The sequence below is a fragment of the Malus sylvestris genome, chromosome 2 (assembly GCF_916048215.2).
Source record: "Malus sylvestris chromosome 2, drMalSylv7.2, whole genome shotgun sequence".
NCBI lineage: Eukaryota > Viridiplantae > Streptophyta > Magnoliopsida > Rosales > Rosaceae > Malus > Malus sylvestris.
In genome coordinates this window covers 28,522,808-28,665,259 of record NC_062261.1, presented here as the reverse complement: position 1 = coordinate 28,665,259, position 142,452 = coordinate 28,522,808, and the positions used below count along the sequence as shown (strand labels likewise).

The window sequence follows — 142,452 nt, the reverse complement described above, 5'->3', positions numbered from 1 at the left end:
ACTGCGGTTGTCCATGGCGGCACATCGATAAGCACCACTGACCCCGCCCCAATCTTTGCACCCTCACCGATCTTCACGTTTCCCAGAATTGTTGCACCTGCACCAATCAGTACACCATCACCAATCTTTGGGTGCCTGTCTCCACCCACCTTTCCCGTCCCACCTAGTGTCACGTGGTGCAATATTGACACATTGTTTCCTATAACTGCTGTCTCCCCAACCACAACGCCCGTCGCGTGGTCGAACAGAACACCTTTACCGATCCTTGCAGCTGGGTGAATGTCCACGGAAAACACATCCGCGATTCGTGACTGGAGTGCCAGTGCTAGTGGTTTACGTGACTGACTCCACAACTTATGCGCCACTCGCTGAGCCTAACAAATGAACACAAACTATTATCTTTTATTAAAATATCCGAAAAACGAGCACAACCATAGCAATTTTCATGATTATTATATAAAATTAATCCAAAAGGCAATTATAAAATTAAACTAATTCATAATTTGAAAACTAGTAGTAGCTATGAATTCAACATTTGAATTTGACTATTTACCTGACAGGCCAGGAAGCCCTTGTAATTGAGTAAACAGTGAGAGAACGAGACGCAAGCAGGATCACGTTCACGTGCAGCGAATAGATCAGCGACCGTGGCAGCGCGTAGAGAGGAATCAGAGGAAAAGGCATCGAGGAATAGATCATAGAGGAGCGTCGAGAGGAGAGTGGACGAGCACAGCTTATTCCCCAAGTGAAACGACAGTGAGCGCTCCAATGATGAATGCGAGAGTATTGTCGAGTACAAATAGCTTGCGAGTGCTGGCTCAGACTCAGCGTCACGTTTTACCTCAGTTTTTATCTGGGCCCACACCTGCACCTCGCCCTCGGCTTCTGATGACTCGTGCAAAGGCTCGCCTGCTGGCATCTTGACCACAGATGGTGGGGTGGAACTGCGTAAAACTTATGCTAGAATATGACACCACTTCTGTCATTAAATGACCACACAAAATTAAGTTAGCTCACTTTACCATCATAAATAAAACACAGATCACTACATTGTTAATTTTCCTATGATCACGACATTAAACAAAAAACTTAACTTAATGAAGTTAATCTTGTCATTCGAAACATATACAGACTACTATCATGACCGAAAACTGCAACCGGAATATTATTTGTAGAATTATAACTAGTCCATTTTTAGAGTTCAAAGACTTTTAAGAATCACATTCTGCAGACAAATTAAACAAGTTACTTGATTAGAATTGTTTTTTATCAACTTAGTTTGAGAATTTCTGTTTCCTTGACAGAAGTTTGTTTAGGCAGGATTACGCATTTGAACAACATAGACATCCTCTGCCCGAAAGTTACTGTTGAAACACTCTCTATTTCTGTCCATCCCAATCCCGAATTCCTCCTTAGTTTGGCCTATATACAGGCACACATCCCGATAATACAGTCAAAACTTAAATCCATCTAACCATCTAACAACAACGAAAGAAGTCAGGCAACTGGGAAGATTATTAATGCCTTCCTAAATCACTATTTGCTTGAAAACTTAGTAATTAAGGTAAAAGTCAGGCTAGCAGAAAACACCTAAAACAATTGCAAAGCTTCCCTCCACTTATTCTGGTTAAAGAATTGATTTCCCATTTCAAGATGAATGAAGAATATGGCGGACTATGATATTCTTTTTGTTGATCACATGCAATCTGTGGAATCCGCAAGGAATTAGATAATAGAAAAAAAAACAAAAATCCAAAACAGAGATCCCCTGGTCCTAAACAAGATCAAACGAAAAGACATAATAGATAATGAGGAGGATCAATTCTAGCCCACACCCAGTCGTCCAAATTGGCTATGTCAGAAATTTCCTATTAGAGCATGGAAATAAACCCACTTCATCCACAAGAAATGACAAGATGTGAAGGTGAGATGGAAAACCCTTAAAGGGACAGAAACAAAGACCTGTCAAGACTGAGAATGCAGACAAATAGCAAGAAAAAATGCAGAGGATTTACAATGAGGTTCCCTGCTCCAACTAGGACAGCTTGTTTGACGATGTCTAAATAGGGAAACTCTAAAAGCAAAAATGGAAGTAGAATGATAGCATAATTGGGTCATTACGTGACTTAGGGCACTCAAAGTCTGCTAAGACAGAAAAAAGATTCATATGAAATGATGCCAAAAGATTTCATTGTTAACTGAATTTTATGATCCGAGGCAGCAATATACGTATGTGGAACAAGAAGACATTCCTTGTTTAAAGTATTCAAACGGAACTTCAAACTAAAGTTGGCCAGCTTCAGAATGTTATCTTTATGTTGCAATTGCAGTAGCAGGATATGTTAGAGCAGAGAAAAACTTATGCTATCATAATCTCTCCGTCTCTCTCAGCTTCTCGAAATGTCAATTAAACAGACAAATTGGGTACCTCATAACTAACATTCCTTGTTTAAAGTATTCAAATGGAACTTCAAACTAAAGTTGGCCAGCTTCAGAATGTTATCTTTACGTCGCAACTGCAGCAGCAGGATATGTTATAGAGCAGAGAAAAACTTATGCTATTGTAATCTCTCTGTCTCTCTCAGCTTCTCGAAATGTCAGTTAAACAGACAACTAGGGTATCTCATTACTAAGAGCACCTAAAGTTTCCAATTTAACAGCGCCAGATATAACAGAAAGTTAGAGAAAATCAATTTTTTTATCTTCAACCAGATTCTTTAATACCCTTGTAATCTCTTGAGTCAGTAGAATATGATCGAGAAACCAATTTGCTAAACAGAACTTGTAATACAAAATCGGCCTTTAAATCATCGTTAACCCCTATAAACACCAGCCAACAAAACATCTCTTTCAAAAACTACATAAAATTTACAAATAAATAAAACCCAGTTCTCAAAATTCAAAAGCTTTATGCAAGCTAGAAAAATCAAATTCGGGTTGTAGTTGGTCCAAAAGGAAAAACAAGTAGAAATAAAAGCTCAAAGAATGTCGAAAAAAAGTAAAGATAAATCAGCTAACTCAATTACAATTGAAAATCAAACTGAATTCTGTGTTCACCGTGTTCGTGAATTGAGATTACCTCACTGCCGCCGATAATCAGATTGCCGGGGACGACCGCCGGTTGCCAGTGGAGGTTGGAGGCTGATGGGATTGACGATTGATAAAATGTAATCACCGCATGTAAGGGCCGAAGTTTCTTCTTATTTTTAATTTTTATCTGACTGAGTTGACGGCAAACTAACGTTACCGACTATTTTGATAAACAAAGAGAAGCAAAATATTAATTTTATAACCCTAAAAAAAAAATATATATATATATATATATATATATATATTAATTTAACAATTTTATACCTCTAAAAACTATAATTATATATATATATATATATTAAATTAAATATTAAAATTTGATGACCATTGGTTCAGCTTAAATATACATACCATTCAATTTCTTAAGTGTTATACATACAAAATAAATAAATTTAAATCTACTTAATATATATATATATAACATTGAACTTGATGGATACGAATTTTACGAAACTAATTTCAACGATCCAACTATCAAAATTGTTTGTATATGCTTCGAGATCACATCAGCAAAAAATCGCAAAAAAAAAAAACATTCAAAGATCAAGTAACGGGACAAAACTTTTCGACGGTTCTAAACTAAAAATCACGATTTAACGGTTATTTTAACTCCGATTTTGATGATTTTTTACAGCTACATTCCTTGATCCTATATGAATACAATGAATGAATTCGATCTTCAATTTAAAATAGTTACGCTAGTGGATACTACAAAATCTTATGTTATATTTAATGAAAGTATAAATAAACTCTAAGTGTTAGTGAATCTATCGTTTTGATGGGATACGCATTCTACGAAACTAATTTCAACAATCCAACTGTTAAACTTGTTTGTATATGCTTCAAGATCGCATACGCCAACAATCGCAAAAAACAAACATTCAGAGATCAAGTAACGGGACGAAACTTTTCGATATCAACGAAAAATCACGATTTAACGGTTCTTTTAACTCTGATTTTGATGATTTTTTACAGCTACTGACACACCCCAATCCTGAAATCAGGGCGTCCTGGCCGCCACGTGAGCGTGACGTAACCATAAGTGCGATACGGAAGCAAAGGAAATAAGTAATACGAAGGAATAAAAACCAACTACTAGCAGTATTAGAGTGAAGTTAAAATGTGCAGTACACGATTTCAGAGCATAAAAAAAAAACTAGGTGCAGTCAAGTAGGACTATAATTAAATTACAACACCCGCAAGTGAGTCCTACATGCAGTGTGTCTATCAGAATGCCGAGGAGAACCTCGTGAGTCGCCAACTGCTAGCTAGAACCTGGAGGGGCGCAAAAACAAAATTGAGCGGGTCAGTAAAACCAAAATTTTCAAAAACATTTCATTTAAAACGTTTTTAACCCCTCACTGTAAAACCTGTATACTTCACCAGAAAAATAGTATATAAACATATATATATATATCATCAAAAGCTCAACTCACAATCCTTCATCGCTTTTAAGAAAGAATATGCCATGCCATGCCAAAATATAATATGAATGTATCAATATAAATCAGGTGGAATAATAAATCAACCGGAGACCCTACAATGGTCCTGTACGGCTGATTCTATAGCTCAATATCCCATCCAGCCGGAGTCACCAACTGTGACCTGTACGGCCTATGCCGGAGTCACCAACCGTGACCTGTACGGCACTACACTGCACATAAGTCGGAACTACCTATAGTAGTATGTACGACTATGATAGTGAATTAATACGCTCTAGTTCTTCTCTCATCAATGATCTGTGCATATAATCGAAAGTCACCTACTAGTCGAAACCACCTCTAGTGGTCTGTACGACTAGCATGTCGGAACCCTCACATGGTCTGTACGACATGCACCTACTTGGATCCAAGGTGAGCGTGCGGTGCGGTGAATAATATGAGCACTAACATTAGGGGTGCAGATTAAGAGTTCTCAATACAATTCACATTATAATAAATCGTATAATTAACGTAAAACTCACCTGATACCCACCTATGCGTCCACAGCACCAATTCACATATATATGCATCAATTATCAATTCATATACTTTATAATATGCATGCATGGCAATTGAAAACATACTTTCATATAAATTAAATTTCTGGGAGAATTAATAGTATATAGGTAATACGAAAAACAAAACTGCCCACTCACTGGTAAGTCGATGGGTCGTAACCCCCGTGACGTCCCTGGATGCGCTCGTCCTCGGGATTGGTGTCACCTATATGCGAAACAACTATAAAAACGTTAATTAATGCACATAACCGATAATTCGAAATAACTTCTCATACGGTGCTCAATTTGGGTATATGAATATAGCAAATCGACCTACTTGACGTCACGGACGTCAAGAAATTTTTAGAAAAATTTTTGGAAGTGGCACGCACCCCCACGAGCCAGGGTAGGCACGGGTACACGCGCCCCCACGCACGTCTTCTTCCTTGGTTCGCCGGACTGTGTTTTCCGGTGGCCGGAAAACTGGGGATTTTTCAATCCCCTTGTTCTCCCTCATTTCTCAACTATTTTCTTCGCATTTTATATCAATTTGAAGCCCTCAACAGGTAGAATCACATTGGACTAATTTAAGGCTCTAAAAACAACTAAATCTCACCGGAAAATTTTAAGAAAAACCTGCCAACTTTCGAACCCAGTGATCCCGACGTCCAAAACCTTTAAACGAAGCACTCCGAGCTTCCTTGGGACCTAACTAAGCTCACTATAAGCTTGGATTGTCCTAAAAATCAACCAATACGAAGTTCATGAATAGTGCCAAACTCGGACCTCGAGTTTTCAACGTGAAAACGAAGGATTTCTTACCTGAAAATGGTATCTTTGAGTTTGTAAAGTCCTCACAAGCACGATGGTGCCTTCAAAATCCTCGATCCACGAAGTTTCAGGGTTTTATGGTGTTGGTCCGTACGTTCGAGAAGGAGAGAGAGATAGAGACTGAACGAAGAGGAGAGAGAGAGAAGGCACGGGAAGGAAATGGGAGTGTCCCGTGGGTGTGTGTGGTCCATCCAAACAAAACCAAATTCAATCCCTAACCACACAAATTTACAAACCAATTTTTATCAAACCTTAAATATATTTCCAATATTTTAGGAGGGTATATGTTTAAACCAATTATATGTCCCATACACATACCTTAGTACCCTAGTACCTGCTAAGGGTAATCCTGTCATTTCACGTCCTCGATAAATAAAATCCCGAGACGGGCTGTGACAATCTTCCTTCCTTATAGAATTTCGTCCCCGAAATTCATACAACCAATCATACCACTTAATACTCATAAAACAACCTTGGATACATCTCTCTCATTCGATCATCTGTCTCCCAAGTAGCTTCTTCTACTGAATGGTTCCTCCACAATACCTTCACCAAGCTCACTGTCTTATTCCTTAGAACCTTATCCTTCCAATCCAGTATAGTCACTGGTTCCTCATCATACGTCAAATCCGGATTAATCTCCAAAGGTTGAGGAGGAATCACATGTGAAGGATCAGAAACATAATGTCGAAGCATCAAGACATGAAACACATTATGTACCTTAGATAACTCTGGAGGCAACTTCAACCTGTAGGCAACTTCACCAATCCTTTCAGTGATCTCATAAGGTCCTATGTACCTGGGACTTAACTTTCCTCTCTTTCCAATCGTACCACACCTCTCCAAGGTGATAATTTCAAAAATACAAAATCACCCACATTATACATTCTATCAGTGACATGTCTATCCGCTAAGCTCTTCTGTCGATCCTGGGCCGCTTTCAGGTTAGACTTAATCACCTGAATATTCTGAGTAGTCTCATCCACAATCTCTGGGCCCTCTAACACTCTTTCACCAACCTCTGACCAACACAATGGTGTACAACAAGCTCTACCATATAGTGCCTCAAATGGTGACATACCCATGCTCGAATGAAAACTATTATTGCAGGCAAATTCCATCAAGTCTAGGCGGTCATGCCAAGAATCACCAAACTGTAACACAAAAGATCTCAACATATCCTCCAACGTCTGAATAGTCCTCTCTGAATGACCATCGGTTTGAGGATGATAAGCAGTGCTGTAAAGCAATTTTGTACCAAGAGCTTCCTGAAAAGCTACCCAAAACTTAGAAGTAAATCTTGGATCTCGATCAGAAATAATATTCACTGGAACTCCATGATACTTCACAATCTTCGTGATGAACAACTTAGCCAATTTATTCAGGGGATACTTTTCCCTCACTGGAATGAAGTGCGCTGACTTGGTAAGGCGATCCACAATCACCCAAACACCATCAAATCCATTTCGTGTACGAGGGAGCTTATACACGAAATCCATAGTTATATTTTCCCATTTCCACTGAGGAACAGGAAGTGGTTGCATTCGCCCAAAAGGCTTCTTTCTTTCAGCTTTAACTTGCTGACAAACAATACACCTACTTACGTATTCAGCAATTTCTCTCTTCATACCCGGCCAATAATAAAATGGTCGAATGGTATGGTACATCTTAGTTCCTCCTAGGTGCATCGCATAAGCTGAACAATGTGCTTCGTCCAAAATTTCTTTCTTTAACGCTTCATTATTCGGCACATACATTCTGTTTTCCTGCATAAGCATGCCATCTGATTCTCGAATCCTGAGGTCTTTCTTTTTCCCTTCGTTCCTCAATTGAATCATTTCTTGAATTTCTTCATCAACCATTTGAGCTTCAAGAACACGATCAACCAAAACTGGCCTAACTTGGAAACTAGCAAGAAAAGCTTCTTGTCGATCTTCTAACTCCAACTTTACTCCAGTAGCTCTCAATTCTGCAAGAAGAGGAACACGGCAAGCATACAAAGTATTGAGGCGACCTTGAGGTTTCCTACTCAGTGCATCAGCTACCACATTAGCATGACCCGGATGATACTTAATAGTGCAGTCATAATCACTTAGCAATTCCATCCACCTTCGTTGACGAAGATTAAGATCATGCTGAGTAAATAAAAACTGAAGACTCTTATGATCTGTGAAGATCTTACACTTCTCACCATAGAGATAATGCCTCCAAATCTTCAAAGCAAAAACAATGGCTGCCAATTCAAGATCGTGAGTAGGATAATTCCTTTCATGAATCTTCAACTGTCGAGAAGCATAGGCGATCACTCTATTATGCTGCATCAAGACACATCCCAAACCATTCAAGGAAGCATCACTGTAAATCTCAAAGTTACTGCTATCATCAGGAAGTACCAATATTAGAGCATGAGTGAGACAATATTTCAATTGTTGGAAACTTTGCTCACAATTCTCATCCCACTCGAACTTAACATCCTTCCTGGTTAACTTCGTTAATGGCAAAGCAATCATAGAAAAATCTTGAACAAATCGTCGATAATAACCTGCTAGGCCAAGAAAACTTCGAACCTCAGTGATGGTTTGTGGTTGTTCCCAATTCTCCACTGCCGCTATCTTTTGAGGGTCCACTTGAATTCCTTGTGCCGATACTACATGCCCCAAAAATGCCACTTGATTCAACCAAAACTGACATTTACTGAACTTGGCATACAACTGATGTTCCCTCAATTTCTTTAATACCAAGTTAAGATGTCGAATGTGATCTACTTTAGGCTTAGAGTACACTAGAATATCATCGATAAAAACAATAACAAATCTATCAAGATATTGCTGGAATACCTCATTCATCAACCTCATGAAAGCTGCAGGTGCATTAGTCAATCCAAATGGCATCACCAGAAATTCATAATGTCCATAATGGGTCTTGAAAGCCGTCTTAGGTACATCTTCATCTCTAATCTTTAACTGATAATAACCAGACCTCAGATCAATCTTAGAGAACACACACGCACCTTTCAGCTGATCGAACAAATCATCGATGCGAGGCAATGGATAACGGTTTTTAATCGTTACCCGATTCAATTGCCTATAATCAATACATAATCTCAGAGTTCCATCATTCTTTCTCACAAATAATACCGGAGCTCCCTAAGATGACGTACTAGGTTGAATGAAACCTTTATCAAGTAATTCTTGTGACTGAATTTTTAACTCTCTCAGTTCAACTGGAGCCATTCTGTACGGAGTTAAAGATATAGGATCTGTACCTGGAAGCAAATCAATAGAGAATTCTACATCTCTGTCTGGCGGCAAGCCCGGCAAATCATTGGGAAATACATCAGGATAGTGCCTGACCACTCCAACTTCCTTTACACTGCTAGGGACAACATCATTTAATACCACATGGGCTAAGTATCCTTGACAACCCTTCGATAATAACTTCTTTGCTCTCATGGCAAAAATAACTCCATGTCTCACCCCACTTCTTTCACCCACAAAAGTAACCTCTGGTAATCCAGGACGATAAAAGGTAACAAATTTCCCGTAACAATCAATATGGGCACGATTATAATGCAACCAATCTGCCCCTAGAATCACATCAAAATCCACAATATCTAACGGGATGAGATTAGCTGGCATAACTACACCTTCTACCATCACTGGACACCCAGGATAAACACTATCAACATAACATTTGTCCCCTCTAGGCATGGTAAACTCTAAATCAAATCCTAGAGGCGAAGGGTGAGGTTGAGTCATTTGAGCAAACGTATGAGAAATCACAGAATGTGTAGCACCACAATCAATCAAAACTCTAGCAAAATGACCAAGAACATTTAACGTACCCATGATCAAATCTGGATGGTTTTGAGCATCATGCAGTGATATGTGATTAACACATCCCTGAGCCTGCTGTCGTCCACCACGACCTCTGTTGCCTTGGTTACCTCATCCCTGTGAAGTATGTCCCTGCCCTGATTGATTAGACTGCCTCGATGATCCTGCACCACTAGCAGCAACCTCTCCCTGTCGGGGCTGACCTCCCTGGTGCCACTGAGATCCACTAGCTGGCATGGAAGAATAAGAAAGATAACCCCCAGGGTCTTGAGAATACCCACTCTGAGAATAAGGATCCATGAAATACTGATACTGCCCTGGAGCATAAGGAGCAGCATCACCTTGGTAGTGGTAAGCACCACTACGACCCGTCTGGCCATAACTGCCTGAACCAAAGCTCTGTTGAGTCGGTGCTGGAGGTGGCATAACAGGCTGCTGAGGCCTCTGCTGACTCTGGGGACACTGTGCCGCTCGATGTCCCGTTTGTCCACAAGTGTAGCACGCCCCACTATTTCTCCTACACTCTCTATGATGTTTGAAGTTACAACGACGGCACAACGGAGCACCAGAACCATCAGCACCACTAAAATCTCTCTATTTCTGAAATCTAGGCTCACCAACAAATCTTCCACCTCTCCTCGGGCCTGTGACACTAAATCTTCCACTGGAAGAACTCGAACTCGCTCCACTTTTCTTAAAATTTTGTGTCTTACGTGGTCCCTGAGTGGAGATACCTTTGCCCTTATCATCTTTCTTCTGACCATTATTCTTGTCCTCATCATCCTCACTGTCACTAGGAAGGTTGTCGGAATCCTCCATCTGAACCAAGATCTCGAAAAATTCATATAATCATTGCAAGGAAGTGCACTAGAAAAAGTCCGCTATTTCCTCTTAGTTCCCAGCTTAAAACGACGAAGCATCTCTACCTGATTACCAGCTGTATCAGGATCATAACGAGACAAGTATGTAAACTTCCTGTAATACTCATGTGCCGACATATTCTTTTGTTTCAATCGAGTGAACTCCTGCTTCTTGCGATCAATGTACTCCGGAGGGACAAATTTTTTCTTAAAATGTTCCTTAAATACTTCCCAATCAGCTGTCATCTCAGGGGACATAAACTGAGTTTGATTTTTCCACCAACCTGCCGGCTCACGTCCCAAAAACCAAGTAGTGGTCTCAACCCATCTATTAGCAGGAAAATTTCCTTGACTCTGCATCACCTGAAAAGTCATCTCAATATGGTCTAGCCATTTTTCTGCCCCTTCATGACCTTCATTACCCATGAAACGATCCAATTTCAGATTATACATAGTCTCCAAGGGTGTCCTCCTCTGAGGAGGAGGAGGGCGGATTGCATTCTGAAAGGCCTGGGCCATCGCTTCCCCTAATTGAGTTATATCAGGGAAATTAGGCTCGGAAGCACGGCGTGACTCCCTACGAGGCGGCATAATTCTGACATAAAACATCAAAAGATCATTAGAGCATTAACAATTATACAGGACTACAACCTAGGCTTTGATACCAAGCTGACACATCCCAATCCTGAAATCAAGGCGTGCTGGCCGCCACGTGAGCGTGACGTAACCATAAGTGCGATACGGAAGCAAAGGAAATAAGAAATACAAAGGAATAAAAACCAACTACTAGCATTATTAGAGTGAGTTAAAGTGTGCAGTACACGATTTCTGAGCATAAAAAAAACTAGGTGCAGTCAAGTAGGACTATAATTAAATTACAACACCCGCAGGTGAGTCCTACATGCAGGGTGCCTGTCAGAATGCCGAAGAGAACCTCGTGAGCCGCCAACCGCTAGCTAGAACCTGGAGGGGTGCAAAAACAAAATTGAGCGGGTCAGTAAAACCAAAATTTTCAAAAACATTTCATTTAAAACGTTTCTAACCCTTCACTGTAAAACCTATATACTTCACCAGAAAAATAGTATATAAACATATATATATCATCAAAAGCTCAACTCACAATCCTTCATCGCTTTTAAGAAAGAATATGCCATGCCATGCCAAAATATAATATGAATGTATCAATATAAATTAGGTGGAATAATAAATCAACCGGAGACCCTACAATGGTCCTGTACGGCTGATTCTATAGCTCAATATCCCATCCAGCCGGAGTCACCAACTGTGACCTGTACGGCCCATGCTGGAGTCACCAACCGTGACTTGTACGGCACTACACTGCACATAAGTCGGAACTACCTATAGTAGTCTGTACGACTATGATAGTGAATTAATACGCTCTAGTGCTTCTCTCATCAATGATTTGTGCATATAATCGAAAGTCACCTACTAGTCGGAACCACCTCTAGTGGTCTGTACGACTAGCATGTCGGAACCCTCACATGGTCTGTACGACATGCACCTACTTGGATCCAAGGTGAGCGTGCGGTGCGGTGAATAATATGAGCACTAACATTAGGGGCGCAGATTAAGAGTTCTCAATACAATTCACATTATAATAAATCGTATAATTAACGTAAAACTTAACTGATACCCACCTATGCGTCCACAGCACCAATTCACATATATATGCATCAATTATCAATTCATATACTTTATAATATGCATGCATGGCAATTGAAAACATACTTTCATATAAATTAAATTTCTGGGAGAATTAATAGTATATAGGTAATACGAAAAACAAAACTGCCCACACACTGGTAAGTCGATGGGTCGTAACCCCCGTGACGTCCCTGGATGCACGCGTCCCCGGGATAGGTGTCACCTATATGCGAAACAACTATAAAAACGTTAATTAATGCACATAACCGATAATTCGAAATATCTTCTCATACGGTGCTCAATTTGGGTATATGAATATACCACATCGATCTACTCGACGTCAGGGACGTCGAGAAATTTTTGGAAGTGGCACGGTCCCCCACGTGCCAGGGCAGGCACGGGTACACGCGCCCCCACGCGCGTCTTCTTCCTTGGTTCGCCGGACTGTGTTTTCCGGTGGCTGGAAAACTGGGGATTTTTCAATCCCCTTGTTCTCCCTCATTTCTTAACCGTTTTCTTCGCATTTTATATCAATTTGAAGCCCTCAACAGGTAGAATCACATTGGACTAATTTAAGGCTCTAAAAACAACTAAATCTCACCGGCAAATTTTAAGAAAAACCTGCCAACTTTCGAACCCAGTGATCCCGACGTCCAAAACCTTCAAACGAAGCATTCCGAGCTTCCTTAGGACCTCACTAAGCTCACTATAAGCTTGGATTGTCCTAAAAATCAACCAATACGAAGTTCATGAATAGTGCCAAACTTGGACCACGAGTTTTCAACATGAAAACGAAGGATTTCTTACCTGAAAATGGTATCTTTGAGTTCATAGAGTCCTCACGAGCACGATGGTGCCTTCAAAATCCTCGATCCACGAAGTTTCAGGGTTTTATGGTGTTGGTCCGTATGTTCGAGAGGGAGAGAGAGAGACTAAACGGAGAGGAGAGAGAGAGAAGGCACGGGAAGGAAAGGGGAGTGTCCCGTGGGTGTGTGTGGTCCATCCAAACAAAACCAACTTCAATCCCTAAGCACACAAATTTACAAACCAATTTTTATCAAACCTTAAATATATTTCCAAGATTTTAGGAGGGTATATGTTTAAACCAATTATATGTCCCATACGCATACCTTAGTACCCGCTAAGGGTAATCCTGTCATTTCACATCCTCGATAAATAAAATCCCGGGACGGGCTGTGATAGCTACACTCCTTGACCTTATATGAATAAATTGAATGAATTCAATCTTCAATTTAAAATATTTACACTAGTGGATGCCACAAAATCTTATGTTATACTTAATAAAAGTATGAATAAACTCTTAAATGTTAGTGAATCTATTGTTTTGATGGGATACGCAAACTAATTTCAACGATCCAATCGTCAAACTTGTTTGTATATGCTTCAAGATCGCATACGCCAAAAATCGCAAAAAACAAACATTCAGATATCAAGTAACGGGACAAAATTTTTCGATATCAACGAAAAATTACGATTTAACAGTTATTTTAACTCCGATTTTGATGATTTTTTACAGCTACATTCCTTGATCTTATACGAATACAATGAAAGAACTCGATCTTTAATTTAAAATATTTACACTAGTGGATACCACAAAATCTTATGTTATACTTAATGAAAGTATGAATAAACTCTTAAGTGTGAGTGAATCTATTGTTTTGATGAGATACGCATTATACGAAACTAGTTTCAATGGTCCAACCGTCAAACATGTTTGTATATACTTCGAGATCACATATGCCAAAAATTGTGAAAAACAAACATTCAGAGATCAAGTAACGGGACAAAACTTTTCAACTATTATCAACAAAAAATCATGATTTAACGGTTATTTTAACTCTGATTTTGATGATTTTTTTACAGCTACACTCCTTGACCCTATATGAATACAATGAATGAATTCGATATTCAATTTAAAATATTTACACTAGTGGATACCACAAAATCTTATGTTATACTTGATGAAAGTACAAATAAACTCTAAGTGTTAGTGAATCTATCATTTTGATGGGATACGCATTTTATGAAACTAATTTCAACGATCCAACCGTCAAACTTGTTTGTATATGCTTCAAGATCGCATACTCCAAAAATTGCAAAAAACGAACATTCAGAGATCAAGTAACGGGACATAACTTTTTGACGGTTATCAACGAAAAATCACGATTTAACGGTTATTTTAACTTTGATTTTGATGAGTTTTTACAGCTACACTCCTTGACCCTATATGAATACAATGAATGAATTTGATCTTCAATTTAAAATATTTACACTAGTGGATACCACAAAATCTTATGTCATGATGATCAATGAAAATTGAGGATTTTGTAAAAGGAATAACATACAAGCTTTGAGTTCCATTGGCAAGGTTTAAACTTTTGAGAAAGGCTTCACAACCTTGAAAACAAAAACTCTTTCATTTTGCATATCCTTGCACATTTAATATTTTGTAATAGGTTAGTAGTGTATGGATGTTTGCTTATTAGGCTCTTATTTTCGAGTGTAGATGTAGTACTTAAACGACAAATGTGTTTTAATGTTTTGAAGTAATATTTACGTGGCAATGTGTGGTATGTGGAAATTTAAGAAAAAAGATATATTTTTCTTAACGGGTCGGGTAGTGACCCTACTTGTTAAGGACCTGTTAAGATAATGAATGTGACACGACATGACCCGTTAAGATAAAAGGTGTTACACAAAAATGACACGGCTACCTAGAAAGACTACAGCAACTTGGACATCCCATGACTACTCGGTCACCACACCTTCAGCAGCCGCGACGCTCTGAGCAATAGCATCATTGGGTGTTTCTCCCCCGGCTGCCCCAGCCTGGGCACTAACTTCTCTAACAACTTCACCAATGGAAGCCTTAAAAGCAAAAACAAGCAAGTCTTCCAGAGAAATAGAGAAGGTCTCAAAACTTCAACCCATCATTCTCACCCTTCATCTGCTCATTCTTCTCAAGCAGACCAACATGGACGCGTTGCAGCTCATCCACTTCTTTCTTCAAACTCTCGTTGATCTTTAGTACACCTTGAAATTCCAACACTAGGGTACCGTTTGGTACGTGGGATGGGACGGGACGGAACGGACAAGCCGTTCCGTCCCACATTTGGTGCGCCTAAAAACTGTGGAACGGGTTGTCCCATGGGACGAAATTTGGCTGATTTTTTGTTCCACCTCTTCCCCTTGGAACGACCCGTTCCACATCCGTGGAACACAAATTTATAACATTTTATGACAAAATTTCTCCTTATCTTTTTCAATATTTACATCATCTGTTCCGTCCCGTCCCATCCCGTCCTGTTCCATCCCGTCCCGTCCCTTCCCGTTCCGTCCCGTCCCATCCCGTTCTGTCCCGTCTGCGTACCAAACGGTAAGCCTATCGACGATTCTCTTGAAGTGGATCACTTGATTATAAGTATCAATCAACTCTTCATCCTTTGCATAAACAACGAAACGAAGCTTAGAAACTACAAACTCAAGATCTTGAATCTGAGGTATGTAACATCCAATCTCCTTCTCTGCACTTTCATACTTAACTTGGATCACGTCAAGCCTAGTCTTCAAGTCAATGATCTCGTGGCGAGTGGTCTCAAGTTGTAGAGAAATGGGGGCAGAGATATTAGACCCCTTTAAAGCAACGAGCTCAAAATCCAACCTCTTGATCTCATTAGCCGAGGAATAAGTTTCAGCTGCCATAGTCTTCGCCACCTCCTTGGCAGCCTTGCTACATCTGCATCATAGCAAGCAAAGCAGTCATTTTGTATTGGGTCGTATGATTCGCAAAGGAACTTGGGCAAATAACCTTTCTAACACCATCAACAAACTTGGCACAAGCGTCCATATCTTCAAGAATATATGGTTTCAAGAGCATACAGATCTCAGCAGCCTCCCCAAAAGCAGGCTTAGTGGATTTCTCACAGTTGCCCACGTGAGCAGTCTCATTTTTCCCAACAGGAGAATCAGTCTCAGCAGCAGAGGGAGTAGGCCTTTGCGCTACTTTAGCAGCAGAGTCCACCTTATCGTTCTTCATAATAGTAAGCCTTTATGAAAGAGAACCAGACTTAGCTCCCAATGGACATCTTAGCACAGACTTCGGCACTGGGGGCATGACAAAACCTTTACACCAAGCAATACTATCAGCAATAGTACAAGTCATTCTCGACATGGTGGACCCTCACAAGCAGCGGAGGAAGTCTTCAGTTGTTCCCAACTGGCATCTCTTGAGCAGGCGGGAAAATCTTTTCTTTCCACATTCATTCATAATAGGTTACACAACAACGTTCAGACAAGCCAATGCATCCGCCTTGATCCTCTTTACATTTTCTCTCGGGAGCAGCCTACTTTTCTCTAGACAAAGAGGACTAAGCAGCTAACGCCATTTGCGGTACTCAGTAGAGGAGCTCAACCCAGCATTCTAGCAGGCAGAAGGTCTGCATGCCCATCATTCCAGCAGCCCATGAAGCCCACGACCTTCTCATTTCTCTTAATCGCCAGCTTGGTCCGTGTCAGGTCCAAGGGCCTAAAGGATATGAGCCATGCGATTACCCTAGCACTGCGCCCCAGCGCCTCAGTCCGCAGCCCCAACCGCTCAAACTGCCCTTGGCTCTAGCCAAGCCAAGCAACCCAAGTAGTGGCCCTTGCCACAACACCTCATCGGCCTATGCCGAACTGACTTCTAGCCCCTGTCAGCCGACGTGTTGCATCACCCCGACGGCTGCCCCGCGACAGCACTATCCAAAAAGAAGACAAGAAAAATTAAAATTTTCTTACATCGGTGCGGCACGGAAAAGACGAAGAAATCAATGAAAGACGGACCTTTGCATGGGTAAGATGTAGAAGATTGCTAGAGGATGGGGAACAAATATCCTCTAAGCTCTCTCTCTCTCTCTCTTGTAGGGTAGAATAAGTCACTCTCCAAAGTTGATTTAATAACCCACTTAAGGTGGACTTAAATAGGATTTGAGAGAAATTTATTTCCCTTTCCTAGAAGGATCTAATTTCCTATTAAAAGAGAATCAACAACAAAATAGGAAGCAATTCAGAGTTTCCTAAAGTGAGAAAATCTCTACACCTGTTGCCCTTTCCTGCGAGCAGCCCAACAGGTGTGGGGGCATTTGTGGAGCCAAAAATAATCACAAGGCGACACGTTGATTCTTGGGTAAAAGAGGACAAAAATACCCTTGAGGCATACTGGGATTCCTACACGCGAGCAGCGGGCAATCATCCCTAAACCAAGTCAAAAGTGCCCCAAAAAGGTAACAAATTCAAAGTTATCTCATCCATCCTCATCTTAGGTAATTACTTCATAACCTATAAATTATTTCATATAAATAGAGATTAATTGGCTAATTAATGGATTAATTCCTAATTAATCCATTAATCACCAATTTAATCACCCATTATATCAAATAAGTCACCCAAATTAATCCCAAAAGCTAGTCAAAATAGGCCACCTCCCTTTGCTCCTTACCTTTCTTATTTTCTCCACTTTATTACCCAAATAAAGTTAGTCATTCAATTTGATAACCCCTCATTTATTTCTTTCATATTTAATTAGCCAATAAATTGGCTAATTAAACCACAAATTCAACAAAAAATCCACAAGTTGGCCGGCCACTTTCTCTCCTAAGTGGACCGGCCTAGCCCTATAAATAGGCTCCAATTTTCACCAAACACTCATTCCAACACTCTTGCAAAATTCCACAAACTCTCTAAACACTTTTTCTCTCTAAATTCTAATTTTGGCATCAGAGTTTCTTCGGCCAAAGCCCCCCCCATTCATCATGGGCGCGCGAGGCTCTTGGCCTTAACTCTAAGGTGTTAATTGTTTTGTAGGTGCAATTTTGTCCAAGAAGAAGGAGGAAGAAATTTGCATCCACAACCCGTTTGCCAGACCTAAGTGTAAGGTAATAAGCTTAACAATAGATTTCTCATGCCTATTGATTTACCATAAATTTGAACCGATCGACCGCTAGCTAAAATAAGATAAGTAGTTGTTCTATCGAGAAAAAGGGCCAGGGGAGAACATGTAGCGGCTTGCTTAAATTTAAAGGAAAACTAATAAAAATGGCTTGAAAACTTTGAATTTTAATCAAAAGGACAAAAAGGTGTTGTAAGTGAATAGTACCAGGAGTGACTTTTTAGAGAAAATGTCGTTAACGTTAGTGAATAGTACCAGGAGTGTTTCGTTAAGACTCCTTAAATTTAAAGACTACAACAACTTAAATATTAAGTACTAAAACAACTAATTATAATAATGATCTTTATCTGTCATTGTAGGAGTATAGCTGGATATTGTAAACAACTTCTGTTGGGCCATAATTTCCCTGTTTTTCCTATCAAAATATGCCTTACTTATTAGATTATAATTCATAGTGCCCCTTTCCAATGTTCATACACGCATCTCTTCTTGTATTTGTTTTGCCCATTCTTCGTGTCTATGCTTCCTTTCTTCCACATCAATGACATTTTGCTTCGCCATTAAGCGCAATGAGGATGCCATTTCCTCTCGAAAGGCTAACTCCTCATTTTCCTTGCCCTTTTCCTTCAATTTTCTAGCCTTGTTTCTTCAATGATAGGAGATACTTCTTCATCCCCAACGGTATTTGAGGAAACATTTCCAAACATCGGCGTATGACCAAATCTTTCTTAAGGTGGATCTTGAATTAACACCCACCTTTTACAAATTTCCCAACAACCTTTGATGAGTAAAGGGTTTTTTCATGTCATCCATATACAATTGCTCCGCTTGGCGTTCCTAGAAAATATAATTACAAAAATTAAAGGAAATTAATTTATGAAATTAAATTTAATATAATTAAATATTTAAAAGAACTTGTGAAAACACTTACTTCGTTGTAGAGATTGGCTCCTCTTTCATATCTCATTTTGGCTCTTATCACGGCTTGATGCCATTTATTCAAACTTGGATGAAGATGTTTTTTTTTATTTTTTTATTTTTTTTCCATTGTGAAGAACAACTCTCATGGTTTCTGGGGCTCAGTAGAGTGGTGTCTTTGTAGAACTCATAGTACTTTTTGGATGTATGAGTCCAAATGCCTTCACTTGTTTGAGAAACACCCTTGACACTATCTTCCGAGACCCATCTATAAGCCTGCAAATAACTTCATTTTCTCCAAGACTTTCCTTTGGTTGAAGATGTGGCCATTGAAAAAATTAAAGGAAAGATTATTGGAAGAGGTAAGAGAATAGAATGTGAAGAATTGAAAAAACAATGAGGTAAGATAGTATGGAATTGTGAGAAATGATGTAGAAATGGCTTAGGTATTTATAGGAAAAAAAATTAGAAGTTTTTATTTTTTTTAAAAAATTTCGTCTGAAAAAAAATAAATAAATTTCAACGACTACGTATATGACATCAGCTAACGTTAGCTAGTCATTGCTAGTTGGGATCAAGATGACGTTATGTTACCGTTTTATTGGATTGGGCCTTCAAAAATGGGCTAGCTGGCTTTCTTTGGCCATCCCGCAAGCCTCATGGCTGATTTATGGCCTAGTGGATCCTAAATTTTTTTGGCCTAGCCCTCTATTGGAAATGGATTTGTGTCAAAACGGGCTATATTTTGGTTTATGACACTTTAGCCGGCTCGGTTGGAGATGACCTTAGATCTCACATTTCCTGCGTAGTCTGTCAATCAAATCTTCTCAAAGTAATAGAATTTTTTTTTTTAATCTTTTACCATGAGTTTTGAGATTTGTAGAACATCTAGTTGATTTTTTGTACGTTTTTCCCAGAAAAAATTTCAAAACTAGAAGATATGTTTCGGTCAATAGTTAAGTGGGGTTTGGAGGGGAGGGGAAAAAGGAGTGGGGAGTCTCAAATCAGAATGAAGAACGTCAGAAAAGTGCTTGACTTGCACTATATAACAATAGTCCTCCTTATTTCGAAACAAAAGAAATTTTATTTATTAATTAGAAAAACCAAGTGTAGACAATGTTTTAAATTTGTTCGAAACTGTCAATATTTTTATAGAAATGTCCAAAAAATCAAACAAAGATATGAAAGAAAGTAAAAGATATACAAATAGTCATTTCTTAAATTTACCTAAATGCGATGGATTTCGCTGACATTTCTGACATATCGTTTAAATAATTTTATATTTCGTCTAAACCAATATTTGATATTCCCAAAATTTTATTTTAAATTTCATCATCTATATCGAAAACAACTGATATCAAAATCGATATCGATATCCACAAATTTGTATATTGATATTTTTATCGATGCTGATATTGTAGTGTTTACATTATATACCAAATGTGTTTTTATTCCTTTTTCATTATTTGATTCTCCCAATCTTTCGCGGTCCATTCCCTAATTCTTATCATCTCTTGTCAACGAGTGAATTTCAATTATCTATATATCTTGCGTTGGTTTGAGTTTTAAAATTCCCCTAACTTTTCTTACTACTTACTAGAAAACTTTTTGGTCTCATTTAATGCTTCGGTTTGCTTGGCTAGACAACTCACTAATTTCAATGAACATTGAATGAAAATATGGACACTAACTTGTATATTTTGTCCAATTGAAGATAGAAGCTGGAGAAGTCATGAAGAAAACTTATCAACCTTAATTCTAACAAAAATAATAAGATTAAAACGGACAAATTTTCTTCATGACTTCTACATCTTCTATTTTCATTTGGACAAAATAAGCAAGCTAGATAGAATCATGCATCACAACCATTGCACTCGTAAGGCCATATATGTACTATGAGTTGCGCTTAGTGACTTTAGTCTTTCACAAAGGAGCACCATTTTATTTAGGGGTTCAGGGGAAAGGAAGAGATCACCAATTGCCCATTTAGTATCTAATAAAATTGTTTCAAGTTCTTCCAAAACAATTTTGATTAGTGCATACATGTATGTTCAATATTCAGTTCCTTAATTAAGGTTAAAGAATTATCATTTATAAAGGGATCATTAAAACTATTTTAATTAGTCCAAAAGATTTCAACCAAAATCAATAAATGAAAATATATATATTAGAGTGGACTTGAAACAAAACATTGAAGATGATAAAGCACTTACATATCTTAAAGGAAAATGTCTCCCACCAAATACTTATATAAGGAACTTAACATCCTCAAAATATTATAATATATATATATATATATATATATATATGAAACTTTATGTGTGTGATAGTAGGACAACATTATAATATTAGATGTATAAGATTCTTAAAGTATATTATATGTATGAACTCTGTGAGAATCCTTGGGGTTGACACTAGTGGTGAGCGGTAGTGGAATATGAGATTAGAATTATGGTAAAATTAGATTTTGAACCCTCTAATTCGCAACAAGAGTTGGCAGCCCTCTAATATAACAAAAACCTCAAAAATACAAGGTTGTTGATCCCAAATGCTTGTGCTATTTTGTGCAGGGCCAGTTTTGACTTTTTTTAGAACGCGAGGCGAGCTATTAGAATGAGGTCTTTAATTCTTAACTTCTTAGACCCATAAATCAAGCATGTCATGCTCGTATAATCTATTATTAAAGGGTGTATTTTGCACACCACTTTCAAGTGATGGTAATGCTTGTCACCTTACTTATTATCATTAGATGAGTTCAAATTTTGAGATTTGTGTCTATCCATTATACAAATCTCGAAATTTAAACTTTTCCATTGATAATAAATAGGGTGGTGACAGTGCTAATAAAAAAAAAAGTTATTTTATTAGTAACTCGACATATTGTTGAATTCACCCCCACACACTTTTTAATAGCACTCTCACACCCCACAATCTCCATTTAAACTCCACATCAAACTCTTATTTTGTTTCAAACAATGTTTCAAACAAAAATAAAAAGAACTCGTGTGCGTGTCCTACTTTCAACTTTCAATTCAAACACCAAGTATTTCTGCCGCATGACAGATGGGTTCTTCTCCTCATTTTTAGACACCATGGGTAGTGTTGCAAAATCTCTAACTAGTTTAAATTTGGAGTACGAAGTTTGGAATAGTTTTGGGTTTTTATATTCAAATTACAAAATTGGAGAGTCGTTATGTTCAGAATTGAACAATTTGTAGCCTAGCCTCTTCTACTACTGAAGAGGCTATGGTTATTGGATGTTAAGGATCATCAGTTATCAAGTAAGAACAAATGTGGAAATAAATAGGCCATGGAAATTTTTATTTGATGTAACCTTTCCATGATGCTAAGGTATATGAATACAATATGTGTTGGAACCAAATTGACGCACCATTGTCTAGGGAAGAGTGCTTGAAAGGCAACTTGCAAGAAGAGAACAAATGAACCATGAAATCCCTAAGGTACCAGTGTGGTACTGGCCAAAGGTTCTCCAATGGTCTAGTTAGTAAAGGTTTATGGAATTCAAGCAGTGGGCAAAGAGAGCGAAATCAATATGCATGATATTTGAATACCGTTGATGAACCCTAGACCGAGTGTATTTATAGTGATCGTGAATGAATCATTTTAGGATAATGAATCCTCATAAACCTAGGAGAATCATAAAGGATATCTAGTAATAGATATTCCTTCCTTGTAGGATTTTGATTGCTTAAGGCTTAAGCCAATCCCTAAATTGTAGGAATCTCCAAGATAATAGGAAATTAGGTCGTCGAACCATATCCAGTGTCTTGCGGAGCAAGCATGGTCATTCTTGACAAGATGTGTGAGCCTTGCCTACCATTATGGGATCCAAACGGTGTGGTAGCACTACTAGTCCATTTGTACGACTTAGCCCAGCTAGAGTCGGTTAGTCCATGACCGGATACACAGGCGATAGTATTTCAATTCACCTTACTCTAACCCTGAAAAATTCATGGTCCCATAAATGCCTATGTTTGTACCATATTTAAGGCCTCTGTATTTAGACCTCGTATAAATACTCGGGGAACTCAAATGTAATTATGTAATAAATGGATGGGCAAATATGTAATAAGTGAGGAGCCCTTATTCTATAAAAGGGCCTCCTCACCCTCACAAACCTTAAGCCCCCTCACCCTCTCAAAGCCCCACTCTCACATTACAGAGGCTCTCTCCCTCACAATCCTCTCAGAGAAATACAATATTAGTGTGGACGTAGCCCAAACATTGGGGTGAACCACGATACATCTTGTGTTATTTACTTTCTTGCAGATTAATGGTCGGATCTACGTTGTTCTAAGACCCCTTTGGTTTTGTGCATCAACATTTGGCGCCGTCTGTGGGAATCGACAAGAAAAACTATGTCGGTTCTCTTTCATTTTTTCACCTCCACCGTGAATCTACAAAATCACAAAAACCCAGAAACAGAGAAGATCCAAATCTCAAACATTCCTCATCTCTCTTTCTCTCTCTCTCTCTCTCCTGCTTTCCCTGTCTGTATTTTGCTCATTTTTCATCAACCCAGTCCTCCATCATCTTCTTCTTCCTCGTCAAATCGATGAGCTCCCATTTCACTTAATTCTCTGAATCTCCGACTGATCAGGTGAAACTCTAAAGATGGAGTGAACGACAGTGCAACATCTAGATCTTCGACATGTCGTACGCAGCTCAAAATCGTTGCAGCCTCATGCTGCTACTTTTCATCCCCATCAGGCCCTCACCGCCGCCGCCATATTTAGAAGAAATCTCGACGACCCCAGTTCGTCAAACCCTGAAGCGGACCCAAATCCACCGTCTTCCCCGACCTGCTCTCCGCCCTCGCCAGTTTTGTGCATTATCGTCATTCCACCTCGCAAAGTGGTGAGTGGAGAGTCGAGAGAGAAAGGTTTTGGAGTTTTAGAGAGAGAAAGGCTTTGGAGTTTTTTAAAGAGAGAAAGTGTGCGTCCTTGAGAGACACAGTAAAACGCCGAGATCGGGCTCTTGAAAATGGCGGATCATGATCCCAAACCCTCATCACACTGGTAACACAGCTCTCGTCGTCTTTCTCCTCTTTCTTCCAAATCACTGGCTTTCAGAGATGGCTGAAACGGCGAAGGTTCTGTACATAGTGGTGGTGGACGATGGGGACAAGACAAAGAAAGGGAATAAGTCATTTCGGTATACTCGTCCTGTTTTGCAAAGCTGTCTGTAACTCATGGGCTGCAAGCCGCCACGCCTTCAAGCCACCTACCTCCGTCAGACTGAAAACAACAAGAAAATTGTCGTTTCCGTCTCCGGTTACCCGTCTGAATCGCTCAAGAAGCTCGAGAAGCTCAAAGGGTGGTAGGTCTTGACGATCGGGGAACTCCAAAACACCGTCGGATTGGAGCCTCAGAGTGTGGGTTACTTGTTTGCGAACCATTTCATACGGTTAGTCTTGAAGAATGCAAAACACCAAAACACCAAGACCTGGCGATCCTCGGGAGTGAGAACTTGCCACTGCACAATCATTTCATACGGTCAGTCTTGAAGAATGCATGCTAAGCCGAGACCCCACCATCAGTCCATTCATGTCCCCATCCAACCAGGTGTCTCGATACCTCTCGAGTACTACCTCGAAGCTTGGCGCTGCAAGTGTGGCAACCACCTCTTCATGCCCTACCTTATGCCATGAATCTGCATGGAACATTTGGGGTCTCTTAATGATAACACTGTCAACTACTTGAAGCTACTTTTTTCTTTTGTCGACCACATGGAAAAAGTCATACTTATGCTGCCAAGGTGCAGGTTTGTGGTGCTGCAATCAGGATGGGTTATCTTCAACAACCCACTTGGACAAAGGGAATAACTTTTCCCAACAAAGGACTTCGTTTTACCAAATATTCACATGTGCTAACATGCTTTGTCGCACTTATCCAACAAAAGAAAAAGAAAGGCCCTCAGACAGCTCAACCACTCCCACAAAAGTGAAAAGAAAAAGCAAAAGCAGAAAACAAAAGAAGATAAAAAGAAGCAGACATAATTGCGGTGGTGATGGCATGCAGAAAAGGGAATTATGGGCGTGAACCATTGAGCAGAGGGTCGGATTTATTTTTTGAATAATGTGATTTATTTTTCTTATCTTTCGGAGACATCTGTATAACCCCATCAGAGGGTAATCATAAAATAAAAAAAATAAAAAAAGGGCAAGCCCAAAATAATGGGCTAGAATGTTATGTGGAGGGCCAAGGCCCATATGCCCAAAAGAGCCAGGCCCTATGGCTCTAAATTTATTCGGCACCCTGCCGTTATTATCATCAACCAGGTGATCAAAAGTACGCCCAGTACTCCTAATTATTCGGTTGCCTGCCGCTATTATCACCAACCAGGTGATCAAAAGTACGTCCAGTACTCCAAAATTATACATGAGCATCACTTATGTCAATCATACATAAACATTCATGAGCATCACTCATGTCAATCATACATAAACATTCATGACCATCATTCATGTCAACATTCATGAGCATCACTTATGTTAACATTCATGAGCATCACTCATGTCAACATCCATGAGCATCACTCATGTCAATCAACATAAACATTCATGAGCATCACTCATGTCAATCTAGCTTCAAAAGCTTCATTTACAGAGCTCTAGCTTCAAAAGCTTCATTTACAGAGTTCTAGCTTTGAAAGCTTCATTTATAGAGCTCCAGCTTCGAAAGCTTCATTTACAGAGCTCTAGCTTCAAAAGCTTCATTTACAAAAACTCCAACTTCGAAAGCTTCATTTACAGAGCTCCAGCTTCAAAGCTTCACTTGCAAGGCTTCACATACAAAGCTTCAGTGCAGGGTATACAAATACCGCCTCCGAACAACCGCCACTTCGGCCCATACATGGATTCAATTTAAAGTCTCCAGCCAACAGACCCTATTGACTGAAGACTTGGGGGACTACATTATGTACCATATATTGGGCCTCAACTAGGCTTCATGAAAAATACTTGGGGGACTTAGCCCATTGTTCATGTATTGAAGAGCGAACCCTTATTCTATAAAAGGGACTCATTCACCATCATTAGAGAGCATCAACTCTAGCCCATTATTCATGTATTGAGGAGCGAACCTTTATTGTATAAAAGGGACCCCCTCACCATCATTAGAGAGCATCGCCGCCAGCTGAGCAACCACCTCACCGCGAGTATCACTTATAACTCTTCACTTATGTATTGAGGAGCGAACCCTTATTCTATAAAAGGGACTCCCTCACCATCATTAGAGAGCATCGCCGCCAGCTAAACAATCGCCTCACCACGAACATCACTCCTAACCCATCACTTATGTATTGAGGAGTGAGCCCTTATTCTATAAAAATGACTCCCTCACCATCATGAGAAAGCATTATCGTCTGCTGAGCAACCGCCTCGCCGCGAGCCTCAACTCTAGCCCATCACTTATGTATTGAGGAATGAGCCCTTATTCTATAAAAGGGACTCCTTCACCTTCAACGCCATAAGCAGAGCCGCCTCGCAACATATGCTACTTCGAGTCAAGCATCATTTTAGATTGGGCACCGCCTCATATTGAGTATTAGTTCTAGATGACATCTAGTTACTTCGGCCCACACATGGACTGAATTTCAAGTCTCCAGCCAAAAGACTGTCTTGACTGAAGACTTGGGGGACTAATGTTTATACCATACTTAGGGCCTCCGTATTTGGACCTCGTATAAATACTCGGGGGACTCAAATGTAATTATATAATAAACGGAGAGGCAAATATTTAATAAGTGAGGAGCCCTTATTCTATAAAAGGGCCTCCTCACCCTCACAAACTTCAAGCCCCCTCACCCTTTCAAAGCCTCACTCTCACATTACAGAGGTTCTCTCCCTCACAATCCTCTCAGAGAAATACAATATCAGTGTGGATGTAGCCCAAACATTGGGGTGAACCACGATACATCTTGTGTTATTTACTTTCTTGTAGATTCACGGTCGGATCTACGGTGTTCTAAGACCCCTCCGGTTTTGTGCATCAACAGCCTCTAACTATGCTTTTGAAAGGGCGTTTTCCTTGATGATGGATAGTTATCCAAGAACCATACCTTTCAGAATAGATTAGAATAATGAGCCATCCAAAATGTGTGAACATATGTAAATCCAGCTCTATAACCTAGACTTGGTACTTGAAAGTTTCATGTTTACTCAGTGACTTGAGTTTTACAAGTCCCCAACAGAGAAGTTTTCCTCACTTGGGAACTTAGGAGAGTACTGTTTGTACCATACTTCACCAGTTCTGAAACTACCAAGCATTGATCAAGTTCATACCTTCATGGACCATTGAAGGATTCGTGTTGAGGCACACATGCCGAAGTACAAGGTTTCTCTCAATCGGGATGTCAATCACAACATGACACGTGTCAACATCAAAATAAAACTCCTAGAGTCCCATATCGACCTCGAACGAAAGCCGGAGACTCTCCTCAACTACAAAAGGAGATCATTCTCCTACAATTAATCGCTAATGTCATTATTGTACTTTAATTCATCATTAGAACTCACTCATGGTGATTATGCTTGAACCTATGTATTGTGTAAATTCTTCACTATTAATGAGAACTCTTCTACTCTTGTGGAACATAGCCCAACTTAGGGTGCACCACGCACATGTTGCTTTTGCTTCCCTATCTTTATCTCTCTACATACTCACCTACACTTAGTGATCAGAGGAACATTGAGAAGGTCACAAACTTGGCACTTTACGTTGTTCCAAAGTCTCATTAATTTTGTGCATCAATATGTGACACATAATTTAGTTTGCAAATTTGGTTTAAAAAATTGGTCAACCTTGCATTACTCTAATCTTAATGTATATCATCAATTATCACAATGAGACACTCAACAACAAGACATGTAGTTGGTAAATTTAAATTCATTTATTTATTGGGTAAATTACATTTTACGCCTTCATATTTGGGATCAATTTCAATTCCTTACAACATCTTTAAAACATTTCAATTTCATACATTTACTTATCATTTTATTTCAATTTCATACATCCATTAGAAAATCTGTTAAGTTAACCGTTAAGTGATGACGTGGCAAATATGGAGTCTCAATTTGTGCTGACGTGGCTACCACATTTGTGCCACGTGGCTAAACACTTAATAACAAATTTAAAAATTACAAAAAATAATTAATAAATTAAATTTAAAAAGAGGGAAACCCATAAATCCCCTTCCCCATTCGCATTCCCCACCCCACAGATCCTCTCTCTAATTACCCTCTTCCTCCTCTCTCTCTATCTCACCTCACGTTTTGATGAGTTGCGAGACCAATGGTAATGGATTTTTAGTTGAGAGACCATTACTCTAATTAGGTTAAAGTTAAGGGATCATTGCTACAATTTACTCTAGTGAGTTGGAAAGTTAGTTGTGGAACATTGATGAGGATTAAACTCACACCAAGGTGTGTAGGAATGATAGGTTTCTGTAACTACGATAAAGCGCTATCTACAATAATCAATAAATTTGGTACATCACAACCAAGCACATCTTATTTCAATCACACTTTAAGAAATTAGGCCTAATCGGATAATCGGAAGATAGCCCTCATGGTAAAATAATTAAGATTTAAACCCTCGTGGTTTAGTCCATTAGTAAATTTAGTCCAAAAGTTAGATTTCAATTAAATGCAGGATAAAAATGTATTTTAACACATTCTTTCTTTCTATTCACATTCTCTCTTCAAGTGTAGCGAGTCTGGACACATGGCGAGGGACTGCTCTCAGGAGGTGGAGGCTATGGCGGCGGAGGCGGCTATGGAGGTGGTGGTCGTAACGGTGGTGGAGGCGGAGGTGCTTCAGGAAGCTTCTAGGAGTGCGCTGAGTCCAACCATTTCGCGAGGGAGTGCACGAACAGGGGTTGAACCAATCATTTCCACTTCACCGTCTCTCTGCATGTGCTGCTGGTCTGTTTGGTTTTTGCTTAAATAAGTCTTGGCTTCTATGAATGAAAAACTCGTTTCGAGTGTTTCAAGTAGTCATGGTTGTCAATTTTATGGTCACCTCTCTTGATTTCAATCTATGGAAATCATAAAGTAAATGATTCATTTTGGTATAGTAATTTTTCTTTTTTTAAGTGAGGATTTAGTGTTATTCTGGTAGAAAATGTGGATGTGTGGTTAGTGGTTGGATTTTGATTCATACACATTAATATTAACGAAAAAAAGAAAAAGAATTTATTTCTGCGGGTTCGATTTCAATTTCGAACTTTGTCATTCCAGAGCAACCTTTGAGTTCTTTGTGCACAGCAGAGTAATTGGAAAGCAAGTAATCAAGAACATCAGGGCCATTAAAGAAAGTAAGCAAGTAAGCAAGTAATCAAGAACATCATAGGTCCCTACAAAAACCCAGTCATGTTCCTCCGAAACAACCATATGAACTCAATCCTTGCAGGCTTTTCCTTGAGCCGATTCAAGATTTTGGCTTCCCATCGAGTAATGTCCCTCCCACCATTCTCATTCTCATTCTCATTCTCATTACTCAAACTCAAATGGCTGCTCAAATACAAATCACAGACAGAGCAGAGAGGTGAGGAAGAAGAAGATGCATATCAAAGTACATTTTTACCCCTGCATTTAACGGGAAAAATCACATTTGGATTCAATTTGCTAACGGACTACACTATGAGGGTTTAAATCCTTATTTTTTTACCATGAGGGCTAACTTACGATTACCTTACCACCACGAGGACCGTTTATCTGATTAGGTCAAGAAATTAACACCATACTCTGACACTTGGCCGAATAATAAAGGAGTTGGATTCTCTCCCCTGCTATTCAAATCCCTTTCCCTCCCCTCCTCTCACACATTGCTTTTTATCTTATTATTTCTAAAAAAAAAAATCAATAAAAGATGTTGACGTGACTTAACCTTGACCATTCAAATAGGAGAGAAGGGAAGATGAGAGAAATTAAGAGGGGAGAGAATCCTCCTCCAATAATAAATGATCGATGACACATTAAAGACTTTTTCATGGAGGAAGTATAACCAAGGAAGAAAATATCGGTGATATCGGAAATATCGGTAGTCCGAAAACACGGAAATATCGATGGAAATATCGGTAAAATATCGATATCGATAAAAATTACAGGGAAACCACGGAAATTGTAAGAAAAACTTGGAAATTTGTATTGAAACTTTGTAGGATGTTTATTTAGTCAATTATCTATTAGTTTATCACAAAAAATTGGAAGGAAATGCATTGCATGATGGATTTAACATTATCAAGTTGATTATATAGCGATCTGACAAACATTATGAGTGTAGAAAATATGTAGTAATTAATGAAAGAAGTCTAAACACACCATAATCATTTATATATAATGAATTAGTACAATATTTTACACTTTAGTACCACATAGAGTTCCTATGAGGTTCAAATTTGTCACTATCTTCATCATCTCTATGTGTAGAATGAATGTATTGTGAAGAGTAGTTATCAAATGATAAATCCCCAAAATAGTTTTGCATGTAATTGTTAATATGCCACCCATATGGATCCGAGATTGGTTGAGGTTGTCCATAAGAAAAATCATTTGAAGATTGAGGCTGGGATTGATTCCATGAGTCGCTCGATTCCATCCCAACAGGAATGGGATATGAAGGGTAGGGAAATGGTTGGTTATGAGTATAACCATAGTTACTACTTCCCAATCCAAAAGAGTCTGAAGTTCTAGATAACGAGTCATCTTCTTGACTTGACAAAATCCCTTTGCCTCTTTCTCTGCAAGTATAGTCCTTCCCTATGGCACCAATTCCTGGTCCTGCCCGCCTACTGCCATGGTCATCATCTTGTGTTGCATGCGTGAAGTTTGCCTCACCAGTGAAGGGGCTCATATATCCGGGAGGTGGTGGTCCATAATAGTTTCCATATCCACCACCACTACCTCCAGCTCCACTACCTCCAGCTCCACTATTTCCTTCATCATTCCCACCTCCGGTGGTAGGTGAGTCTCCTGATCTTGTACTAGAGCTATCATTAGTATCAGCACGATGTTGTGGTTGTGTAGGATTGGAAAAAGGTGGAATTCCAGTGTTGCTTGGCATTGGGTGCAAAAGTTCTTCGAAAGAGTCAGCGCTGCTAGATCCCACCTCCTCCTCTAATACTCTTTCTACATTTATCCCTTCATTACGTGCTTCTTCAGCAACTCTGGGAGCTGGGTTGCCTTCATCATCATCTAAATGAAGAGGTCTAATCCATTGAAAAAGTTGGTTACCCTCCGTATCATCATCTTCACCAACAATATCAAACACATCTAGTGGGTCACCACGGTCGACATGATCGATTTCTGCTTCCTTATCTCGAATTTGAAGCTTCATGTTGTAGTAGCAATAAACTAATTTTCCAAGCTACTATGAGCCAACTTATTTCTTTGCTTTGTATGGATGAGTGCAAATGTGCTCCAATTTCTTTCACAAGCTGATGAGGAAGCTGTTTGTGATAATACTTTTATTGCTAACTTTCTCACAGTTGGTGCATCGGTCCCATACATGATCCACCATTCAGCTACAATGAAAAATAATGTTGATAAGCCTAATAACTCCAACAAATTCTATTATAAACTTATAGTGAAATATGTTTATACTCACTAGGAGACATATTTGTTCGAGCAGCAACTGATGTTGGTTCTCCAAATGTTCTTCTTGCATCTTTAAACCATGTTAGCTGAATACAATAAATTGTGTTAGTTTAATCCAACAAAGTAATTATTATAATTTAAGTAATTGTGTACCTCATTTCCAAATTGGCCAACTGCTGATGATGCAGGGTCTAATATAGAGTATACATTATGTACAGCACGTATAAGGGTACCATCATCTCCAACACCGGGTCTGTATTGGTATCGGGGATTCAAATAATATGATGTTCAAAGAAACACATACTCTAATAAGATAAATAATACTTATGCAACTAAAGAAATGAATTGCAAATTATGACATAATTTATACCTGCTGCATGCAAATCGTGGTATAATGTTTTATACCATCGGTCTTCAATTATTTTTACGACCCACCTTGCACCATGTTTTCTTTCCAATTCATCCTTCACTACACGCATCAACTCATATACAGCCCCCATAGTAGGATACACTTCTGTGTCAACGATCCGTAAAACTTTGTAAAGAGGTTCAAACACTTGACACACATGTTCTGTTTGACTCCAAAAAGCATGATCAAGCACTATACTTTCCACCAAACGACCTGTATTTGAGCGGCTAAAATTGTGGTTGGCCCAATCATCACTGGTGAATAGTTGCTTCAACCCTGCTTTCTTCTTGAGTAGGCTGTTTAATGCAATATAGTTGGTGGCGAATCGAGTGGTAGCTGGACGAATAATTTCTCCTCTGCAAAATTCACGCATCTTTGCCAACAACCAACCGTGATTGTAAATATAATTAGTGATCGTTCTAGCTCTTTTGACCACAGTAGCAACATTCTCTCTCTTCCCCATTGCCTCAAACATAAGATCAATACAATGTGCTGCACATGATGTCCAAAACACATTATGATGCTTCATTAACTTTTTTCCAGCTTTGACAAATGCAGAACCGTTGTCGGTCACGACTTGGACAACATTATGCTCTCCCACCTCCATGATTACATCCCTCAATAATTTGTAAATATATTTGTAATTCTTTATATGGTCTGAAGCATCAACAGACTTCAAAAAAATTGTCTTGCCATTGGAATATACCATGAAGTTGATGATAGATAATCTGGTCGGGCCGGTCCATCCGTCACACATGATTGTGCAACCATTAGTTTCCCACTTTGACCTCAACTTGTTAACATACTCGCCAATGTCTTTATACTCCATATCCAAATATTTGTTTCTTATCTCATAGGGAGTGGGAGGTTGTACTCCAACACCGGCCTGTTGACATCCCACTACCATATTTTTGAAATGATGTGATGAAGCCTTCGCAGCAGGGACATTTTCATAGATAAAGAACTTGCTAATTAGACGCCCCATTCCCTCCTTCACATTACCTCCCTTGAAATAACTCCAAACACTCTTTTGACGTGCGTTGGATGACTTATATAAACTTGGGGCTATTGGTGGTGTTGGTTGTGATTCTCTAAGACTGCCTTCCCGTCTCATTTGTGCACCACCACTTGTCCCGGAACCTTGTCCCCTATTAGGAATTTTATGAAGGTGTTCTCTTTCCCATGCTGACTGTTTGGAGGCACGTAATGCTTGTTTCAAACTGCGTCGTTCTTCAGGTCCCATGTCATCATCACATTCGTCCTCATCGTCATCATCATCACTGTCAACCGCTTGGCCATAGACTTCTCCCCGTAGCTCAGCTCGAATATTTTCCATTCCTTGTGTCATCTTTTCCTTCTGCTGTTTTTTATTTTTTAATAATGTGCTGATGAATGCCTTCACTTCTGGGGGGACATTATCGCATCGTTGGACATTTTTTGATGGATCTAATCCACTAAGATGATACTTCAGTCGTGTCACTCCGCCACTCTTCATTACCCGACCACAATATTTGCAAATTGTGCCATGTTTGTTTCCGTCTATTGGGTCTCCATGTTCCCAAGCTGGATCACGTTTACTTGACATCTTAAATGTACCTATATTTATTTTTCATTAAAATTAGACAATTATTTTTTGATAAAAATAAGAGAACCTAAATAATAAAGTTATTCTACAGAAGAATTAAATACAAAGTAAAGAAAATGATTGTAAAAAGTTAAGTAATTATACAAATAATATGGAATAATAAAACCTAATATTAATGAATAATAATCCAATTTGATAATAATTCAATTTAATGAATAATAATCCAATTTGATAAAAAAAAAATCCTAATATAAAACATGGTGATGAATAATAATCCAATTTGATAATAATAATCCAATTTGATAATAATCCAATTTAATGAATAATCCACCAATTTGATAAAAAAAATTTCCTAAATTACAAAAAATTTCCTAAATTAAAACATGGTGATGAATAATAATCCAATTTGATAATAATAATCCAATTTGATAGTAATCCAATTTAATGAATAATCCACCAATTTGATAAAAAAATTATCCTAATATAAAACATGGTGATGAATAATAATCCAATTTGATAATAATCCAATTTAATGAATAATCCACCAATTTGATAAAAAAATTATCCTAATATAAAACATGGTGATGAATAATAATCCAATTTGATAATAATCAAATTTAATGAATAATCCACCAATTTGATAAAAAAAATTCCTAATAGAAAAGAATAATAATCCAATTTGATAATAAAAAAACCTAATATAAAAGAATAATAATCCAATTTGATAATAAAAAAATCTAATATTAAAGAATAATAATCCAATTTGATAATAAAAAAACCTAATATTAATGAATAATAATCCAATTTGATAATGAAGATGGTAAGAGAAATAAAATAATAAATAATATTAAACATATTAAAATTATCCTATGGAATAATTATACAACATTACTTAATTACTTAAAACAATTAATATTAACATTACTTAATTGCTTACAAAAATTAACATGCAAGTATTAATTACTTAAAAAGATTCACATACGAGTCCACACAAATTTATTTGTTGTTGTATAAATTACAATAATATAAATTTAAGTTTGTAAACTTACCTTAAATATTGAAGCCTTTGTGTTCAAGCTTTGGAATGGATCTGGAATGACTTTGAAAATGGTAAGGAAAATAAAATAATAAATAACATTAAACATATTAAAATTATCCTAGGGAATAATTATACAACATTACTTAATTACTTAAAACAATTAATATTAACATTACTTAATTACTTACAAAAATTAACATAATTAACATGCAAGTAATTACTTAAAAAAATTAACATACGAGTGCACACAAATTTATTTGTTTTTGTATAAATTACAATAATATAAATTTAAGTTTGTAAACTTACCTTAAATATGGAAGCCTTTGTGTTGCTTGGCTTTGGAAAGGATCTGGAATGGTTTTGAAAATGGTATGGGAAGAAGAATGTAAGTTAAAATTCGGTGAATGCCTCTGATGATGAAAGAATGTAAGTATATAACAGACATTGACACTGTTTTGCATGTGAAAGACTGTCACACGCTTTCATTATTAAAGCAGTAGTATTTGTTGTGCATGTTCTGAAATTGCAAAAAGTTCTTTGGATCATTGGATCAGAGAGGTAGACATAGGTTTGGAATGATTTGGTTTTGAATAATTTGGAGCATTGGATGCTTTTTTTTCTTAGACACCATCACTCAGACAGTCAAAAAGACTGAAGAACTCACACTCCACCACACACACACTTCGAGACCCCCCCCACCACACCACACACGCACACCACACACGTACACCACACACGGAGGTCTCTCTCTCGATCTTTCATTTCCCACTCCACTACCATATTCTCGAATCCTCTCAGTCTCTCTCTTCTCTCTTCTCTCTCTGAGGTCGGTCTAAGCCTTCGTTCTCACCGAGAAGTTCTCAGTCTTCTCCCTCCCTTCCCCTTCTCCAGTTCTTCCACACACACACAGAGACTTCATCTCTCGAATCTCGATCCTCCTCGTCCGTGTCTCCCTGTCTCCCTCTGCTCCTCCCATCTCACCCGCCCTAAACCCAGCCGTCGACACCACTCCATAACCGTCTGTGTCTCCGTGTCTCCCTGTCTCCCTCTGTCTCCGTAGTCCAAGCCGTTGACACCACTGAGGAGCACGAACTTGTCCCAGCCGTCTTGGATTCGTGAGGAAGACGATGTTCCAGGCTCCAACTTCTCTTCTTCCCCTCTATTACTTTAAATTTTTGTACAGATTTCAATTTTTCTGCATGTTGCACCTTTGTTGTACTGAAATTGATTTTAGGGATTTAGGAATTAGGGTTTCTATTTTTGTACAGATTGCGATTTATCTGCATGTTGCTTGATTTTTGTACTGAAATAGATTTTAGGGATTTAGGAATTAGGGATTCAGTTCAGTTGCTTTGAATCCAAATTTGGGGATTTAGGGAATCGGTTCATTTGCTTTGAATTTTGTACTGAAATCGTTCTTCTCGGCTTGTAAACATGTTGATTTTTGTACTGAAATCGTTCTTCTCGGAATCCTGTATTGTAGATTCAGTTCATTTGCTTTGATTTAGCATTTGGGGATTTAGGGTTTCGGATTATTTGCTCCGGCCGTGTTCTCCGATGAGTCCATACCAAATATCGCGATAGTTTCGAAAATATCGCGATATTATCGATATTATCGATAATATCGCGATATTCTGCCGAAAACAAGTTGGATAGTTACTAAAATATCGGGGTCCCAAAAAAAAGATAATATCGGCGATATTTCGCCGATATTATCGATATTTTCTACTGTGGTTATATAACTTATAGTTCATTAATGCAGTGACCATGACATGTCATTACATGTAGTGGAACTAATTTTTTGCTAACCATTAACGCTAATGAGTTTAAATCTCAAGGCATTACTGTTAACGTCAAGTCGTTGTTGGAGATAATCACGCCACATAATGCAATAATATATAGATTTACTTTAAAGAAAGTATTTGAAGTGTTTGTTTTTCGTTCGATTTTCAAAAAGTTGGTGTGGACACTGGACATAAATGCTCATCTTTCTTTACCATCTAGGACATAATGGAGAGGTTCTAAAGCGTCAAAAAGCATAACCAATTCGACAGGACGACATAGATGTTCCTTTCCTTAATTTTGCGGTGACAACAATTATTTAGTTGACTAAAATAGTTGACTGCGACATCTATAAGAACATATACACACTACTGACGTATATATGATCCAAGACCTTTTCCTTTATATATCAAAATTTGTTGACTGATTAATGTTGGTTTTAGACTGCGACATCCAATTTATAGAAGCAGTCCCTAATTTGTATTACCGGAAATGTTCACCAAAAATGTTAAAAGTAATGTTCCATAACTAAAACGTGAGAATTGCAATCTTCATCTACAATCTAGAATGAATATATATATATATATATATAGAGAGAGAGAGAGAGAGAGAGAGAGAGAGAGAGAGAGAGAGAGAGAGAACGACAGCTAGCTCCATTGATCAATGATGAGAGAACGACAGCTATCTCCATTGATCAATGATGTTTTCTTCTGAACTCTTTTATCATAGAGGAAACCCAACACATTTCCACAGCCTTCCATCCAATAATATACTTTTGGGGGTTTTTTTTGTGAGTTGAATGCAAGCCATGGAGGTCCAGAAGAGCAACACAGACCATGTAGTAGTCACCATAGACCAACCAAACCCTAAACTCAAACAGTCACCCCAGGCAGACCCTAATATTTCAATCCCACAACCCTTATCAAGTGCAAAAACCCTTAGACGCCTAAACTTTTCGAAGCCCCGGTCACGGTTTGAGGAGATTAAGTACCCTTTGCCACCAAAAACAATTCATGAATCTGAACAACTCCAGCCCTTAAACCCCTATCAGGACAACAACTCGTCCACAGATGAAGATGACGATGAAGACTGGTACGAAAATGAAGAAGACGAAGAAGAAAATAACGATGGCAAGCAAGGAAAGCACCTAAAGAGAAGGAAGAGAAAGATAAACAAGCGAGCTGTAATTGAGTGGACTTTGTTTCTCATAATAATGACTTGCTTGGTATGCTCTCTACGCCTAGATTCTCTTAAAAACAACGTGAAATGGGGTTTGGAGATATGGAAATGGTGTGTAATGGTCATGGTTATGTTTTGTGGGCGTTTAGTTTCTGGTTGGGTTGTGGGGTTTCTTGTCTTTATCATAGAGCGAAACTTCATGCTTAGAGAAAAGGTACTTTACTTTGTGTTTGGTTTGAGAAAGAGTTTCCAAAATTGTGCTTGGTTAGGCCTAGTTTTAGGTGCTTGGATGATCATGTTCCCTGACAAGCACAACAAGGTCCTCAAGAAAATCTTTTGTGCTCTTATCGCGGTGTTGATCGGAGCCACGATATGGCTGCTTAAGATCTTGTTTGTTAAAGTCTTGGCATCCTCATTTCATGTAGCCACATTCTTTGATCGCATGAAAGAGAGTGTTTTCCACCACTACATTTTGGAAGCCCTATCTGGGCCTCCACTAGACGAGGACGAAAGGGAGCTTCCACAGCGTCGTTTTCAGGCGTCGAAGTCGTTGCCTGCAAGGCTGCGAGACAAGTCTCATGCGGTTTCAAGGTCCTATAGGCGAGAAGGGTCGAGGAGGATTGACATGGAGAAACTTAGAAGGTTGAGCATGGCGAGTAGAGCAACGGCGTGGAGCGTGAAGAGGCTTGTAAACTACGTTAGGTCTTCGGGATTGTCGACGATTTCGAGAACTATAGATGATTTTGGAAATGCAGAGTCGGAGATTACAAGTGAATGGGAGGCCAGAAATAGTGCTCAAAGGATTTTCAAGAATGTTGCTAAGCCTGGTGCTAAGTAAGTTTTTCACTTTTCACTTTCCCTACCTACTATACTCTTACTTTCACTACATAATTTGCATATATAAAATAACAAATGGTGCATCCTAAGTGATTATTAGGTGAAGATAATATGATGCATGCCAACCCTCTTTATTATTTTGCTTAATCACTTCTTGTGACAATGATGGGTCATCATATATTTGAAGTGTAATTATAAATGGTCCTTTTTTTTTTAAAAAAAAAAGGTAGATAAATGGTCACTTTCTTACTTTTGCTTTTCTTCTTCTTCTTTTATTTCTATTATTTTTTTTTTATCTCCAGCAGTTATCTCCTTGATGGTCGACAGGTCGACAGGTCGACAGGTAGTTGGGTAGGTGCACTATAGAGTCACTTAACACACCTATTCATAATGTTATGATGCTTTGCCATTAGGGCACACTAAAAAAAAACTCATTTCCAGATGAAATAACTTCGTCGGATTAAATACGTGACTGTCGCCTCTTATTTTTCCGACAACGTTCTGTCAGACAAAAGTTATCGTCCAAAACTCGTCGCTCAATTATAGACCTAACATTCATGTTGTGTTTATCTTGTTTGTGTCGTTTTCGTGTCATACCCAATAATTTAACGAATCGTGTCGCGTAATACCCGTTAAAGTAAACGAGTAATATAACCCGACCTGTTACCCGTTAAGAAAAATATATTGTAAATCAATAAAAAATTTGACCCAAAAAAATGTAAAACATAATACTAAATTAGTATATACATACTAAATTTCGGAGTTGATCCTTTCATGAAAGTTGTAAAACTTTTCATTACGAGTGATTACATTTTTCACACTTCTGCAATAATTATTATTAATTTTGCACTCAAATAAAAAACATTGTTCATGAGATTTGGATGGTTTTAAAAATCTAAACGACTATGTAACCATCGTCTAAGCATTGAGGATACAATTATGAACGTTTATTATGCTTTCACATCTTTCAGACTTATACATTAATGATTATGAATTTTGTTTATTTTGAACTCCCTTAAAAATACTATTCATGAGAGTTTGTATGGTTTTAAAAATTCAAACGATCATATACCCACCCTCAAAGCATAGAGGATGCAACTACGAGCGTTTGCATATTTTTTCATATTTTTCGCACATGTAAATTAATTATTATAATTTTTTTAATGTGTTTGGTATTTTTAAATTACTTGATATTTTTATTTTTAATGTGTTTTATGATTTTTAATCTCAATCTTTACCTATAATATACTATAAAAATAAATAAATAAATAAAACTTAAATTTTAAAATTTATATGGAATAATAATTAATAAACATACATATTCATTATATCTATTGTATTTTATAGTAAGTTTTTTTTAGTTTAAAAAATTAAAATCATCAAAATAACTTTTTTCTTATCGTGTCGAAACAGGTTACCCACGTGTCACTCTCGTGTAAACCTGTTAAGGACCCGTTATTAACGGGTTATTATCATGTGACTCGATAATGACCCGATTAGTTATCGTGTTGACCCGAAAGCTGTTATTTTGGTGTCGTTTACGTGTCGTGTAAAAAATTGTCAGGTCTACTCAATTATTTACCTAACGAATAATAAACATTCATTAGACAAGTAGAGTTGGCCCGACGAAATAAAGTCTTCTGGTAAAAGTGCATTGACAGACCTGACCTAACGAAAGAAACGTGCCCGATGACATTATTTCGTCGAGTTTTCTAAAAATATAATAATTCAAAAACCATTTTACCCGACGAAATATTCATCGGGCAATTATTTGAAAAAAAAATACAAGAAATACCCGTTCAACGAAATTGTTTGTCGGGCAAAGTATTTAAACATTTTTCCAAAAAATCGAAATTTAAAAATTTAAATTAGAATTAATTAATTAATTAATTCTAATTATATTAATCTAAAAAGCTAAAATAAATCACAATATTAAAGAATTTTATTTAATTATATTAAAATAAAATATTTATAACAATTGTATCTAAAAAATACTAAACTTAGTACAACTACTAGGTGACTGCTGAGGTGGCTGGTTGGATGCCAGCTAAAGGTTCAGAAGATCAGGCTAACATTGATTGGGTTATCCCAACAATGTACAGCAGAATGCCCTCCTCTCGCTGGTGCGCATCTTCTTTAACTTCTTCGTCTTGCTGGCGCATGATCGCTAGCTCCATCTCCAACTGCTATAGTCTGGAAGACGTCCCGCTTGTAGTCTAACAGCTAGATGAAGAAGATCACCGAGGTCTCGAATTCGACGCACTCCTAGGCTAGGAAGTTCTTTGCTTTCAGTCGGCCAACCCCGTCCATCCACAACTGTAGAGATACCTCTGGATCAGATGTCAAATCCTCCGTTGACGTGTCCGATTATTGTTGGGCGATATACTCGTCCTTCTTCTGCAACATAGAAGTCTACAAAAAATAGAGTAACCAATTAAGATTATCAATCATAATTTTAAAAATTTTAAGTTAATGAAGTTTGAAATTAAAATTTGAATGGAATACTTACATGAATGTTGTTTCCATAATTAGCATGCGTATCTCCCAAGCCTCGACTTCCGAGAAAAGCAAACTCTTATAACGATGTTCCTCAACCCAAAAAATGAAGGGCCGAGAACCAGATTGATGAAGGTGCAGCTTTGCTTCTCAATTAGCCTTATTTGCTGCCAATTTTTTATGTGAATTAAAAAAAATTTAATTAAACTTAAAAAAATAAACATAAATATAAAAAACAGAAATTGAAAATTAAAATTAAAAAAAAAAAACTTACCAGAAATGCCGGGCTCTAAAAATGATTGCACAACCACTCATACTGGCCAGTCCTTTCCTTAGATTCTGGAGGTCGATTTGTAAGAGCCCATCTGGAGATGCACAAGTCCTGTAGTACATGTGCAGCTCATACTTCCACTACTTACACCACTCAACCCACACCTAGTGTATGTACTCATTCATATCCAGGTGCTCCATGTTGATGGAGAAGTTGGTTCGAAATAGACAAAAGAAACAAGTATATTAGATTAATAAGTACATTAGATAAGTAAAAGTAAAAGAACTAATTAATTAACGAAACTCCACACACTGAAATCTGTCTCATCATCTTGCCATGCATCTAAGGAAAGGTAAGCATCTTCCTTGAAGGGCAACCATGGGGCATTTCGTATAGATGATGGCACCCATATCGTAAGTCAACAAACTGTTGACTTTTGTGCTCACTTGCTAATGGTGTGAGCTATAATTGACCACGATCCTATTTTGCAAAAAGCGAGTGATTTGGTTGGAGGCCAAGCTTCTATAGATTCCCCGCACTTTGATCTTCCTTCGGGGTTAGGAGTTCTCCATCTCCCTTCGGATCCACGACTGCTTAATCGAGCTCCGCAACGTCAATAGGGTGAACTAGGGTTGGCACATGATCATGTCATCTCTAACTGTGAACATGTTTGATAGATTGTGGCACCCGCCTTGATGCATCAGAAGTACTGAGGCCGGGTGCTGACTCGACAGTGGCCGACTGGATGTCGTTGGGTATCTCTACCACTAGGTCATTCTGACCCGAAGCAAAGGCAAAGCAGTGGCCACTAGTGATCAATCGCGATGACATCTATATAAAAAAAAAAATATTGTACAATTTTCAAAAATTTCCTATAAATTTAATTTCGTTCCTACAAATTTAATTTTGTTCCTATAAATTTAATTTTCTTCCGACAAGTTTAATTATATTTATACAAATTTTACACAACCTACCCACCATCCTCTAAACCACCCCACCCCGCACCACCCTCGTCCACCACCCCGTTGCCCTCACCGTCCCCACACCCCAACCCGCACCCACCTAAACCCACCACCCACTAAATCACCCTACACCACCCCACACCCACCCACCCACGCTCGCACCACCCCCATCCACCCCAGACCCCAACCCCAGTGGCGGAGCCACTAAAGGACAAGGGTAGTCATGGGCCTATCCTGCAATGTTTTTTTCCCTTTTCTATGTATAAGATATAGCATAACCTCCTTTTATTTCTGATAAGTTTAGTTGCAATCTTGAAATTCATGAATTTGGGATTCTCTTATTCTAGTTATAATGATGTAGCTTCTTCAACGTGTTAATTACTTCACATTCATCTTTGGGTGGAGGAGATTAATTTAGGTCGAAGTTTTTGACCGTGGTAATTGAATCTAATTGTCAGGATTTATCACTTACTCTAAGAATGTTGGCTGATATTTTTCTTTGTTGGCTTGAACTTCTAGTCCATCTGCTCTTAAATATTAGTTGGATTATGTGACTATATGGTTGATGCGGTATGAGTATAATCTACCTCTATCTTGCATATTAACCTAATGGTTGATGCGGTATGATATTTTTCTGAGTTGAGATAAATAAATCGAAATACAACCAATCTATCTTGTATTTTAGGCATTAAAAAATAAAATTTCATATTTGTGAAATGCCCCCCGTGATGTAAGATCTTGGCTCCGCCACTGCCCAACCCACACCCATCTAAATCCACCAGCCCCTAAACTACCCACCTCGTCCACCCCCGCTCCCCACCCTCCCCACACCCTAACCCTCACCCAACCAAACCCACACCCACAAATCCTACAATTTCACAATCATAAATGTCACAATCATGTAACCTTACAAAAAAATTTCGAAAAAAGAGTTAGAGAAACCTTTGTAAGAGATGAGAGAGTAGAGAGAGACATTAGAGAGAGGGAGCGAGAGAGATAAAGTTCAGGATGTGCCACAAGGAGGAAGAAGATGAAGCTTCTCGGTGTTGTAACATATCAAATATTTTCTCGATAGAAGGGTCTATCGGGCAAAGGTTTAAAAGTATGACACGTGTTCCTAAACCCTAAAACATAAAATATACATTCGCACGACGAATTTTTCACTTGGCACGAAACCTTAACCTGACAAATGACACTTTGCCTATTGAACTTATTTTGCCAGGCAAAAGCCTCTGAAGAGACCAAAACATTGATTGTATTTGCCCGACAACAATTTGTATTCCTTCAAGTAAAGACTATTTGCCCGACGAATTACCTTTCGTTGGGCAAATGGTAATTTTTGGTAGTGTTGTGTTTACTTACGTTTTTTTGTGTAAAATGAAATTAGTATGAGAAGGAATGAGATATAAGATAAACAATTCCCTATATTAATGGGATACCTTCATTTTTAATATCTATCACACCCAAAACTTATGGGGCCACCTATTTCTTCATTCATCTGGTTGTTAACTAATGAATACATGACTAAGAATGATACTCATTCTTTCATTTCATTTCTTGTTAGTAAATATGCCATTAAGTTACATGGTTTAGTATTCTTGGCCAAGAGTAACAATAATTTTTTTTTATAGAAACAGTGCTCTTATTAGACGGTTTAATATAGGATAGTGCTATTCGCACACCTATTTTTATCTCCCAAACACCCTTGTTAATTTTGTCATTGATCTTTTTCAATTTATTTGATTCGATACCGAAAATTGAGAGGGTGTGTGAGGAGTAAAAATAGGTGTGTGGATAACATTACCCTTAATATATTGTTTGTCATCTAAGTTGATCTCAAATTCTTTTTAATTTTGGATGTTTATTAGACATAATATGTTTTATTGTGTGATAATCCTGGAACATAGCATGTACAAAATATATAGCAAGACAGTATTATTGGAATTACAAAATTAAATTGTTAATGATACTCAAAAAGTGTCTCGTCTTTTAAATTTTTTAAGCCTACAAAAGTATGCATTCACTAGACTTGGTTTATGATTACACTTGTTTTATATATAATAACGATTCAAATGATTATACTTGTTTTATATATAATAACGATTCAAAGGAAACTTAATGCCTCCTAATTGAGAGCTTCTTACTTATTCAATCATTCAGTCATTTTATGCTAGGTTTTTTGTTCATGAACCGTAGCCTAGATAATTGAGACCGACCAGGCTTCGATGATACAATTCTCAAAGGCTCAAAGTTCTTTTTTTTTTCCTTCGTCTGGCCGTCCTTATACAGATACATAGAAGAGGATGATTTACTACGGTTCTTGAAGAGTGATGAAATTCACACCATATTTCCTCTCTTTGAAGGAGCGATTGAAACGGGAAAAGTTACAAAGTCGTCCTTTAGAAATTGGGTGGTGAGTTTCAACATAATTCACATTTAGCAATTTCCTCACTCAATATAGCTGTTGTTGCCAAAACTTAAAGAAAGAGACATGAAACTGAATCGAATCAAAACGGCACACATTGACCTATTTAGATATACAAAGCTAATTTTATATATAGCACTACTCGTTTCCTAATAATTTTATAAAATTGGTTGACGGGTTTTATAGGTGCATGCCTATATTGAGCGTAAAGCATTGGCTCACTCCTTGAATGATACCAAGACTGCTGTCCATCAACTTCACAAGTTGGCGAGTGCAATCGTAATTGTGATCATAACTGTGGTGACTCTTTTGGTGATGGGTCTGGCCACAACTAAGGTGATCTTTGTTGTTACTTCTCAACTGCTGCTTGTGGGATTCATGTTCCAGAACATGTGCAAAACTGTGTTCGAGTCTATCATCTTCGTTTTTGTGATGCATCCATTTGATGTTGGTGATCGTTGTGTGGTGGATGGAGTTCAGGTCAGAGATATTATATACTCTACTTTTCAGATTATCTCCTGCAGGAAATTATACTAATAACCCAAACCTTTTTTCTTCAGTCATCTCCTAAGAAATTTTCTTTTATCATGCATTCCCTAATTTGGAATTTAAGGGCTCATTTGTTGACGAATAGCCCAATTGAATACATATATAGGTACGTAAAGAAGATTTTGGGGGAGTAATTTGTAATTGGACCGACTGAAAATTTGGCCAAAAAAGCTAGAAAACTTGTGGCGATCGAGAACTTTATAGGGTGTAAATACAATTTACTATGTATGATAATGACCTAAAAAAAAGGTTTTATGAGTAGGGGATGGAAAAGAAGTTAATATGAGTATTTCAAAGTTGTAAGATTTTTAAATGACATATTTCAAGTAATTATTTGAAAATTCTTCGCATATGCCTATTGATTAGTTCATGTAGTGTATTCCTAATTCCTCATATCTAACTTTTTATTATCTATTTGTTCATTGCTATGCCAAATCCGTTGGAATTTACCCCTTAGTGAACAAATTAAGTAGCCCTAGCAATACTAACATTGCATAAGGAGTATTGCTATTGGTCTTGTTATTTATTCCTCTTGGATGAAATAATAACGTTCAATGCTTATTTTTATGCAGATGGTTGTAGAAGAGATGAACATTTTGTCAACCGTTTTCTTAAGATACGACAATGAAAAAATATTTTACCCCAATTCTGTGCTTCTTACAAAGCCTATTAGCAATTTCAGAAGGAGTCCAGATATGGCTGACAGTATTGATTTCACAATTGATGTCTCTACTCCAGTTGATGATGTTTCTGCACTCAAGAAGGCCATACAATTGTAAGCAACCCACGTCATCCACCTTTCATATTTCCATTTTTGACTTGTTAAATTGCTTGCATAACCATGAAATGATCAAGCTAATAAAATACACACTGATTATAAAAGCTATTCTAGTGATACCATTTTTTTTTTTTTTTTGAAAAGAAGTTAGTGTTTCATTACTAAGAACATCTAATTCAAACACAATAAGTGCCATATGGGATCATTTTTATAATAAGTGCCTATGTAATGTGTAAACCCTTCACTATTAATGAGAACTCCTCTACCCCATGGACTTAGCCAAACTTAGGGTGAACTACGTACATCTTGTGTTTGCTTTCCTGTCTCTATCTCTTTACGTATTATCCTCAATGGGTGACCGGAGCAACCAAACTTGACACTTTACGTTATTCTAAAGTTTCATTGATTTTGTGCACCAACAATGATAGATTAGTAATTTTCTCTATATAAAAATATTAAAAAAAAAATTAAGAAAAGTGTTATTGACACTTCAAAAATCGCATTCTACACTCCTCACAAGTGTATTTTTCTTTCTAAATATAGAAAGTTTTGGAGTGTAGAATGAGAACTTTGGAGTGCCAATAACAATTCCCAAAATTAAACTCTTTCACATTTCTTGCTAAATTCTCTCTTCCATATTTTTTTTTCACGTGTGGAATTGCTACTATTTACTGCGAAAAGTTACAGTAGAACACTTGGCACACACTGATAGGTGGCAATAATACTACAATGTCACTACATTTTATATATATGTTGAGGAATTATTTTTTGGTTAAAAATGCTCATGGAATTTGTGCAGATATATTGACAGCAAGCCAAAGTATTGGTCCTCAAAACACTCAGTCATAGTGAAGGAGATTGAGAATGTGGACAAGATGAAAATGATGCTGTGTGTTCAACACACCATGAACCATCAAAATTATGGGGAAAAGAGTGCTCGAAGATCAGAGCTAGTGTTTGAACTGAAGAAGATTTTCCAAAATCTTGGCATAAAGTACCATCTTCTTCCTCAAGAAGTAAACCTCCCGCAATTCAACGCAAGCAATGAGAGGTTAACCATACCTTCTTAATCACTACCATTTTCCATGGGGAGCCTGCAAATTTACCCGCACTTCACTATGTTAGACTTGCATGTCGTTTGTATGCCAAACTTAATCAAGCAAACATGAGAGATACAACTAATGGGGTTTTCAAGCAGTTGAAGTTTTAGTTTAAAAATTATTTGAATGTGTTTACTGTAAAAGGAAGTTGTTGTGTTTTCATTGCACTACAGTAATGCTTATTAATACCATCATGAGGTTGGGAGTTCAGTTTCTTGTGAAGCACACTATGAAGTTGCTGGTGGAAATTTATGGTAGTAGGAGATGGTAATTTAGCTACCACGAGGAGGGATTGGGCTTGATGAAGTTGGCAAATTGGCAGACAAGAATTGGTAATCAAGTATCAACATAGTAGCAAATGAAAGACAAAAAGCAATCCTGTCACCGCAGTCTTGGAGTCAAGAAGAAGAGAAATTGCTTACTACGAAGATGGATACTGCCGGTATTGGAAACGAAGGCTAATGCGCATAGTGCACCAAATGGTGTGCTGTTGCCCTAGATGCCGACGAAGAAGAAGACCGCTGTACAAAGCCTACATGTTGGATAAGAAGGCTGCACTAACGTGCACACTGCACAAAAAACGGTGCAAGTGCTGTTCGAGTCGTTAACAAGACGTCAAAAGACCCCTCTCGTATGCAACTCCATGGACACTCGCTGGGTCTTCATGTCGTTGAACTCACTTAATAAAATGACTACAAAATTAGTTCAAGTCCCGTACACGGGTCACGCTAGGGGCCAAAGAAATTGCGTACAAGAAACTAGGAGAGCAACAGCAGAAGATGTAAAACAACAGAGAATGTTGTAGAGTATAGATCGTAAGATTAAGAGATTCGGAGAGAGAAAGAGAGCCTGAGGAAGAAGAAAGAAGTTTCTATTTCTGTAATGATTTCTTACATATACAATTGATTTATATATCTTTAGACTTGCTTAATGACTAAGCAAACACCCAACAACCTTATCTACAACTTAACAACCTTATCATTACAAACTCCCTAATCTATTGCCACATGACACTTAATAAAACCATTGATTCCATATTGTTATCATCCCCTCTCAAGCTTAGGAGAGGAAGGTCCAAGCTTGAGATCGCAACAGTGAGTATGAAACAATGGGGATGAAAAACTTTTAGTCAGTATATCAGCAAACTATTGATTAGGTGAAACAAACTACATACGCAGAAGTTGTTTAGCCACCATTTCTCTAACAAAGTGCACATCAATCTCAATGTGTTTGGTCCTTTGATGCATGACTAGATAACAAGTAAGAGTAATAGCAGATAAATTATCACAAAACAATGTAGAGGGAGTAGGTACAAAGATATGCAGAAAGGCAAAGCAATTGCCTAATCCAATCAATTTCAGCAACAGTAGAAGTGATGACTCTATATTTTGCTTTAGTAGAAGACCTAGAGACTGTGTTCTGTTCCTTGGAGGACTATGAAGTAGGATTAGACCCCAAAAAAACTACCAATTCAGTTGTTGACCTTCTGTCATTAGGGTCCCAAGGACTCTAGCCTAGCCAACATCACTAAATGCATGTCCATCGAAAGCACCTTTAACAAATTGAATACCATAAGTCTGTGTACCTTTCAAATGCATAAGGATTCTTTTGATAGCAAGAAAATAAGATTCCATAGGACAATGCATAAACTAACAGACTTGGTGAACTGAGAATGCAATACATGGCCTGGTGAAGATAAGATATTGAAGAACCCCTACAATACTTGTGTACAACTCTTAATTGTTAAAAGGTTTCCCATCATCATTTAACAACCTATTGTATGGCAAACAAGGAGTAGCACATGGATTTGCAGTTCCATTCAATCTTTACAAGCAAATTAGAAACATATTTGGCTTGAGAAAGAAACAAATCATCAGAATTCTAAGTAATTTGAATCCCAAGAAAGTAATACAATGGTTCCAAGTCTTTAATATCAGCTTCCTTGGTTAGAGCACTAATAACCTCAGTGACTGCAACAATGGCACTACCTATGATGATAATACCATCTACATAGAGAAGAATGATCACAACAAACTGTCAAACACATTTCTCAAATAAGGAAAGAAAGCCCAGAAAAGAAAGAAAACTAGTAAACCTTTCATTCCAAGCCCTTGAGGCTTGTTTTAAACCATAAAAAGACTTATGTAACTTGCAAACATAAGTAGACTTCTGAGAATCCACAAAGCCTAGCGGTTGTCCTATATAGACCTCTTCTTGTAATATTCCATTAAGGAATGCATTTTGGTGATAGTGACTGGCTGAATTTGTACTCTTGAAATTGTGCCAAGGATGCTCGTCGGAGTGTGTGCCCAACAGTGAATGCACACTTGCCAGTGGACCTAGGTGCGAGTGAAAGTTTCTCTGCACACTGAAATGAGAGAAAACATTATCTCAGGGCCTAGGCGGGAGTGAACACTACCATAACGCTCAGTTTGTGGCTAGTTGAGTGGTCGTTTATTGGCAAGCTGCTAGAAAGAAACGTAGTCGCCTACCCTCATCCTACTTTGGGATACCTCTTCAAAGTGCACTGAGTCTTGATGTGCTACAGGAGCTGATTCACCAAAGTTATTTGTTGTGCGAGGGCGCTTGTCAAATCTGGACATGTCGAGACAGGTTTTGTTCACCATTCAGGTGGAAGAGCTTGGATGGCAAGCGTCTCCATGAGTAATGGAAGTGTAATGGACTATAGGTGCAAAATTCTAGCCGGGACGGGTCAAATATGTGAAAAAATAGGTGGGGTCTATCCAACCTTAGCCAGTCTGGGAACGTGAAATCGGGTCGATTGAACCGATCTGGGAAGGTGGAACCAGGTCATTGAACCATTCTGGGAACGGTCTGGAGTGACAACTGGGCTACTAAAGCGGGTCAAGGTGAAGGTACGGGTCAACCCACCTGGTTGACTATTAGGGTGGGTGCCATAAGCTGGGCTGTGTATCAATTGGGCCTGTCTGGCCTGTGGGATAGTCCACCCCTTTCCTGGGCTTGCGTTGTCTACGGTGTATTATAGGCCTTGCATAAAGCTCCAGTTTGGGCTGCCTCTCGCGCCTGGGCATGCAGCTCATGGGCTGCAACTATTATTGTTTCTCCATTGTGGCCTTCTGGCCCTGGTTTACTACTTGGGCAGTCCTTGTGGCCACTGGATCCGCACCCTGAGCCACTGCAGTGGAGGTGTTCCGTGGTGGTAAGGTTGTTGTGTTGAGCCTCAAGGAAGGACAACGTGGGGCCACATTGTGATCTCCATTGTCTAGTCTATATCCTTGAACGTAGGATGTTCCGTTCGTCGTGGTCTTAAAATTCCCGCCATCATATTACTTTCCCATGGCTATTCAAAGAACTTATAAAAATTTCTAGGAATAGGAACATAAGATGTTCCATTTGACGTGGTCTTAATCCTATCTTTGATGACTCACGAGCAAGGAGTTTTGACCAGTCGTAATCTGCTGCTTGAACTTCCAGGGATGCTGAGCTGTGCATGGGAATATTTGTGTGCCCTGCCCATTTAATGAAGGCAATCTTGTCTTCTTCAGGGTAAAGTCCATGTGTCATCTCTAGGATTTTTGAGATTATTTTTGGCTCCACATCAATGAATACTTGACAAGTTATCCATTTTTATTTGTTATATTTATCTTTTATTATTTTTATATATCTTTATAAGACGATTGTACTAGGATTGATGGTCTAAATTGGAAGGAGAGAACGTATGTTTTGAGTTTGATTTTTTATTTTTTAAATAGATGTAAAGATAAATTTACATGGTGAATTTGGTATATGAATGTAGTTTAGATAGTAAATTTAAGTGTAAAGAAATGTAGATTTTAATTAAAAATAGTACGAGTGAAATGGATAAACTAGATATAAAGCGATGCTACATGGATTCAAATAAAAAAATTTCTTTTCAAAACGTAAAAAAAAAAAAAAAAAAAAATAATTGTACATAAAATCACTCTCCTAGTAGAAAATTAAATAAATGAACAAATGAATCTTGAGATTTTGTTTAAATATAATTAGTGAAGAAAACATACAACAATTCTTCTGTAGCAATAGTAAACTTGGATTATTGATATACCGGCTTCGACTCAAGGAAGCGAAAAATCTTCTTTTTTATTTTTTTTTATTTTTGAATTTATTGTTTGAAATATCTCAACAAAACTCCAACCAGCTCATTTCTGGAAAATCCAAAACCATCCTGACTTAAATTCTCTTTTTTTTTTTGGCAACTTGGTCCTCTCACTCTGTGGCGGCGTGGCCATGGCCGCGCTTTCTCACCGTAACCCGTACTATACTCACCACAACTGCAACAAACCACTCCAAACAGTCCAAGCAAACTGAACAGTTGCAAAAGGAAGCCTACCGACAATGACGAAGCTTACGCCGCAGTTCCTCCCCAGGTTCAAAATCTCCTAAAGCGCTAAGCAAGCCCTACTGCATCCCAATCTTTGGCTCCATAAGACCTCAAGCCGAGAACAACCCCTGGCTTACCAAACGTGCATAAGCTCGTCAAGCAACGCAACTGGGTTGAAGCCAACGAAGTCCTGAGCGTGTGCTGGACGACAGCCGGAAAGGCAGGTTGATGGTGAACAACTGATGTAGCAAACCAAGACTTGGAATTAGATTATCGTTTAAATATTATTTTGGATTAAGTACCTAAAACTCCCCAACTTTTTAGTGTCATTCCAAATTGGTCTCAACAGTTTTAAATATTTCAAACTAGTACCCAACCTATTAAAAATGCCACAGCCATTAAGCCCCAGTTAATTTTTCAAACATAGTTTATATTCAAAACTCACCAACAAGGTATATCATGGTCAACATTAATATTAGTTGACTCAAAATCTAAATTTCAAACATAGATTATATAATAAGGAACCCAATGATCAAACTGTATTGAATATGGTGCTGACCGCGACATGGCAATCTATACCATTTCCACAACATTCATGACATTCTTCTTAATGTTGGCGGCTTGAGTTGTAGGGTGGAGTTGGTGGTCTTGCATTGGGTTTGGAGGTGATGGCCTGATGGTGGTGGTGGTGACATTAATTGGTGAAGGCTATGCTTCCTTGACCTTCTATTGTTTTTGGAGACATAGTAATCTTTAGTTAATTTAACAAAGTTTTAACTGGGACTTAACAAATGTGACATTTTCAATAGGTTGGGTACTTGTTTGAAATGTTTAAAAAAATTGAGATTAATTTGAAATGACACTAAAAAGTTGGGAAGTTTTAGGTACTCAATCCTATAATTCTTAGGGTGAAGTGCCGATTTAGTCCTTGAACTATCATCTCAGTGAAAATTAGTCCCTGAATTATTTTGTGGTAAACTAAGTACCTAAATTCATTAAAATTGCTAATTTCATCCCTACTATTATATTCAAAGCTATTTTATCCAATTTTTCGTCAACTTAAGTCACACTTTAGAGTGTAATAACATTATTTTCCGCCTATAAGCCTTAACATTTCATATAGGTTGTGAATCTAACGTATAATTTACCCTCTAAATTGACTCCATACACTATTTCTGTATGGAAAATTACCAATTTACCCTCCAATGTGTATCACATGCAAGTAACGTGACTTAAATTGACAGAAAATTGAATATAGTAGCTACAAATATAATATTAGGGACTTAATTGATAGATTTTTATAATTCAAGAATTGATTTTTCTAAAAAAAAGTAATTTAATGACCTAATTTTTACTCAGATTATAATTCAAGAATTAATTTAGCAATTCATTCTAATTTTTTATTACAATCAACATCGCTCCTCCTCAGTGTAGCAAACCAAAACTTGGAATTAAGGTATGCTTTGACTGGGTTCAAGATAAATAAAATTGAAATCACAATCACAATACAACATATAAAATTTAAACTGCACTACTCTTTTGGCATGCTTGCGTCGAATTGACTTTTTTTTTGTTGGTGTTTGGGCCCAAAATACTGGTTTGGGCCGAGTTTAGAATTATCCTCGGCCCAGAGGCCGTGCTTAGGAGTCGCTGGGGGTCATCCGGCTCATGGGCCGCATAGCCACGGTTGGCCGTGTCCCATTGGGAATCCATAGGATGTGGGTGAGTCCTATTACGAGAAAGAGTTTCGACAGGATAAGGATGTTGAAGTTTGGGATTGAATACGGCTTGATAACAGGTTGAGTTCAAAGTCCTAGTAGGAGTAGGGCTGGTCGAGATAAGGGTGGATCGGGGAAAGGAGTCCTAATTCGAGAATGGTTGTGATACGATCGGAATCAGGTTGACTACTATACATAGGGGGAGGAGGACATCATTCAAAGCCCCTCCAATTCAACACACAAACTGCCCTGCGCAAACTCTCGCTCTACGCAAAACCTCTCAACAACCTTGAGATTTTTATTTTCTTTTCGCCGACACATCTTCAGTTTGGATAAATAGCACTGTGAAGACAACCAGCGACATCTTCAGTTTGGATAAACAACACTAGAGTCGTAGAATCAGTCAATCGTGGAGCACCTTCAGTTTGGATAAACAGCACTGCATCGAGGCCGAATGGTTATCTATCCAAGTCTTGGTCGAGAAGGATTTTCGAATCCTTATTGGCAGAGGTCATCTTATTAGCCTTATCAGCGAAGTAAGGTTTTACGAATTACTGGGCTCGGTATATTGAACACCGAGTTGTTTATGATTGGTTATTCACAAGTAGGTTTTAAAGTTCGGCATTCTGACGGTCGAACCACTTTCACAATCAAGACGTACATTTGTTTTGAGTATATGTGTCCCTATACTCTGGTGTTGATTCGGCGTGCTTATACTCTTACGAATATAATCACTGTGACCGAATCTGGCACCGACGATTTGTGAACTTTGCAGAACTAGTAGCCTTGTCTTCAAGCTTTAAAACCCGAAGGCCGAGACGTGTTCCTTCCTCGGCCGCAGTCGTAGGATTCAGAAGTCAGCAGCGCACCCAACGCAACATCAACAAGTTTTACTCACCAGCCGAGCTCGGTCAACGAGTTGGCACGCCTCGTATACAACCGAATGACATAGTTAGCTCATTAGTTACTTGGCCTGCGCGCCACGTAGGCTTGGTAGTTTTTAGGGTCAACATTTTGGCACGCCCGGTGGGACCCAGTGCTAAAACTATGAAGTTCATGACCATCGAGACACGATCAGTAAAAAAGAAAACAACCATGGGAAAATCAACGACCGATCTGCCAATTCAAAGTCTTGGACAAGAAGTGTCACATGCGCGGAATCTTCTTGTTGCTATGACCCTAAGGCTGCAAGTGTGACACACCGAGTAAAGGAAGTTTGCCTCGGTACCCAGCCTCGAAACATAAAAGTACCCAACCGAACCGCAGGCGTTTTCATTAAAGGAATAATGGAAGACTGGGATGAAGACGGTGGTAAAGGCTCTGACCCTTCAATTAGGTCGTTTCTTCGAATGTGACTTGATGAGCAATCTCGACAAGTTGAACAAATAGTTGTTCAAAAAATGAACAATTTGCTTGAAGTAATACGAAGTAATGGTAAGACCCACACCAAATTGCTCGAATTATTAGTTAGCAAAGTCTTCAAATGAGGACCTACTGATCAGGCTCGGCAGCTTCCACTAAAAAGGAATCCGTTACAGGCCGAAGTAATGTCTACTTGGCCCAAAATGATTGACTTAGAAAAAAAAAGGAAGGATCAAGTAGTCGGACAGATGGATCCGACCAGAGAATGGAAGCAACATCCGTCAATATGACCGAGGTCCAATGGATGATCGATTCGACCATGAAAAAGTTCGAATATCCTAAAGGTTTCAAGATTCCAGATTTCAGCCTTTTTGCTGGAGAATCGTCCTTATCCTCGTTAGAACATGTTGCCCATTTCACTGCGCAATGCAGAAATGTCAATAGTGATTTCCATAAACTACGGTTGTTCAACTTTTCGTCTCGCATGGTATATCAACCTCCTACCTAATTCTATCCAAAGTTGGGATGAGTTAGTCGAGAAGCTTCACGAACAGTTCTATCAACTGGGGATGGAAATGTCATTTTCTTCATTGGCTAAGATGGCTCAAGCATCTGATTAGTCACCAATGGACTATCTTACAAGGTTTAAATCGGCCAAGAATTGGTGCTGAGTACCTCTTCCCTAAGTCGAATTTGTTAGGCTTGCTCTGAATGGGCTCGACGTAGAGTACAAAAAGAAATTCCTGAAGGCAAACTTCTGGGATATGTATGAATTAGCCCAACATGTCGAGCAATATGATTCTTTGCTCTAAGAAGAAAAAGATCTCGAAATCCCCATCCCAATGAACGATTTACAAAAATCCCACGATCAGCTACGCATTGGCCGAAGGCGAAGATTCCCAATACGTCAGTGTGGACGTGGCCGAGATAGTAATAGATAAACCATATGTTTACAAGTCATTGACTCAAATTAATTCCAAGGATGCCAAAACCCGCTCGACCACTAAAGAGACGGCGAAAACATCGAAAGTTTACACTTTTGATATCACAAAGGCCGAGGCAATTTTCAACCAATTATTGTTGGTAAAAATTATCAAACTTCGGCCAGGACATAACATTCCTAAGGCTGAAGAGCTTAAAGGGAAGACATATTGCAAGTACCATAACTCGACTAAGCATACCACGAACAACTGTGTCGTATTCTGTGATGATATTCAAAGCTAGATTGACAAGGGCAATCTAAAGTTTCCTGAAAAACGAATGACGGTTGATGCTGATCCATTCCCTTCGGCAACAGTTGGCATGGTAGACGCCCGTTTGCCCAAGAGCAAGGGGAAATGGAAGGCCGAGTTTGTCCCAGTACAACACGTCCCAAAGAAAAAATCTCAGCCATGACTCAAGATTGACCTATTTTCCAATGAACCACCCACCGAGTTTTCGAGACCGGCTGTAATCGAATCCATGTCAGATTCTAGTGCAGAAGAGATTGACGAGCCGATGGTTTTGTGTAGCAATTATAAGGCACGCGTCGTGTTAACCGAACCCAATGAGAGATCAACACTACGACAACCATCCAAGTCTGCGACGACACCCCCGAAGGAACTTGGCGGAGGCCAACGCAAGAAAGTGTTCAATAGGCTCGGCCCTCAGGAACAGACAAATGGTCTACCTCGGCCAGACGGCGCCTGACTTCGACGGTCCGTTTTATAACGAGCATTATTACTCGCGTAATTTCAGCAGCTCAAGTTCGTCGACGAATTAAAAAACCTTCAAAACGCCTGAGCCACACGACCAACATTGGTACAGTTACAATTGGCCCACTGGTATGTATACTGCACTATCCAAATCTCAAAAACATCGACGTCAGCGGATAGATTGCATGGCTCGACGACAGGCAGTACAGGCTATTCCGACTACTAAATGGCAACCAAAAAAGGCAACAGGAAGCGATGATGATGCCCGACGTACGCCGACCATCATGGCCGAATTACTTCAAGCAAAAAAGGCAGTTGATCATGACTTTGAAACCACCATTGAAGAGTCCGAGAAATGCATCAAACTTCTTCTTCGGCCTGGAGATATGAACAATCAGGCCGAATACGAAGCCTTTATTATCGGCCTCGGTGTAATACATGATTTACGAGCAACTCGTGTCCTTGTTCTGGGTGACTCCGAACTTGTCATTAATCAACTCAACGGGACTTTTCGTTGCATAAGTTGTACTCTGGCACCCTACCACATGGTTGCCAGCTATTTGGCCGAATCTTTTGACGACTTTACTTTCAAACACATTTCAAAAGTTCATATCACTGACGCCGACGAATTAGCTCAAATAGCCTCCGAAACACAACTCCTAGGGCGTAAATTAGGCCGAGAAATACCTGTGTCACGACAAGTACATTCGGCATTGATTAATTAGCAAGTTCTCCAACGTTATGGTGTGATATGTACACAGGTCATATCCTTGCCTTCGTTGTTAGAACAAAAGGACACTATTAAGGTTTGTGATGTCGAGGCATTACCAGACGATTGGAGAAGGATGATTATGCGATATATTGATAACGCCAACGAAAAACATGACCGACGGACAAGGGTTCATGCCACAAACTACGTATTATACCAGAATGAGTTGTATCGAAAATGTGAGGATGGGCTACTGTTGCTGTGCCTCGGCCCGCAGGAAGCTGTTCAAGCAATGGCGGAAGTACACGAAGGAATTTACGGAGCTCACCAATCTGGAAGAAAAATACGTTGGCTGCTTCGGCGGCACGGCTATTTCTGGCCGAGTATCTTGAAGGATTGTATTAAGTATGCAAAGGCATGTGTATAGTGTCAAATCCATGGGCCTATATAGAGAGTTTCGGCCGAATCACTACATTCGGTCACCAAACCATAGCTGTTCCGAGGATGGGCCATGGATGTAATTGGTAAAATCACACCATTTTCTGGTGTAGTCAAACATGCGTGGATACTCGTTGCAACGGACTACTTCACCAAATGGGTCGAAGCCAAGTCATATGTCGAGTTAACGTCTAAACAAGTTTGTAATTTCGTAGAAGAAAACATTGTGACAAGATTCGGTGTGCCACAAACAATCATAACAGATAACGGTAGGATCTTTACATCCAACAGATTTAAGGAATATACGACAAATCTAAAGATTCGACTCGAGCAATCTACGCCATATTATCTGCAGGTGAATGGAAAGGCCAAAGTGAGTAATAAGGTTCTAATCGGTATTCTTGAAAAGATGATAAAAGAAAGGCTGGGTATGTGGCATTTAAAGATAAACGAAGCGTTATGGGCTTATTAAACTTCTCTACGAACAGCCACTGGAATGACTCCTTACGCTTTGACTTATGGACACGACGTAATGTTGCCAGTCGAGCTAAGTATAAACTCTTTGCGATTAATTGAACAAAGTAGTTTGTTCAACGCCGAGTACGATTGGGCCATGAGACAAGAGTTAGAAGATTTAGAAGAAGCTCGGCTTGATGCTTATAACTTATTAGTGGCAGAAAAGAAGATCGTCGAACGAGCTTATAATCAGCGAGTCAGACAAAAAACGTTCAGCGAAGGAGAGTTGGTTTGGCAAACCATACTACCCGTCGGAATTAAAGACCCCAGGTTCGACAAAGGGTCGCCGAATTGGGAAGGGCTATTCGTTTTTCATAAAGTTCTCACCAAAGGAGCATACCGTCTTAGGGATCGAACTGGTGTAGTTCACAAATTACCAATCAACGGGAGGTTTTTAAAGAAATATTATCCAGTCACATGGGAAATACAGGAATAAAAGTTCATTTCATTAAATTCGCAAAAAGGTGTACAAATGGAATGGGTCGATCAGTTACAATAAAAAAATTCTAGGGTTATGAGGGTATGAGAGATTCAAGAACGGCCTTCAATTCCAACCACCGTACCTCGCCCATCGTGACCTCAGCTTGCCGATTCCTCTTGTCCATCTTCAGCTGCTCGACCCGCCTCACGTTAGCCGAGTATTCGGTTAAGCAAGATTTACCGCTCGACTCAAAATCCTTTGCAAGGTCGAAAGCAATTGCCGACCTTTGATTTTGGAGTTCGGCAAATTGATAGTCAAGGTCGGCCAGGGTCTCTTTTTTTCCTTTAAAACTTCGACCTTTGGATGAAGAGCGTCTCGAACGACTGTTGCAGCTTTCAATTCGTCTTCAGCCCAAAAAGCTTTCTCAAAAATACTGAAATATTCTTGGGTCTGTTCCAAGGTAAAAGACACTTGAGTTATGGCCTCGGTGCTCAATTGACCATCAGCTGCGAGATCATTCAGACATGCACCCACCGAATCAAAGCCCTAGCATTCGAGAACTTGTGAAGCTGAGAGAGACAAGAGCTCTTGCAACCTAACAAGATCAGTCGATTCGGCCAGCTCGGTTGTAGCTGCCGAAGGGCCAGCCATTCCCGAAGTACTCGATATGAGAGCATCGAACTTGACTTCCCATGAAGACTGCACACGAAAAGAATTTAGGCAAAAGGAAAATCATAATAGAATATAGCAAAGAGAATTTATTTTAGACCTGCTGAGAGGAGACTTCGGCCATATCCCATGGTTCATTGTTCAAACCAAGAGAGCTTAATGGCCAAGCCTAGTGTTTTAGACTGCTTCTTAATTCACACGGCCAATGAAGGCTATCTATGTTCGACGGCCACTAGGGTAGCCAGGAAATATAGATAACACCCTTTAGCGCATAGAATTTTTGGTGAAATGAGTGACTGGGCACCTGACATTTAATATTTTTCTCGGTTCAGACTCGTTATAGAAAATTTAATAAGAAAAAATAGTCGAGCCTTACAAAAGCTGAAGTCGCTTCAGGCTCGACGATAGGTTTTTTTCCACGATCGACTGCTAGAGAATTGACCTGATCAATCACCTCAACCACAGGGGGAATGTCGATGGAATGAGGTTCAATTGGTCGAAGGTGAGTCGATGGCGGAATCTTGTCACCCTCGTCATCCTAGAACAAAAGAGCTATTAATACTTTTGAATTTAATAAGAAAAGGAAGTTACCAACAGCATAATCATACCTCTTCTAAGATGATCGCTGATTGTTTTGGATTCTTGGGGAGATTTTTCCCGACTGAAGAGGTTACCTCCCCTAGGACGGGTGTTACGGTCGGCTCCGAAGCTGCAGGCATCTTGACCAACGGTACAACAACTGGTTCGACCATGATCTCGGGGACCTCAGGGGTCGGGTGAACTTAGGGCGTCGGGCTAGTTGGAATTGGCAATTTCTCCATTGAGGCCTGAACAACAGAAGCAGGAGGAGAGGCACTAGGAACGGTCGTTCCGGTGATGTGGCTGGAGATAACGTGAATCTCCCGTGCTTCTTTCTTCGCCAATTTCTTAACATATTTTATGGGACGAGGGGCTTCACCTGCCATCTTGATGTCCGGGCAAGGCTGTTTGCTCGGTACGTTTTGCGTGCCAGTTATATATTTCTTGGAAGAAGGGGCTAATTTTTTCCTGGTCGCAGCCGAAGCAATCACATTTGCCTGTTTCAATTCTCAACCGCCTAAGAAAGCGAAATCTAATTAGTTAAATCAATTAAGTGTTTGAAGAATAAAGGTATAGATAGTTGTATACCCTAGGGCGTCTCTTTGGATTGAGGGGCAGAAGTTTTGTTGGGTCAGTCGCCAAAAAAATTTGTTGACCACGTTGTCGTCCGGGGCGCCAAAAAAGTCGTGGGTATATTCTTCCTACCAGTCACCGAAGGTGTCGATGCCAAGAGATTCAGGAACAGTTGGTCGAAGGCAGAATTTTTTGCACCGTTCTTGAAACTCTTTCTCGGTGTCCTTGCACTCTCTTTCTGAGGAACCATAGAGGCGTCATCGACTTAGAAGGGAGCGGGAAGTAAGTAGAGGCACCGGGGTAACCTTGGAGGTAGCCAAGCTGTCGGGCAGCAAAGTGGGGGTGGTAGACTTCCCAACTTGCTCGGCAAGCATCGCAACCGAGGGGAAGGTCGCGAATCAACCCGAACAACCCCCAGTTTTGACGAAAACCAGCATTTTCACCATCACTCAAGGTTGATGTGGGAAGCCTGATGGAGTAGGGGTATTCCTGACGACGACATATTAAAAATTTATCGTCAGAAAGGATGTCTAAGCTGAAGAAGTGTTTGAAGACTTCTTCAGCTCGGTGGAGGTGCTGGTCGAGAAGCCAACTGAAGGCCGAGTGCTGCAGTAGATTGGAGGTTGAGGATTTCTGGCCGAAGTATGGAGAAATAAACCTACAGCCAGAGTTGGAATACCCAGAGAGGTCCATTCTGGTGCTGGTCGATCTTGTTGATGGTCGTTTCCGCCAGGCAACGCAGAAGGTTGGCAAGGATAGCTGGACTGAGCGCCAGAGAGTGACCACTAGCGAGGGCTTCCGCCACCGATATATTTTTGACCAAGCATTTATTCAACTTGGTACAACAGATAAACTTGTTGTACCAGTAAAATAGGAAAGCCTCGTGTTCTCCCTTCTGTAGACTCGTCTCCCCTCGGTCAGCAAAATGGAGGATGAAGGTTTTGTAGTTAAGAAAATTCTTATGCAACTTCTGAACTTCCTCTTTTGAAGGCTTTTGACCTTCTTGGCTCAACGTCTCGACGTTCCTTGAGGTCGAGGTTTGACGGGCATCCAATAAAGGCGACGTCTATTGGAATGCTAGAAGGAGAAGTCCCGAGGATAGCCGAGATGTCGAGGATGGTAGGGGTGATAGGGCCGAACGAAAGGACCATGGTGTTGGTGGCCGAGCACCAAAGGCTTAGAGCTGCCATAAAGAGTTCTTTATCCATGGTAATCTCCATGGTCGAAAGCTTAATGGCGTCATGGATGCCGAGAGCCTCCCACTCTTTACCAAAGATTTTTTCCATCCGTACGACCCAGGCCGCCCAATTCGCGTTGGTCGAAGGCCAGGCTCCTTGAAGCTTTGTCAGACACCACTTCGACCAATCAAATCCTTGCAGCAAATGTGCCAGGCAGTGTTCTTTGAATAGGTTGGTGATGGACGATGGCACTGTGTCTTTAAAGAGTGGTCCCAAGATTTGATGAGTAGTGTTTAGGTTACCCTCGAAGCGCAGTGTCTTGGTGGAGTTCCGATCGATGAAGTCCTTGCACTTGTTGCATTCGTTGGAGAGCTGGGAGATGAAGGAGGCTATTGATGAAGGCTCAAAGATTTCTGAGTTGAAAGCTTAGGATTTTCTATGTTTTGAAAGTTTTGAAAGTAAGGTGGCAAGAAAGTTTCAAGGGTTTTAGTAAGGTACGAATGGAAAGGATTCGGGTATTTATAGGCACTTCGGAAGGAAGGTTAAACGTTTGATTTTCAAAATTGAGGATAAAATTGAGCGGGAAAGTTGCTAAACATTGTAGATATTCAAAGAATCTAGGAGAAAAGACCGAGGTTTTCGAGGTTTGAGGAAGCACGATTGCATGTTGCGGCGGTCGCATGTTTTTTAGGGTCATGATTAAAGGTTACTAGGTTAACCAAGGGACCGACATGTGGCAGGACGGTTGGGAGAATCGAGATCGTGGGATCGTGTCTCATAAATGCGCATGATGGTGTTTCTCAAGAGGATTCAATGTTTATCTTTAGGACGGTTTCACTTCTTCAAGGTCGAGGCTCGAACCAAGAGGTGTAGGTCGATGACCTCAGAAGCGATAGGGCAATGTTTGGGCCCAAAATACTGGTTTGGGCCGAGTTTAGATTTATCCTCGACCCAGAGGCCGTGGTCAGGAGTCGTTGGGGGTCATCCGGCTCATGGGCTGCATAGTCAAGGTTGGCCGTGTCCCATTGGGAATCCATGGGTTGTGGGTGAGTCCTGTTATGAGAAGGAATTTCGACAGGATAAGGATGTTGAAGTTTGGGATTGAATGCGACCTGATAACGGGTTGAGTTCAAAGTCCTAGTAGGAGTAGGACTGGCCAAGATAAGGGTGGATTGGGGAAAGGAGTCTTAATCCGAGAATGGTTGTGATTCGATCGGAAGCAAGTACAAACTGCCCTGCGCAAACTCTCGCTCTACGCGAAACCTCTCAACAACCTTGAGATTTTTATTTTCTTTTTCGCCGACACATCTTCAGTTTGGATAAACAACACTAGAGCCGTAGAATCAGTTGACCGTGGAGCACCTTCAGTTTGGATAAACAGCATTGCGTCGAGGCCGAGTGGTTATCTAACCAAGTCTCGGTTGAGAAGGATTTTCGAATCCTTATTGGTAGAGGTCATCTCATTAGCCTTCTCGGCGAAGTAAGGTGTTATGAATTACTGGGCTCGGCGCATTGAACGCCAAGTTGTTTATGATTGGTTATTCACAAGTAGGTTTTAGAGTTCGGCATTCTGACGGCCGAACCACTTTCACAATCAAGACGTACATTTGTTTTGAGTATCTGTGTCCCTATACTCTGGTGTCGATTCGGCGTGCTTATATTCTTACGAATATAGTCACTGTGACCGAATCCGACGTCGACGATTTGTGAACTTCACAGAACTAGTAGCCTTGTCTTCAGGCTCTAGAACCCGAAGGCCGAGACGTGTTCCTTCCTCGGCCGCAGTTGCAGGATTCAGAAGTCAGCAGCGCATCCAACGCAACATCAACAAGTTTTACTCACCGACCGAGCTCGGTCGACGAGTTGGCACACCCCGCATACAACCGAAAGACGTAGTTAGCTCATTAGTTACTCGGTCTGCACGCTACGTAGGCTTGGTAGTTTTTAGGGTCAATAGTTGGTAAAACTGTATTTGTCTCTAAATAAAATTTAAAAACTATTTATATTGATATATAAAAGAAGATAATGAGAAGATAAATTTTTTTTCCTTTAATGGTACGTAGTGTTTATTGATACGAAAAATTAATAGATCATCGTCTCTTCGCTCTTACTTTTCGTTTTTTTTTTTTTTTTTTGTTGAATTATTGATGTGAAACACTGTAGTCACCGTGATAATCATTATCTTTTCGCCCACGCACATAGTTAACGAAAGGTTTTGTATCCAGTTATCGCATTCGATATATGGTTGAAACTGGAAACCATGGAAGATGTCAAATTGCGTCGGGATCGAGTTTAGTCAGTATGACACTTTGGGTTTAGCCGGTGCAGTGACATGGCTTTCCGATGTCCAGAGGATGTGGAGCGTGACATAATTTATCCTTTTATTTTGTTTTTGTTTAATAATTTCCAAGAATTGTCATGGAGTTTGGTTTGATTTCTCTCTCTATAGGAGAGTGCATACTTTAAATTTTTGTTTTGGTGTGCTAGCTCTTTGGGATCATGGCAGTGATCAAGGTTCTAAAAAAAACTAGACGCTAGTCGGGCGGCAGGCTGGCGCCTAGCGCCTAGGCGGCTAGGCAGGATCTAGGCGGGCACCTAGGCTGCCTAGGAGGATTTAGGTAAATTTTTTGTGTATCTTGTAAATAAGTGCATATTGATACTTACAAAAAATTATACTTGTATGAAATCCATGGATAAGATAATATAAAAAATGATAAAATGCAAAAAGAGTATTCAACAAGTCCAAAATTTAAAAACACATTAAGCATATATGCCATATAACCATAGTGAGGAGTATTGTAGGATGACAAATGTACAACAAGTTCACAATTTTAAACCACTTATACTTAGATAGGATTTTTTATTTTATTTTTTAATTTCATGAAAGAAAAAAAACCGCCTAGCCCCGCCTAGGCCGTTTTTTAGAACAATGGCAATGATTAGGTGATGCAATCGACCAATGGGCATCGTACTCCCTATCCCAATTTAGAGTTTAACATTTCGCACTCACATGATATCCCTGTAACACGAAGTTTAACAGTTTTATTGATTTGTGTAATCCTGCGACTCCCGATAAACTCAGACGAGTACTTGAAGTTTGCTCATTGCTCTACGATTAGTGATGTTTTATTGTTATATTTTTAGATCTGGTCTGCAAGGACTCTTTTAAGATAGGGTTTTTCATAATATGTATTTGTAATACTTTTTTATCAATGAATGACATATCGTAATTTTCTTCATTAAAAAAAATTGAAAAAAAAAATTTCATAGCTGTGCAAATTAAATTAACAGTTAAAACATTCATAATACATAATAATTCTTTGGTATCGGAGCATTGTAACTTAATAATTATTTTTTAAATTTACAAGCGCCCACGAGTGCTTGGCAAGTTATCTATCTTTATTTGTTATATTTATTTTTTAATATTTTGTCTTAATAATTACGGTGCCTGACAAAGTCAATTGAAGGCTCATATACCAAAGGTCCACCCTCCTCTTACTATCTTATTCGTAACTTATCATCCAACCAACTCGCAAAAAGCTTTGTACTGAGCTCCCTCCTGTGCCATGGGACAGGTCCTCGACAGGTTACGAGGTACCTCTCTGTTCCTTCGACATCGTTAATGTTGTTTTCTGTTGGGTTTTAGGTTCGATGGCTTCTCCATCGCTCCACGCTTGTAGAATCTGCAAATGACCTTTAGTTGTGGACTGTAGTCATCTATTACTTGCTTGGGCGATGGTTTTCTCAGATGCAGCAGAAAGTTACCGTTTTGAATACGCATGTTTCCATTTATCTTGTTCTTGTACTGGATTTTATGTATGAATATATAGTATGATATCGTCAGTTTGATATTTCTCGATGCGACATCAAAAAATAGCATTATTATCCAGAAGTTTGTAGATATCCATCGGTACAGACAGTCTCACATGTTATGTTACATTACTGGACAGGAAGCAACCGTTAATTACATACACGTTTATAAGGTATCTGATAATTTTCTGGATTGCAGATAAGCAATGGAGGCGAAAGCAAATACGCAGGATTACAGATGAGGTGTTTGATGTTTATTTTAAAAGTGAGACAGGAAGCGTTAACTTGAATTTTGACGATCTGTACATCGGTGTACTACTTGTGTTCAAGTGAGGAGCTTTTCGTGCTAAACGTATTCCCTTTTTTTTTAACTGATTGACAAATCATGCTGCTAATTTTAACTGATTGTTGTTTAATCTTCCTGTTCTAGTGAACTCAATAAGCGTTTACCCGGCCCGCATATTGATCCACCCTCCAAAGATATTGTCTTAGATATGATGAAGGTACTCTAGTTGTTTAACAAAACATAAGGATGAATTAGAATCCGGATCAGTTTTCTGATACAGGGATTTTCTCGTTGGATACAATCAAACGGTTGAAATGAAATTTGGTAGACTAAAACCATCTACAAGTAAGATAATATCTTTTGAAATTTCAACAGTATATATCCAATAGCATCTGTTATGTTTCTTGTGTTACGGTGTTGTGCTGCAAAATTCAAGTTGTCGTACCAAGTAATAGGCAAATAAGATTTGTGATCCAATTTTCGTTTTGGGTTACGGAAAGCTCGTTATCTGCTCATATTCTTATAATTTTTTCAATCGAATAGAGTACAATTAGTAATTGGTAATTACTCTCACAAGCGACGTAGCTTTTATTCGTATCTTTGTTGTGTAAATTTCAACTTTAAACTTCAGACTGTTAGATCAATACACCATACTCTTTCTCTTATGCATGGAAAATGATTTGAACATGTTTAAGTTGCCGTGGTCAGAAAGAAGCAACTTTTTGTCCTTCTTTATGTAGTCTGGTTTAGCTGGATGTGACAGAGTAACGGTTTGTTTGAGGTTCTACATAAATGACCAATTTTTCCTGCTCAGTTTAGACTTTTATGTTTCTTCGTGTTCCGATTACCAAAGTTCCCTTTTGTTCCGAGTAAGCACTAAACTGTTTGAAATTTTGAAGACAAGTTCGTTTGACTGCAAAATTCATCATCATGTTTCAGTAGGCCTATTGGCCAAGGCATTAAAGAAAGTCTTCGCCTGGCTAGTTATCTGAAAAGATGGCACCTCTTTCATAAACTGATTCTAATGTCTGCACTCTACTTATATGTAAAATTTCCGTCGAGATATCGTCCTGAAAGTAGACCTGTAAACGGGTCGGGTTTATTGGGTTTGGGTCGGATTGAACCCGACCCGTTAAGTTAACGGATCACCCGAACCCAATCCGTTAAGCTAACGAGTCACCCGAACCCGACCCGTTAAGCTAACGGGTCACCAATTTCACCCGTTAACAATTATTATTATTTTTTTTTTGCATAAAATTTATTTTTTGTTATTAAGATTTTACTAAAATTACTAAAATATCCTCAATTAACGGGTGCTAATGGATGTTAACGGGTCTTAACGGGTCTAACGGGTTGACCTAAAATGACCCGTTATTTAACGGGTTGTTAACGGGTTCACCCGTTAACGACCCGACTCGTTAAGCATCCACCCAAATACAAATATTAACGGGTTGGATCGGATCGGGTTAACGGGTTGGGTCCAAAATGCCAGGCCTACCTGAAAGCATGAGATGATGAGAAGGTCTATTGTTGTTTGTGACTTGTATGTCAGGTCGCAGTTTAGTATCTTCATCTCTTTGACTGACTAAAACAGAACCAAGTCTCTAATTCAGGATTGAAAATGGGTGTGTCAATTTTGTATGTTCAAGTTTTCACTGTTTGTTATGCAAAGGAATACTGTTGTTGCTGCTGTTTGTTAGGTAAGAATCCATGTTGAGAATCTAAGATTCCCGTTCAGAAAACCTATAGAAACTGTTCGGATATGAGCTCGTTATTCTCTTCTAGAAATGTTGAATCAATGATTTGTCTTCAGCAAACTCGTTTGATTCGTCTAATAATGTTTACCCCTAATCTTTGCAGGAAAACGATCTCAATCTTGATGGAGAAATTGACCGCGAAGAGTTTGCAAACTTCATCAAGCAGTTGACAGCGGACACATTCATTATTGTCAGTCAAGGACTGATCATCACACTGGTTGCAGCACCGGCATTTGCAATGGCCACAAAGAGGGCTACCGAGGGTGTACCGGGGGTTGGAAAGGTCGTGCAAAGGTTACCCAATTCAGTTTATGCATCCCTTCTGACTTTTACTGTTGTGTTGTTTCAACAAGCGCGCCATGAGTTCGTTTAGCTGCAAGTTTGTTCTCAGTTCAAGCCTTCTATGGTCTATTTAAAAGACTTGATTATATATACCTTTTGGATTAAAAAGTTAAGTCTCGTCAGTTGGGTATTTGTGGCTGCACAATAAGTACAAGGAGAATGGTGTTTGAACTTATCGTATATAAATAGTTGTCTTTTGGAAGTTAACCACTTTAGTTCATCCTTGTAACTGCCTCTAAATTTCCTTAACACTACTTGACTCGTTCCTCGTAGGGTCAACCATGACAGAGTCATTTCTCTTTACTCGCAACTCATGGTCTGATGCATAAAAGAAAAACACACACAACAAAAAATTTGCACAGATGATTTATCCTGGACCGGAAGGAATGCACCTTAAAGGGATAGATTGGAGCAAAACCGTTTCCTTAACCCCAAACTCTGCAAGCTCGAGTCTTTGGCATTGGTCTCATAGCTAGCCAAGCAATAGATTAGTGTTTCAGTTAACTTGTTGCAACCAGATAGCTCCTTTCCTATTAGAATTTTGGTTAAACCTATGAGAGGAATACTAAGATTTGGGGGGAAACAAACATAGAGAGAAAAACAATAAATGTTAGGTAAAGCTTTCTTTTAAACAAATAATATATATGTTGAGATGTTGACAGAAAACAAAATTTTGAAATATTATCAAAACATCATAGCCAAAACTCCTAAAAGTAGATGGAAATTTTTTTATTTCAAATTTTGCAATAAACCAGTTGGACAACAATATATACTTAAATCACAAAACAATGTTTACTCGATGCAGAGCTAATTTCATATACACCATGTGTGATGTATCCAAGTTACAAGGACTTCCCCTTGTATCCATTTGAGACACTTAAACCTCCTATTAGTATCTTCTTGTACGATGCTCCTTGTGATTCTCTATATTATATTGAGGAGTTACAATTTATGATTATTCCATAACTACTGATTTTACCCAAATTCTTTTTTTCAAAACATAACACTTCCTACACGGAGTTTGTTGCTCAGTTAGTTAAGAACATTTACCCATGCACCCACAGTTCTCAGTTTAATTTCCCCCACCCCCAATATCTGTTATACCCTAAAGAACAACATAGCACTTCCTATTTTCCGAGGCCAAGTCATATCAAGAAGAATTCAGCTTTCCTAGTCTTGCCTTACCCAAATCAATTTGTTCTGCACAATATAAGCACTGAAGTAGGAAATTCCAGCTGCTTAAAGTTTAACCGAACAGAGAATTACCACAGTTTCGATGCAAAACTTGTTACTTTGTTCAGAAGCCAATGCTTTCTCGATTGTTGTACGAAAAAACAAATTGCCATTCTTCTGATAGACACCCTGTGTAGAAAAAGAATATGTGGCTGAAAGTATATTTTATTGATATGTGAATAAGTATACAAACAAGTACATTCCTTGCATAGCAAGAACTCCTCCTACAAGTTAGGAATACAATCGTAATTTAATTCTAACTATTTTCCTATTTGTCTAACACTCCCCCTCAGGTTGGACAGTGGATGTCAAGAACTCCCAACTTGCGCAACATAGTCGAAAACTTTTCCTTTTCGAGAGGCTTCGTGAACAGGTCCCCCAATTGGTATGTCGTACCGACATACTTGGTCATTATAGTACCATCTGCAATCTTATCTCGTATAAAGTAACAATCCATCTCAATCTGACGAGTCTGCTCATGGAAAACGTGATTAGCTGCTATATGCAACACCGCTTGAGTCAACTAAAGGAATGTTCAAATCTTTCAACAAAAACCAAAGCCAAATTACCTCACAACAAGCACCTGCCATAGCCCTATATTTCCCTTCAATTGAGGAGAGTGAAATATTTTTTTGTTGCTTTGTCCACCACGAAATCAAAGAATTTCCCAGGAATACACAATACCTAGTAGTCGACCGGCGAGTAATAGGACAACCCGCCCAATCAGAGTCACAAAATGTAGTTAATAACTTAATATGGTTGTCTGAATGGAATAATAAGCTTGACCCGAAGTGGACTTCATATAACAAACAACTCGAAGCGCAACATCAATATGAGGTATCTATGGCTCGTGCAAAAAAAAAATATGACTTAGAACATGTACATGATAGGTAATATCCGGTCGGATTATAGTGAGGTAGATCAACCGACCTACTAAACACTGATGCTTTTAAGGATCATTGAGAAGTTCACCTTTATCAGATAATTTTTTATCATCCATAGGAAATGCAATGGGTCATGCTCCCAAAAGGCCATAATCCTTAATAATCTCTAATGCATACTTACGCTGAGAAATGTAAATCCCACATTTGGATCGAGAAACCTTAAATACCCAAAAAATATTTTAAATCACCAAGGTCCTTAATCCGAAAATGATCAAGGAGAAAAGATTCCAGAGAATCAATGGCACCCACGTCGTTGCTTGTAATCACAATATCATCCACATAAATGAGCAAGGGTGTCAAAGAAGTACCTCACTTTTTTTGTAAACAGTGAATGGTCAGCTTTGGATTGTTGAAACCTACAGAAAGAATGGCACTAGTGAACTTGGCAAACCATTGGCGAGAAGCCTGCTTGAGAGTGTAAAGTAACTTATGAAGGCGACACACAAGATTCTCCCCCTATCGCCGAAGACCAGGAGAGGAGACATATAAATTTTCTCATTCATTCAAATCACCATGCAAGAGAGCATTACTAACATTGAGTTGATGGAGAGACCAAGACTGACTAGTAGCAAGGGCAAGAAGACAAAGCTCCCCGTATCTTCCACTTGAATCGTGAAATTGCCACCACCTCTTAAGGGTCCTCCTCATTCTCAGCTTACTTCACTTGCCTGAAATGGCTCTAGGACTAGCTCGCCTCCTATAGTGATGCATGCTCATGTTCTTGTGGCACCAAACATGATCTTCAGCAACTCATGCAATTTCTTATGGTTTGAAACCTACTCTGATATCATGTAGAAAAAGAATATGTGGCTGAAAGTATATTTCATTGATACATGAATAAGAATATATACAATTACATTCATTACATAGCAAGGACTCCTCCTATGAGTTAGGAATACAATCATAATTTAATTCTAACTATTTTCCTTTTTGTCTAACACCATGTGATCAAAAAGATGAGACAAGGAATTGGCAATCGGCCTTCTAAGTAAATGAAAAATACGAGCTTGCTGGTTTTCGAGAATTTAGAGTAATAATCCAGTAAGCAACACAATCATCAATGTAAACCTAATTATTATTAATATTATTGTTGTTATTTCTAGCTAGAGTTTAGAATAAAATATCGTTTTTTGAGAATAAAAAAAAAACAGACACATGGTCACAAAGGATATAAGTTTTAGCAGGGATGATCCGCATGCTAGAATCCTATTTGGACTCCACTAGTTAGGATAAAGATAAGCCAACATTTGTTTGAACTTAAATCAATTAGCACTAGTAGAAAAATATGTTTGCGCGACGAAACCTTGCGCGACGTAGATCATTTCGTCACGCAAAGTATGTTTGAGCGACGACAACACACAGGACGTCGCGCAAGTGGTCTTTGCGCGACGTAGTAATGCGTCGCGCAAAACTGTTTTGCGCGACGACGGTACAACTACGTCGCGCAAAGAACACTTGCGCGACGTCCTGTGCGTCGCGCAAGAGTTTGGCGCCAAACCAAGCTTGTTTTACCGCTTTTTTCGAACTTTGCGCGACGCAGGTTCAATACGTCGCGCAAAACAGTTTTGCGCGACGTATTGAACCTGCATCGCGCGCAAAGTCAACACGAAAATATTCCTTTTTGTCTTTCTTTCCAGTGTTCTAACACTAGTCAAAAAGCTTCATAACTGCCTTCCCCTCTTCCTCACCTACAGACCTCCATGCCTGAGAAGAATTGTAAATTGTTTGAATTGTAATTTGCTTTTATTGATAATGAACCTATTATGCAATGTTTTCATAACATAAAACATCGCCGGCAATAATTGTAATTTGTTTGTATTGATTAATTATGGAAGACATTACTATATTAAAAAATTTAGTTGTTGCCATTTTCCTTTAACTTTGTATTCTTTTAAGTTCGCCCCTACCCCCGAGAAATTTTGTCTTCGCCATTGGTAGAGCATGCTAAGAGGCTGCTAAAGACGTTTGGATCAACTGAACATGTGATAGAGGCTAAGGATTTTGAGGTGCACACAGGAGCTGGCGTTAGTGGAAGAGTTGGTGACAAAATGGTTTTGGTTGGGACTTAATAAGTGTTTACAAATTAATATTTCTTGTAGTTTAAGCAAATACCAAGCCAAAGTTCCTCTAAAATAACGGTATCTTTTATTTATTAGGCCAAGCATAAAATGAGATACATATATAGTATTATGAGAATATATGAACTATGGAAGATAGGCCTGACAATTCCTGACACGACCCAATAACACGACACGACACGAAAAAAAGAAAATGAAACAAAAAAGAGAGGGAAAATGAAAATTAATAAAAGTTGTGAGAAATTTTATTTTTTTTAAGTTATTAACTTTTTATCACACATATGACATATCCCACTATTTTTATAATGACACGTGATATACTACTTTGTGTACCAGTCAATTATACGTACAAAATAAAGAGATTTAAATCTACTTAATAAATAAATAAATATATATATATATATATATATATACACACCATTGAACTTGATGGGATACGAATTATACGAAACTAATTTCAACGATCCAACCGTCAAACTTGTTTGTATATGCTTCGAGATCGTATCAGCAAAAAATTGCAAAAACCAAACATTCAGAGATTAAGTAACCGAACAAAACTTTTCAATGGTTAAAAAACGAAAAATCACGATTTAACGGTTATTTTAAGTCGGATTTTGATTATTTTTTATAGCTACACTCCTTAATCCTATATGAATACAATGAATGAATTCGATCTTCAATTTAAAATATTTACACTAGTGGATACCAAAAAAATCTTATGTTATACTTAATGAAAGTATGAATAAACTGTTAAGTATTAGTGAATTTATTGTTTTGATGGGATACTCATTCTACGAAAGTAGTTTCAAGGATCAACCGTCAAACATGTTTGTATATACTTCGAGATCGCATGCGCCAAAAATTGCAAAAAATAAACATTCAGAGATCAAGTAACCAGACAAAACTTTTCGACGGTTATAAAAACAAAAATCATGATTTAACGGTCATTTTAACTCCGATTTTGATGATTTTTTGCAGCTACACTCCTTGACCCTATATGAATACAATGATTGAATTCGATCTTCAATTTAAAATATTTACACTAGTGGATACCAAAAAAATCTTATGTTATACTTAATGAAAGTATGAATAAATTCTTAAGTATTAGTGAATCTATTGTTTTGATGGGATACTCATTCTACGAAACTAGTTTCAATGATCCAACCGTCAAACATGTTTGTATATACTTCGAGATCGCATACGCCAAAAATTACAAAAAACAAACATTCAGAGATTAAGTAACCGGACAAAACTTTTCGACGGTTATAAAAACAAAAATCATGATTTAACGGTCATTTTAATTCCGATTTTGATGATTTTTTGCAGCAACACTCCTTGACCCTATATGAATACAATGATTGAATTCGATCTTCAATTTAAAATATTTACACTAGTGGATACCAAAAAAATCTTATGTTATACTTAATGAAAGTATGAATAAATTCTTAAGTATTAGTGAATCTATTGTTTTGATGGGATACTCATTCTACAAAACTAGTTTCAATGATCCAACCGTCAAACATATTTGTATATACTTCGAGATCACATACACCAAAAATTGCAAAAAACAAACATTCAGAGATTAAGTAACCGGACAAAACTTTTCGACGGTTATAAAAACAAAAATCATGATTTAACGGTCATTTTAACTCCGATTTTGATGATTTTTTGCAGCTACACTCCTTGACCCTATATGAATACAATGATTATTTTCGATCTTCAATTTAAAATATTTACACTAGTGGATACCAAAAAAATCTTATGTTATACTTAGACCTGGCAGTTTTTGACACGACACGGTGACACGACACGAAAACGACACGAAAATAACGGGTTTCGGGTCAACACGATAACTTATCGGGTCATTATCGGGTGACCCGTTAAGAACCCGTTAATAACGGGTTCTTAACAGGTATACACGCGGGTAACACGTGGGTAACCCGTTTCGACCCGTTAAGAAAAAAATTATTTTAATAATTTTAAAGTTTAATTACTAAAAGATTTATTATAAAATACAATAGTCATATTAATATATACAATATATTATATATTAAATATATAGTTTTGTATTATTGTTCTATATAAATTATAAAAAAATAAAAAAAAGTTTTAGTCATTATTTATTTTTATTATGAGAGTTCCTTATTATCATTACTAGGATAAATTTTACATAACATATTCTTGTCCAAAATTAAAATATACTAGTATAGTATTTGTATATGCAAGAACTAAGAAGACATACATACAAGTATGAAAAATGTGAAAGAATATATAAACACTCGTGATTTATCATTATTCCTTCACGAATAGATAATTGTTACACTTATATTATCGTTTAGATTTTTAAAATCCTTCAAACCCTCATGAATAATGTTTTTTATTTGAGGGAAAAATTAATAAAATTAATAATAATTATTGTAGAAGTGTAAAAAATGTAAATATATATATACAATCATTCATATATAAAAATGTAAATACTTTAAATTAAAAATCAAATTTATTCATTACATTCTTATAGGGTCGAGGAGTGTATATGTACAAAATCATCAAAATCGGAGCTAAAATAACCGTTAAATTGTGATTTTTTGTTTATAACCGTCGAAAACTTTTGTTCCGTTACATAATCTCTGAATGTTTGTTTTTTACAATTTTTCACGTTTGCAATCTCGGAATGTGTACAAATAAGTTTGACGGTTGGATCGTTGAAAAAAGTTTCGTAGAATGCATATTGCATCAAAACGGTAGATTAAACAAACACTTAAAGTTAATATTATACTTCTATTAAGTATAAAATACGTTTTTGTGATATCCACTAGTGTACATACTTTAAATTAAAGATCAAATTTATTCATTACATTCCTATAGGGTCGAGGAGTGCATCTGTAAAAAATCATCAAAATCGGAGCTAAAATAACCGTTAAATTGTGATTTTTTGTTTATAACCGTTGATAACTTTTGTTCCGTTACGTAATTTCTGAATTTTTTTTTTTTACGATTTTTTACGTATGAAATCTTGGAATGTGTACAAATAAGTTTGATGGTTGGATCGTTAAAAAAAGTTTCGTAGAATGCATATTGCGTCAAAATAGTAGATTAAACAAACACTTAAAGTTAATATTATACTTCTATTAAGTATAAAAAAAGATTTTGTGGTATCCATTAGTGTAAATACTTTAAATTAAAGATCAGATTTATTCATTACATTCTTATAGGGTCGAGGAGTGTATCTGTAAAAAATCATCAAAATCGGAGCTAAAATAACCTTTAAATTGTGATTTTTCGTTTATAACCGTCGAAAACTTTTGTTCCGTAATCTCTGAATGTTTGTTTTTTACGATTTTTTATGTATGCGATCTCAGAATGTGTACAAATAAGTTTGACGGTTGGATCGTTGAAAAAAGTTTCGTAGAATGCATATTGCGTCAAAACAGTAGATTAAACAAACACTTAGAGTTAATATTATACTTCTATTAAGTATAAAATAAGTTTTTGTGGTATCTACTAGTGTAAATACTTTAAATTAAAGATCAAATTTATTCATTACATTCTTATAGGGTTGAGGAGTGTATCTGTAAAAAATCATCAAAATTGGAGCTTAAATAACCGTTAAATTGTGATTTTTCGTTTATAACCGTCGAAAACTTTTGTTCCGTTACATAATCTCTGAATGTTTGTTTTTTACGATTTTTTATGTATGCGATCTTGGAATGTGTACAAATAAGTTTGACGGTTGGATTGTTGAAAAAAGTTTCGTAGAATGCATATTGCGTCAAAACAGTAGATTAAACAAACACTTAGAGTTAATATTATACTTCTATTAAGTATAAAATAAGTTTTTGTGGTATCTACTAGTGTAAATACTTTAAATTAAAGATCAAATTTATTCATTATATTCTTATAGGGTCGAGGAGTGTATCTGTAAAAAATCATCAAAATCGGAGCTTAAATAACCGTTAAATTGTGATTTTTCGTTTATAACCGTCGAAAACTTTTGTTCCGTTACGTAATCTCTGAATGTTTGTTTTTTACCATTTTTTATGTATGCGATCTCGGAATGTGTACAAATAAGTTTGACGGTTGGATCGTTGAAAAAAGTTTCGTAGAATGCATATTGCGTCAAAACAGTAGATTAAACAAACACTTAGAGTTAATATTATACTTCTATTAAGTATAAAGTAAGTTTTGTGGTATCTACTAGTGTAAATACTTTAAATTAAAGATCAAATTCATTCATTACATCCTTATAGGGTTGAGGAGTGTATCTGTAAAAAATCATCAAAATCGAAGCTAAAATAACCGTTAAATTGTAATTTTTCGTTTATAACCGTCGAAAACTTTTGTTCCGTTACGTAATCTATGAATGTTTGTTTTTTACGATTTTTTATGTATGCGATCTCGGAATGTGTACAAATAAGTTTGATGGTTGGATCGTTGAAAAAAGTTTCGTAGAATGCATATTGCGTCAAAACAATAGATTAAACAAACACTTAAGTTAATATTATACTTCTATTCAGTATAAAATAAGTTTTTGTGGTATCTATTAGTGTAAATACTTTAAATTAAAGATCAAATTTATTCATTACATTCTTATAGGGTCGAGGAGTGTATCTTTAAAAAAATCATCAAAATCGGAGCTAAAATAACCGTTAAATTGTGATTTTTCGTTTATAACCGTCGATAACTTTTGTTCCGTTACGTAATATTTGAATGTTTTTTTTTTTTTACAATTTTTTACTTATGCAATCTTGGAATGTGTACAAATAAGTTTGACGGTTGGATCGTTGAAAAAAGCTTTTCATTACGAGTGTTTATATATTTTTTATATATTTTTTTACACTTCTACATTAATTAAAAAACTATTAAAGACTTTAGGTAGGCGAAAATATACTTAAAAAAAAATTGCGTTTTTATGTTTTGGATGTGATATTATGGAATGTATATACTTATTTAGTATTATGTTTTTCATTTGATTATTTATTGGTTTAAAATATATTTTCCTTAACGGGTAACGGGTCGGGTCATATTACCTGTTAATATTATCGGGTCGATTTCGGGTCGGGTCATTTTACCCGTTTATTTTAACGGGTGTTACACGACACGACCCGTTAAGATATCGGGTATGACACGAAAACGACACGAACACGGAAAACACGACACGAATGCCAGGTCTAGTTATACTTAATGAAAGTATGAATAAATTCTTAAGTATTAGTGGATTTATTGTTTTGATGAGATACTCATTCTACAAAACTAGTTTCAATGATCCAACCGTCAAACATGTTTGTATATACTTCGAGATCGCATAGGCCAAAAATTGCAAAAAACAAACATTTAGAGATTAAGTAACCGGACAAAACTTTTCGACGGTTATAAAAAGAAAAATCATGATTTAACGGTCATTTTAACTCCGATGTTGATGATTTTTTGCAGCTACACTCCTTGACCCTATATGAATACAATGATTGAATTCGATCTTCAATTTAAAATATTTACACTAGTGGATACCAAAAAAATCTCGTGTTATACTTAATTAAAGTATGAATAAACTTTGAAGTGTTACTGAATCTATTGTTTTGATGAGATACACGCATTCTACGAAACTAGTTTCAACGATCCAACCGTCAAACATGTTTGTATATACTTCGAGATCGCATACGCCAAAAATTGCAAAAAACAAACATTCAGAGATCAAGTAACCGGACAAAACTTTTCGACGGTTATAAAACGAAAAAGCACGATTTAACGGTTATATTAACTCCGATTTTGATGATTTTTTACAGCTACACTCCTTGATCACACTTCCTCAGCATCCAGGGTTGAGGGTGAGGCCTCCCAGCCAGGTAGTTTTTTTCTAATTCTCGATCACTACGTTGTATTTTTTTTTTCATTTTAAAATTATTATTTTTATGATGCTGAAAATTTGCTAGATTGTGAAAATGTGTTGTGGGTTGTGAATTACTGTTATTTTAATGTTTTAAGGTTTTGGGAAATGCTATACTATTAGGGGAAGTTATGTCGAATTTTCTGTGCAAATTTAAGCTTAGGGTTTTCACCATTTAAGTATTTTTGGCCAGCTAAAAAAAAAACTAGGGGGCCTAGTCGAATGCTGAAGCCAGCACAGAGTGTACGTCTGACACACCCCGTCCCGAAAGAGGGCGTGCTGGCCGTCACGTGAGAGTGACGTAACCATTTACACAGTTCGGAAGCTTTAAAAAAAATTTCCAATTACTAAGATAACACACCCGAGGGTGAGTCCTACTTTTGTGAATTCTGTCAGAACACCGTTGGATTCCTCGTGGCCACCAAAGTTCTGCTAACCTGAACCTGGAGGGGCGCAAAACAAAATTGAGTGGGTCAGTAAAACAAAGTTTTTCGAAAATTTTTCATTTAAAATATTTCTATCCCCTCACCGTAAAACCTGTATACTTTCCCAGAAAATAGTATATATAAAACCATATATAATCTCAAAATTCAAATCTCAAATCTTTAACGCTTTTCAAGAAAAACATGCCATGCCATAAATCAAAATATAAATCAGGTGAAATAAGGAATCAATCGGAGACCCTGCAGTTGGTCCTATACGATTAATTCAATAGCTCAATATCTCACTAAGCCGGAGTCACCACAGTGACCTATACGGCCCTACTCTGCACATCACTCGGAACTACGTAAGGTAGTCTATACGATGAAAGGTGTAAAAATACGCTCTAGTGCTTCTCTCATCATATCATCAGCGCGCATAACTAAGATCACCCACTAGTCGGAATCACGCCTAGTGATCTATATGACTAGCATGTCGGAACCCTCACATGGTCTGTACGACATCCACCTACTTGGATCCAAGGCGAGCGTGCGGTGTGGTGAATAATATAAGCACTAACACCTAGGGTGCAGGTTATGAGCTCAAATTATATCGATATCAATCAATTCAATTAAATGAATAATGAACTCACCTGACTTACCTGTGCCTCCACAGCACCATGCAACATGTATGCATCATATCTCAATCATGTAATTCATATAACAATTCACATTTTCAAATAATTCTATGCATGGCATTTTTAAAGCATATTTTCATATAAATTCATTTTCTGGGAAAAATCAATAGTATATAGGTAATACGAAAACAAAACTGCCCACTCACTGGAGTTCGCCCACAACTCCCTAGCACCGTACATCAAGGCGTCATGACGATTAGCGCCTAGAACAACAATCAAATCCAACCTCAGAAATTCTGCCGATAGAATACATAACTTATATAAGACACGTCACTACGTAATTCGATCCGGATGATCTGCAATTCAGATTTCAAATCCGAAACTTCCAGAGGTCCACAATATACCTCTAGGACAACTTCCTAAAATTTCATTACCATCCAACGGTCGGATCTCCGACAATTTCCAAAACTAAGTGACGGTTAACATTCTATTTTATGAACTTACAACTTCAATTCCAGAAGATCCGTAAATCGGATTCCCAATCCGTAAGTTCCTATAATCCTCAAATATTACGTATTACAACGTATCAAAGTTTGATGACGATCCAACGGTCGGATCGTCAATTCACATTTTCACCTAACCACGAATCGTAACCAACTTAGGTTCAATTATTCAATTTACGTCCAACAATTATCAAAACAGAACCTAGAACCTTAATCACAAGCTAATAATGACATTGGCGGGCCATTGGCCACGCGCCGCCGCGCGGGCCGCCGCGGGTGGCGGTTGGCCGCCCCCGGCTCGCCGGAAAATTCAACTATTTCCAAAAATTACCAAAATTTGCAGATTTGAAGATCTCAATGAGTAGAACAACTTTCATACCTGAGGCCAAGGCCAATTTGGCCTGGAAGTGCTTCAATTTCACCAAAACCGTGAAGAACCCTAGAATTTGGGTGTTTCCATTTCGACCTTCAAACTTGTTCCAACGCCTCAATTACCTCTTGGGCTTTGTTCTAGGTCCTAAAGGAATGCTAAAGGTGTTAGTAATTGAAAGAAAACATTTCAAAATTTGTAGAATTTAAACAAAAGGGTCGCGGCACCCGTAGGGGTGTTCTTCGCGAAATCACAACGAAATTCAATGATTCTTGGGGTGAAACGTAAAGAGGGAAGGCCTAGATGATGATTAGTAGTGGTACCTTGACTCAATTCGTCGGAAATTTGGACGGAAATGGCGAAAACCCGCCGATTTGGAAGCTTGGGTCGCGCGGGTCAAGGGTGACCCATTCTTCCTGTTCCCCCGCGCACCACTCTCCCTCCTTTCCCTCCTTTCCTTCCCCTGATTGGTCAGCTTCTTCCTCTCCCTTCTTCTGGTTTGCTCTCACCTTCTTCTTCTCCGATTGGGCATTTCTGCCCAGTCTCTTCTTCTTTTCTGTTTTCTGTTTCTTCTTCTCATACACATACACACACCAAAAACCTTTCTCTCATCCCAGCCATCCATTTCATTCATCAATAAATCTGGGCCGTCCAATTTCATAAAAGAATTTCTATATTTTACTAAAATTATAATTCCTTAAAATTCCAAATTTCAAACGTTAATAACTTCTTCGATATAACTCCAAATCACGAACCGTCTGCGCCCACACGTCCGTAACGACGAGTACTACGAGGATATGTCAAGAAAACAAATCTTAGATGGCACGACACAACGATTAACCTCGAATGATGTGCGTGTCTCGAAGGGCATTTTTGTAAAATCCTTTATTAAAACTTTAAAAATTCTTAAAATTAGGGACGGGCTGTCACAATCTACCCACCTTACAGAAATTTCGTCCTCGAAATTTACACAATCTTTACAATCCATCAATATCCATGAAACAGCCCGAAACACATCTCTCTCATTCGATTCTTTGATTTCTAAGTAGCTTCTTCCACTGAAAGATTCCTCCATAAACTTTCACCAAACTCATAGTCTTATTTCTCAGTACATCATCTTTCTAATACAAGATAGGCACTGGCTCCTCATCATACGTCAAATCCATATTGACTTCCAAAGGTTGCGAAGGTATCACTCGTGAAGGATATGAGGTTTAATGTCGAAGTATCGAAACATAAAACATATCATGCCCTTTCATCGGCTCTGGAGGCAACTCAGCCTGTACGTAACTTCACTGACTCGTTCGATGATCATAGATGGTCTGACGTATCTAGGACTTACTTGTTTTTCTTTTTAAAACGAATCATACTTTTCCAAGGTGATAATTTCAAAATCATTCGATCACCTACATATACATCCGGTCAGTGGCATGTTTGTCTGCTAAGCTCTTCAGCCGATCCTGGCCCACTTCCAAGTTAGACTTAATTACTTGAATATTCCGAATAGTCTCATCCACTAACTCAGGGCCTTGAATACTATCCGTCCCCAATTCTAACAATTTCGAAACACAAGACATAGCTTTACACGGCCTTATGGCGTTACTCAAGGGAACAAACTGAAGGGACCAACATACCCAAGAAGTTTAACAGATCCCAAATCTCTTTTTCCATAAAACAAACAAATAAATGTTGCGCTTGTCTGGAAAGGTTGGTGTTCTCATACTGAGGTAACATACGCTGACGTCACCAGTCGATCAATTATTATTCAAATTCCAACCTAACTATTTTGTATACGAGGAAGCTTGTCCACGAAATCCATAGTAATATTCTCCCATTTCCGCCGTGGAATGGGAAATGACCACATTATTCCAAAAGACTTATTTCTTTCTGCGTTAACCTGATGACTGATAATACGCCTACTAACATACTTCGCCATTTCTCTTTTCATACCCGTCAATAGTACATGAACGAATGGTATGATAAATCTTAGTACTTTTGGGATGCATTGTAGAAGTGGAATAATGTACATCGTCAAAATTGCTTTCTTTAATTCCACACCATTAGGCATAAACACTTTGTTCCCTTGTACAAGCTTGCCATCTGATTCTCTAACTCTAAGGTCTTACTTTTTCCCGATATTCCTTGCTTTAAATAAATTCTTGAATTTCTTCGTCAAACGCTTGAGTATCGAGTACGATCTACCAAATGGGTCCAACTTGGAAATTAGCAAGTAAGCCTTCTTCTCGATTTTTGATACTCAACTTTACTCCAGTAGATTTCAAATCCACAAGAAGATGAACATAGCAAGCGTACCAAGCATTAATTCTCACTGGGGTCTTCCTATTAAATGCATCAGCCACAACATTAGCTTGACCACCCTCGTCACACGATCATAATCACTAAGCAACTCAATCCACCTTTGTTGCCTAAGATTAATATCTCTCCGCGTACACATATATTGGAGACTCTTATGATTCATTAAAATCTTGCATTTCTCACCAATAATATAATGTCTCCATAACTTCAAAGTAAGAATGATAGCCGCCAATTCCAAATTATAATTAGGGTAATTCATCTTATGAGATCCCAATGGCCATGAAGCATAGACAATCATCCTACCATGTTGCATCAACACGCATCCAAGAACATTAAAAAAAAGTATCACTATAGACCACATAATTACCATTAAAATCTGGAAGCGTTAAAACAGGCGTGTGAGTGAGATAATACTTCAGCCGCTGAAACCTTGCTCACAATTTCATCCACTCAAACCTAACCTCTTTTCTCATCAATCTCGCCAAAGCCAAGCAGTGATTAAAATCTTGGACGAACTATCGATGATATCCTGCTAATCCGAGAAAACTCTGAACCTCAGTCACGGTTCGCAATTGTTCCAAATTCTTAATCGTTGCTACTCTTTTAAGAATCCACTTGAATACCTTAAGTAGATATAATTAATTTATCCAACATTAGCATTTGTTAAACTTAGCATACATCAACGTTCCCTCAATCTTTGCAACACCAACTTTAAATATCTAGCATGCACTGCTCTAATCTTATCAATCTCGTCAATGGCAAACAATAACAACCCGGTCCAGATATCATTGGAATACTTCCTTCAACAAACTCATAAAAGTAGCAGGTGCATTCGTCACTCCGTATGGCATCCCAACTTGAAATGACCATAACGAGTCCTGGATTCAGTCTTATGAACATCCTCACTGTTAATCTTCAACTAATATCATTCAGACCTCTAGTCAATCTCAGAAAGTACCCAGGCGCCTCAGAGCTGATCAAATAATCATCAATACATAACAATGGATACAGCTCTCAATCGTTACCCGATTCAATTACCTAATATCAATGCCTAGCCTTAATGTCCATTTTCTTCCTCACAAATAAACCGGAGCTTTTCCAATGTGATATAATAAGTTGAATGGAACTTTTAACTCAACCTGAACCAATCTCTAACATAGGATTTGTACCTAAAAACAATTCAATAATAAAACCCACATCTCTGCCTGGCGGCAATCTAGGTAAGTCATCTGGGAATACACCAAGAAAATGTCTAACCATCTTTACATCTTCCATACTATTAGGATCAACATCATTTAGCACCATATGAACTCAATATCTTGGCAGCCTTTTGATAACAATCTTCTTTGCTCTCTCAACAGGAATAATGGCATAACTCACTCCACTTTACTTACCCCCAAAAGTAACCTCTGGTCATCCAGGTCGACAAAAATTAACTGATTCCCCATAGCAATCTAGCTTGGCACATTTATTCTGCACCCACTTTGTGCCAAAAATCACCTCAAAATCCACAATATCCAACGGAATAAAATTCACCGACATGACATTTTTCACCATCACCGGACACCCTTAATAAACCAAATCAACATAAAGTGCCTTACTTGTTTACTTACTTAACGAATCCAACAAATAAGTTATAAATATTACGGTCTGCAGCCCGCAATACAAATAACTCACTGTTGTCTCGATAAGTAAGTAACAATTCCTGAGGGGTGTAATATTATCATCTTGTTCTTCCTTAGAAATACATAAATACGCCTCGATCGTGCTCCAACATTACTTTCTTTGGCAACATCGACCATAATAAGAAATATATCAGCCGGAGTCAGCTAGAATGACTTGTACGACTGAGTCTACAACTCGACCATCCATGCTAGCACATAAGTCGGAGTCACATATAGTGACCTGTACGACTTACTCATCAATTTTTCCAAGTGATATGTTAAGGAAGACTGTTGGGTAACAACTGATTCCAGGGACAATTCATACCTCTATGTCCCATCCGTCCACATGCACACATTCACTGATTCCCACACTATCCAAAGTGTCTAATATTATACCTATGGCACAAAGGTACATTTCCCTTACTCGAGTCACCTTGTCTTTAAGATCTGGGATCACCCGTAATTTATCACTTCGCCTCGAACCAGTGGCACTAAAACCTCAGCTGGAAGAATTAGTTCTAACTTCACTTCTTTTGAAGCTCTGAGTCCTCCGAGGTCTTTGATATGACGAATCTTTAACTTTATCGTCTTATTCTGATTCTCATTCCTTTCTTATTCCTCTTTACTCTCGCTGATCATATTCTCAAAGTCTTCAAAACCCAATAACATCTCGTAAACTCTTGGTGAAAAGTAGAATGGATAGTGGTCGCCAAAGAACGCCACTTCTTCTTATTATCCAGCCAAAAACGACATAACATCTCTACCGGATTAGCAACAACATCCGAATGGAAACAAGGCAAGTCTGTATTCAAATTTAACTTATAACCAGTCTCAAAGGTTTCTTTAGATAATAGACTGAATCACAATGGCAATAGTTTCCCCCCAAACTACTATATCAGGGAAATTAGGCTTATCCGAACTACGTGGCTCGCTACGAGGCTGTATAGTTCTGACAGAAGACACTGGGAAATTCTCCAGATGTCCAGAATTGCAACCTAGGCTCTGATACCAACTGACACACCCCGTCCCGAAAGAGGGCGTGCTGGCCGTCACGTGAGAGTGACGTAACCATTTACACAGTTCGGAAGCTTTAAAAAAAATTTCCAATTACTAAGATAACACACCCGAGGGTGAGTCCTACTTTTGTGAATTCTGTCAGAACACCGTTGGATTCCTCGTGGCCACCAAAGTTCTGCTAACCTGAACCTGGAGGGGCGCAAAACAAAATTGAGTGGGTCAGTAAAACAAAGTTTTTCGAAAATTTTTCATTTAAAATATTTCTATCCCCTCACCGTAAAACCTGTATACTTTCCCAGAAAATAGTATATATAAAACCATATATAATCTCAAAATTCAAATCTCAAATCTTTAACGCTTTTCAAGAAAAACATGCCATGCCATAAATCAAAATATAAATCAGGTGAAATAAGGAATCAATCGGAGACCCTGCAGTTGGTCCTATACGATTAATTCAATAGCTCAATATCTCACTAAGCCGGAGTCACCACAGTGACCTATACGGCCCTACTCTGCACATCACTCGGAACTACGTAAGGTAGTCTATACGATGAAAGGTGTAAAAATACGCTCTAGTGCTTCTCTCATCATATCATCAGCGCGCATAACTAAGATCACCCACTAGTCGGAATCACGCCTAGTGATCTATACGACTAGCATGTCGGAACCCTCACATGGTCTGTACGACATCCACCTACTTGGATCCAAGGCGAGCGTGCGGTGTGGTGAATAATATAAGCACTAACACCTAGGGTGCAGGTTATGAGCTCAAATTATATCGATATCAATCAATTCAATTAAATGAATAATGAACTCACCTGACTTACCTGTGCCTCCACAGCACCATGCAACATGTATGCATCATATCTCAATCATGTAATTCATATAACAATTCACATTTTCAAATAATTCTATGCATGGCATTTTTAAAGCATATTTTCATATAAATTCATTTTCTGGGAAAAATCAATAGTATATAGGTAATACGAAAACAAAACTGCCCACTCACTGGAGTTCGCCCACAACTCCCTAGCACCGTACATCAAGGCGTCATGACGATTAGCGCCTAGAACAACAATCAAATCCAACCTCAGAAATTCTGCCGATAGAATACATAACTTATATAAGACACGTCACTACGTAATTCGATCCGGATGATCTGCAATTCAGATTTCAAATCCGAAACTTCCAGAGGTCCACAATATACCTCTAGGACAACTTCCTAAAATTTCATTACCATCCAACGGTCGGATCTCCGACAATTTCCAAAACTAAGTGACGGTTAACATTCTATTTTATGAACTTACAACTTCAATTCCAGAAGATCCGTAAATCGGATTCCCAATCCGTAAGTTCCTATAATCCTCAAATATTACGTATTACAACGTATCAAAGTTTGATGACGATCCAACGGTCGGATCGTCAATTCACATTTTCACCTAACCACGAATCGTAACCAACTTAGGTTCAATTATTCAATTTACGTCCAACAATTATCAAAACAGAACCTAGAACCTTAATCACAAGCTAATAATGACATTGGCGGGCCATTGGCCACGCGCCGCCGCGCGGGCCGCCGCGGGTGGCGGTTGGCCGCCCCCGGCTCGCCGGAAAATTCAACTATTTCCAAAAATTACCAAAATTTGCAGATTTGAAGATCTCAATGAGTAGAACAACTTTCATACCTGAGGCCAAGGCCAATTTGGCCTGGAAGTGCTTCAATTTCACCAAAACCGTGAAGAACCCTAGAATTTGGGTGTTTCCATTTCGACCTTCAAACTTGTTCCAACGCCTCAATTACCTCTTGGGCTTTGTTCTAGGTCCTAAAGGAATGCTAAAGGTGTTAGTAATTGAAAGAAAACATTTCAAAATTTGGAGAATTTAAACAAAAGGGTCGCGGCACCCGTAGGGGTGTTCTTCGCGAAATCACAACGAAATTCAATGATTCTTGGGGTGAAACGTAAAGAGGGAAGGCCTAGATGATGATTAGTAGTGGTACCTTGACTCAATTCGTCGGAAATTTGGACGGAAATGGCGAAAACCCGCCGATTTGGAAGCTTGGGTCGCGCGGGTCAAGGGTGACCCATTCTTCCTGTTCCCCCGCGCACCACTCTCCCTCCTTTCCCTCCTTTCCTTCCCCTGATTGGTCAGCTTCTTCCTCTCCCTTCTTCTGGTTTGCTCTCACCTTCTTCTTCTCCGATTGGGCATTTCTGCCCAGTCTCTTCTTCTTTTCTGTTTTCTGTTTCTTCTTCTCATACACATACACACACCAAAAACCTTTCTCTCATCCCAGCCATCCATTTCATTCATCAATAAATCTGGGCCGTCCAATTTCATAAAAGAATTTCTATATTTTACTAAAATTATAATTCCTTAAAATTCCAAATTTCAAACGTTAATAACTTCTTCGATATAACTCCAAATCACGAACCGTCTGCGCCCACACGTCCGTAACGACGAGTACTACGAGGATATGTCAAGAAAACAAATCTTAGATGGCACGACACAACGATTAACCTCGAATGATGTGCGTGTCTCGAAGGGCATTTTTGTAAAATCCTTTATTAAAACTTTAAAAATTCTTAAAATTAGGGACGGGCTGTCACAACGTCTGACTGGCTCTAAGATCAAGATTGAGTATGACCCGGTACATCGTGGAGCTGCTACAGCACAGCAGCATAGCATCGTCGTTAGTAGCTGTGGTGTTGTTATTAAACAAAATTGTCCTATGCAGTGGGAGAAGTGGGCAGAAATTCCCGATAGGACGAAGGATTTGGTGCGAGACAAGTTGTCGGTTAGTATATTAATTTTTAGCCTTTATAATGAAGTTGTTTGTTAGTATATTAATTTTTAGCCTTTAACTACTTGGTTCTTCATAAAAATATTGTTCTTCTTGATGTTCTGTATATTCATTTTGACTTACTGGATTACTTAGGTATGTTTCGAATTTGGTAATGAAATTCAATCATCTAACTCTTTTATCTGGTTATTTAATTCATTTTGATCTATTTCATCAAATTTTGAAATTAACTCTTCTGTTTCTTTTTCAAATTCATAAGCTAATCTTATCGAATCTTGTTTATTATAATCTTGTACTTTATGCCATGTTTGAGTTGCTTGTTCATGAATGTCATTGGGTTCATAAATTATATTTCCGATTCTTGCATTCTTTTCATCTAAATAAACAAATTCGGATTCAATATCATTTTTTTAGTTTTGTTTACAAATAATAAAAACCAAATTATATTATCTTAGTATTATTAAATTTTTTACTATTATTTTATTGTTTTTCATATTCGTAGGTCATTTTTGATCTTGATGATATATCCCCCGAGGTCAAGGCCTACTTAGATGAGACCTTAGCAACCCGGTACAAACATTGGAAGAACTATCTTCACACGCATTTTAAGCTATGGGATACTCCGGAGATTGCTCGCCTAAGTGGTTGCCCAAGCGAGTTGAAGGACCGGCCAGAGGATTGGGAGTGGCTCTGCAAACATTTTACGGACCCAAAATTTGTGGTATGTACATAATATTTTAATAATAATTTCTTATTGTTTTAGTTATTTTTAAGGTTTTTTTATTAATTTATTTCAAATAGTCGCACTAACATGCATATTGTGTGTTTAACAGAAGAAATCTGTTGCTGGCAAGATAGCTCGGGAGTCAAAGACACTTCTTCACCATTCCGGTTCGAAGCCCTTTTCGTATAGGCTTAAGGCACGACGTCAGGTAAAAGTATATTAATTTAGAAATTTTATACAATTTATTTATTATTATTGATTAATAAAATTTTCTTAATGTTTTTTTTTCTTCAGGAGGGTTCTAAGTTCCCAGAGATCGACATGTTCGAGGATGTTTACGTTCGAACTGGAGATGCGAACACTGAGCATCTTCATGTAAGTAAATGTAATTGTTATTATTCTTATATGTATGCATGAATCGTTCAAATATTATTTATATATATGTTTTTTCTTTATTATTACAGGCTCTTATGGTGGAAAAGTGCACTGCTGTTATCCAAGAAGCAACATCGCAGCTTCCCCCTGAGACCCCGATTGAGGATGTCCCGGTACCCGAGGATGCAGGTTTTCAGATCCTGACTGATGTCTTGGATCAGAACCTTGGTCGTCGTCACGGCAAGGTTGTTCGTGGCATGGGGAAAGCACGAGTTCGTGAGACTGGTGCCTCTTCTTCCAGATCGAACACCGCAAAGGTCGATTCATTGAAGGAGCAAGTGACAACCCTACAGGGTCAGCTTCAGGTCCAGGGCGAGCAGATGAGGGAGCAGATAAGGGCCCAGGGCGAGCAGCTGCAGGCCTATGCTGGCCACATGAGAGACCTTGTACGAGCCATAGAGATGACTGGCCTCCAAATCTCGCTACCAGTAGTACCTGATCTTGCTACACCTTCGACTTTCGAGCCACTTCACCCTACTGATACCTAGTAGCCATTTCACCAAGAAGATTACTTGTAGTTTTTTTCTTTTTCATTCGGACATATACAATACATGATAGGACTTTGATGCTTATACAAGAAGTTGAGGATATACAAAAAATGATGAAAGAACATGTAAAGGCTTGGAAGAGTACTATTATGTCAGATGGATGGTCGGATGGCAAAATTAGGTGTCTAATCAACTTTCTTGTCAATAGCCCACAAGGTATTTGGTCCTTGAAATTGGTTGATGAATCAGCCTCCATTAAAAATGGAGATTTATTGTATGACTACTTGGATGATGTTACTTAAGAAATTGGATAGGAGAATGTGGTTCAAGATATATCCGACAATACTTCGAACTATAAGAATGTGGGGGCAAAACTTATGAAAAGGAAAAAGGTGTGGTGGACTCCATGTGCGGCTCATTGTATTGATTTGATGATAGAGGATACTTTTAAGATGGCATGGTTTGATGACACACTCAAACGTGCTAGGTGTATTTCAAAGTATCTAGATGAGCATTAATGGATACTAGCTTCGTTGAGAAAGTACACCAACAATTTTGAAATTCTTCGTCCGGCAGTGATTAGGTTTACCACCTCTTTCCTTACATTTCAAAGCTTACAAAAGCAAAAGGAACATCTTGTTGCTTTGTTTTCCTCTAATGAATGGTTGGAAAGTACATATCCAAAATCATATGAAGCAAAGTTGGCCAAGCATCATGTGCTACATGATCGTGAGTTTTGGGGAAGAGTTTCCTTTTGCAATAAGAGTGTTCTTCCTCTTGTTTGTGTCTTGAGAGAGGTTGACTCGGATGAGAGACCTCCCCTATGGATTTTATATGAGTTGATAGATGCCGCAAAAGAGAAAATTGCAAACAATCTTAACAAAGTGGAGACAAAATTTATGCCTATTTGGAGAAAGATAGATCGGAGATGGAACAATCAACTTCATCAATCACTATATGTGGCAGGCTATTACTTGAATCCACAATTTCGGTATAAGGATAATTTCTTAAATAATGGCGAAGTGCAAAGTGGGTTGTTTGCTAGCATGGATAGGATGCTTGGGAATGGGAAAGGACATAAAGATGTAGATATCCAATTGGATTTATATGATAACAAGCTTGGTGAATTTGCGGATCCTATGGCTATGCAAACTAGGAAAAGGCGAACACCATGTAAGATTTAATTAGTCAATTTATAAATATATTTTTATCATTAACCTTTAAATTACTTACCTTACTAATATATTTTTAGCGGCTTTGTGGAAGCATTTTGGGACTAAAACACCCGAGTTAGTGAAGTTTTCTATCCGAGTTCTTTGCCTTACTTGTAGTGCAATCGGAATATGAGAGGAATTTGAGCACATTTCAAATTGTAAGTAAATATATTATTAGTATTTTATGTGTCATTTCCGCTTAAGATGATTAGACTTAAAAATAGAATTAATTTTTACATTTATTTGATTTATTAATTTGTAGATTCATATAAAAATGAGGAATAGGCTTGAACACAAAAGGCTTATGATATAGCCTATGTGAAGTACAATTTGGCTTTGCAAAAGAGAAGTCTTAAAAGGAGGAAGAAGTGTGATCCCATTGTTGTGGAAGAAATTGCCTCTAATGATGAATGGATAACGGAGATAGAAGATCATGTTCTTCCCAAAGATCCTACATGGCTCGAGGATGAGTCATTGTACAATGTTGAGGCCGTAAGGAATGTGCCACTCCCGGTTTATGAAGGTGGCCCAAACATTCGAGAGCCTAGAGAACCTTCTCCTCCTAGTCGTGAGCCTACTCCTACTCCTCCTCGCAAGCCTACTCAACCTAGAGGTCCTATTACTTTCAAAAGAAAATGCGTTAATGAATAAACCCCAAGTCTAAGAAATTTGGAGTAATGATTCAGAAGATTCGTTTGATGAATTGATGACATACGCTACAAGTTCATCTAGACTTGGCAATGAAAAGGATTTGAATGAATGATTTCTTTGTTTGTATGAATTTGGATGATATTACCTTTGAATTGTAAATTTAGATGATATTATCTTTTGAATGACAATGGATTTGAATGATAAATTGATAATGGATGTTTGTTTTACAAAGTATTATTTTCATACAATTATATGTAAAATATATAAAACATATATATTAAAAAAAATGTGGTCCCATGAAGCTTCACCTTACACCTCATGCCACATGCCTAGGCAGGGCTATCCATTGAACGCCTCGCCCACACCTTCACCTTTTAATACATTGTTTGAGACTAATCTTGTTGAAGTCTCTCCAAATTATTTGCAAGTTTAACACTAGTTGTTTGGATCACATCACAAATTCCTACGCTCTTTCTAACCTTTGGGGCATTATCTTTGAGTCTATGTGGATGATTTTTCTCGACGCTGCCTTAAGAATTCCTAACAATCACAGTAGATGGCTTTTGATCATTCCATTCCCTCTACAAGAAGATGTCTCCCTCCGCTTCTCCTACTTCAGATTGAATCAATTAGATTAAGAGAAGTTTCTTCTTGATCAACATTTTGGTGAGAATGTCATTCCTCATTAGGAACATCCATGTTGAGACAGCTGAAAGTTTGTCTAAGTGGGTATCCATGTGATAATTCATAGTCACGGGGGCAATGGGCTTGTAAGACTGAGTCTATTTATCTTCGTGGAGCATCTTGAAGAACTTCTCATATTGTTCTTGGATGATCTCATTCCTGATTACTATTTTGTTGTTCTGATAAATCAGCTAAAGAACAATATGAGAAGCTCTTCAAGATAGCGATCAGGAATGAAATCCTCCAAGAATAATATGAGATCAGGAATGATATAGGGAAGTTAATGAGGGTAATAATATTGTTCTTGAAGGTTACTCTAGTCGTTAATGAGGGTAATATGTAAAAAGATAGAGATAGGGAAGTAAACACAAAATATACTTGAGAACCACCCTAAGTTAGGCTACGTCCACAAGGGTAAAAAAGTTCTGATTGATAATGTAGAGTACACATGATACAAAGGTATAAGCATAGTGAATTTTGATTACGAATTAAGTACAATAATGACATTATGGACTAATTGTATGTGAATGGTTTCCTTTTACAGTTGAGGAAAGTCACACATTTTCATCAGTGGTCGATGTGGGACTCTAGGAGCTTTATTTGCATTGTGATTGGCCTCCTGGTTGATGATAAACTCTTGTGCTTTGGCAATGGTGCCTCGACACGAATCCTTCAGTAGGTTCCTAAAGGTATAAGTTTACTGGTACTCGGTAGTTTCAGGATTTGTGAAGTGTGGTACAAGTAGTATATTTATTTTTATTGGACTTAGCACCTGCCACGGTATTGTTAACATCGGGCCCATTTAAGCCCACCCTTGTAAGCACAAGGAAAGGCCAAGAAGTCCAAGGCCCAGAGAGTTTAAAGAGGGCCGACCCGAATGATTTGATCGACAGAGACAAAAGAAGGACTAATCGACCGCGTAGAACACATGGGCAAAGCTGACAACTTTTCGGCATAAGTCTTGTGAAATTCCATCCCTGGAATTTCACCAATTATTACGTATCTCGTATTTTGCACTTATGTTAACTTTATTAGTTAATTTTAATTCCATTAATTTTAAGTTTAGTAATTGTTTAGTTATCGAGTTGGAAATTTCATAATCAATTTTTATCTTTCGTTGATATTTTGAAGTTACAACTAGTGTTTTTAAATAGATCTCGAACCCCCGAACGCATAGGCGAAAGCCGTTTGCGAGTCCGAACTATAACGGTATAGTTACGGATGTTTGAAGTTGTGAACTATATAGATTGTGGGAAGCATGGGTTAAAGGTTAAGTTAAGTTAGTAGAAAAAATAAATAGAAATGAGGGAACCTGTCTAATTTTTTAAAAATGGGTATTAAAGGATCCATTTGGAAAGAAAGGAAAGGCCACTTTCTTTTCCCCCCCTAATTCGTGAAAACGTGAGGTCCACAGCCAAAAAATTCAAACCGGCCAATTTCAGGCCATTTCCTCCATTTCCCAGTTGATTTTCCTACCTCCTTCACCTGCAACTTGCTCAACTACATTCCTCCTTCCCTCTCTATCAAAAATCAAGGGTTTTTAAGGTCTTTTTCATGTAGAACTGCATAGGGGAATCGGGGGTTCTCAACGATGAATTGTCATTCCAGAGAGTATCACCATTCACCATCACCCTTAATCAACTTCCCTTGGATCCAAGAACAAGACCCAATTGGTGGTTGGGGCGTTGGAACACCAAGGAAGCCGAATTGAAGGACACCCACCTTAGGGTTTTGTTGGGTGCGAGCCAATTTGAGAGCCTTCCTGGCTAAATTGGACTCGGCTACATGTATAAAGTTTACTCTACTTGTTGAAATCTTTATTCCTGTAAAATTTGAGAATTTTTGGAGAAAGTCAAATTTGTCGGTGGGTGACATTCGATTTATAAAAATGTTGTTGGTTGAGTATTTTATCGTTAAGCTCCGCCACTTGATTATTCTAGCGATTGATGATCTTACCATTGAATTGACACCACTTTTAGTATGCTATGGTAGATAATGTTTAAGGACCTTAGGGACTTACAAGTGAGAATCTAGTGATTTGATATTACGGAATAAGTGACGTAAGATCATGGACCTACCTTAGAATGACAGTTCGATTCCTCATTAAATGTTGTTGTGGGAAATATATAAGAGTTTTAAGTATGTGAATTATCAAATGAAATCTAAATTTGGTTTGTACCTTGTTAGGCGGTGATAGAACGTGATGTCTTGACTCTCGTGTTTGAGTGCATTAGTGTGGATCTCAGGTGAGTGATTCTAATCTATGTGTTATGGTTATTGCTTTGAAATCTTTTGTGCTAATAAACGTTGTGGTTACACTATGGATTCTTAAATAGTTTTGTTGCTAAATAATTGTTGCTAGTAAGTTGCAATCAATCTACTTTTGAAACATTAGGTGACTTGGATATTTGAACTGTGATGAATTGTGTTTTGGGATATATATGTGATGGTTGATAAAAGTTGCAGTCGATCTACTTTTGAAACATTAGGTGACTTGGATATTTGAACTGTGATGGATTGTGTTTTGGGATATATATGTGATGACTGATAAAAATGATGGATTGTGTTTTGGGATATATATGTGTGGATTGTGTTTTGCGATATATATGTGATGGTTGATAAAAATGATGGATTGTATTTTGGGATATATATGTGATGGATGATAAAAATAATGGATTGTATTTTGGGATATATATGTGATGGATGATAAAAATGATGGATTGTGAATGACCATTACCCTAGTGTCATGGGGTTGGGTGACAATCAGTCTGCACCACGTAGCAATGGTCATGGATGGTCCTGCTTGGTTTATCCGTGTTAGGGGACCATACTATTTGTGGATCGCTCTTGGTTAATCTGCGTTGTGGTATCCTTATAGCCTAGGTATGGCCATACACATTTAAAGGTGATCATGTTTGGTTATTCCGCATTGGGTAATCACCTTCCAATAGTTATAGGAGTGACTCTGCTTGGTTAATCCGTATTGGGGGATCACTACCTATTTGGTTATTTTCTTAGGGGTGACTCTGCTTAGTTAATCCGCATTGGGGAGTCACTACCTACTTGGTTACTTTCTTAAGGGTGGCTTTGCTTGGTTGATCCGTTTTGGGGGGCCACTTCCTATTTGGTTATTGCGGAGGCTTCGACCGAACGACGTCTCTCTAAATCTAGTTTTGAATATATCTGTGAATGTGGCTTTGAGAACCCTGAGTTTTGATTTAGAAAACTCGTTGGATGTATGTGTGACCCCTTCGGAGGTTGCAAGGTTTGGTAGCGATTTCTTATAAATGATTTGTATTCAAGGTTTATAATTGTGAATGATGGTTGGTTTTATTATTAGTATCATATACTTGTATTATTTATTGCTCACATAAGCTTTGTAGCTTATCCGGGTTGTTGTTTGCCCGATGCACCATTTCGATGGTGTAGGCACTGATCTTACAGGTAACAAGTCTGAGTAGCTTTGAGAGGTTCGTAGGTGGGGTAGCAGAACAGTTATCAGAGATTTGGAGTGCTAGGTTACCCTTATATCCTATCTTGTACTTTATCTTTGGGACTTTCTTTTGAGCACCTCAATCTTGTTCTTAGTCAAGCAAAAATTATGCTTCTTTTTGGGATGTACATATTTGTAAATATTTTGTGGAGAACTTAGCCACCTTCATATTATTTTGGTTTATCAGTTAAAGTATTTTATTCCGTAACTTATACCGTATTCAACGGACGTTATTTTCCTTGTCACGTGTCGATTCTCGACGTATGTTGGGATTGGGCGTGACAAGTCTCCAAGAGCAGAACTACTCAAGTGCAACTCAGAGCATTCAACAACTTGCAGACAACAACAGAAACCTGGGATGGGACATAAAGGTAGTCAGGGCAGTGCCCTGTAAGGTGAGACGGACCAAGGTTTGAGCGGGATGCTCGAGCTACCTAGGACTTAAAAGATGTGTTATCTGAATGCTAGAACATCACTTCGCTGACGACGGCCTAGCCGAATAGGAGAAAAGTTGTTAGTAAGCTATTATAAATGGTGGGCACATTAAATGTCGGTTTGGGAGGCCTTAAGAGGGCGAGGCCTATACAAAAGGGTAGAGGCCTATATAAATGGGTAGAGACCTTCATTATGGGGTCGGACGAATCAAAGAGTATAGAGTGAATGTATTAGTAGAGAGCTATTTAGCCGCAAATCACCATATTGAGATCAATACTGTGAATGTAGCCCAATTTTGAGGAGTGAACCAATTATGAGTCCATTTAATTGCAACCCATCCCATAAACCCATCTAAAGTCATTTAATCAAGTTTTTTAACCTTAGAAACTTACATCTTTGAGTCCATTTAATTTCAGCCCATCTCATAAGCCCATCAAAAGTCATTTAATTAAATTTGTTAACCTTATAATTTTAAGCGTTAATAAGTCTATCTAAATAAGATAATTTTTTAGTAGTGCCAGTGGTGTTGCCACCAGTGGAAATCAAACACTTAGATATTCTTTACCTTTTTCTTTTGAACAAAAGATATTTACCTCCACTAGGGAATAGGGAGTTAGCAAAGCCTCACAATGGGCAAACAATAATGTGGTTCAAATTTGCCTTAGGCAAGAATAGAACCTATAACCTCTCACTTACAAATAGCTTCTTTACTTTATTTTCAATTAACTAAATTTAAGTGTTAAATAAGAATATCCCCTAGCTCCAGTGCCAGAACACTTAAAATTTCTCGTTAAATACAGTGGATCGTGTCTTAATGATTACGCTGCCTGACAATGTGAATAGAATGCTATAATACCAAAGATCCTCCCTCCTCTTACTCTTATTCTTAACTTATCATCCAACCCAACTCGCAAAAAGCTCTGTAGCTCACTACTGCGCCATGGGACAAGTCCTCGACAGGTTACAAGGTATCTCTATAATCCTTCGACATCGTTAATGTTGTTTTCTTCCCGGTTCTGAATTTTCCCTGTTTTCTGTTGGGCTTTAGTCTGACATGTTATGTTACATTACCGGACATGAAGCAACCGGTAATTACATATATGTTTATAAGGTATCTGGTAAGTTTCTGGATTGCAGGTAAGCAATGGAGGCGAAAGCAAATAAAAAGGATTTCAGAGAAGTTGTTTGAACAATTTAGAAATGATAGAAGAACGAATAACTTGAAAATCAACGATCTGTACATCGGTGTACTACTTGTGTACAAGTGAGGAGCTTTTCATGCTAAACGTATTCCCATTTTTTTAACTGATTGACAAATCATGCTGCTAATTGTAGCTGATTGTTGTTTAATCTTCCTGTTCTAGTGATATCAATAAGCATTTATCCGGCCAGCATTTTGATCCACCCTCGAAAGATCATGTCAGAGAAATGATGAAGGTACTCTTGTTGTTTAATAAGACATGAGGATGAACTAGAATCAGGATCAGTTTTCAAATACTGGGATTTTTTTTGTTGGATATAATCAAGCGGTTGAAATGAAATTTGTTAGTCTCAAACCATTTACAAGCAAGATAATGTCTTATGAAATTTCAACAGTATATATGCCATTTATCAGGGGATTTCATATAACATCTGTTATGCTTATTGAGTTAAGGTGTTGTGCTGCAAAAGTCAAGTTGTCATACCATGTATTAGGCAAATAAGATTTGTGATCCAATTTTCGTTTTGCATTAGGGAAAGCTCGTTATCCACACATCAATGATCAATCTAATACGGTTAGTAATTACTCTCACAAGCAACGTAGTTTTGATTCGTATTTTTGGTGTGTAAATTTCAATTTTAAATTGCAGACAGATCAATAAACCTACTCTCTCTCTCTCTCTCTCTCTCTCTCTCTTATGCATGGAAAATGAACTGAAACACGTTTAAGATGCTGTGGTCAGAGAGAAGCAAGTCTTTGTCCTTTATGTAGTCTGGTTTAGCAAGATGTGACCAGTTTGTTTGAGGTTCTATATACATGACCAATTTATTCTGCTCCGTGTAGACTTTTAAGTTTCTTCGTCTTCTGCTTACCTATGTTCAAGTTTCTGCTGTTTGTTATACAAAGAAATACTGTTGTTGCAGCTGTTTGGTAGGTAAGAATCCTTGTTGAGAATCCGTCTGTGGGGTCCCGTTCAGAAAACCTATAGGAACCGTTAGGATATGAGCACGTTATTCGCTTCTAGAAAAATGTTGAATCAATCATTTGCCTTCAGCGAAACTCGTTTGATTCGTTTAATAATGTTTACCCTTAATACTTGCAGGAAAGCGATTTAAATCTTGATGGAGAAATTGACCGCGAAGAGTTTGCAAAGTTCATCGAGCACTTGACAGCAGACAATTTGGTTGTTCTCGATCAACTGATCCTCACACTGGTTGCAGCACCGGCGGTTGCAATGGCGACAAAGAGGGTTACCGAGGGTGTACCGGGGATCGGAAAGGTCGTGCAAAGGTTACCCGATTCAGTTTATGCATCCCTTGTGACTCTTACTGTTGTGCTGTTTCAACAAGCGCACCAGGAGTTCGGTTAGCCGCAAGTTTGTTCTCAGTTCAACCTTTCTATGGTCTATTTAGGTCTACTTTGATATTGCTGTGTTTTCTTAAAAAAAAAAAAAATTGTTTCATACTGTACTGTAAGGTCACGTTTGTTTGACAGGATTAAGAGGCCTTGGACTGGACTAGACTATAGTCCGACGTTTGGTGTGCATCCAGATTAGCTTTAATGAGCTTAACCCGGACTCGCGTGGACTAAGTACCTCCTTAGCCGTTCTTAACGAGCAACCCCAAAATTGGGCGGATTCGTAAGCCCAGAGCAAACCGAGAGATTTCCCTTCGTCCTGTCTTCCCTTCGTCCTCATCTCTGCGTCTTCCCTCAACGTCGTCCTTGCCGTGCTCCCTCATCGTCGTCTTCCTCACCCTCATCGGCCGGACTGCTAAGCCCACTCCTCTCCGCTACGCCCTCCTCGCTTCACCCTTCCCATCCACCAACTCCCTACTTCGTCCCTCTCATCTATCATTTTTCAACCCATATCCAGCAAAATTCAAAACAAAAAGGAAAAATTTTAGGCAAAATTTTGTAGTTTTTCCATTTTCCAAATCATATCCAAATCCAAAATTCTAAACAAAAAAGCAACAAAAAAAAAATAAATTACAAAATCGTTGTGCATATGAAATGCATAACAGTCGCTCTAATCACACATGCACCAAGTCCTGACTCCTTTTTCGCAGACCTTTGCCATTGATGCCGGAGAAGCAGACCCATAAATACCCAGATGACCCAGATTCTGATCGGGTTTTGATTCACCAATTGGTTCTTAGAAAAATTAGGAAGAAAAGAAGGAGATGAATGGAGAACAAAAGGAAGAAAAGAGGGAGATGAACAGAGAACAAAAGGAAGAAGAAGATGGAGATGAAGAGGGAGAGGGACGAAGAAAAAGAGGAAGAGGGATGAAGAAAAATTAGGAAGAAAACAGAGGGAAAGGGGCGGAGAAATTTTAGGAAGACAGAGGAGAGGGGAAGAAGGGAAAGGGGCGGAGAAAATTTAAGAAGACAGAGGAGAGGGGAAGAACGGAAAACAATTGAGAATGGAATGATGATTCTAGAATGAGAAAATAGACGGAAGTAATAATAAAATATTACTAAATATTTATTAAATAATATAAAATATTAATAGATATAAATTAAATAATATAATATTAGAATTTGTTGTTAGTCTGTTCCTTAGTCCTGACACTGCATCAAACGCTTCACTAAGTTAGTCCAGCTTAGTCTAGTCTAAGTCAGTCCAGCTTAGTCCCTGCAGCTAGTCCAGTCCGAGACAGTCCGGTGCAACAAACGCACCCTAAGAATAAACAGATCTAAAATAAAATTGTTTAGTGTTTGGTAAATAATTAAAAATAATATGGTGTTAAATGTAATATGATAGATGTATGGGAAAGGTTGTATTTTTGTAATATATACGAGGATATATTTGTTATTTGAAAATTTCATTAAATGAGGATTGTTCACACATGCACTTTTTTTAGATGCATGGTAAACCATATTTCTGTTTTTCTATGCTTTTCTGCTAACAATAACATCAATTTAAAAAAAAAAACACTTTCTTTTTTATTTTATCAAACACATTTGATGTACCATATTTTATGATAAGCTATTTTTTTTCTAAAGCATCGCAACTCCAAACCAGCACTTAAAAGCTACACTTTTGGATTATAAAGTTAGCCTCGTCAGTTGGGTAATTGTGGCTGCATAATAATGCACAAGGAGAATGGTGCTTGAACATAGGGCTGGAAAAAAATCCCAAAAATCCCAAACCAAACCAAAAAAATCCCGATCCCAAACCAAAAAAATCCCAAACCAAAATTCCCGAAAATTTCGGTATGTAATCCCGAACCAAACCGAAATTTTCGGTATGGGATTCGGTTTTGCATTTCTATTTTTCGGTATTCCCATACCGAACCGAAAAAAAATTATATATATATATATATATATTATTTTTTAATTATAAGAGAATTATTTCCAACCGTTCATTGTTTAGATTTAATCTGTGCTGTTCATTTGTTTCTAGGTCAGATCCCATTTCAGATTTCACTTCCGTTCATTTGTTCCATCCAATCGAACTCGAAGCGCAGCCCTCCCTCACCGAGCCCTCATCTCTCATCCGACTGTCTGTGTTGAATTCCGGCCAGCCACCGCGTACCACCACACCGAGCTCTCGTCTCTGACTCTCCACCACCGCGATCTCTCTCTCGGGTAATTAATTTAGTGTTTTGAAATCTAATTTCTGTCTTCCTTTTGAAATTTAATTTAGGGTTTGGAATCTAATTTCAATCTTGAATCTTCCCTTACTGGTTTCATATGTTTATATACGTTTCATGAAAAGAAAAGAAAAATTGGAAATGGTTGTGATGCTTTCTGTGCAGATGATGGCGGTGGAATGGATCCCGAAGGTATGCGCAAATGCATGAGCTTGGGGTATTCAATCCACCACTTGCAGAAGATGAGTAGTTTCTTGAGTACCGTGATTTTGTTGAATGTGTTCAAAATTAAAATAACGAGCATATGGGAATTTTGGGTTTTCATTTTTGGCATGTTTTGAGAATTTTCCTTGTCCTGTTTGGATGCCAAGAAAAAAAAGCATATCTGAAAGGTTAAAAGCTTGGGAACAGAAGAAATGTTAATTTGTGTTGAACCCATGTTGGAGATTCAGCTTTGTATGATATAATTGTTTTCAGTCGTGCAATTCGTGCAGGGTATGTTTTATTTATTTTTCTTTTTAGTTTGTTTTCCTCTTGAAACTAGTTTAGTCGATCAACTCCCCACCTCTGTACCACCTTTCTTTTCCACTACAGCCACAAACATTTGCAACCATATTAACACATCCAGCCTACTGAAACTAAAGATTACATCTTGAAGCTATGATTTAAACTTGATGGTTGTGAATGTCTCTAGCTTGGGCTTGCATGTTTTTTCCGAAAATGTTCATTGATTGGTAATAGTATATGTGGCTATGTGATTTCATTTGGACTAGTATTCTTAGTTCCTCTGTTTTCCTTGAATATTTTATCCTTGACATAAATCAATTCAATGTTTATGACTTACTCTGCCCAAAAGAGCGAGCCAATATTGGATGATGGTTGTGCTGGACGCATTTCGTGCGTGCTAGAAGGAGAAGAAGAAGAGAGTGTATTAGATTCTATTGTTCTTGCTCAGGTATGGAGCATTGTGAATTATAATGTTGCTACTTGTAGATTTCTGTCATTGATTTATATGAATTTTCTCGATTTGCAGTGGGAAGATCGAATGTGGAAATATGGGTTTTTAATCATACTGCAAATACAATTCCATCTTGCTTCTCTTTTGTAATGCTATCTCTGTATTGCACACTCTTTTGTAACTAATTTTTTTGCTTGTGGTTTGTAACTTAATTATTAAAACTTTGGATTGTAACTTAATTATTAAAACTTTGGATTGTAACTAATTTTTTCGCTTTTGGTTTGTAACTTAATTATTAAAACTTTAGATTGTAACTAATTTTTTTGCTTTTGGGTTTGTTACTTTATTTATTTTAAAACCTTGTCTACCATACAAGTGGAAAATGCAGCTGAACTGCTCTTATAAACATTGCAGGTTTGCCCAATATTTTTTTTATTTGGTTGAATAAAAGTTAAGCCCATATGTGGGGGCTGTTACATTCAGTGGGCAGGCCCAATATTAGGTTTTTGTCCAATTGGACCAATATTAGCTTTTTTTTGTCCAAAAGCCCAAAAGCCCAAAATTATTTTTGGGATTCCCGATTTGTCCCGAAATCCCGAAACTATTTCGGGATTCCCGAAAATTGGGATTCCCGAAAATTTGGTTTGGGATCGGTATTGAAATTGGGATTCCCGAAAATTTCGGTATGGGAATCGGGACAAGGGTTTCGGTATGGGATCCCATACCGAACCACCCCTACTTGAACATATACAAATAATTGTCTTTTGGAAGCTAACCATTTTAGTTCATCCTTGTGACTGCCATTAAATTTTCTTAACGACACTCCTTGACTCCTTCCTCGTAATGTCGGACTATGACGGAGTGGGAGGGGAGCGGGCTTGGGTTGGTTTGAGAATGTGGGGTTTAATAAAAAAATAAAAAACTTATTAAAAAATCTAAAACATTAAATGTATTTAGTAAAACAAAAAAAATAGTGTTTTTATTAAAAAAATCGTTGTTAATGACAGGAGAAGAACATAGAAAAGCAGAAGCCGAGTCTACTATACTTATAAAAAGTTTTTTTTTTTTTTTCAAAGCATAATAATCAATGCTTATTTAATGAAATTTTAAAATAGCAAGTATACCCCCACATGTTTTACAAAATTACAATTTTGCCCTTACATTATTATCTTTCATAATTATTATAGGCTTATTATATTTACACCCCACGTATTGTTGAATAAACCCCATATACTTAATACACCCCACATTTACTTTTTTCAATTAAAATTTATCTTAATGCACCCCATTTACTTCCCCATATTAACCTCTCACCCCCATTCTCAACATACACCTTACATTTTCTATATACACCCCATATTTACTATATACCCCACATTTTCTATACACCTCACATTCTTCACATCTTATAATACTCAGTCACAATCAAGATTGGAGGAAGATGAGGCTGCTGAGACTCTGTTAAAGGTGGCAAACGAGGTAATACGTTGAGGTTTAATGACAAAAATTCGAGGGTAAAAGCAGCAAGGGAAATAAGAACAATCAGAAGGTCTCTTGTAATGTGAATGGTACTAGGACTTTGCCCAGATTGGCAAAAACGTAGCTGAATGTTGATGTAGTTTCATTGCATTTTCAGATGTATGAAAAGAAAACATATTTATTTATTGGTGTTGAATTGCAGAACAGAGATTGTGTTTAGCCATTTTATTACTATTATCATTTCTTTTAATTGGGGTTATGCGGTGAGACAACATATATAAAGAAATATCGTTAATTTCTTCGCATTCCATTCAAGTTCTAAGCCGACAGTCTTATCATTTTGCTTGCATTTGTTGGGAAGACAAAAAAGTAGATAAATAATACGTTAAAAGCGATTTGGGGTTTATTCAGAAATTTTTTATTTTTTATTTTTTATTCTAACCTAATAAGGTTGAAATTTGCATTGCATGGTAGGGTATCTAAGTCATTTAATATCAAATTTGAATGTGAGGTGTATTCAACGTATGTAGGATGTTAATAAAAAAAGTCTTATTATATCATATTAAATATCATATCCTTTTTAATCATTTAACATATTTAAAGTAATTTATATAAAAATTTATCAAACACTTAATTTATTATTAAAAGCACTTTTACAAAAAAAAAAAAAAAAGGGTGGTTTTGCAAACATTCAACAACACAATTGCAGTGCCTTTTTTGCTTGATTTTCTCGTAGCAAATCATGACGTCTCTGTCTCTTCCTCGCTCGCCACCGCTCCTCCCTTCAAATCAACCGAGAATTATCGCTCCCTCATTCAATCGCTTCCCTCTCTTTCGATGCTCCGCCAATCTCAGAAACTCCAAAAATCACCAAAATTCCAGAGCCAATGGTCGCTTCACTGCCACTCGCCTCCCAGGTTCTAATTTTACTGATTCAATTTACTGTTGGCTGTCTCAAGTAAGAAAATTTTTAGCTTCTTCTTGCAAAATTTAGTGCAGAAAACACAGGGGTTCGCTTTTTTATTTTTCGAAATATAGAAATTTATTTACTTGCTAGGGTTCTATGTTGAATTGTGAGTCTGAATTGATGCATACGGTTTCGAGGACATGAAATATGTTGCTTGAATTGGTTTTTTTGGGTTTTAAGTGCATGACTATAACTTTTTAAAATTTGAATTTTCTTTATTTTTCAAGCTTTAATGAATTGGGTTTTGAAAGGTCTTCAATACCATGCATAGTTCCACTGAAATTTCTACTTGTAGCGGGTTGGAGAGAGCGGATGAGTTGGTTTGTAGAAAGTGGCTGTATTTGGGAAAAGATAACCTTCACATCCAGTCTGCAATGCTGCACACAGACGCATGCATATGGAGAAGAGATGTTAGTTGGCTTTCTGTGTGAACTCAAAGTAGTTATAATAGGATTACTACTTTAGGAATTGAGCACTTTTGGAGACAAGAGTTGGGGTTAGGAGTGCTTTTGTAAAAAAACAAAACACTTCTGACCATAAGTGCTTCTATTAGAAGCATGTCAGAATTTAATAAACATCCGGTTGACTCCTGAAAATGCACTTGAAAGCGTTTTGTGAAGAAGCACTATTGACCGTTTCAAGCATAGTCAAAGCTCAAAAGTGCTTGTAGCCCTTATGGAACACTTACTTACCCTACATTGTGTATCAATAAGACTATAATGATAGCTCGAAGGTGGGAAAAAAAAAAAAAGAAGCTAGGTTTAAAGGATATTGTTTTATTTTTCATCAGAAGTGCTAATGTATCTTGCTGATTCTATGATGCCGTATTTCATATGATCTCCTGGTTGTGCAAGTTTTCATTATAGTTGTACTGACATGGGTTATTTTTCTGATACTATTGTAGCAAAGTTAGAAGTGGAACGTTTTGCAAGCATTTCTTCTTCAAGTACCCAGGAAACTTCTTCAATTGGTGTCAACCCACAAATCTCAATACCTCCCCCACCCTCAAATGTGTAATGATTTGTTTTCTTCACTTTCTCTGTTTTTATTTATTTTATAACTAATCATATATTTTATGAGTTTTTGGGGTTGCTTTTTCTGTAGTCCTTGTGCCCAAACGTTCATAACCATTTCATTTTTACACCTTTATTTACCTATTATGTTCTAGAGGGTTGCTTCTGTTTTGGATTAGTGCTGGCATTGGGCTTTCAGCACTATTTTCATTGGTGAGAACATGGATTGTTGCTTGCTCTTTGTTTGATAAAATGAACTTTTATTAGACCATTTCACCTTTGTTGCGTGTTTGACAAGTTAATTTTGATGGCAGGTGGCTACAAGATTAAAGGTGCGTCCTTTCATGCTACAGTTTATGGATCTTTTTTTTTAAATACTGGATTTTGAGTTTAGTGCCCTTAACATTTTAATGTTTGTGAAGGAACATTTTCAACTTGCCAATGTGTATGCGAGTATATATGTTAAAAAGTATAAGTATTTATTTATTGTGTGACACACACAAAACAATAATAATAATAGTAAAATTAATTATGTTAATAATAATAATAATAATAGTAATAGATATTATGCTTAGTAACATGGTAAAGTTCTTCGAATAAACTTTATATGGATACATTCTCAAAAGGTCGTACCCAGTGCACAAGGCTCCCGCTTTACGCAGGGTCTGAGAGAGGTGAATGTCGGCTAGCCTTACCCCCATTTATGGAGAGGCTGCTCCCAAATATGGATACATTCTCAATTCAACAAAAAAAGAATGTCTCCATATAAGTATGATTTTATAAATAGCAGCAACTTAAAAAACAATGTACCACTATTAATATATATGGGTTCATAAGTCGTGAGATAGTGATTTGTGGGTACAAACTTGATACATGTTCCATGAACAATAAAATGGGGAATGAATAATCTTGTTTTAAAAAAAATAAAATTGAATGAGATAATCTTGTTGATTAGCTAGGAATAAGTCATTCAAAATTTAAAAAAGCTTATCAAAAAATAATTTTCCAACAGCCAAGGCTATAAAGTAGAGAATAAATAGATACTATTTTTAAATACCAAATAAAAATTGCTGACATGTAAAAGATTTATTATAAAAGTCTGACGTGGAAATAGTCAAGAGACTTTTAATTACACTAACACCCCCTGAGGTTTATTGAGTTTTCACAAAACCCCTCATGTTTGAAACATTACATTAACTACCCTTCAAGTTTTAATTCTCTTTCACATAATCCCTTGAGTAAAAAATGTGTTCACAAATTTACTAATTAAGTCTAAGTGTCTCAAATACAGTGGATCGTGTCTTAATGATTACGCTGCCTGACAAAGTCAATAGAATGCTTCAATCCTCCCTTCTCTTACTCTCTTATTCTTAATTTATCATCAAATCCAACTCGCAAAAACCTCTGTACTGAGCCCACTACTGAGCCATTGGACAGGTCCTCGATAGGTTACAAGGTCCTCTCTATTCCTTCGACATCATTAATGTTGTTTTCTTTCCAGTTCTGAATTTTACCTGTTTTCTGTTGGGTTTTAGTTTCAATGGCTTCTCCATCTTTCCACACTCGTAACATCTATAAGTAAATTGTAAATATTCACCGGCACAGACAATCTGACATGTTATGTTAAATTACTAGAGATGAAACATAACCGTTAATTACATGTATGTTTATAAGGTGTCTGATAATTTTCCAGATTGCAGGTAAGCAATGGAGGCGAAAGCAAATAAGCAGGATTACAGATAAGGTGTTTGATCATTTTAAAAATGAGAGAGAAAGGGCTAACTTGAATTTTGAGGATCTGTACATCGGTGTACTACTTGTGTACAAGTGAGGAGCTTTCGTGCTAAACGTATTCCCTTTTTTTTTAACTGATTGACAAATCATGCTGCTAATTTTAGCTGATTGTTTTTTAATCTTCCTGTTCTAGTGATATCAATAAGCATTTACCCGGCCCGCATATTGATCCACCCTCCAAAGATACTGTCAGAGCTATGATGAAGGTACTCTAGTTGTTTAATAAGACATGAGGATGAATTAGAATCATGATCAGTTTTCTAATACAGGGATTTTTTTTGTTGGATACAATCAAACGGTTGAAATGAAATTTGTTAGACTCAAACCATTTTCAAGTAAGATAATATCTTTTGAAATTTCAACGGTATATATCCAGTTTAGCAGGGGATTTCATATGACATCTGTTATCTTTGTTGAGTTAAGGTGTTGTGCTGCAAAAGTCAAGTTGTCGTACCAAGTATTAGGCAAATAAGATTTGTGATCCAATTTTCGTTATGGGTTAGGGAAAGCTTGTTATCCACACGTATTCCTTTAAGTTTTTCAATCTAATAGAGTACAGTTAGTAATTACTCTCACAAGTGATGTAGCTTTGATTCATATCTTTGGTGTGTAAATTCCAATTTTAAACTTCAGACAGTTAGATCAATAAACCATACTCTTTCTCATATGCATGGAAAATGAACTGAAACACGTTTAAGTTGCTGTGGTTAGAGAGAAGCTACTCTTTGTCCTTTATGTACTCTGGTTTAGCAAGATGTGACCAGTTTGTTTGAGGTTCTATATATATGACCAATTTATTCTGCTCCATGTAGACTTTTAAGTTTCTTCATCTTCTGATTACCTAAGTTCACTTTTGTTCTGTTTAAGCACTTAAATGTTAGAAATTTTGAAGATAAGTCCATTTGACTGCAAAATTCATCATCTTTTTTCAGTAGGGATATTGGCTGAGGCACTGAAGAAAGTCTTCACCTGGCACCTCTTTCATAATCTGATTCTAATGTCTATAGTCTACTTTATGTATAATTTCCATCGAGATATCTTCCTGAAGGCATGAGATGATGAGAATGTCTATATGTTGTTTGTGACTTGTATGTCAGGTCAGATGTTATAAAATTTTGTGAGTTTAGTTTCATTTATGTCTCTTTGTCGACTACAAATGTTCAAGTTTCTGCTGTTTGTTATATAAAGAAATACTATCGTTGCTGCTGTTTGGTAGGTAAGAATCCATGTTGAGAATTTGTCTAAGGTTTCCCGTTTAGAAAACCTATAGAAACCGTTCGAATATGGATATGAGCTCATTATTCTCTTATAGAAAATGTTGAATCAACGACTTGCCTTTAGTGAAACTCGTTTAATTCGTTTAATAATGTTTACCCCAAATATTTGCAGGAAAACGATCTCAATCTTGATGAAGAGATTGACAGCGAAGAGTTTGCAAAGTTCATCAAGCAGTTGACAGCGGACACATTGGTTGTTGTCAGTCAAGGACTGATCCTCAAACTGGTTGCAGCACCGGTGGTTGCAATAGCGACAAAGAGGGCTACCGAGGGTTTACCGGGTGTCGGAAAGGTTGTGCAGAGATTGCCCAATTCAGTTTATGCATCCCTTCTGACTCTTATTGTTCTGTTGTTTCAATAAGCGGGCTAGGAGTTCGATTAGCTGCAAGTTTGTTCTCAGTTCAATCCTTCTATGGTCTATTTAAAAGACTTCTTGATTATATTATATGTTTTGGGTTAAAAAAATTAGTCTCGTCAGTTGGATGATTGTGGCTGCATAATAATGTACAAGGAGAATGGTGTTTGAACTTAATCATATACAAATAGTTGTCTTTTGGAAGTTAACCATTTTAGTTCATCCTTGTCACTGATACTAAACTTTCTTATCGACACTACTTGGCTCCTTCCTTGTGAGGTCGGACTATGACGGAGTCATTTCTCTTGACTCGCTATTCATAGTCCGATGCACAAAAGAAAAGCACACAAAGAAAACAGTTTGCATACATGATTTATCCGGTACCGGGAGGAATGCCCCCTTAAAGGGATGGACTGAAGCAAAGCCGTTTCCTTAACCCCAAACTCTGCAAGCTCTTTGGCAGTTGGTCCTCATAGCACTTCCTATTTTCCGCAAGCCAAGTCATATCAAGAAGAATTCAGCTTTCCCAGTCTTGCCTTAGCCAAATCAATTTGTTCTGCGCAACTTAGTACTACGGTCTAGTGGTATTTCTTTTCACTTGTTAGTAAAAGATCTTAGGTTCGATTCTCACCAAAAGCGAATTTAAACCACATTATTGCTAACACATTGTAAGGCTCAACTCATCCCCTTAGAAAATATCATTTGTTCAAAAAAAAATATTCAATTTGTTCTACACAATGGTAGCAATAAAAGAGTACTGAGTTTGGGGCCCGCCGCCGTGGGAGAGCACTTATTTTACTTAAACGACGACGGAGGAACGGCTGCCATCTCTGAATCTCTTTTGGGTTTCTTTTTAATCTTCTTCACCACAGATCGGTAAAGAGAAGCTGTGTGATGTTCGCATACATTTGGGCCATGAAGTTGGTTTGGGCTCACAGACTTGACTGTATTTCGGCTCGTTTAGTAGGCCTTTAAAAAGGCACACTCAATGGCCCAAAAACTAGAGGGGTTAGTAAGTGTGAGAAACTCTAAACTGACACACATATTTTTCAGTCTCTCGTGTATTTTGACACACACATATTTTTCAGTCTCTCGTGTATTTTTGTTTAACAATGCTTGTTAATTTTGTTTTATTTATTTAATTCAATAACTAGAAATAAAAAAGAGTATGTGAGAAGATAATAAGAGTGTTAGAAAATCGTTTTTGTAAGTGTAATTGTGGCCAATTTTTGCACGTGGTCTAATGTCCTAGTGGATAAAATGTTAGTTTACACACATGCGTCTAAGGTTCGAAAATTCTCATTTTCTAAATTATTGGAATAATTCCGAACCCTTCCCCTCTCCTTAATAATAATATACATTTTTGACACACGGATGCCTCACAACAAAATAGTTTAGTAGAAAGAATCATTTAAGCCTACTTCACGACAGAATCTCATAACAAGGGGCATCTCTACACAGCCGGCACCTTGGACCAAAACAAACGTCCAAACTTGGAAGAAAACCAACAGAACCTTCTCTCCTTTGGTTACATCACAGAGCACAATCATCATTTAATTTCACACAAAAACCCTTTACCTTTTCTCTCCACTCACTTTATCCCTCATATTTTTCCAACTTCCACACTTTTTCTCTCCCCCCTCCTATGCAACCGTATTGTTTGTCTGTTTTTTGTTTCCGTTTGATTTATTTAATTCAATAACTAAAATAAAGATTGTGTCAGACACAGAAATAGCATGTTTTATCATTTCTAAGCATTAAACTAACTAGAGTTTGATTTTTTAGAGAAAATTAATTAAAAATGAAAAATCATGTAAAATTACGTGGCAACGAGTGATATATATCAGATACGGGGGAGCAATTCAAATTTTACAATATAGAAGGCTTCAATAATAAATACAATGAAGTCTAGGGAGACAATGCGAAATTCCACACTGAAAATTAAGCATAAAAGGCCTGCCTAGCAGAAGATAGCTCAAACTACCAGCAAAAATGGCAGAAGTGAAACTCCTTAGGACATGGTCAAGCCCTTTCGGCCTGAGAATCGTTTGGGCGCTGCAACTTAAAGGCATCCCTTACGAAACAATCTACGAAGATCTTTCGAACAAAAGCCCTTTACTTCTTCAGTCTAACCCTATTCATAAGAAAATTCCAGTGCTCCTGCACAATGGAAATGCAGTTGTTGAGTCACTCATAATTCTTGAATATGTCGACGAAACATGGAAGGAGAATCCCTTACTGCCGGAAGATCCTCTTGAGCGAGCCACTGCACGCTTTTGGGCCAGATATGGCGATGAGAAGGTAATCTGAACTAGCCTTTCATAATCAGATAGTTTCTTGCACGATAAGTATACGCATCGAGTGAAAGTGCATCAGATAGCTGAACTGAACCATCATTATTTACCTGAAATAGCAAGAAAATGCGCTGTCGGATCAGTTTGCAAATTTCCGCAGTAAATTGCAGATATTTGGCTGCATTTTTTCGTTCAGTGGTGTATTATGTATATGACCTTAATCTACTTGCTCATGCCTAAAGCAAATTAAAAGAAAATTGTAGTTCATATCATAATTTAGTTTCGATATTTGATTATTCGGTTTGGTTTGTGATTTTTTATGAAGGTTTTGCCATCTATTTGGGAATCCTTTACCAAGGAAGGGAAAGAGCAAGAGGAAGGTATTGTAAAAGCCAAGGAGAACTTGAAGTACTTGGAAGAAGAGCTAAAGGGAAAGAAATTCTTTGGCGGAGAGAAAATTGGAATTGTGGATATTGCACTTGGATGGCTTGCATACTATGAGAGTTTGTTTGAAGACATAGCAGGAATGAAAGTGGTAACCAAAGAAGAGTTTCCATTGTTATCAGCATGGGCGGCGACTTTTGCAGATGTTCCTATCATCAAAGATAATTGGCCGTCTAAAGACAAACTTATTGCCAAGTTTCAGGCTATCCGTGACAGTATCGTAAAAGAATGAAATGATCTGGTCTGTGATCATTTCATGAATGGATATGAGGGGAAGTGTTAGGTACGGAATGTGGACAATCTATCGAAACCATTTCTAATAAATCCTGCCAAAGTTATTGGTGAGTTTATATAACTGTAGTATCAAGAATTACAGAAATGATCATGTATTTTGGAAAAATAAGTAATGTCTGGTTAATATATATATATATATGTGTGTGTATATATATATATATATGAAAGTGTTTTCTGGGAGATTCTAAAGTAAATGTTTCATGTACTTGCAAATCTGGAACTAGAAAGTCAATGAGATTCGTATACGACATACATTACCTGCAATCGCAATGCATACATTATCTTCTTTGGAGAAATTTTCTACCGTAAATGACTACGACTGTGATTTACAAATGCCTCGAACAACCAAAATGAAAGTTCAAAACTTTAACACCCACGTTATATAAACTAAAAGAAACATATCTTGGATTTGTTATTGAACTAAAACAAGCAAAAACCCAAATGGAGTCTTTCAAGAGCTTCAACCAAGTGAAACTGGTATACAAATACAATGTGCGCACGCCCGCAAACATATAAACACAACATATATATATATATATATATATATATATATACATAGAGAGAGAGAGAGAGAGAGAGAGGGATCGTCCAGAGATCATAGAAAACTATATGCTTAAGCTTAACAATCTTTTAAGGGCCACAGTAACAAAGTCATTTTATCAAACAGTTAGTAGGCAAACCTGGAATATGAAAATTCAGACAGTCAGACAGTGAGACAGAGCCATCAAAGCGTGAAATACTTCCCAACACCAAAAGATCCTCAATCTGCATTCCAATTGACCCAAACTGGGTGGAAAAAAAAAAACAGAAGGAAAATGCTTCAAAATCCATTCAATTTCATGGAAAAAATTTGAACGGAGGTCCCGAATGGACATTCCTCGTTGCGCAGTTTCTTTATGTAAAGGACTATCTGTACCTGGTGTGGGACAATTGTATCCCCCTTCTCAGCAGTCAAGTTTCCTTCTTTTTGTAATAAAACTGATGCCGGCCCAATCTCCATACAAATAAATTAAAAATGACAACGTAATATACATATAATTTTATTTATTTATTTATGTTATTAGAAAAAATAAAAATAATACCTCCAAAATCTTTCCCCACCGATCCCTACTCGTATACAACAGCCATATAGACAACAAAATTAATGGTGTTAATATGAATTGACAATGATACTTTTAAATACAAAATCAAATCATCTACCTAATACACCGGAATCGATCGATATACGAAGAGAATATGGAGATTGAGATGGAGGAAGTATTAGACGATGAAATATGAAATTAAGAGAAAAGGAGGGAGGGACGCTGGATTGAAGGAAGGCGATGGGAGAGAAGGGTGCAAAGGCTGCTATTGTAAATTTCTACAGTTTCTGCCTTTGTAGCTGAGCAATCTATTTATAAACATGATGATCTTTGCGCGGCGAAGGATTCGTCGCACAAAGTTTTTCTCTTCGAAATCTTGCGCAACGATTACCACATTCCTCGCACAAATTTCGTCCCTATAAACTTTTTGTGACGACGAATCGTCGCACAAGTTTTTAATTATTATTAAATTTTAATTCGTATTCCTTTTGTTTATGCACAAAACCGGAGGGGTCTTGAAACAACGTAAATCCGACCGTGAATCTGCAAGAAAGTAAATAACAAAAGAGATGTCGTGGTCCACCCCAATGTTTGGGTTACGTCCACACTGATTGTGTATTTCTCTGAGATGTTGAAGAGGATAAAGAGAGCTTCTCTGTGAGGATGAGAGCTCTGAGAGGGTGAAGGTATAGCCTAAGAATTGGCCTCCCCTAATGAGGAGAGTGATGTGTCCTTTTATAGAATAAGGGCTCCCCACTTATTACATATTTGCCCCTACCTTTATTACATAATTACATTTGAGTCCTCCGAGTATTTATACGAGATCTAAATACGGAGACCCTAAGTATGGTATAAACAGTAGTCCCCCAAGTCTTCAGTCAAGAGAGTCTTTTGGCTAGAGACTTGAAATTTAGTCCGTGTGTGGGCCGAAGTAACTAGATGTCGTCTAGAACTGATACTCGATATGAGGCGGTGCCCAATTTGAAATGATGCTCAACTCGAAGTAGCACATGTTGCGAAACTACTCTTGTTGTGGCTTATGTTGCCTTGGTTGGCTCGGCTTGTGGCGTTGAAGATGAGGGAGTCTCTTTTATAGAATAAGGGCTCGCTCCTCAATACATGAATGATGGGCTAGAGTTGATGCTCGCGATGAGGTGGTTGCTCAGTAGGCGGCGATGCTCTCTAATGATGGTGAGGGAGTCCCTTTTATAATATAAAGGCTCGCTCCTCAGTACATGAATAATGGGTTATGAGTGATGCTCGCGGCGAGACGGTTGCTCAGTAGGCGGCGATGCTCTCTAATGATGGTGAGGGAGTCCCTTTTATAAAATAAGAGCTCGCTCCTCAGTACATAAATAATGGGTGCTCTCTAATGATAGTGAGGGAGTCCCTTTTATAGAATAAGGGCTCACTCCTCAATACATAAATAATGGGCTAAGTCCCCCAAGTATTTTTCATGAGGCCCAATATATGGTACATAATGTAGTCCCCCAAGTCTTCGGTCAATAGAGTCTGTTGGCTGGAGACTTCAAATTGAATCCATGTATGGGCCGAAGTGGCGGTTGTTCGTAGGCAGCATTTATGTACCCTACACTGAAGCTTTGTAGGTGAAGCTTTGCAAGTGAAGCTTTTGAAGCTGGAGATTTGTAAATGAAGATTTTGAAGCTGGAGCTTTGTAAATGAATCTTTTGAAGCTGATTGACATGAGTGATGCTCATGAACATTTATATGAGTGATGCTCATGAACGTTGACATGAGTGATGCTCATGAATGTTGACATGAATGATGTTCATGAATGTTTATGTATGATTGACATGAGTAATGCTCATGTATAATTTTGGAGTACTGGACGTACTTTTAATCACCTGGTTGGTGGTAATAGCGGCAGGCTGCCAAATAATTTTGGAGTACTTGGCGTACTTTTGATCACTTGGTTGGTGATAATAGCGGCAGGGTACTGAATAATTTTTGTAGTACTAGATGTACTTTTGATCACTTGGTTGGTGATAATAGTGACAGAGTGCCGAATAATTTTGGAGTACTAGGCGTACTTTTGATCACCTGGTTGGTGATAATAGCGGCAGGTTGCCGAATAATTTTTGTAGTACTGGACGTACTTTTGATCACCTGGTTGGTGATAACAGAGGGCCTGACTCTTTTGGGCATATGGGTCTTCGCCCTCTACATAGTATTGCAGCCCATTATTTTGGGCTTGCCCTTTTTTTTTTTTTCATTACCCTCTGATGGGGTTTATACATATGTCTCCGAAAAATAAGAAAAATAAATTACATGTTTTCAGCATGTTGATGGGCATCTTCTGGTCCAACAGAAAGTGGAGACGGGGAACCTTGGTGGGCATCTTCTTATCTTTAATCATGTTATCATGTGGGATAATGGAATAGTGGAATAGTGGAGCATCTTCTTTTCGGCTTTTCCTTTTCTGCTTTCTTTTGCTTTTACTTTCTCTTTTCTGCTTTTGTTTCTCCTATGCTCCTGAGGCCCCTTTTTCTTTTTCTTTTTCCTTTTGCAGATGGCAGACAAGGAAATCATGTGGAGTGTCTCTTTTCCCTTTCTGTTTTTGCCAACAAAATCAGTGGAGACTTCGGACTTCAGATTGCAGGAGACTTCAGAGATGAAATGCGAGCAACTCTCTCAGATCGCAAAACTCATGCAAGACTGTAAGTGTGGAGGAGGTGAATACGAACGGTTTTCGACTGTGATCCGACAGCGGTAGCCAAGGCGGCAGAGTTGAAGAATGAGCTGCAGAGGCTGGTGAAATCAATTGTCGACGATGAGGGTTTCACCATCCAGACTATCGATCAGGCCAGAGACACTCCACCAGAGACAGCCTCAGAATTTTCTTTGCGTTGCGAACCAAGATTCCGAACAGAATTTTGATGGTGGGGTCCTGATCTGGAGGCAGAGGGCTAAGAAAATGTTTGGTTCTTGGGTTTCCACCGAGAAAAAAGATGGCGACGAGAAGCACCAGGGCCTGGAAGTCAACACCGGCATTGAGGTTATGAAACGCAACGCAGCGAGCGTTGCCATTGCGGGATTCGGTGATGGGAAGCCACGCGTCCCACATGTTGAGTTTGGTGAGGTGGCCCACCTCCTCCAAGTATCATTTCATGTTGACCAGCACCAGCTTCATGGGCGTCCCGATGGCGCTGAGGAACCTCGACGAGATGAATGACGTTGGAGTCCAGGCCGTGAACGGCTTCGCCTCATTGGACAGCAGACGAGGGGACCTCTGATCAGATGGGGTATGTATCTCCAGCGTCGACACCCCACGTGGGGTCGCCGGAATCGATATCAGCTCCATCTTGGGCCTCTCATCCATTGAAACCATCTCCATCTCCGCTAGACCCTTTTGGAAGCTCCCAAAAGTTGAGTCCTGAGCTTGGCAATCTTTGCCTTGAGCTGGCCAAGATGATACTCTGTGGCTTTATTTTTCTGAGTCCGAGCCATTTCAACCTTAATTTCCTTGATCCTTTCGATGATCCCCATTACTACTGGATTGTTTAAGCTCCTACAACGTGACTCTGTTGGCGATGATGATGTCTCCGGAGCTGGAAGTACCACACACAGAGAGAGAATTGAGTGAAGGTTTTCTAGAAAAGCCAAAAGGTGAGGTTTTGGGTTCTTGGGTTGTGCAAATTCACGGTGGAGGTGAAAAAATTGAAAGAGAACCGACATAGCTTTTCTTGTCGTTTCCCACAAACGGCGCCAAATGTTGATGCACAAAACCGGAGGGGTCTTGGAACAACGTAAATCCGATCGTGAATCTGCAAGAAAGTAAATAACACAAAAGGTATCGTGGTTCATCCCAATGTTTAGGCTACGTCCACACTGATTGTGTATTTCTCTGAGATGTTGAAGAGGATATAGAGAGCTTCTCTGTGAGGATGAGAGCTCTGAAAGGGTGAGAGTATGGCCTAAGAATTGGCCTCCTCTAATGAGGAGAATGATGGGTCCTTTTATAGAATAAGGGCTCCTCACTTATTACATATTTGCCCACACCTTTATTACATAATTACATTTGAGTCCTCCGAGTATTTATACGAGATCTAAATATGGAGGCCCTAAGTATGGTATAAACACCTTTAAAGTTTATTCAAATAAAAACTTAAACCAAATTATATTAACCAAATAAACAATTAAATGCAAATTTAAATCCAAATGCAAATTAAACAAATATTTAAAATACCGTCCACAAAAACATTTACCTAAAAAAATTATAATTTGTCCATAACTATTGAAAAACAAAATAATAACACTTTTACTCCGCTATTCTTCAGTATTTCACTGTAGTTCTGCATCTCGCTCAACGTCATACTTCCACTCCCAAAAGTGCCCCTTGAAGATGTTATCGATGAATTGTAACAACTTTGGGTCGGTTTCATCAATATCCTAATCTCTTATGCAAAAAATATACAGTTAGTAATCACTGTAATATACTATTTAACATAAACAATTATTAATTCACTAATTCGAACTTACAGATAACTCTTGCACCATATACTTCTTTAGCTCCTCGGGCACCATTTTCCAAGATGCCCACTCCGCATAACAATTGGTCCACACGAGCACCCCAAATATCATGTTGAAGCATGGCGTGCGACTCTAACATGCAAAATCCCTAGTAACACAATCTTTATACTTGAATTCTCTTACCCAATGCTTGAGTCTAAAATTGTTCACTAACTTGACTGTCGAAAAACCTCACAGATGGCCATGTCGTAGCATATCAAGATACTCTTTGTTAGACTCAAACCATTTTCAAGTAAGATAATAAATATCCTTTGAAATTTCAACGGTATATATCCAGTTTAGCAGGGGATTTCATATGACATCTGTTATGTTTGTTGAGTTAAGGTGTTGTGCTGCAAAAGTCAAGTTGTCGTACCAAGTATTAGGCAAATAAGATTTGTGATCCAATTTTCGTTCTGGGTTAGGGAAAGCTTGTTATCCGCACGTATTCTTTTAAGTTTTTCAATCTAATAGAGTACAGTTAGTAATTACTCTCACAAGTGATGTAGCTTTGATTCATATCTTTGGTGTGTAAATTCCAATTTTAAACTTCAGACAGTTAGATCAATAAACCATATTCTTTCAGAACTAGGCAATGCAACAGGCTTTTAAGACTTTGATGGGTCAAATGAATCCACAAGATAGCCAGTTCAACAATGCTGGATTTTCTCCTGGGTCACCTTTTCCATTTCCACCAGCTTCAGCATCAGGGCCTTTTGGCTCACCTTTTCCACCTACTTCTCAACATTCAACGGTAGATGTATCTGCAACCAGAGTAGATGCAGCACCATCCGCACCAGCCTCATCAGCCACAGAAGCCACACCAACCACACCGATCACGTCGACTGCACCATCCACCCCCACCACTGATGTCAAAAGTGACTCTGAACTAAATAAAAAGTGTGTGAGAAACGATAAACTAACACACACATGTTTTCAGTCTCTCGTGTAGTTTTGTTTAACAATGCGCGTTAATTTTGTTTTATTTATTTAATTTGATAACTAGAAATAAAAAAGAGTATGTGAGAAGATAATAAGAGTGTTAGAAAATCATTTTTATAAGTGTAATTGTGACCAATTTTTACATGTGGTTTAATATTCTAATTGATAAAATGTTAATTTACATGAAAATTCTCATTTTCTAAATTATTGAAATAATTTCTAACCGTTCACGTTCACCTCTTCTTAATAATAATATACACTTTGACACACGGGTCCCACTTCACGGTAGAATCTCGTAACCTTTACACAGCCGGCACCTTGGACCAAAACAAAAGCCCAAACTTGGAAGAAAACCAACAGAACCTTCTCTCCTTTGGTTACATCACAGCTTACATCACAGAACCCAATCATCATTTAATTTCACACAAAAACCGTCTACCTTTTCTCCCTCGTATTTTTCCAAATTCCACTTTTTCTCTCCCCCTACGCAACCGTATTGTTTGTCTGTCTTTGTTTCCGTCTGATTTATTTAATTCAATAACTAAAATAAAGATTGTGTCATAGACACAGAAATAGCATGTCTTATCATTTCTAAGCATTAAACTAAGAAAATTAATTAAAAATGAAAAACCATGTAAAATTACATGGCAACGAGTGATATGTATCAGATACAGGGAAGCAATTCAAATTTTACAAAATAGAAGGCTTCAATAATAAATACAATGAAGTCTAGGGAGACCATGCGAAATTCCACACTGAAAATTAAGCATAAAAGGCCTGCCTAGCAGAAGATAGCTCAAACTACCAGCAAAAATGGCAGAAGTGAAACTCCTTAGGTCATGGTCAAGCCCTTTCGGCCTGAGAATCGTTTGGGCGCTGCAACTTAAAGGCATCCCTTACGAAGCAATCTACGAAGATCTTTCGAACAAAAGCCCTTTACTTCTTCAGTCTAACCCTATTCATAAGAAAATTCCAGTGCTCCTGCACAATGGAAATGCAGTTGTTGAGTCACTCATAATTCTTGAATATGTCGACGAAACATGGAAGGAGAATCCCTTACTGCCGGAAGATCCTCTTGAGCGAGCCACTGCACGCTTTTGGGCCAGATATTGCGATGAGACGGTAATCTGAACTAGCCTTTCATAATCAGATAGTTTCTTGCACAAAAAGTATACACATCGAGTGAAAGTGCATCAGATAACTGAACTGAACCATCATTATTTACCTGAAATAATAAGAAAATGCGCTGTCGGATCAGTTTGCAAATTTCCGCAGTAAATTGCAGATATTTGGCTGCATTTTTCGTTCAGTGGTGTATTATGTATATGACCTTACTCTACTTGCTCATGCCCATGGTCTAAAATATCCATAATATCCCGATATTTCTATCGAAATTTCCGTGTTTTTGGACTACCGATATTTCTGATATCATCGATATTTTAAACCTTGCTAAGTCACTCATGTATCTTACCATGCAATGTATAAAGTGTAAAATATTGTACTAATTCATTATATATAAATGATTATGGTGTGTTTAAACTTCTTTCATTAATTACTATATATTTTCTACACTCACAATGTTTGCCAGCTCGCTAATAATCAACTTAAATCAGTTATATCTATCATGCAATGCATTTCCTTCCAATTTTTTGTGATAAACTAATAGATAATTGACTAAATAAACATCATGCAAAAATTTCAATAAAAATTTCCAAGTTTTTCTTACAATTTCCGTGGTTTTTATTCAATTTTTATCGATATCGATAATATTCCGATATTTCCATCGAAATTTCCGTGTTTTTGGACTACCGATATTTCCGATATCATCGATATTTTATAACTTGCTCATGCCTGAAGCAAATTAAAAGAAAATTGTAGTTCATATCATAATTTAGTTTCGATATTTGATTATTCGGTTTGGTTTGTGATTTTTTATGAAGGTTTCGCCATCTATTTGGGAATCCTTTACCAAGGAAGGGAAAGAGCAAGAGGAAGGTATTGTAAAAGCCAAGGAGAACTTGAAGTACTTGGAAGAAGAGCTAAAGGGAAAGAAATTCTTTGGCGGAGAGAAAATTGGAATTGTGGATATTGCACTTGGATGGCTTGCATACTACGAGAGTTTGTTTGAAGACATAGTAGGAATGAAAGTGGTAACCAAAGAAGAGTTTCCATTGTTATCAGCATGGGCGGCGACTTTTGCAGATGTTCCTATCATCAAAGATAATTGGCCGTCTAAAGACAAACTTATTCCCAAGTTTCAGGCTATCCGTGACAGTAGCTTAAAAAAATGAAATGATCTGGTCTGTGATCATTTCATGAATGGATATGAGGGGAAGTGTTAGGTACGGAATGTGGACAATCTACCGAAACCATTTCTAATAAATCCTGCCAAAGTTATTGGTGAGTTTATATAACTGTAGTATCAAGAATTACAGAGATGATCATGTATTGTGGAAAATTAAGTAATGTCTGGTTAAATATATATATATATATATATATCAAAGTGTTTTCTGGGAGATTCTAAAGTAAATGTTTTGTGTTTACACGAAACAGAAGCATTACCAAACGAGTCGTAACTACAAGTACTTCGATTAAGCATTTACCAAATAAGTAGAGGAATCACTGAAGAGAAACAGAACAAAACAACAGCACTGCTTACCAGATTTCTGTTTTATTCCATATAGATGCGCATTAATGAAAACTGAAGAGAAATTGTTCGTCGAGATTAATTTCTTTAAAATATGTCTACTATAGGTACTATACCTTAACCCATTAGGTTCCACAATACTATGATGACACTTGATTTTTGACTAAGAGAAAACCCTGCTTAGTAGAAATAAAGGTGAAACTCAATACGCTGGAATCAAATCTATGGCTAGGAATCGATCTAGCAATCAAATCTATGGTGTCTTAGCTAAAAGAAAAAAAAGAAGTGTGAGAGAGTTGAAAAATATTGTAAAATATAATCAACTACCTCAACTTACTAGAGATTTGAGAAATACATTCATTTGTATTCCCAACTATGTACTTGCAAATCTGGAACTAGAAACTCAATGAGATTCGTATACGACATACATTACCTGCAATCGCAATGCAGACATTATCTTCTTTGGAGAAATTTTCTATCGTAAATGACTACGACTGTGATTTACAAATGCCTCGAACAACCAAAATGAAAGTTCAAAACTTTAACACCCACGTTATGTAAACTAACTAAAAGAAACATATCTTGGATTTGTTATTGAACTAAAACAAGCAAAACCCAAATGGAGTCTTTCAAGAGCTTCAACCAAGTGAAACTGGTATACAAATACAATGTGCGCACGCCCGCACACATATAAACACAACATATATATATATATATAGGGATCGTCCAGAGATCATAGAAAACTATATGCTTAAGCTTAACAACCTTTTAAGGGCCACAGTAACAAAGTCATTTTATCAAACAGTTAGTAGGCAAACCTGGAATATGAAAATTCAGACAGTCAGACAGTGAGACGGACCCATCAAAGCGTGAAATACTTCCCAACACCAAAAGATCCTCAATCTGCATTCCAATTGACCCAAACTGGGTGGGAAAAAAAAAAAAAAAACAGAAGGAAAATGCTTCAAAATCCATTCAATTTCATGGAAAAAAATTGAACGGAGGTCCCGAAGGGACAATTCTCGTTGCGCAGTTTCTTTATGTAAATGACTAATAACCAGAGCTGTGGCCGGTGTGGGACAATTGTATCCCCCTTCTCAGCAGTCGAGTCAAGTTTCCTTCTTTTTGTAATAAAACTGATGCCGGCCCAATCTCCATACAAATAAATTAAAAATGACAACATAATATACATATAATTTAATTTATTTATGTTATTAGAAAAAATAAAAATAATACCTCCAAAATCTTTCCCCACCAATCCCTACTCGTATACAAAGTATAAAATATCGGTAGTCTAAAAACACGGAAATTTTGATGAAAATATCGGGATATTATCGATATCGATAAAAATTGAATAAAAACCACGGAAATTGTAAGAAAAACTTGGAAATTTTTATTGAAACTTTGCAGGATGTTTATTTAGTCAATTATCTATTAGTTTATCACAAAAAATTGGAAGGAAATTCATTGCATGATGGATTTAACTGATTTAAGTTGATTATATAGCAAGCTGGCAAACATTATGAGTGTAGAAAATATGTAGTAATTAATGAAAAAAGTTTAAACACACCATAATCATTTATATATAATGAATTAGTACAATATTTTACACTTTATACATTGCATGGTAAGATACATGAGTGACTTAATACTACATAAGAGTATAATATAAGATTATCTTATTCTGATCATAAAAAGAAAAATAATATAATACAAGAGTGTAATATGGTGTTGTTTAAAAAAAAAACAAATAATAAAATATTATCTAAATAATTTATATAATTTATTTATTAGGGGATAGTGGGTAATTATTGTTTACCCCTTCATTTTGTGATAAGGCAGAGGCTGGTACACTTCACCACGCCAAACAAAGCATCTTTTCAGAGACTTTTTCACTTTCCCAAGTGCCCTGCTGCCGTTCACATCTTTTCATCTTTTCGGACTTTTCTCCTTCTACATCTTCTTCTTCATCTTTTCAAACTTTTCTCTTTTATCTTTTCACTTTTCTTCTTCTTCTCCCCCCTCCACTCCATCTTCTTCTTCATCATTTCACTTTTCTTTTTCTTCTGACTTTTCAAACTTTTCAAACTTTTCTTCTTCTTCTCCCCCCCATCTCTTCTTTGCAACTCTCATTCCCAAAGTAGACAGACACACACACCCCCCACTTCCCCGTGTTTCCCCCTTCCCCAACCCCTCGAACCTGGATTACAGAGAGAGATCTGGGCAGCTGCGACAACACAGCCTCAGCTTCCTTTCCGACGACGGAGCCACGACGATTGTTTCGATAATATCGAATATAGCTGCCGTTCACATTTTTTCATCTTTTCAGACTTTTCTCCTTCTATATCTTCTTCTTCATCTTTTCAAACTTTTCTCTTTTATCTTTTCACTTTTTTTCTTCTTCTCCCCCCCTCCACTCCATCTTCTTTTTCATCATTTCAGTTTTCTTCTTCTTCTGACTTTTCAAACTTTTCTTATTCTTCTCCCCCCATCTCTTCTTTGCAACTTTCATTCCCAAAGTAGACAGACACACACACCCCCCACTTCCCCGTGTTTCCCTTTCCCTAATCCCTCGAACTTGGATTGCAGAGAGAGATCTGGGCAGCTGCAACAACGCAGCCTCGGCTGCCTTTCCGACGACGGAGCCACGACGATTGTTTCGATAATATCGAATATATCGCGATATTATCGATAATATCGTGATATTTTGACGACAATTAGGGGGATACGTGAGAAAATATCGATCTCTTTGAAAAACGATAATATCGGCGATATTTCGCCAATATTATCGATATTTTAGTCATTGCTCGTATACAACAGCCCTATAGACAACAAAATTAATGGTGTTAATATGAATTGACAATGATACTTTTAAATACAAAATCAAATCGTCTACCTAATACATCGGAATCGATTGATGTATGAAGAGAATATGGAGATTGAGATGGAGGGAGTATTAGAGGATGAAATATGAAATTAAGAGAAAATGAGGGAGGGACACCGGATTGAAGGAAGGCGATGGGAGAGAAGGGTGCAGAGGCTACTATTGTAAATTTCTACAGTTTCTACCTTTTTAGTTGAGCAATCTGTTTATAAAGACGACGATCTTTGCTCGGCGAAGGATTCGTTGCGCAAAGTTTTTCTCTTTGGAATCTTGCGCAACGATTACCACATTCCTCGCACGAATTTTGTCCTTATAAACGTTTTGTGACGACGAATCGTCGCACAAGTTTTTAATTATTATTAAATTTTAATTTGTATTCCTTTAAAGTTTATTCAAATAAAAACTTAAACCAAAGTATATTAACCAAATAAACAATTAAATGCAAATTTGAATCCAAATGCAAATTAAACAAATATTTAAAATACCGTCCACAAAACATTTACCTAAAAAAATTATAACCATCCATAACTATTGAAAAACACAATAATAACACTTTTACTCCGCTATTCTTTCAGTATTTCGCTATAGTTTTGCATCTCACTCAACGTCATACTTCCACTCCCAAAAGTGCCCCTTGAAAATGTTATTGATGAATTGTAACAATTGTGGGTCGGTTTCATCCATATCCTAATAACCCTATTATGCAAAAAATATACAGATGGCCATGTCGGAGCATAAATCTGTTCACTAACTTGACCGTCGAAGAACCTCACAGATGGCCATGTCGTAGCATATCAAGATACTCTTTAGGAAATATGGGAGAGGAAAGCGCAAGCCTAAATCCAAAAACCAAAGATAGATCCTGGTGCATGGACGCTATGGGACAAATGATGCGAGAATTTTAGTATAGATGTCTAGCTTGATTCCCACCAAACCCTACACTGACCTTGGACATCCCAATGGCCCTTGACAAAAACCTGAACTTCTTCTCGGCTGCGAACCCTTATTAGCAGAAGGTTATAAGGCGAAACTTTGGACGATTTAGAGGTTTTGCTTGAAGATGCCATTGATGGAAAATGAAAGGATTTGGGGAATTTTTGAAGGGTTTTAATCACAAATAGTCCCTAAAATTGACCTACTCCATCAATATGGTTCCTAAAATTGAAAATCAATTAATATAGTTCCTGAAAATAGATGTTACAAATCAATGTGGTACTTTCGTTAGAATTCTGTTAAAATTTCTATTATGTGTTGATGTGGCACATAAATGAGTCCCACAAGTCTAATTAAATATTACCATGTGGATTAAAAATGTTTATAAGAATAAAAAACAATTTTAGTTTTATAGAATTAAAAACTTAAAAAATAAGAAGAAGATGAACTGTTCATCATCTTCTTCTTCTCCCACCTGAGCAACCTCGACAACCCACCCCACCCCATTGCATGTGAAACTGCATTGGACAATTCCTTTGTAGGTGCTAGTTTGGTCGAGCTGGAATTGAGTCTTGATGACGTTGATGGGTTGAAGACACGCGGCCTCCATTTGCCGAGCAAGCTCGACAACGCCTTCGCGTACAGAAAAATGGACGGCTTTTTGGGCGGCGGTTGCGGTCTTGTCGATTAGGATTTTCGTTCATGTTTTTTGGGAATTTGATTCCAAATTTCAAACTAAATTTGGAAAATTGAAATCTGGGTTCCCTGAAAGAAGAGAAGAGAAGGAGAAATTGGTCTTCTAGGTGAATTAGCAGGCATAGGGAGAATAATTAGGGGGTAACTATTTAATGGTTAAGTACGTGGATTAGAATGTTACATATTATAAATGTGTTCTACATAATTTTTTTGACCTGGAGACCTTTTTTTTTTCATCACCTGGAGAGGTATTTTACCAAATTTAGGTGGCCTCTGCGTGTTTCTGGATCTGATGGGCCATCTGTTTGGCTGCGGTTACATGTGCAACGAGATGGGGTAGGGTGGGGCGGGGACTGGGGTGGTTGCTTTAGTGGGAGGTGAAGGAGAAGATGAATTGTTCACCTTCTTGTTTTTCTTTTCATTTTTTCTTTTGAGTTTTTAATTAAAAAAACTATTATTTAAACATTTTAATTCATATAGTAATATTTAATTAAACTTGTGGGACCAATTATGTGTCACGTCAGCACAAGACATAAATTTTAATGGAATTGTAACGAAATGACCACATTGATTTGCAACATCCATTTTCAAGAATTACATTATTTGATTTTCAATTTCAGTAGCCATCTTGATGGGGTGAGCCAATTTCATGGACCATTTGTAATAAAAACCCATTTTTGAATTGGTATGTGAGGAAAGTTGGAGCATTTTTTCCTTGGGTAATTTGAGGATTTTGGTAAAATGAAAGGAAGAGATTTAAGATTATATACACATCGCACAATGGGACGATCTGGTTGTTGAATGCCAACCGACTCACCTTGGGATTAACGAGTATGACAATTAAGATCAACAAGAATATCTGAGGTGATTTCTTGTTTTTTGTGCACATGCAACAAACATAAAGTTTCATAAACTTTATGGTACGATATTCAAGATCACACGTTTGAATTCGGAGCGTCTCCATTACTCTCTAAGCGTTAGATCATCAAACGAAGAAAGAAGGCTAAATAGTACGTACTCCAACTTACTCTGAAAGGCATAGTCTTTGAATGACTATCCATTCTCAAGGGAAACAAGTTGCCTTTCAAATATATAGTTAGAAATAATTGTGGGATCATGATTTTCTAAGGTCGAAGTAAGGCTAATAATGTTACCTCATAAATCCAATTATGGACTCACCAGCTCCGAGTGGAGCTAAATCCGACGGAGTAGCAGTTCCACCATCACCTTGTTCGGGCCAATAAGAGAAGTCCGAATGGCTTCATTGGTATGAACATGTTTGTTCCACAAGACATGCGATATGATCCAGATATGAACTCAATTAGATTATTCTTAAGTCTGGGAGTTCCTATGATCTACGAATTTGCGTGTGTCGCAAGTAATCACAACTCTAAAAGGTTGTAATACCTACTTCTTGATATCCTATAGGATTCTTCCAGCTTAGAACAAAGATTATATCCTAAAAAGGTCTCTCTACCGGTTTGTATAAATATACCCATCTAGGATTTGTATTGGGTAACGCAATCTCCACACTTTAATTCCTTTTGCCCACTGATTGAGTCTAAAACAACTTACTAACTTGATCGTCGGAGAGTTTTTGATCGAAATCCTCAGTCTTAGGCTTGCTTATGGTTGTTTTCTGTTATGCAGATTGCTCGAAATTATGCCTCCAACATCTGCGGCAACGTCCAAATTTGATTCCAACCATGTATCTAACAATCTTTTTTTTTTAATACATCGATATTTTTACACTAAGGAAATAAAGAGTTCGGCAAAGCCACACAATAGGTAGCCTAATTTGATATCGAATTCACCATTCACGAGATTTGAACCTAAGACTAAGTAAAGAGAATTACTAGTACTGAATGTCATCTAACAATCCTCTTAACATTATGTTTTGACATCTCCAATAATGCTCTTATTCGTTCTAGCAGAAAATACTTTTTCTTGTCTAAAAAAAAAAGAAAAAAAAGAAAGAAAGAAAAAAGAACGGAGAGGTAGACTCTTGTGTTTCAGGTTCTTCTTCTTGAGTTAAACACCAGAAAACCCTACCAAAAATCATTGGGTTTTATACTTTCTACTGCTTCTGGGTTGGTACAATTGCAGTGCCTTTTCCTTGATTTTCTAGTAGCAAATCATGACGTCACTATCTCTTCCTCACTCGCTTCCTCGCTCGCCGCCGCTCCTCTCTTCAAACCAACCAAGAATTATCGCTCCCTCATTCAATCAATTCCCTCTCTTTCGATGCTCCGCCAATCTCAGAAACTCCAAAAATCACCAGAATTCCAGAGCCAATTGTCGCGATGGTCCCTCCACTGCCACTCGCCTCCCAGGTTCTAATTTTACTGATTCAGTTTACCGTTCACTGACTCAAGTAAGAAATTTTTTAGCTTCTCCTTGCAAAATATAGTGCAGAAAACACGGGTTCGCTTTATTATTTTGAAATTCAGAAATTTATTTACTTGTTAGGGTTCTATGTTGAATTGTGAGTCTGAAGTGATGCATACGGTTTCGAGGACGTGAACTCTGTTGTATGAATTGTTTATTTTTATTTATTTTTAATTTTTTTTTTCAGGTTTGAAGTGTATGACTAACTTTTTTAAATTTGAATTTTCTTAATATTCAAGCTTAAATGAATTGGGTAGTGAAAAGTCTTCAAAGCCATGCATGGAGGCTATAAGAAAGACAGTCGCAAGCACTGAAATTTCTACTTGTAGTGGGTTGGAGAAAGCGGATGAGTTGGTTTGTAGATAGTGGCTGTATTTGGGAAAAGATAACCTTCACATCCTGTCTGCAGTGCTGCACACAGACGCATGCATATGGAGAGGAGACGCTAGTTGACTTTATATGTGTTCTCAAAGTAGTTATAATAGGATTACAACTTCAGGAATTGAGCACTTTTGGAGACAAGGATTGGGGTTAGGAGTGCTTATATAAAAAAGCACTTCTGATCATAAGTGCTTCTGTTAGAAGCATCAAGCATGTCAGAATTTAATAAACATCCAGTTGATTTCTGGAAATGCACTTGAACGCGTTTTGTGAAGAAGCACTATTGACTGTTACAAACACAGTCAAAAGTGCTTGTATCCCATCTGTACCACTACTCTACTTACCCTACATTGTGTATCTATAAGACTATAATGACAGCTCTTGAGGGTGAAAAAAAAAAAAGAAGCTAGCTTTTAGGGTTATCGTTTTATTTTTCATCAGAAGTGCTAATGTATCTTGCTGATTCTATGATGCCGTATTTCATATGATCTCCCCGGTTGAGCAAGTTTTCAATTTAGTTGTACTGACACGGGTTATTTTTATGATACATTTGTAGCAAAGTTAGAAGTGGCACGTTTTGCGAGCATTTCTTCTTCGAGTACCCAAGAAACATCTTCAGTTGGTGTCAACCCACAAATCTCAGTACCTCCCCCACCCACAAATGTGTAATGATTTGTTTTCTTCACTTCCTCAGTTTTTATTTATTTTATAGCTAATCATGTATTTTATGAGCTTTTTGGTTGCTTCTTGTTTCCTCCTTGTGCCCAAACGTTCATAACCATTTCATCTTTACACCTTTATTTACCTTTTATGTTCTAGAGGGTCGCCTTTGTTTTGGATTGGCGTTGGTGTTGGGCTTTCAGCACTATTTTCATGGGTGAGAACATGGATTGTTACATGCTCTTTGTTTTGAGTTTGATTAAATGAACTTTTATTAGACCATTTCACCTTTGCTGCATGTTTGACAAGTTAATTTTAATGACAGGTGGCTACGAGATTAAAGGTGCGTCCTTTCCTCCTACAATTTATGGATCTTTTTTTTTTTAATTTTTTTTAAATTTTTTTTTAATTCAATTACAGGATTTTAATATCGTTGGGTGTGTGTAAATAGACAATATTTGAGTTGAGTGCCCTTAACGTGTTTAATGTTTGTGAAAGAACGTTTTTCAAATTGCCATCATCATATGTTTGCAAGTACATATGTTAAAATGAATAAGAGTTTGTTTATTGTGTCACCCACAAAATCTAGCCTCACACTCTTTTGATATGTGAGTTTTTTAATTTAAACTTGCCTTCAATATTCTTTCAGAACTATGCAATGCAACAGGCTTTTAAGACTTTGATGGGTCAAATGAATCCACAAGATAGCCAGTTCAACAATGCTGGATTTTCTCCTGGGTCACCTTTTCCATTTCCACCAGCTTCAGGATCAGGGCCTTTTGGCTCACCTTTTCCACCTACTTCTCAACATTCAACGGTAGATGTATCTGCAACCAGAGTAGATGCAGCACCATCCGCACCAGCAGCACCTGCCTCATCAGCCACAGAAGCCACACCAACCACACCGATCACATCGACTGCACCATCCACCCCCACCACTGATGTCAAAAGTGACTCTGAACTAAATAAAAAGTCAAACAGATTTGGTAAGCCCTTACCATGCTCTCATTTATATTTCTTAGAGAATTTATATGGCTTAATTTTCTCAATCTGAAATTTGTTTCTGATCTTCTTGTTTTTCTGTTGCTTCTTTTTATTTTACTTTCTCTCGGGATCCAAATCTATGATCTAAATTCCCTTTTCAATGTTCCAATATATTTGTTATGGTAAATTTAAGTTACCAAAGTAGCCATGAAAGTAAAACAGGGAATTCACTTCTATAGTGGCTGGGACTTTATATTTTTTCTTTTCTAAATATGTGTGGCCATTCTAAAGTATAATTTATTGACTGCTGCAAGAACATGAGTGAAGGTCCGTGTGGGCTATCTATATCTGAGATATCATGTCATATACTGATTTTTGTGAGATCATGTTAAGCGTTGAAACCTTTTGTTTTGGGCGATACATTAAGTCATTACTGAGAAATTATCATACTTATAAAGATATTTGTCTGGGAGATGTCTTTAATTGTTCAACAAAGTAGTCACAAATTGGGAAAGAAAGGTAAGTTGCTAATGGTTTGGGCAACACAACACTTGGTCCATCTGTTAAAGGTGTGGTTTTCATTGTTGGGGTTCTGGTAGTGGACGGTTGGATCATTGAAATGCATTGCATGGTGGCTTAGTGAGATCCCTTTTGATTCTCCTCACAAGAGATTCCTATTAATGAAGGCACTCAATCTATATATGCTCGTCACAGGCGATCACTGTAATAAGGGGACATACATACATACGTACATAAAAGAATAAAAATCCCTGGGTAAAACCCAACTGATACCAAACTCCCTAAACAACTTCAGCCATAGATTTAAAGCCACGGGACAGTGAAGAAACAAATGATCAACTGACTCTGAGCTTTTCTTGCATATAATGCACCAATCAGGTTGTAGACATGAACTAGATCTCCGTTTTTGGATCATGTCACAAGTGTTAACTTTCCCAAACCACTAAGTAAGTAAAAACCTTCACTCATTAGGTACTTTAGATTTCCAAACCAGGCCATAACCCTGGAAACCCCTATCTGCACCATTAGAAAATCGCAATAAGATTTAACAGAGAAGCTTCCTGAAGAATCAAGCATCCAATTTCTTGCATCAACCCTTGAAGGGTGAATGCGAGCCTGATCCAAACTCGTCAAGAAAGATGACAACTCGTCTAATTCCACATCATGCAAATTCCTTCGAAAGCCAATGTCCCAATTCATAGAACAATTTCCATGATGTTTGAACTCACAAAATCTTTTTCGAAATGATCTTGGGGGCTTGAATTGCAACGGAAGCCTTAGATATGTCAAGTGTTGCAGAGCTTGTGATACGCATCCTGCTTGTGCATTCATGTCTGCATGCGTGCATGTGTTTATTTTTGTGAAATTGTGGGTGTTTGTGTGTTGTCTGCATACAACTGTGGTGGTTGGTCAAATGACCTGTCTTATATTAACACATACAGGAATATTGTCAATACCTTAAGCTTTTACTGTAGTGAATGGATTGAAAATTTCTATAACAAATTAAGGCCATCAATTCTTCTACTGATTTTTTACAAGATAATCTTATTTGGACAATGAAATGTTTTCTTATAAAGGTTTCCTGTTGAAGATGCTAAATTTATGTTCTACTCACAGCTTTTGTAGATGTTACTCCAGAAGAAACAGAACAGAAGAGTCCTTTCGAAAGTAGCTTCAAAGATGTTTCTGAAGTAAGTTCATCTAAGTGTACCCAGAATGATGTGGAAATCTGTATCTACTGTTGGTGTTCCTCAAGATGATGTGTTTTTAGTTAATGTTCATATTTATCTATTTCCAAACTTCATGAAGGTTTCTCAAAATGGAGCTGCTTTTAAACAGGGGGCAGATTCTTTCACCAGTTCCCAATCTACTGGTATGTAAAGAGTCATTTGACACTTTTGCAGTCTCAGAATTCACCACATGCTTTGCTGTAGATTTAATCTCAAATTTTTTGGTAGCCTCGTTGTGACAAAGACCATCTTTATCTGAAGACTATTGAACTGCTTATGCTAAATTTCGCCTGCTCCACATGGGACAATGATTCCAGAGTTTGGCCTGGCCTGACCTAAAGGCAAGGCCCAACCCTGGGAAATTAGGGCTGCCCCTCCAAAAAAAAAAAAAAAAAACGACCTAGAATGAGGCACTACTTTTTTATACATTTGGTTGTCTAATGTTGACACCAAAACTTGTATATAGATAAATTGAAAAATAAATAGCTAATAGATACACCTCTCTCAAGGAAATTGTCTGAAACTACTGACCGAAAATATGCCATTTAAATTAAATAGTCACATTGGCCTGTTAAGGTAGTGCTTACTTATATGGAAACATTCGTTTAGTTTTTGCCAGCTAAGAGGATTGCACAACTGTGTCATAAATGGATATGAATAATCTTGATTGCATTACTGTGTAAATCTAATCAAAATGGCTTGAAGTGGCTACTATTTGCATATTTGGAATCCAATCAGACAGTTTAAGTATGTTTTTGTTTATTAATGGATAGGAAAAGCAAAGCCTGCGATGTCAGTGGAAGCGTTGGAGAAAATGTTGGAAGATCCGACAGTGCAGAAGATGGTTTATCCGTAATATACCTTCTTATCTTATGTGCTTACTACAAGTGAAAAATGATTTTGTTCTTGTGTCTCATCATGGTTGAATCTAGCAAATTAGCCACGTATCACTTAAATACCTTTGTGAATTTTGGAAATTCATTGGTATTTTGATTAGGTTGGAATAAGATTTTATCAAATTTTCAATGTATGCAATTTAAATCCGGCTTGAACATATTTATTTTTGGTGTATTAAATTCCTTTACATATTAATTTTTTAAGCTTGTCAAAAATATTCTGTCATTTGGATGAGGATAACTTATTAACTAATTTAAACTGAAAAGTTTTTGGTCTGTTGTTCAGGAATCGCATTTGTCAGTAAAAAATTTAACCTTCATAGGAAGATGGTCGTCCTTCAACAAAGACCTCACCTTGTTTAGTTTCATTATCAAATTTCTTGTTCATTCCTTTCATTCATTTCATTCATTTCATGGAATGTTTATCTGATGATAAAAGCTGATCTCAAGGGTTTCCTTTTTAAGTCTACATATTTGTTGTAATAATCTTCCAGCTGTTGGTATTCTTTGCTTCCCCTCTCCCCACAGTTTGATTTTTTTTTTTTTTGAAATTTGATGCCGTCTCATGAATGTTAGACTGAACATCAACATACTCCTCTAGATGAACTATTCTATAACATGTTTTTCTTGCTATTGGAATAAAGATTATTTTTCTTCATATCCCTGTAGCTATTTACCTGAGGAGATGAGGAATCCTACCACTTTCAAATGTAAGTCCATCTTTCAGTAACATTGCTTTTCCTAAGATTCTGGGTATTTAAGTTCTAGCCTTGATATGGCTCATAATGATAAATATTGTTTTCATTTTGATAGTTATTTGTTCACACCTGGTAAGGCTAATAGCGGTCCTATGCCTGTTTGAAGAAATGTCTATGCTTATGTTGTCCTATGTCGTAGCTGATCTCATAATATCTGATCTTTTTTTTTCAGATTTACCTAGAACCTTTTCCTTCTTTTTTAATACTCTTTTTTTTTTGGTTGGAATCACGTGTACTTTCATGGTGGGCGGTTGTTTCCACCGTTCCATTTCTTTTTTTGTTGGTATTGAGTTCATTTTATGTCTCTTGAGTCTTTACCTGTAGCTGTTGATCATTAGTCTGATTATGATGGTCATCATTTGATAGGGATGCTACAAAATCCACAGTATCGCCAACAGCTAGAGGACATGCTGTAAGTTCTTTTTCTTGGCTCTATTTACATTTCATATTGCTGGGAGCTTTTTATTCTCATATTTGTACTCTGAGCATTTTTTGCTTTATATGTTGATGTAGCGAAACAATATTTTTGGTCTCTGCAGTTTGACCCAAATTTTGATTTTTTTCTCATATTCTCAACCAAATCCCAGCATTTTTTAAAAGTGGATTAATGTTTACTGAAACAGAAAACAAAAATAATGGTGCAAAATCGTTCTCACATCTGCTACAGCTGTACTAACTTGCCTGAAATAAAGTCATAAGTCGGCTAATTAAGGTCATAGGGCGCATGTGCATTGCTTGTTCTGACATCCTGTGATACTTTAATTTCTCATGAAGCAGAAACTGTATCAAGTCGGCGTTCATGTAACAAACTTTGACCATAGTTGACACACCATTGCTTCAATATAAAAGAGACTTGATTTAGTCAGTGATCTTAATTACATGTATATCTGAATGACCATGCTTGTTAGTCGAGCATGTTATAGGATGTAATGTTCCAGAATTTTGAACCCTTGTATCTGTGGAATTAATACAGAAGAAATAATGTAGAATTAATGCAGAAGAAATAATGTCCACTAAACTTTAGGACAAACATTTTGTTACCAGGGAAGGCTGCAGCAGTGTGATGCTTATGTTAAACAAGATATTCTAATCTTTGTCCAATTTAATTTCTCTTTTCTTTTTCATGCTTGATGTTTATTTCAGAAATAATATGGGAGGAAGCAGTGAATGGGACAATCGTATGATGGATTCATTGAAAAATTTTGATCTTAGCAGTCCTGAGGTTAAGCAGCAGTTTGGTAAGTGTGAAGTACCAAGTCTTGTTGGATTTCAGTACATTCTATTTAAATTTTAATCGCTCTACTGAATGGCACTCATTTACAAATTTAATTTTCTGGCTACTTCTTCATTTTCCTGATTAAATTTGATAATTCCATAAATCTGGAAGTTAGATCAGTTCCATCTTGGTAGAATTATGTGCTAGTGACTAGGTTGATTGGATAATTTTAGAATAAACCAAGTTTAAGATTGAGTAATTTACATCATTCTTGAACTTTTTATTATTTGTTTGTTTCTTATTATTTTATTTTTCCTCTTGAAATGTTCTCAGTTCTCAATTGTGTATGCTTTCTTTGGGTTTCGATTGATGTAAAACTTATTTTCATGTTTCAAGCTGTTCTTCACTTTCAACACCATTTTTAATGACTTTCCTTAATATGTTGATTTATAAATTTTTCCGGCACTCATTGGCTCCAAAACAATTTCCCTCTCATTTAAGAAGAAAATCTGGCTAAAAAACATGAGAGTAGATTTATTTTTCTCCCATGGTGTGGGAAATCTTGGTATAAAAGCTCAAGGAGAACAGATAAATTCATGCAGCATGTATTTTCTTTAATTCTTCTATGTTTATATTTTGCAGACCAAATTGGGCTTTCACCTGAGGAAGTAATTTCAAAAATAATGGCCAATCCTGAAGTTGCTATGGCATTTCAAAACCCAAGAGTTCAAGCAGCAATCATGGATGTATGTGTTTCGTATGTACTTGGATTTAATTTAGAATGCCACTTGTCACCCACATTTCTGTTTATCCACGTACTTTGTCCTTGGGTAAAACTATGCCGAAGAACGATGTTTAAAAACACAAAAAAATTTGCCAAAATATACAACAACAACAAAACCTTTTCCCACTAAGTGGGGTCGGCTGTATGAATCCTAGAACACCATTGCGTTTGGTTCTGTGCCACATCTTCTGTTAGATACAAGTACTCAGTCTTTTCTTAGAGTCTCTTCCAATTTCTTTCTCGGTCTTCCTCTACCCCTTCGACCCTGAACCTCTATCCCGTAATCGCATATTCTAACTGAAGCGTCAGTAGGCCTTTGTTTCTCATGTCCAAACCACCATAACCGATTTTTTCTCATCTTTCCTTCAAATTCGGCTACTCCTACTTTACCTCGGATACCCTCATTCCTAATCTTATCCTTTCTCGTGTGCCCACACATCCAACGAAGCATTCTCATCTCCGCTACACCCATTTTATGTACCTGTTGATGCTTCACCGCCCAGCATTCTCATGTTTTGCCAAAATATGAAGATAAAAATGCAAAGAATTATAGTGGTACTGGCCATTGATGGCCTCACTCTTTGGAAGGTCAGTCCGACTGGCCTCCCACTATGCGGCAGAGTCCTAACCAGTATCATGTCTAAGTTAAGAAATAGACTTGGGAATAGTAGGGGTGGAAAGAGTAAGCTAATACTTTTAAAGTTGGTAGAGGTGGAAAACCGGGTGGGTGGGCAGCTGGGAATGGTGGGAGGTAATAGCATTACTCTTATATGGCACATGCCAAACCTCATAAATTATTATGTTTCTTTTGCAGTGTTCACAGAACCCACTGAGCATTGCAAAATATCAAAACGATAAGGAGGTACGTTGGAACTTTTTTACTTCAACTATGATTTCTGATTTTCCTAATTATGTGGTTTCTAGTTGTGTTTATTATTTATTACCTTTCTTATAATACAATTTATCCTATCGGTAATGATTTATAGGATTATTATCGAGTATTTTCTGTTCTCTTCTTCCTCATAACTTTAACTGGATAATATCTATGTAATGAAATGTAATTAAGAGCTTTTGGATACGTCGTAGAAGTTCTTTATTAAGACTTTTATTTAGATCAATAAATTTCTTCCATGAGACGTCATATGAGCATACACTGTTGGTTAATTTGTTGAGTTTCAAATTCATTAGGCAATATGTCAGTAAGTCATATAAAGTATTAGCAAAAAGCACACCAAAGTATGCATGAGCGATCTATACAACTGACGTGGAACAGTACAATTTTTTAATAATACAATGGGATATTTTGACGTAGATCAAGTGGTATTATCTGTTCTTATCTGCTTTTGTTGAGAATCGGTGGAAAATGGTTTTTACGCAGCATGCCTTAAGTAAATTAATGTTTGAGTGATCATGTTTTGGGATAAACAATGTACGTTAGAGGGCATTATGTGGTTTTACCAGGCTGGGATGTGGCGTTGATTGCTGTTATGAGTATATTACGTATTAATATAACATGACATTTTCGTGCTTTCTGTTGTCTCAGGTGATGGATGTTTTCAATAAGATATCGGAACTCTTCCCTGGGGTGTCTGGTTCGCCTTAATTGCTATTCATGGACTCTAGCTTCTCGACTTAAACATGCTCTCTAGTTATTACGGATGAGTAGGGGAATTTGAGCTTTTCCAATCCTGCGAAACTGAACATGCTTCTGGTTCTCATGCCCATGCATAGCGCGCGATAGGCTCATTTTGCTGCCGTATTTGGAGATATGAGTTGACATCCTTGTAGCGTATTGGACGAACTAAAAGCATCATGTCCCTTCCTGTGAAAACGATATGTATATTGGTGTCTGGGATCATCTGTCTAGCAGGCTTTTGTAATGTTGGTTTTGGTAGCTTTGCTCAAGATTTTATGAGGGGAACTGCGAACAATTCGGAATAAAAATTTGTGGGTTTGCCATGGAGACTGTAGAACATTTAGACGTTATGTTTATTTTTTATTTTTTTAAGAGTACGATATTCATTCATTTGATAAAAGGGCATTACAAATACATATCATGAAGAACTCGGTCCCAAAGGGGTCTTTGCAAACTAGATCTAAAAATACTACAATAAAACATATTGATTGCAAAGCAATGAGTAGACATCAAACACTCTACTGAGCTCATAGGGAGCTGCACGATTGTAGAGACCAATAAAAGTTAAACTTAGTGTTACAAGTAGATCATGTGAGAATAAAATCTCAAACTATAAAATTGGAATAGGGAGCATGATGCCCATGGATCTATTGCATTACCTAATCACCGTCACAATCGCACAACACCAAATGAAGTAGATCCAACAAATCAAACAACTCCACCCTTTAGACATATATCCCAAAGGGTAGCACACCAAAACGAAACTTAAAATCAAGCGCTTTCCTATAGAGAGCAATCAAACTAGCAAACTCTCCTATAGAGAGAAATCAAACCAAACTCTTAGGACAATTCCTAGAAATTATTAAACAGAAACAACAAAAAAGGATAAAATCATGTCGCCACTCCACATCCTTTAGACATCCGAAAGGCATACCACTACACCGGCTAAATCCAAAGTGTCGTATTGACTAAACTCGATCCCAATGCAATTCGACATCTTCCATGGCTTCCCGCTTCAACCCCATATCGAAGGTGATAACTGGATCCAAAGCCTTATGTGAACTGTGTACGTGTGTCAAAAGACGACGATTATCACAGTTATTACAATATTTTCACAATGACAATTCAAAACCAAATAAAGTAAATGGAAAGTGAGAAGGAAGAGATGAATAATGATTTTTAAGAAGATTGATGCCGACTCTAAAGCCAAAGACGAGCTGGCGGCAAAGAATTTTTCCTTCAGTTTTTCTCTAGACGGCTAGGGTTTCTTTAAAGCAAAACTAAAGAAAAGTCTAAAAAAACTTTATTTTAAATGAAAAATGACAAATAAAGGTGTAGTGAATATTACCAGAAAAAGGTAAAAATATGGTTTTTCATTAAAAGTGAACAGTACCAAATGTGTTTCGTTAAAACTCCATTTTTTTAATTCTTAAGAATATAAGATGTAGGAATATGTCAAATGCACTTCTATTTAATATCGAATGTAGGAATATTCAAATGGACTTCTAACAATTTGAATGAAAATTTGTTGGTTTTATCGTCGATTAGGTCGTACCCAGTGCACAAGGCTCCCGCTTTACGCAGGGTCTGGGAGAGGTGAATGTCGGCTAGCCTTACCCCCATTTATGAGGAGGCTGCTCCCAAGTCTCGAACCCGAGACCTACCGCTCATGGGCGAAAACACTTGTCATCGCACCAAGTGTGAACGGCTAACCTCTAATGATCAACTTAACTACTCGAGATATGCTCCTTGCATAATATATTCAATTCTTAACGATGGTATATTATTTTTAATGGAATTGTTAATTATAGTATTAACAATTTGAATAAAAGATTTATTCGTCTTAAACAAGTGATATCGAACGGATTACCTCGGTTGCTAAGATGATTACTCTCAGCTACTTGATAAGTTTACCTTGCATAAAAAGTGTATTTGCTAAGTTGATCATTAGAGGTTAGCTTAGAGAATAGACGGTTCTAAACGTCAAGCAACATTGTAATTTGGATCGCGGAAAAGAGTGACAAGGTAGAAGGAGAAGATTCAAATAAGAAGGTTCTCCCGACATTGGGTCAAGATACGAAACTTCAAAGACTTGGTTCTGGTTTTATACCCTCCGACCTTCTTCGGAATTTAGCTCTAACTTTCCAAAATAGTAAGTTAAGTTGCCAGATTTCTGGAAAAAAAGGAATCCACAACGGTAAAATCTGAGCCATAGAAGTGAACTGATTAATGGCTGAAAAGAATTCAGTTTTAAGATCAGAGCGTTCAACTGTGGCTGTCAAAACTGTCGGTCAACAACGGCATTACGGCCAAATTTTGAACTTTTTTTAGAAGCTTTCCACTTGTGTCTGCAATCTCAGGTTCTGCAGTAGTTAGCCTCTGTAGAGATGAGCTGGAGAGATTGTTCATATGGACGCCTGGACCTGAGAATCGCATAAATCCTCTCGAGAATTTCACATTATCTGCGAGCAACACATCCTAGTGTTGCCTCTGCAATCAGGGCCACTTGATAAGTAAACAAGATGAATTTTCAAAGTTCTGTTTATTGAAGGAAAGCAGTAATCCTTATATTTTCAGAACTGAAGCCACACATTGGGCAACAGATAAAAAAAACAATACCAAATCTTGCAATTTAAAATTGTAATATCTTGAATTGAACATAAGCCGAAATTTACACAATAAATCAAAATCATTAAATTAATTATTACTTAGAATTAAGAACAAAGGAGCTTCAAGTCAGTTTTTTTCTGTTAAATGTACACAACTAAATCTATGAATAAGCAAGAAAAAGAAACGAAAATCTCTTGAAATGGACAATCTAACCTCGGATCAGTGAATTTGTGTCTGCTCTAAATTCAGAACCCTCTCCTTCAAACATTGGACCTACACCATATGGTGCCATATGGTGAGACAAAAAGCAGACTTAATGATGCTATGTAAATTAAACAAGAGGGAGACAAGTGTAAATCAGGCTTTATTATCATAGAAGCACAACTGATGAACCTAAAGCTTATACAGCATTCAACAAGATACCATCAACATTAAGGAACATGAAAATATAAAAATGCAATATCTCATTCTTAAATAGCGTTTGTTCATATGAGTCGTCTATGAGGGAGAAATTTACTTTGAAGTTTTCAGATTTGGTAATTCAATGAACATACAAAAGAAAGATTTGGAAAAGGAAAGAAATGGAAAAGTTTCCCACAAAGCCAAAGGGTTATTCATCAGCCATTACCTTCCATGGCAAGCCCTCCCCTTTTCTAATATATCACGTCTTTTTTCTCATCCATCTCTGAAGTCATGGTGGGAGAAGTTGCAAATCAGCATAATCTTCATTTCCCAACAAACCCAAAAGTAGCCCCGACAAACATTTTGACCTCTATATAATTTTAATAGGGACTATCCTCAGCCATTCTTTTGAATCTCCATCCAGCTAAATCCAGGATCTTTTGTGAGTCCTTTGGCTTGCATGCATTTCCGGATTCTTCTCACTTGATCCCACTTCCCTAAAGCTGCATATACATTTGAGACCAAAACATGATACCCTATATCATTAGAATTCAATTGAATTATCTGTTCTGAGACACGTGCAGTTATATCTGTATCTCCACTAGCTCGACAAGCACTAAGTAAAGATCCCCATATACTCGCATCTGCCTTCATTGGCATTGAATGGATAAAGTCCTCTGCTTGAGCTAATAAGCCACACCGTGAGAGGAGGTCAACTACACAAGCAAAGTGTTCGATCCTAGGTTCAAGTTTGTAGTTCTTCATCCGGTTGAAGTAAGCTAGACCTTCTTCTACTAAACCTGAATGGCTACAAGAAAATATGACAGCAAGGAAAGCAAGATGATCAGGAAGGACACCCGTTGCTTCCATTTCTGCAAAAGTTCTTACTGCTTTCACTCCGTCACCATATGTCCCATAGGCAGAGATCATGGAGGTCCATGTCACCACATCCTTCTTTCTCATATGCTCAAATACTCGTATGGAGTTTTCCAAACTACCACAGCTAGAATACATTTCTATTAGTGCATTCCCAACAGGGACATCTGAATGAAATCCTAACCTTAAAATGCACCCATGGATCTCTTTTCCTTGTTGCTTTGCGGCAAGCAAGGAACATACAGGCAAGATACCTAACATGGTGGCCGCATCGGGCATCACTCCTTCATTCCTCATTCTACGAATCATTTTTAACCCTAAACTACAATCGTCATAGTGAATGCAAGCAGCAATTATGGTATTCCATGTTACTACATCACGAACTTCCATATTCTCAAATACTAGTAGCGAATCCTTTATTTTGCCACATTTAGCATATATATCTACAAGAGCATTGTTGATGATAACATCTAAATCGAATCCCAATTTTACCGTATCACAGTGGATCATTTTCCCCTTGTCCACATCTGCTAGCTGAGTAGAAATTGACAGGATCATCACATAACTCACAGAGTCAGGTTTGATGCTACTCTTCATTGCCTTAAAAAGGTTGAACCCTTCATCAGAACAACCATTAAGAAAATAACCATTGATCAATGAATTCCACGACACAGCATCCCTACATTCCATATGATCAAATACTTCTTGTGAAGCTAATAAGTTTCCACATTTTGCATACATATCAATAAGTATGTTATTTGCCATAGTATCAAATTGAAAAGCACTTCTTTTCATGTAGTCATGAACATATCTTGCAAGCCTCAGATCCCGTAAATGAGCACAAGCACGGAGAACAGAAGTGATTGTTAGCAAATCAGGTGTAAATTCATTCACCATTTGCTTGAACAAATTTATTGAGTCTTTAAACAACCCCAACTGAGAGTACCCACAAATCACAGTGTTCCAACTAACCGAGTCCCTAACTACCATCTTCTCGAAAAGACTTTGAGCATCTTTTAACCAACCAAATTTGAAGTACATTGAAAGAAGTCCATTGCTTACTAAAACATCAGCATGGACCCCAATCTTCTCAACCAAAGCATGAACTATCTGACCCTCTTTAACATCACCCAAGCCTCCGCACGCAGGCAAAACACCAGATATGGAAAAAGAATCCGGTAACAACCCATCCATTCTCAGCCTACGAAAATTTTCCAAAGCTTCCTCCCAATATCCATTCGAACTGTAGCCTGAAATCACAGTATTCCACGACACAATATCCCTTTCAGGCATTTGCTCAAACAGTTGCCGTGCTTTGCCAAGTTCGCCAAGTTCACCAAATCTACAATACATGTCCATCAATGCATTACCAATGTACAAGTCTGATCCAAAACCCATTTCGGAAACACGCTGATGAACAATCATGCCCATTTCCAGATCACATAACGCAGCACAGGCATTGATCACTGAAGGAAATGTATACCTATCAGGTCGAACATTCAATTTATCCATTTCAGTGTAGTGGTCAAGAGCTTTTGAGTAAAACCCATTGTGGATAAGCGCTCTGATGATTGAATTCCATAGGTAGGCATTGCTTTTGGGAAGAGCTTGGTGGAAAACTGAGAGGGAGGAAATGGGGTCTCTGAGCTGAGCATATTTGCTTATGAGTTTGCCGGAGAAGAAGACGGAATGGTGTAATCCTGAAGTGACAATCTGTGAGTGGACTTTGTGTAATTCAGTGCAGTTTTTAGCAGAGGAAAGAGCTTTTGAGAATAACGGATACACAACTTCTTTGGTACGGCAACTTGTACTGCTCAAGTTTCCAGTTTTCATGAGTACGGATCGAAATGACGGCTCAAAGTTTGGCCCAGCGTCGATGTTTTGAAACAACGGAAAAACATAAAAGTAAAATTTTACAACGTGAGGATGTGTCCCACAATGGCGTCTCCGGGTTAATATCCAACGCACTATTTATGCCTCGTTTGATACGTCTATCAGGGGTTATGTTTAGTCCGAATCAAAGTTACGTAAGAAATTATTTTTAAATGAATAATGATAAGTCATATTTATATATCATCTGCAACTGTATAAGCTATTTTTTAGTCTTTCAATAATTTATTATTTATAAATTTGTTATTTAAGTTTATTGGATAATTGAATTAAACTACTATATTAAAATAAATTTATCATG

The 142,452-nt window shown here is 37.7% G+C and overlaps 11 protein-coding genes, 5 long non-coding RNA genes and 1 pseudogene across 31 annotated transcripts in view; 10 read left to right on the top strand and 7 right to left on the bottom strand.

The window, feature by feature from the left end:
* Positions 1–3,247, bottom strand: part of LOC126589966 (serine acetyltransferase 5-like) — a 3,593-nt gene extending 346 nt beyond the window's left edge. Inside the window, exons 1-3 of one of the 2 annotated variants that reach the window (XM_050255428.1) lie at positions 3,080–3,247; positions 554–979; positions 1–374 (exon numbers count right to left, since the gene is read on the bottom strand). The exon at positions 1–374 is cut by the window's left edge and continues 346 nt beyond it. In XM_050255428.1, the coding sequence (XP_050111385.1) occupies positions 1–374; positions 554–919 (740 nt within the window). In that variant the 5' untranslated portion in view covers positions 920–979; positions 3,080–3,247. The remainder of the gene's footprint in view (positions 375–553; positions 980–3,079) is intronic. The other variant, XM_050255436.1, reaches the window with a different exon arrangement.
* Positions 3,248–31,719: 28,472 nt separating this feature from the next.
* On the bottom strand, positions 31,720–35,469 carry LOC126589902 (uncharacterized). 2 transcript variants are annotated; one of them, XM_050255361.1, is made up of 3 exons: positions 34,788–35,469; positions 32,115–33,749; positions 31,720–31,830 (listed from the first exon to the last, which is right to left on the bottom strand). In XM_050255361.1, the coding sequence occupies exons 2-3, from the start codon at positions 33,736–33,738 to the stop codon at positions 31,817–31,819; spliced, it is 1,638 nt and encodes a 545-aa protein (XP_050111318.1). In that variant the 5' UTR covers positions 33,739–33,749; positions 34,788–35,469; the 3' UTR covers positions 31,720–31,816. The 2 variants fall into 2 exon arrangements, with proteins under 2 accessions (XP_050111318.1, XP_050111314.1); XM_050255357.1 differs by lacking the exon at positions 31,720–31,830 and having other exon boundaries at positions 32,026–33,749; positions 34,788–34,837; positions 35,084–35,469.
* A 1,692-nt stretch (positions 35,470–37,161) lies between these two features.
* On the top strand, positions 37,162–48,087 carry LOC126589819 (mechanosensitive ion channel protein 10-like). Its single transcript, XM_050255234.1, has 5 exons — positions 37,162–38,572; positions 44,594–44,717; positions 44,916–45,209; positions 45,851–46,053; positions 46,856–48,087. Exons 1-5 carry the CDS (start codon positions 37,359–37,361, stop codon positions 47,124–47,126), a joined length of 2,106 nt encoding a protein of 701 aa, XP_050111191.1. The 5' UTR covers positions 37,162–37,358; the 3' UTR covers positions 47,127–48,087.
* On the bottom strand, positions 40,508–42,222 carry LOC126590112 (uncharacterized). The gene is made up of 3 exons (XR_007612065.1): positions 41,346–42,222; positions 41,085–41,238; positions 40,508–40,987 (listed from the first exon to the last, which is right to left on the bottom strand). It is a non-coding gene; the product is annotated as an uncharacterized LOC126590112 (long non-coding RNA).
* A 16,743-nt stretch (positions 48,088–64,830) lies between the features above and the next one.
* On the top strand, positions 64,831–67,757 carry LOC126589997 (uncharacterized). The gene is made up of 4 exons (XM_050255473.1): positions 64,831–64,949; positions 65,365–65,494; positions 65,596–65,668; positions 67,312–67,757. The coding sequence occupies exons 1-4, from the start codon at positions 64,922–64,924 to the stop codon at positions 67,579–67,581; spliced, it is 501 nt and encodes a 166-aa protein (XP_050111430.1). The 5' UTR covers positions 64,831–64,921; the 3' UTR covers positions 67,582–67,757.
* Positions 67,758–77,601: 9,844 nt separating this feature from the next.
* Positions 77,602–89,117, top strand: LOC126589948 (uncharacterized). 3 transcript variants are annotated; one of them, XM_050255403.1, is made up of 7 exons: positions 77,602–77,645; positions 77,880–77,940; positions 87,230–87,407; positions 87,916–88,134; positions 88,247–88,345; positions 88,432–88,512; positions 88,602–89,117. In XM_050255403.1, exons 2-7 carry the CDS (start codon positions 77,909–77,911, stop codon positions 89,058–89,060), a joined length of 1,068 nt encoding a protein of 355 aa, XP_050111360.1. In that variant the 5' UTR covers positions 77,602–77,645; positions 77,880–77,908; the 3' UTR covers positions 89,061–89,117. The 3 variants fall into 3 exon arrangements, with proteins under 3 accessions (XP_050111360.1, XP_050111371.1, XP_050111365.1); XM_050255414.1 differs by lacking the exon at positions 77,602–77,645 and having other exon boundaries at positions 77,669–77,940; positions 87,955–88,134; XM_050255408.1 differs by lacking the exon at positions 77,602–77,645 and having other exon boundaries at positions 77,669–77,940; positions 87,949–88,134.
* Positions 77,924–80,238, bottom strand: LOC126590094 (uncharacterized). Of its 3 annotated transcripts, none has more exons than XR_007612059.1 (3): positions 79,940–80,238; positions 79,626–79,763; positions 77,924–78,129 (listed from the first exon to the last, which is right to left on the bottom strand). It is a non-coding gene; the product is annotated as an uncharacterized LOC126590094 (long non-coding RNA). The 3 variants fall into 3 exon arrangements; XR_007612058.1 differs by lacking the exon at positions 77,924–78,129 and adding an exon at positions 78,953–79,039; XR_007612057.1 differs by lacking the exon at positions 77,924–78,129 and adding an exon at positions 78,953–79,006.
* On the bottom strand, positions 84,582–87,161 carry LOC126590086 (uncharacterized). Of its 3 annotated transcripts, none has more exons than XR_007612056.1 (3): positions 86,613–87,161; positions 86,299–86,436; positions 84,582–84,802 (listed from the first exon to the last, which is right to left on the bottom strand). It is a non-coding gene; the product is annotated as an uncharacterized LOC126590086 (long non-coding RNA). The 3 variants fall into 3 exon arrangements; XR_007612055.1 differs by lacking the exon at positions 84,582–84,802 and adding an exon at positions 85,626–85,712; XR_007612054.1 differs by lacking the exon at positions 84,582–84,802 and adding an exon at positions 85,626–85,679 and having other exon boundaries at positions 86,613–87,160.
* A 4-nt stretch (positions 89,118–89,121) lies between the features above and the next one.
* Positions 89,122–91,037, top strand: LOC126602724 (uncharacterized; annotated as a pseudogene).
* Positions 91,038–96,360: 5,323 nt separating this feature from the next.
* LOC126590004 (uncharacterized) lies at positions 96,361–99,513 on the top strand. 2 transcript variants are annotated; one of them, XR_007612026.1, is made up of 5 exons: positions 96,361–96,505; positions 96,675–96,801; positions 96,902–96,974; positions 97,841–98,214; positions 99,423–99,513. XR_007612026.1 is itself a non-coding variant. In XM_050255478.1 (4 exons), the coding sequence occupies exons 1-4, from the start codon at positions 96,478–96,480 to the stop codon at positions 98,105–98,107; spliced, it is 495 nt and encodes a 164-aa protein (XP_050111435.1). In that variant the 5' UTR covers positions 96,361–96,477; the 3' UTR covers positions 98,108–98,563. The 2 variants fall into 2 exon arrangements, 1 of the variants encoding a protein (XP_050111435.1); XM_050255478.1 differs by lacking the exon at positions 99,423–99,513 and having other exon boundaries at positions 97,841–98,563.
* A 344-nt stretch (positions 99,514–99,857) lies between these two features.
* On the top strand, positions 99,858–101,461 carry LOC126590077 (uncharacterized). Of its 2 annotated transcripts, none has more exons than XR_007612053.1 (4): positions 99,858–99,953; positions 100,144–100,328; positions 100,499–101,288; positions 101,367–101,461. It is a non-coding gene; the product is annotated as an uncharacterized LOC126590077 (long non-coding RNA). The 2 variants fall into 2 exon arrangements; XR_007612052.1 differs by having other exon boundaries at positions 99,864–99,953; positions 100,149–100,328.
* Positions 101,462–103,472: 2,011 nt separating this feature from the next.
* LOC126589930 (protein TIC 40, chloroplastic-like) lies at positions 103,473–136,696 on the top strand. Of its 3 annotated transcripts, none has more exons than XM_050255391.1 (14): positions 103,473–103,687; positions 128,248–128,356; positions 128,511–128,568; positions 128,677–128,694; positions 129,001–129,337; positions 130,971–131,044; positions 131,163–131,226; positions 131,857–131,935; positions 132,649–132,689; positions 133,104–133,149; positions 133,881–133,975; positions 134,596–134,699; positions 135,552–135,599; positions 136,281–136,696. In XM_050255391.1, the coding sequence occupies exons 1-14, from the start codon at positions 103,513–103,515 to the stop codon at positions 136,338–136,340; spliced, it is 1,308 nt and encodes a 435-aa protein (XP_050111348.1). In that variant the 5' UTR covers positions 103,473–103,512; the 3' UTR covers positions 136,341–136,696. The 3 variants fall into 3 exon arrangements, with proteins under 3 accessions (XP_050111348.1, XP_050111340.1, XP_050111336.1); XM_050255383.1 differs by lacking the exons at positions 128,248–128,356; positions 128,511–128,568 and adding exons at positions 104,642–104,750; positions 104,906–104,963; XM_050255379.1 differs by lacking the exon at positions 103,473–103,687 and adding an exon at positions 126,864–127,255.
* On the top strand, positions 106,399–108,385 carry LOC126590018 (uncharacterized). Its single transcript, XM_050255492.1, has 3 exons — positions 106,399–106,577; positions 106,678–106,750; positions 107,934–108,385. The coding sequence occupies exons 1-3, from the start codon at positions 106,414–106,416 to the stop codon at positions 108,180–108,182; spliced, it is 486 nt and encodes a 161-aa protein (XP_050111449.1). The 5' UTR covers positions 106,399–106,413; the 3' UTR covers positions 108,183–108,385.
* Positions 109,972–121,634, bottom strand: LOC126590101 (uncharacterized). Of its 2 annotated transcripts, none has more exons than XR_007612060.1 (2): positions 121,228–121,634; positions 109,972–110,580 (listed from the first exon to the last, which is right to left on the bottom strand). It is a non-coding gene; the product is annotated as an uncharacterized LOC126590101 (long non-coding RNA). The 2 variants fall into 2 exon arrangements; XR_007612061.1 differs by lacking the exon at positions 121,228–121,634 and adding an exon at positions 111,889–112,118.
* LOC126589978 (probable glutathione S-transferase) lies at positions 110,169–120,278 on the top strand. Of its 2 annotated transcripts, none has more exons than XR_007612008.1 (3): positions 110,169–110,477; positions 110,796–111,349; positions 120,226–120,278. XR_007612008.1 is itself a non-coding variant. In XM_050255450.1 (3 exons), exons 1-2 carry the CDS (start codon positions 110,169–110,171, stop codon positions 111,144–111,146), a joined length of 660 nt encoding a protein of 219 aa, XP_050111407.1. In that variant the 3' UTR covers positions 111,147–111,190; positions 120,093–120,278. The 2 variants fall into 2 exon arrangements, 1 of the variants encoding a protein (XP_050111407.1); XM_050255450.1 differs by having other exon boundaries at positions 110,796–111,190; positions 120,093–120,278.
* LOC126589990 (probable glutathione S-transferase) lies at positions 118,546–120,278 on the top strand. The gene is made up of 2 exons (XM_050255459.1): positions 118,546–118,884; positions 119,703–120,278. The coding sequence occupies exons 1-2, from the start codon at positions 118,576–118,578 to the stop codon at positions 120,051–120,053; spliced, it is 660 nt and encodes a 219-aa protein (XP_050111416.1). The 5' UTR covers positions 118,546–118,575; the 3' UTR covers positions 120,054–120,278.
* A 1,659-nt stretch (positions 136,697–138,355) lies between the features above and the next one.
* LOC126589805 (pentatricopeptide repeat-containing protein At3g03580) lies at positions 138,356–142,213 on the bottom strand. Of its 2 annotated transcripts, XM_050255224.1 has the most exons (3): positions 139,612–142,213; positions 139,197–139,256; positions 138,356–138,863 (listed from the first exon to the last, which is right to left on the bottom strand). In XM_050255224.1, exon 1 carries the CDS (start codon positions 142,092–142,094, stop codon positions 139,782–139,784), a length of 2,313 nt encoding a protein of 770 aa, XP_050111181.1. In that variant the 5' UTR covers positions 142,095–142,213; the 3' UTR covers positions 138,356–138,863; positions 139,197–139,256; positions 139,612–139,781. The 2 variants fall into 2 exon arrangements, with proteins under 2 accessions (XP_050111181.1, XP_050111184.1); XM_050255227.1 differs by lacking the exon at positions 139,197–139,256.
* Between the last annotated feature and the right edge of the window lie 239 nt (positions 142,214–142,452).

Coding starts and splice junctions, on each gene's coding strand:
- LOC126589902 (XM_050255357.1), bottom strand. CDS start 33,738: ATGTCAAGTAAACGTGATCCAGCTTGGGAACATGGAGACCCAATAGAC.
- LOC126589819 (XM_050255234.1), top strand. CDS start 37,359: ATGCAAGCCATGGAGGTCCAGAAGAGCAACACAGACCATGTAGTAGTC. Junction 45,210..45,850: donor GTGTGGTGGATGGAGTTCAG/GTCAGAGATATT, acceptor ATTTTTATGCAG/ATGGTTGTAGAAGAGATGAA. Junction 46,054..46,855: donor CTCAAGAAGGCCATACAATT/GTAAGCAACCCA, acceptor GAATTTGTGCAG/ATATATTGACAGCAAGCCAA.
- LOC126589997 (XM_050255473.1), top strand. CDS start 64,922: ATGGGACAGGTCCTCGACAGGTTACGAG. Junction 64,950..65,364: donor GGTCCTCGACAGGTTACGAG/GTACCTCTCTGT, acceptor TCTGGATTGCAG/ATAAGCAATGGAGGCGAAAG. Junction 65,669..67,311: donor TTGTCTTAGATATGATGAAG/GTACTCTAGTTG, acceptor TAATCTTTGCAG/GAAAACGATCTCAATCTTGA.
- LOC126589948 (XM_050255403.1), top strand. CDS start 77,909: ATGCTGAAGCCAGCACAGAGTGTACGTCTGAC. Junction 88,346..88,431: donor GGCTTAAGGCACGACGTCAG/GTAAAAGTATAT, acceptor TTTTTTCTTCAG/GAGGGTTCTAAGTTCCCAGA. Junction 88,513..88,601: donor CGAACACTGAGCATCTTCAT/GTAAGTAAATGT, acceptor TTATTATTACAG/GCTCTTATGGTGGAAAAGTG.
- LOC126590004 (XM_050255478.1), top strand. CDS start 96,478: ATGGGACAAGTCCTCGACAGGTTACAAG. Junction 96,506..96,674: donor AGTCCTCGACAGGTTACAAG/GTATCTCTATAA, acceptor TCTGGATTGCAG/GTAAGCAATGGAGGCGAAAG. Junction 96,975..97,840: donor ATGTCAGAGAAATGATGAAG/GTACTCTTGTTG, acceptor TAATACTTGCAG/GAAAGCGATTTAAATCTTGA.
- LOC126590018 (XM_050255492.1), top strand. CDS start 106,414: ATGTTTATAAGGTGTCTGATAATTTTCCAGATTGCAGGTAAGCAATGG. Junction 106,578..106,677: donor GGTGTACTACTTGTGTACAA/GTGAGGAGCTTT, acceptor TTCCTGTTCTAG/TGATATCAATAAGCATTTAC. Junction 106,751..107,933: donor CTGTCAGAGCTATGATGAAG/GTACTCTAGTTG, acceptor AAATATTTGCAG/GAAAACGATCTCAATCTTGA.
- LOC126589978 (XM_050255450.1), top strand. CDS start 110,169: ATGGCAGAAGTGAAACTCCTTAGGACATGGTCAAGCCCTTTCGGCCTG. Junction 110,478..110,795: donor CCAGATATGGCGATGAGAAG/GTAATCTGAACT, acceptor TTTTTTATGAAG/GTTTTGCCATCTATTTGGGA.
- LOC126589990 (XM_050255459.1), top strand. CDS start 118,576: ATGGCAGAAGTGAAACTCCTTAGGTCATGGTCAAGCCCTTTCGGCCTG. Junction 118,885..119,702: donor CCAGATATTGCGATGAGACG/GTAATCTGAACT, acceptor TTTTTTATGAAG/GTTTCGCCATCTATTTGGGA.
- LOC126589930 (XM_050255379.1), top strand. CDS start 127,060: ATGACGTCACTATCTCTTCCTCACTCGCTTCCTCGCTCGCCGCCGCTC. Junction 132,690..133,103: donor GAATCCTACCACTTTCAAAT/GTAAGTCCATCT, acceptor ATCATTTGATAG/GGATGCTACAAAATCCACAG. Junction 133,150..133,880: donor CAACAGCTAGAGGACATGCT/GTAAGTTCTTTT, acceptor TGTTTATTTCAG/AAATAATATGGGAGGAAGCA.
- LOC126589805 (XM_050255224.1), bottom strand. CDS start 142,094: ATGAAAACTGGAAACTTGAGCAGTACAAGTTGCCGTACCAAAGAAGTT.